Genomic DNA, 127,679 nt, shown 5'->3' with positions numbered 1-127,679 from the left:
GTTGATGTTTGAATATAATATTAACGATGATCTGTGAAGTTGTTATAAGATGATTTAATGTTGTTACTGATGATATATATATATATATATATATATATATATATATATATATATATGATCGTATATGCATTATGTGAATTATAAGTGATGTCTTGAGACGATGATTACATTTTGATATTGTTATATCTTGAGATTATTGATGTGCTGCCATGTTGCTGTTTAGTATTGATTAAAGCTGCATGTGTCGGTCTAAGATGTGATATGTTGATCCAAATTATTGGACTCATATAAGACGTTCTTGTTGTCTAAGTTGTAAGATGTTGAATCCATGCATACTCATTTAAAGACGAGGGCTCATGCCCTAGGAGCTTTTGCTCAATAAAGACGAGGGCTCATTCCCTATGAGCTTTTGCTCAATAGCGACGAGGGCTCATGCCCTAGGAGTATATTTATGCTCAAAAGCGACGAGGGCTTATGCCCTAGAATGGTACCACATGCATGAGTAAAATAATAGAGTTGCATAGTCGAGTTAAGTTGCATTGTCGAGTCAAGTTGTTAAGTTGAGTTATGAAGTTGATATTGATGTTGATTATGAAGTTGATAATGATGCTACATGACTATTGTTATGATATTTTGATGATGTTTATGTTGTTAAAAATAATTGCTGAATTATATGCTTAACATTATTGTTTGTGAATCTCACCCCTTCAGCTTGGAAATGTTGCTCTTCGTATGAGTAACTTGCAGGTGATCGAGAATAAGTAGCTATTGATTGCTGTCGTGAGTGGCTATCTCTCATTGTGTCTTTAAATGCTCTGATACGTAACGAGATGGGAACTTTTGTGGCTATTTTCCATTCCTTACGTATTGCTTATGATTTTACATGACTATGATTTAGTTTTTAGATTATTACGAGATGTTTTGATGAGGCCTTCGTGCCAAGACTAATTATGTTGTTGAATTAAAATCCAATACAAAGTTTTTGAATATTTATGTTGACCAATTTATGAAGGATGAATTGTTATTTATTCCATTTATGATTTTTAAGAAGTGTAGCATTCCATTTATGTTGAATGATTCTGATTTATATGTGAAATTTTTATGTTGGGAAAACGGGGTGTTACACCAGGCGCATGGAATCATCCCCGGGGGTAACACCCTAAGACCCCGACTTTGAAATATTAAATCAAAAGTAAATATATTTAATAAAAATAGGTGTTACACATGCTCAACATCAATGCAATCTTGTAATATAAATATCTTAAAAAAAGCAGCGGAAATAGTTTTTCAAACTCAATGAAATAAAATAGGTTTTCAACATTCAAAACCAAGTCACAATTATAATACTTTAAACTTCAAGAAAAATATGTAACCAATTGAACACCCCCGACCCTAGTGTTTCAGATCAGAGCAAGTAAATTGACTACATGTTTGTTCACTAATAAATAAATTTGACGGAAGAAGCTTCCATCACAACCTTCAAAATCGCCCCGCAATTATTAATCTTAAACCTGAGTATTTGTGCTCCATGGGTACAGACATTGTAATACTCTATTTCCTGACGATAAATATTAAATAATACGAATTTATTTAATATAAGTATGTTACAAAACTCGACATTATATCACAAAATAATAATAAAATGTTTTCTTTAAAAATAAATCCAGTGTAGAAGAAGAAATCATGTACTGATCACATTTAATAATTCATACTTACCTTTCAACAAACATTAATAGAAAATAACAAAGTTTTCAAGATTCAACTGAAAATGTTATTAAAATTAAATCGTCAATCTCAACCCTAATGTTATAGTATCAGAGCTCGTAATGACTACATGCTTATTCAACTATCAAATATCAGACTAAACAGAGGGAATCTCCTCATCTCCGCCTTCTAAAACGTCACACAGCTACTCCTCGTTAACCTGAGTATCTGTACTCAAACTACAGCCACCATACAGAAAACAACACAACAAAATAGGGGGTAAGAAATCCTAACATAACATAATAATAGGGAAAAGCACGCACATTAAAAAATATCAAAAGAATATAATCCTCACCGTCTCATCACTCTCAATAGTTATTATGTATAATCTCATTATTTCACATATCACAGTAGCACATCATGTTCACACTTAAACACTTAGTACAAACATCATCATATACATGCATATGGACTCTCATAACGACCTATATGAATGTGGTACCACACCTACTCGTCATTTCGCCGGAGTTATGTTACTGGACTTTTCTCTACATAATTTGCCAGAGATATGTTATTGGGCTTTCACTACATAATTTTCCAGAGGTATGTTATTGGACTTTCACTGCATAATTTTCCAGAGGTATATTACTGGACTTTCACTGCATAATAATGCAAGACATCATGCTCTACCTGGACTCATAGAATTAAAATCAACAAGTATTACAAGTATGCACTAAGCACATAATCCACATACTAATGAAAGATTCACTTTACGATGCACGACTCTAATGCAAGCACACAAAACATCATCTCCACTCTCATCATCATCATAGATAAACATCATCATTCTCATCATCATAATAGTAAAGATATCGTCATTCTCATCATCACTAAAATAAAAACATTATCATTCTCATCTTCATCATAATTTAAGCTTCATCACTCCCGACATTATCATAATATAAACATCGTCATTTCTCATCGTATTTATTTATTTACATATATATATAATATAATATCAATCGTCACCACTCTATGTCACAATTATATGATTCCCCGTCATTACTCTCTATCATCTGTTTATATCAACACATTATCTCTTCATTAATCCACCCTTACGCGTGACTCATTTCAACGTCAACATCCTTCTATTTCATTTTATTATTCATTTTAGGGACATATTGTATTCTCTCCTATATTCTAGGCTCTCTATAAACTTTATCCCTGATATCATATCCTATTCCTCATTCTTAGTCTCAAGATGTTTTCTTATTCATTATCATTACATACAACGTCCCCTCCCTACATAACTAGGTACTTCCTCACCATTGTCATTAACTCTTTCATACTTATTCTTCTCAATAAAATGATTTTATATCTTATTACTTTGTTCTCATGTGCGTCGTCATCTATGCATCGTCCATTCCCCTAATCTTAACTTCGTTTTAATTTAATGTCTTGGATCTTTTAGAGTAACCTAAAAAGATTCCTCTTTGAGCCTTGGCATCAAATTTCTTTAGATAGACCTTGTTATTTAGAATGTAACATGTATATCTAAATTGATGAAAGTAAGAGATACTTGGCTTTCTTCCTTTAAAGAGTTCATATGTTGTTTTGTTCAAAATTGGTCTAATATAGATTCTATTTTGAACATAACATGTTGTGTTTAATACTTCTGCCCAGAAGTGTTTAGCCAAATTATTTTCATGAATCATGGTCTTGGCCATTTCTTGTAAAGATCTATTCTTTCTCTCTACAACCTCATTTTGTTGTGGAGTTCTAGGAGAAGAGAACTGATGGATAATTCCATGTTTTTTTACAAAAAGATTCAAATGGCTCATTTTCAAATTATCCACCATAATCACTTCTAACTTTTAAAATATTCAATTCTTTTTCAGACTGAACTTGAGTGTAGAAGTTACTGAACACATCATATGCATCATCTTTATTTCTAAGGAATTTAACTCAAGTCCATCTACTGTAATCATCAACAATAACTAATCCATATTTACTTCCATAGATTGATGCAGTACTTACTGGTCCAAATAAATCAATATGAAGAAGTTCTAAGGGTCTAAAAGTAGAAACAATGTCTTTAGATATAAAAGATGATTTCACAATTTTTCCATTCTGACATGCACCACAAAGTGCATCTGAGTGATAGTCAATGTCTAGTAAGTCTCTGACCAGTTGTAACTTACTAAGCTTAGAGATTAATCTCCAGTTAGCATGTCTCAACCTTCTGTGCCACAACCATTTCTTGTCAGTCACTGATTGAAGGCAAACTACGTTTAGATCTAGTTATTTTAGAGTATACCTCATTTTCATTTTCAAAATATGTCCCAGATTCTGCATCAGAAACCACTGTAGCTACTAATCCCACAACCACATTAGCTTCATCTTCAGCTTCATCTTTCTCAGTCCCTGATTCATTATCTAGTCTTCCCAAGTAGCTATCAAACTCTGCTTGATCTACCTTCTAAACTTATTGGATTTGAAGTTTGATTTCTTAGATTTCTCTTTCTGTAAATCAGGACAATCAACAATGAAGTGACCAGTTTTCTTGCAATTGAAGCATCCCTTCATGTCTTCTTTCATTGAACCTTTGTAACCACTGCCTCGGCTCAAGAACTTCTTGTTCTTCCTAGGCAGATACTGAAGTCTATTGAAGAGCATAGCCATCTCTTCAACATCAGGATCTTCTTCAAAACCTCCAGCAAGAGAATCATCCTCAGATTCATTAGCTTTGAGAGCTTTTGAAGACTTTCCTTTAGACTTTAGTGAAATTGATTTTGGCTTTCTAACAGGTTCGTGTTCATTGAGTTGTATCTCATGACATTTGTTTGTCTACTTTATTTTAGATTTACAATAGAATGGAGAAGTTCACAATGTAAATCTTATTACAATCAAATATTAATAATTCTTGAAAATTTGCAAAACTAAACAATTTCAAATCCAAATCTATAATGAAATATAACAAGCTATCAACCAAAAACACAATGTATATGCAATTGATGAATTGAATAGAAATTGAAACTAATTGATCCAAGCACAATAGTAAAAACCTAATTCAAAAATTAGATCAATTATCAAATTTCTACACTATCAATTAATCAATTAACATATACAATTAACGGAAATTAAAGAGGATATAAGGAAAAGAGAACGACATCGATATTTTTATAGTTATTCACCCTTTCATCCTCGCTTCGGGCTACGTCAACTCTTCTTGGTGAAAAACGCCTCCACCAAGGTCATCCACTAATAGTAACAATGTTGAATACAAATGTGATTGCAAGAGTTCCTTGGAACTATCCTAATTCTTCAACCCCTATGTAAGCATTTCCCCAAACTTCAAATAACCTTTGACTTTGGTGCTTTTTGATGTCTTCGAATCCTCAATATACCCGTGAAACCCTTCGAACTTTACATTCAGGCTCTTTGATGCTACGTACGACAAATGGATCCCCTTAAACACAAGAACAATTAGAAAGAACCCCTAAGACCTTTGGAGGTGGAATGAGATTATTCACTTCACTTTGGAACCTTGATTAAGCCCAACCAATTTCCTTGAAAGAACCAACTTACAATCCCACTAGCACCCTAGCATATCATATGACTCAATGTACAAAGTGATTCTAAGAAAAAGTGTTTAGCCTTGAAGAATTTATGAACAATGAGTTTTTGAGACCTAGAGACAATAGATGCAAATGATTCAATATTTTGGGAGTTATGAAGAAGAGAGTATATAGAGAGAGGGGTGGAAAGTCTAAAAATTCGCCCAAAAACAACATAGTGAATCGATTCACTTAATGTGTGAATCGATTCTGGCAGCAAAAATGCAAGCCAGAAACCTATGAAAATTGATATTATTCAGTGTAAATGTGAATCGATTCAAGTGAGCACAGGATGGAGAATGAAGTGATTCAACCCTTTATGAATTGATTTAGTTCAAGACAGAAAGAATTCATGATATGATTCAAACTGTTGAATCGACTCAAGTGTGATGCGATTGAAGGTTTGGTGAATCGATTCATTTGAAGTCAGAAACTTTAGATGATACAATTCACACATTTATGAATCGATTCAATAGCAAGAAGAGGAGATATGAGTAATTTTCAAAAATGCTAGCAATGCACGTGACACAAGTGAATCCTAGGACAATACACATAGATGTTGGGTGCTTTAACAATGCTATATACTTAAAACTAAGAGCAATATGATCATCAAAATGTAAACTAAAGAACATCATCAAAAACACATAAAGTAGAAGGCTTCAACAACAACTATGAATTTAAGCACATAAACATATCAATTCCATGAAGTTTAACATACTCATAATTACACACAAATTAAGAGCACAAAATTCATCATCAAAAATCACAAAAGTCATAATTCACAATAATCACTTATGACCCATAATCAAAAGTTGAAATTATAGCTTAATTGAGTAATCTACCCCCCTTACCTCTAGGTCTTGAATCCACTAGTTTAAGCTTCAATCTCCTCCTAACTCTTCAAACCCCAAGCTCTCTCTATAGCTTCTTATTTCCTCTTATCTCCAAGTTTGTGATCTACTTTCTCTCCATACCTCTTAAGTTTGTGAAATGAAATAATGAATGACTTAACCTAGTTTTCTCATAAGAGTTATGCTTATATAGTTAGTCACCTCTTAACTGGGTTAGGTTTCTAATTGTCATAATGGGCTCAACATTCTTACTAACGAATTCTCAAAAGTTACTACTCATTTAATCCGCTAAAACACCGAATAATTACCATCTCTAAATAATTACCCTAACTCACTAGTAACTTAGTAAAAATAATCATTCTTACTAAAATACCAAAAATAACCTTATTAATAAAATGACTTCCTTGAACTCTTTATTGAATACATTGATTCCATATAAGTGGACTTTATTGATTTTTGTCAAAAGGATCAGTATGGCAATCCAATTGTCAAGTGAAGGGATTTCATTATTCTGTCCATTAATCAAAAATCAAGTAGTCTTAGTTATAAAGGAAGGTGTTGACCGTGTACTTCTTAATGATCAGATACGCTGGGTGATCCCTTGTCGTTGTATAACAAATTATGATCTCTTATTGCCTATCTTAGAGAAAAACATAATGAGTTTGACTATGAATATTAATATGAGGGAGTGTTATCAGCAGGGATGTGGTCATTGATTGAGTAGTATATTAGGGGGCTATTGTATTTTCAAAATTACAACCTACTCATTCTGAAAAGAAAGAAAAAAAAAATCTCATTTTGTCCATTTCCATCATCTTTTGTGTTATTACCCTCTTTGTGTCAATGGTGAACCTTAACCTTCATAACAAGTCAGTAAAACAACAATACCACAAACATGTCCCCTGAAACCTAATTAAATTTTTGCCTTATAGGAAAAGTTCTGAGAATCATTTCTCTTAAGGTCATGCTTGCTCAAATTTAGCAGCCTTGTGAAGGAGTCACCATCACTCCTATTGATGAAAAGAAATTGTTGGGCTACCGACACCCCGGCAATTCCAGCTTATACAACAGTCGAAGTCTTTTTATTAGTTCCAACTTATTTGTGGATTCTTTTATCTGTTGTATAAGTTGGAACTTTTGGGGTTTAGATAACCCTATTACAATTCGTAATCTGAAGTACCTGAATTAGGCCTATAAACCGTATTCGTATATAATAATAGTGCATGAAACTGAGTCATACTGATAAATTAAAGAAAGGGTGGTGTGGTTTTACTTTCGAAGGAATATCTAAATTGCAAAATAACTAATTATTCTCTGAAACATATTGATATTGAAATTAGGGACAATAAAAGAGTGATTTGAGATTGATTGATTTTTATAGGTTTCATAAAGGCAGTAGAAGGAATTTATTATTTTATTCTCTAATCTATCCTATCTTCTTTTTATGAAAGGGAGGGCCGAAACCAGGATTCTCTAATAGGCATGGCAATGGGGCGGGGTGGGGACGAGTTTTACCTTCCCAGTCCCCATACCCGATTTGAATATACTTACCTGTTACCCTACCCATACCTAACGGGGATGAAGAATTGAATCTCATCCCCGTCCCCGACGGGTTCGGGTATCCCCGTCCCATCCCCGTCTCTGCATTGAATAATTTTTTTTAATAAAAAATAGAAGTTTTTTTCATTCCCAAGAGCAACGTTGTAATACATCATCCAACAATAGGCTCACTTTAACATTTGTTAGACATATTTATTTAGTTGATCCTTTAAATATCAATGGTAATTTTTATTAAAATGACAATTATCAAACAAAATAACATGACATATCATCATAAAGTAATTTTTTACATTTGGGACGGGTTTGGGTATGGGTTCGGGGTGGGTACCTATATACCCGTTACCCGTCCCATACCCGTGTTTTGAAATCGGGGGAAACCCATACTCATACCCAAACCCAGTCAAAACAGGGAAAACCCGTCAATTTGGGTTTTGTTCGGGCGGGTAACCGCGGGTATGGGTTTTGTTGCCATGCCTATTCTCTAATCTATGTTTGATCCCTTGGTGTTTTGTAGGTGATTTTAACGATATTCTTGATGCTTGTGAGAAAAAATTGTAGGATGAAATTAGAGATGGAGCTATAAGGGGGACCTACATAAGCCACGGTTGTCCCTAAATTTTTATAAAAAAAAAAAAATCAAATTAATATGCTATTATATATTTCTTGGTCACAATATTTATTTTCTATGAAGTTTATAAAATATTGTATAATGAATTGTTTTTACTCAATTTACTTGGCCTCGAACATTCAAATTTCGGAGCTTAATTACACTAACTATTATTTATAATGCATAACAATGAAAAATAAAGTAAAATTTTGTTTGCAATTTACAAAAGAACATTAATCCTTAACGAATATCAATTTATGATTCCTTGTTGTAATTTCGTGAATTTATTTTACTTATTGCATGCAGTGTTATTTACGCAATCTCATACCAACGGTTCAGCGCTCGTGATTTTATCTTGAATTTATCCTCATACATTTGCATTCTTTTGTTTCATTTTTTCTTTCTTTACTATTCATAATCTTCTTTAATCTTTTTTATGGTGGTCGGGTTTTGAACCATGGATCTTGCATATATTATGCATCGTCCCTACCAACTGAGTTAAGTTGACAAATCTTCTTCTTCTTCTTTTTTTGGTCAAGTAGCCTAGTGGCTAGAGCTCACACATTTTAAGTGTGGAGAAGTGGGGTGTCAGGGGTTTGAACCCCTGCCCTTGCATAAATTATGCGATGTCCCTACCAACTAAGCTAAGCTCACAGGGACAGAACAAATCTTCTTTAGTCTTGTCATACTAAAGCGAGCCTCTCATCTTTCTTATATCTTTGAAATTTCTTACAATTTTTGGATATATAATATGATTTCTAAAATTTCTTGAATATATTTTGCTTATAAAAAATATGTTTTTTCTTTACCAAGATATACTCTTAAATTCGGTCCACCCTAAACTATAAATTTTTGACTCTGTCCCTGGGTGGAATGACAAAATTGGCTAATTAATGGGTTTAGATGTGTGTTATCAAATGCAGGGCTTATAGATATTCAAATGCAAGGGTATGTATTTACTTGGTTCAAAAGTATAGGAACCGAAAGATCATTGGAAGATAGGCTGAATATGTATAACTTTTGGTGAAAAATGAACTAGATGATGATTTTGATGTGAATTCAGGTTATGATTCCATGTTGCATGAGTTAACTCACGTTGCATGCATGGGGTGCGTGAGTTAACTCACGCAGCGTGAGTTAACTCACACATGGACATTATAGTCATTTCAGTTGGGAACGATCAATTTATGTTGGGTAAAGAGCGGATTTCTTATTTATATTCATTTGTTTTGGGTTTGGTGTAACGCCCTATTTCTATTAAAGCGATAAAACACGCGAATATAGCAAATATTCAAGAAATAGACGCTGCGTCTCAAACTAAATAACAACTTGCATGCATAGATATAAATCTCAACAGTTGCAGCGGACATATAATCATACATCTCCATATCAAATCAATACATATGCCATATGGTCCAATAACAACATCATAAAAAAAAAATCTCCAAAGTCTCAACAGAGAGTACATCTCAACATAAATAAATTCCAACAAAGTAAAGGGACGCCGACTCGACCTAATCAGAGCCCTAAACTATACTCCAAACGATAGTGGAGGCTAACTCCAGCTATCCAAGCAGTCACCGCAAGCGGACTACTCCTGCACAGCGTCTACCCATCCATACAGACAGGTAGGCGGTCAAAACCACTGGAGGTTAGCATTACATCAATCATAATCCATATAAGATTTAATCAAGAACATTGGAAATGAAAGATATATTCAAGAACAATTCATACACATATTCACAAGTATTCTCAATACTCATATCATTCAAGATCATTCAATATCATCATTCCAAGTTCGTATCAACAGGTGGATCATACATGTATCACAATTTCAACCATGTCAATTAACAATTTCAATCATCATGCACAACTCAAATGGATTTCAATTCACCAACAATGTATGCAATGGCTCTAGACTCATCTAGAGCATGTGGTACCATACCACCTCAAGGTCGTCACCTTCGATGCAACAAAAACATCGTAATCACCTCAATTGGATATAAAATCCACCACCATCAGTCATGAATGCATGAACATATGACTCGACTAAAATGCATATGTTCACACAAACCAATCACCTCAACATCACCAATACTTGTATATATGCAATCACAACAATTCACCACCACTTAACATATATACAATCACCAACAACATCCATAATTTAAGCAACATATAGCTGTCACATATATACACCACCAATCATCTTCACACAAGGTATAACAAATTTCCATAAAGGATTCATATGCAATTGGCTCTCAAAAATCATTTCAATCAAATCCGTCTCTCAAAGTCACAACGTTAAAAATAATTGAGCATTTAAGTCAAAACCAAGTAAACAAGGTCAATTGTCTATGCCATGTATTCTCACAAGTCACATATGCGTGCAGTGGAGGTTACATAAGCATTTCACATATTCCACGATTTCACCCGAAAATCAAGTTTAAAAGCCTTGCCTAAGTCTATATGAACTGTAGACTAAGCTTGAAATCCCTTATGTTCACAAAAGATCATTTTCCGACACGTTCTGAAAAACCGAATATCGTGTACACAAGCTTGAAGCCATTTGAAAAACCTAAAGATTTGATAAAGCCAAGTTTGTTCCAGTTGAAAAGTAAGTGAAAACAGTACAAGAACACCTTCAAACGGTCGCTACGGACCCCTACACGACTGCCCCCGACAACCCGAACACAGAACAATGGGCACGTTGCCCTGTGCTGGGCGCCTGGCGCCAGAGGTGCAGCGCCTAGCGCTAGCTCTCTGAGTGTGGGCGCCTAGCGCCCTAGCTCAGGCGCAGCGCTCCGTAACGTGCATTTTCGCGCGTTTCGACCGCGGGTTTACGCCATTTTCGCCCCAAAATCGAATGTTTGAAACCCTTCAATGTTAAAAGTGATCTGAGGCATAACCCGAGGCTCCAACACATCAAACTCACACGTTTCGTGGCATTTGAATAAGTTATACGAATTAATTGGAAATCCATTTTCTCAAGAACAACAAGTTTTCATCTATAATCAAAACCAATATTCACAACAACTATTTTCACCACAACACAACAAATCTCATCACCAATTCATAATCAATGATACCCAATGTATCAATTCAACAACAACATGATTCAAATCATCAACAACAACAACAATTGAACATGAATCCATTCATAATTCAACAACCACAACTTCACAATTTATCAATTTCATACCAAAAACATACCATGTTCATGTCTACCCATTTTGACATACAAATTCAACAACAACAACACAATTATCAATTAATTCATTTATATAATCATATCATCATAATTAAGCACGAATTTCTACAACAAAATCTCAATTAACAACTTAAGCAAAGATTTAGGGATGAACTACAACTATTGATTATGCTTGAATTCTAACCCCCTTACTTTAATTCTTCACAATCTCTAGCTAGTGCTTCACTTTAGCTCCAACCCTTGATTATCTAGCCTCTTCTAGCCCTCTCCAGATCCTTCTCTTCAAAACCCTTTTTCTCCTCTTGTTCTTTCTCTCTCTACCTCTCCCTAATTGTGAAAATGAAATGAAAATGTTGGTAAAGCCCCAATTTCACTACCAACTCAAGTTTATATAGGCTCTACTCAATTGGGCTTAACTCACAATGTCTTAATGGGCCTAACCCATTTCTATTCTAACCCAAAATGTTACTACTCACTTAACGGTAAAATATAACACTAACGGTCACTTAATGGTAAAATAAATAATTACTCCACTCTCCAACACTTAGTAAAATAATAACTCTCACTAAGCACTAAAAATAACCTTCAGCAAAAATTACAAAATTACCCCTGCTCTCAAAATGACCAAAATGCCCCTAAATCCAAAATGACTAAAATACTCTTCTAACACCGAATTCTGCGAATCCCAACCAAAATACACACATAGGCAAATAATCACACAAGAGCACATATAACACAATTAAGAATAATAAAAATAAATCTAATCGAAAAATCGGGCTGTTACATTTGGTTCACACAATACATAATAGGCTTAGTCTCTATTCTCTCCACAAATAAAACATTACATATTTACTTCACTTAACCCTCCAATTTACTCATACACCCCTATTCTTTTAATTCCTCAAAAACTCATATTTTCTAATAACTTCTCAAAAATACTCTTATCTTCTAAATGTCAAAAATGCCCTTTTCTTTGTGGTTTCTAATAAAACTCAACTAACCCACCAAATCAACCCCATTAAATAAACACATAATTTCCAAACAATTAATAATAATAATAATAATAATAATAATAATAATAATAATAATAATAATAAGAATAAGAATAATAAGAATAACAATAATAAGAATAACAATAATAATAATAATAATAATAATAATAATAATAATAATAATAATAATAATAATAATAATAATAATAATAATAATAATAATAATAATAATAATAATCTAAAAAATCGGGATGTTACATAGTCAACTTCATATTTGACCTTAATCTCTATTTTTCTGTTTATTTAGATATATATTTTTGTATTCATAAGTTCAACTTTCTTACAAAAATATACTTATCAAATGAATATTTTTTCCATGTTAAAATGTGATAGAAAATGCAATACATAGTTTATTCAAAAGGTACATGCAAGTTAGCGTAGATCACGCTCAAAAGCTTGGAGAGACAAGTCTAGGACTAGGAATATGCCAACAACCAGTAAACTTCTTGTGATGAATACATGGTGATGAATGCAAAATTGATTTTATTTTATAATAGATGATTACAATATACGAGTGTTTCTTACCATTACATTTTTTTAATCAGTCTTGAATCGTCAAATTGACACAGTTCGGCAAATATAATCCGAACTGTTTGTTAAAGGTTCGAAAAATATAATATGAACTCTGTCAATTTTTACACTGCAATATGTCTCTGAACACGGTTTTTTGCGGTGTTTGATACATTTCGAATTTTATTTTCCGAATAATATTGTTCAGATTATATTTACCTAGCAAAGGGTATTTTAAAAAGAAAAAAAAAACGCGTGAGAAACCAACATGATGGGAAAAATAATAGCCTAAAATTTGAAATTTGCTCTTCTGCCAACAAAATTGCTCACTCCCAACTGAAATGACCAAAGTACCCCGACGTATCTTAACTCACGCTGAGCACTTCCTGCATGAGTTAACTCACGCAGAGTTTACTGTTTTTATACAAAACCCATCAGTCCATACTTCAAGCATCATTTTCTTTCCCTCCACCTCCAAATACCCAAAAGGTGCAATTTTTTGGGTCAAAATCTTCATTCCAAATCATTGCAAATCGCCCTGAAGCAAGTTTCTACGCTCATCAAGCATCAAATATCAGGTAATGTATCATTTAAACTCATTCGATTTTGCTGGTTTTTGTGCTCGGTTCGTCAGTTTTGGGAAGAAGGTCTTAGCGTGAATTAACACACGCAGAGCTAACGTGAGTTAACTCACGCAGGAGTATAATGTTGTGTTTTTGAAATTGTATGCCACATTTTTTCTTTGTTAGCTTGTTGCACAAGTTTGTTTTCCTTGTTATTTTGTTATTCAATAGACATAGAGTAATATGATTGAAAATGTGGCGGATCATGACATTAACCGAAACCGGCCAAAATTGAAGCTTTCGGAGAAGCTTCCGACTAGCTTCCGGCGATGTCAAACCAACCGTAAATGTGAAGTTGAAAGTCAAAATTCTCTTTCAAGCTCACATTGGTCACATTGAAGATAAACCTAAACTGATACCTAACGGTGTTGCCAACGTTCGTGGTATTGAAGTAGACACCGTCTCATTTTTTTTATAACAAATGAAAGATGGAGAGAGCGAGATGATTTACTAGGTTGGGTTCGTCGACAAGCGGCACGGGCTGGATTTACTATATTTAAAGATAAATCTAGTTTTAAAAGGTCATTCTTGACGATGCAATGTGAAAGAAGTGGTCAATACAAGCCACCTAAGACGAGGAAGAAAGCAAACCTTGAAGGCACGGGCTCAAGGAAATGTGAATGTCCATGTAGGTTGCAAGGTTTCTTTGAAAAGGAATCAAAAGATTGGTGGGTTGCAATGCTTTGTGGAATTCACGACCATGAGTTTGCGCCAAAGTTAGCCGGCCCCCTTCTTGCAGGTAGACTAAAAGCGGAAGAGAAGCAAAGAGTTATTGACATGACAAAGAGCTAGGTGGTTCCTAGGAATATTCTCACTGATTTGAAGGAAAAAAACAAAGAAAGTGTGATGACCATCAAGCAAGTGTACAATGCGCGAACTAGATGGTGCAAGGGGCAAAGAGGTGACAAGACGGAGATGCAATACTTGATTTCAAAGTTGGAGGAACATAAATATGTCTATTTCACAAGAGCAAATAGTGAGGAAACCACTCTTGAAGACATATTTTTTGTTCATCCGAAGTCAAAGAGGTATGCGAACCATTTCCAAAGTTCGTTGCATATGTTGAAACCACAGTTTTGAACGTTAAGCAGAAACTTGTGAGGGCATGGACGAATAAAGTCTTGCATCTAGGGTGTAGAACCACCAACATTGTTGAATCGGCTCATGGAAAGTTGAAAAAATATTTAAGGAGTAACGTGGGAGATTTTGCATCTTGTTGGGATGAAATAGACAAAATGTTGGTTATCCAATTAGGTGAGATACAAGGAAGTTTTGGGTGGAGCATAACTTTCATGGAACACAAATACAAAAGACACAAATTATTCTCTGAATTGGAGGGGTATGTATCTAGAGCCGCATTGGGTTTTATGGATGACGAATTAGCACGCTCTAGGACATTCGGCTTAGATAAAGAATATTGTGGTTGTGTGCAAAAGACAAGCTACGGGTTGCCTTGTGCATGTATTATTGCCGAGAAGAGAAAAGAAAAATTGCATATTCTATTGGATGAAGTACACCCTCATTGGCAAAGGTTAAGTGTACGTGGAGAAGAGGTTGATGAACATTTTCCCGTTACGGAGGAATGGAAAGCCATTCAAAAACGTCTCAAAAGAGCCCCTTACAAGATGAAACACCATATCAAAGAGGTGTTGCGTCAACTAAGATTTCCGGAGGACACAATGTTGTCTCCACCTCCAAGAAAAGTGGTAACCAAGGGAGCACCTAAAAGGGTGAGGTCTACACCGAAATCGACATCCATGGGTCGAATCCCCTCTAGGTGGGAGCGTGTTGATAGGTTATGACACTTTTGCACTATCACTAGTCTAGTTAGATAGGTTATGACACTTCTTGGTCGGTGTTCGTCCTATTTTTTGTCGATATTACACTGACGTATTTTTTGGTGGCCGATTATATAATTTGGATATTTGTGTCCAATATGTAACTAATATTATATGAATATATGTAGTGAATTTTTATTTTTTTTTTGTGGTCGGTTATGTCACTCCAATTATTGCTCTCATTTTTTTGTCTCTAATTATTCAATTATTTATTTTATCTTCCATTTGATTTTATTCTCATAATTTTTATTCCGTTATATTTTGTGAAGTGAAACATGTCTGACGATGCACAGGTTTCAGTTGAACCTCATGTTCAATATGAGAGCTTGAGAAAGAAGGTTAAGGTCTTTTTAACCCCCGCCAATAAGTTGGACAGTTGAAGGCACAACTTCACAGATACTTTATCCATATTGGTGAAAATCAAAGAACATCTCATGTCATTGTACAAGTGTCATGCATAGACTTGGAGGAGGATAAGGAAGAGGACTTTTGGAAGACCATGTATTATCCACAACTTGTCAAAAATGATAGCGACGTTGATTACATGTTTAGGTTAATGCTTGAAAATAACATTTTGTATCTTTATGTCCGATCCGTTGAAGTGTAATATTTATTAACGTGTAATAGTGTAATGTGTTCGAATTTGTGTCCGTAATGTTGAATTTTAATGAATTTGTGTTATGTGCAATTTAACGACGAATTCGTGTAATTTAGATCGTTTATGTGAGATTATGTGATTTTGGGAATTTAAGGACGAATTTGTGTAATTTGGATCATTTATGTGTCATTAAGTGTGATTAAGTGATTATGCGTCATTAACGACGAATTTGTGTAATTTGGATCGTTTATGTGTGATTATGTGATTGTGTGATAAACGATAAATTTGTGTAATTTGGATAGTTTATGTGCGAGTATGTGATTATGTTGTTAAACTGGCGTAACTCAGTTCAATTATGAGTGTGTAAAGATTACAGGTCATTAATGACTTAGTTGCATTGAATGCAATGGATTAAATGTTGTCTGCTTAGCAGCGTGAGTTAACTCACGCAGACCTATAGCCAACGTGAGTTAAGTCACGCTGAGGTTAACACGTGTGTGAGTTAACTCACGCCAAATATAACTCACGCCAAATATACCTTCGAAAGTTTGGTTGGGAATGAGCAAATCTTGTTGGGAGAAGAACATTTCTCCTAAAATTTTCAACAAAAAGAATAAGAATTTGAAGCACGTTCATTTACTTTCAAAATATTTCACCGGACCAAAGGCCCAATTCATGCAGAAACTACCCATGAAGGCCTAAAGCTTCACTTCTTGTAGAAGTGCAATGTCCTCGCCGTCTCCAAGGTAGTGGGAGTTAAAGAATTATGGTACTCTTAGGTACCAAGTCAAGTAGTCAATTCCCACAGAAGGGAAAAATTCGTTAATTCATCGCAGGAAGGGCAAAGGGGTGCATGAAGACCATGGATTGTAGTGTCAATTTCTAATTAATTGGGTCAGCATGTTACAAGGCAATAGTTCAATTGACAGTGGAGGAGTTAAGAAATTGTGGTACGTATCTCTGCCTCTGCCTCTCTGGGTATTGAGTTCAACTCCCATGGAAGACAAACATTCACTTATTGTAACATGAGGAGCAAAGGTTGGGAAGAAGACGCGTGTTTAATAGCGTTGATTGTTGATTGGGTCGAAATGATATGATATAAGTCAAATGACCAAATATTTGGTGCTTAACATATTCTTCGAGCGTTAAGTCTAAAAAGTGAAAACAATTAACAACCTGTTTGGATTTGTTGTGCTTTGGCTATTCTCGCGTCCCAAAACACATTTGGTCGTGATTTGCTGAAGCTGCTAATTGTAGAGTTTGGGAAAACGTACAACTGCGTCCAGGTAGCCGCTAGGCTAAACACAGGCTAAATCGGTCGATTGAGCAGCATATTTGGTAATGAACAAGTCACATAGTAGACAAATATATTGTGTTCAGTCAGTCACAATTTTGAACTATCTTCTATAACAAAAATGAGTTAAATTTACCAAATAAAAAGTTATATAATCATTCACATCATAAACAATTTTATTGATTTCATTCTATCACACAAGTCTATTGCCTTTTTTTTTGGATTAAATCAAAATTCAATTTCTCACTAGGTACAATCCGTGTATCATTATCAAATGACAAAGAAGCTAAAACTTTGAAATGAAATTGATATATAGTAATGGTGAATGAACAACCCAACAAACTATTAATTAAAAGCGTCTCAGTCATGCCAAGCCTAAGACGTGTTTCGGCTACACTCTGGACCATTTTCACATACTTACAATTAGAAAAATCCAATAACAACAATTAATACCATGGAGAAACTTTTTCCATCACCGACATGACTACAAAGTGTATACATTCATCCATAAAAAGCATATATTTTGTGATGTATACTTTCTGACAAATTATGCTGTACAAAATTGTATATGCAAACATGTATAATTTATAGAAATACGGGAGTATGAATATTGTAATTGAGTAAAAGGTGTGTGATATATCTTATCAAAGTATAGCGCAAGTGGTTGGTACGCAGAATGTTAGTGTTGTAAACTCCATATTGAATTTGATTCGGAAGTTTTGAAAACAATAAGCGTATCCTAATTATAATTTGGAAAATGTTAACCATTTGAGACTTTAAAAAAACTCAAAATAGAAATTTTATTTGTAAATTGTGTATTAAACATACTGAAATACCAAAAAGTAATTATTTCGGCATAAAATTTAATAATTGTTTACTTTTTCTCAATTCTTTAACCAATGTCCTTATGACACTTATTAGAATGACCTTTACGATTTTGCTGGGAGAAAAGTTATACCGAAAGACGGAAACATTATGACTGCAATTAGCAAGATGCATTGCATGTAGATAACGTATGACGTTTGAACTTGATTAATTCTCACTTGGACCTTCGTTTATAATTGAAATTATATAATAATGGATGACGTGCGAATTTGATTTATTTCCTTTCTTTTTATAAACTAAAAAATAAATAAAAAAAAATATTAATCCCTGCCGGCATGATGTGCAATTTCCTATTCCATCGTCACCACACAATTCATTTTTTATGCATTTTCAAGAGTCTTGATGCGTTGAGCATATGCATTCTCCATAAATTTAATCAGTTTTTTTTTTATATAAATTTAATTAGAACTATTTAAACTAAAAATAAATACATTTATCCATGATATCTTGTTTCGATTTTTTTGGTGGTGTGATATCTTGATTCGATTGATAGAGCAAACTTGTTTTGTTATCAAAAGAAAAAAAAGAAAGAAAAAATGGAGAAAAGAAAAGAGCATTTCAATGAATTTTCTTTGTCCCTCATTTTGAATTTTCTTTGGAGTAAATGAGCATTTCAATTTAGTCTATGAAATTTTCTAAATACCAATCTTTTAAAGTAAATTAAAGAATAACAATCGATATTACTAGACCAGACATACACTTGGGCTCGAATCCTTAACATTGCAGTTGTGTGTGAATTAAAGAAAAACTAAATTATTATTTAGTATACAAATGGTTTAATCATTGTATTAAAGTGCTTTTAGTTTTAGTCGGGTTTAGTCCCTGCAAATTCAAACATCGTTTTTACATCACGTGATATATGATCCAATATAATCACACCATGTGACCCAATAAGCTAACGTTAAAGACTAAAATGAACAATTTTAGTTTAATAGTTTGGAATGTTATCTTAAAGTTGTTTGGTATTTATATTACATTGTTATTTTATGCTTCCGACCATGTTCAAGAGTTTATGGCCTGCATTTGGTTTATAAGTTGTGAAGACTTCATATCAAATTAGGGGATTGCTCTTTTAGCACCTAGCAATTGCTCACAAACACCTACAGTAGGAAAATTAACTACCGTTCCCTGCAAAACGGTAGTTGGCTACTGTTCGACGCTTTTAAATCGGTTAAATAACTTTTAAAATCAGTTTAACTGATTTAAAAAGATCCCTAAACATTAGTTAACTGTCGTTGATGCTATTTTGGGTAATTTGAAGTTGTCATTTGATTAACTTGTATTTTGAGCATCTGAAAAGAGACTAATAATTTTCTATTTTTATTTCAAAGAGGGTTATTTGCTAATTTTGATTGATAATGTTAAAATTCAATATTAATGGTGGTTTAAGCTGAAGACCAAATATTTTGGACATGGTCTGGAGTTTGGACAAATAGTGGAACAACGTTGTTTTTGTAATGTTAAGCAGTTCAGCATTGTTTTTTGTTTTGGTTTTGTGGTTGGTTTTGTTTTTTCAGAGTTGTTTTATTTTTTGATTTCTTGAGATTAAATGAATGTACTTACAATTTCAAAGATTAAAATAGTTTTTCTTTTTTACTAAAAAGATTAAAATAGTTAATTACTACTACTATACTCTTTTCTTCTTTGGCAAATGCAACTGTGTCATAATCAACAATTCAATCATTGGGAATACAAAGGAAATATATTACGGTCTCGAGTTAGATTTGCATCAAGTAATAAATGTGATGGTTATATAAGTACTACTACTACTTTCAACTTCAAGGCTAGGGAGAAAGCTCAATATAAATAGTCAACAAATTTGATTTGTAAATTGGATTACTCAATAATCCAAAATTAAGCAAACAACTAAGAAATTATTCTATCATTTAAGGTAAGAAAATTTATGATCAAGAAAATCAAATATCTAGTTGTGTTGATAACATTTAAAAAAAAAAAAAAAAACTTACAACAACAACACCACCAATAACCTACAATTTGTGTTGGAACTTGAATTATTTTAACCTATTCCTGTGCTACATGATATCAAGCTGTGAAAATTTTCATGTAAATGGAAATGGGGGAAGATACCAATTTTAATAATAATGGGAACAAAATAGTAACTGAAAATTGTAAACATAAAAATGAAAAGACTTTTAGCTTTCTTCCCCTGAAAACTTTGAGCCAATCTTTGAGTATTATCTGAATTTCTTCCCCCACCTTTGAAAGAAAAATATCATCATAGTAAAAGAATAAGGAGGAAAGTACCAATTAGCAAGAATCTTGTGTCAATTATTTCACAATTGAATTCTTCAGCATCCCATCACGGCGCAATTATAAACAAAGTTACCGGATTGTTTTCTAGCAAGTAGATTCCATTGTGGAGGTCCTTCACTAGGAACCCATGAATTGAGTTCAATAAAACCCTCGCCGTGACTCCTTGGTCCGCCAATAACAATAAGCCTATCTCCACATGCCCTAAATGCAAGACCCCAACCGTTCATCGAAGCTGCTCTCTCCGGTAATCTACCAATTGTAAGCCACACTTTGTTACCTTTATCGTACTTTTTAACCTCCATGTCAGCATAATCAGCGGCGTATAGTTCATTATTTACAACAGCTACTAGAGGTGGTGCCTCGGCTGTGGCAGGCATCTCCGATCCCCTAGCACTACGCCCGGGTGACATGTTAGGAATTTCTTTCCATGTTCTAGTCTGTAAATTGTACTCCTCACCGCAGGTAAGAAGCTTGGAATCACGACCACCAATTCCCCCGATAACATAAAAATTTCCATCCATGAATACCCCAGAGCACATCTTCCTGGGCTTGATCATGTTTGGGAGTGTTTCCCATGTTTGATTCTCGGAGTTATAGAGCTCAGCCGAGTCAAGGATATGCCCATCTGAATCACAACCACCAGCTAGAATTGCAATCTCTCTGAGGCTAGCAGAACCAAACAAGCATCTTGGAAAATTCATCCTCATTCCAGATTCCCACGAGTTTGTCAAAAGACTGTATCTGTATATAACATGGGATTGCAACTCCCTCCCAAACACAAGAAGTTCGGTACCTACCGCTAAAGACTCCTTATCTGAACACATGAAGCATTCGTTAGAAGCCATTCTAGGTAAATGCATCCACCGTTCGCGAATTGGATCATAGGCCTCCCATTCGAGGAGGGCACACGAAAAATAAATCCAGTGCTCTATGATACCGTTCAGTCTTCGCCAACGATAGAGCTCACCGCTCCGGATTATGTTGCGGAAGCTCTGATTCAGCGACGCAAGTGAACCATAATCGGACCTCGAACAACGGCTTAGACAGGTAATCGAGCTGTCTCGATTCATGCGTGGCAAAAGTGAACTTGAATCTGATGAATCCCCTGCATGATGCTGCTTCTGTTCATCCGTCGGCTCGTCAGTGGAATTAATCAAATTCCCATCATCAAGCTGCTTCTTCTGCAGTTCATCACCGAACGAATGCTGCGATTTTTCAGCCAAAAACATGACAGAAAAAGCAACAACATTTTCCACACTTTGGCAATCATTCAATGGCTCAAAATCCTTCCTCTGATCATCGTCCAGATCGATTTGTGGAACAACAGAATCCATCTCACCTGGATAACAAGATTCTAATCTCCTGTTAACCTTCCTCGGCTGCGGTTCGTCTTCATTATCAATACCTCGTTTACCGTTTTTTATTTCCAAATCCGGCATGAATTTCATGAAAGACCAATTGTTCTCTGCCTCTGCCTGACAAGAACTGGAAAACAACCTCGGAACCAAGCAGGAACGACCTTCCAACATAGTCTTTGCAGCAACAACAAGTATTCAATCACCAATCAACAGCACAGAGATGAATAATCTCAGCTCAGAAACAAGAGCCTGTTGAAACAAAACAAATCAAATTCAATTCAAATCACAAATCTCATATATTTTTAACTTTCATAATTAATAACTCTTCTCATAAAAACAAATTCTTCTATGAAATTTAAAGGCCCAGAAACGCAAATACCACAGAAATACAAGATCATAGATCAGAATCCATGCAAAATCAAATTATATGAACAGAATCAAAGTGGCTTAACATAAATAAGGAAAAATAAAATTAAAAAAATAACTCTTGAATAAACAAATTCACACATAGAGATCTCAGAAATCAAAACACATTCAAAATATATATATAGTAAGGTCAATTGAAAAATACCAGTTCAAGGAATCAAAATGAATCCAGCATTCCAATATAGAAACTAAAAAAAAAAATATCAATTTTAACCAAAACCCATTAATCATTTTAATCACAATTAAACAAAAAAACTAAATTTAATTAGATCTCTTATAATTAGATCCAAAAAAAAATCTAACATAAAAAAAACATAGCAAAGAAAACACGCATATATAGATATAGAGAGAGAAAGTGATAGAATGATGTCAGAAACTTACATGTAAGATGTGAGAAACAAAAAAACATGAAAAGTACTTGATGTTCAATATATGAAAAATTGAACAACAATAATCAATCTTCAACTCTTCTCTATGTAACTTTCAAAGTCACTGTTATGCATGTACCCTTTCACACGCACACATGAAGAGAGAGAAAGACAAACAATTTTCTCTCTCCTCAAATAAACAGAAAAACACACAACTCTTAGAAGGTTTGGTTGGTCCTTTTTTTTTTTTTTTGTTTCTTGAGATTGTTTCTGCAAATCAAATGAAAGTATGGTTTGGAACTAAATCTCTTAGAGGACCCCTCTCAACATGGCCTTATCTTTCTTAGATCATATCTTAATTTATAATTTAATAATCTTACCTTCTTTCTAATTATTCTTCTTTTTTTAGAATATATTGTTTTCACTTTGATTTAGTTGTCTAATTACTAGATATGTTTATTTAACTTAAATTGTATCTACCGTTAAAGTCATATACTAATTACCCAAGAGCGCTTAGATGAGGTGGAACAAGTCTCTTCTAGCTTAACCAAGGTACTGGGTTCGAATCTAGTTTTGGGCATACAGTTAAAATTCTAAGGGAGAGCTTGCCGCCCATTTGGGTCCCACGATGCTCAAGGGAATAGTCTTCGCAGTTGCGCGCGAAGGATATCCAATTTAAAGAGCTTGCCGCCCATTTGGGTCCCACGATGCTCAAGGGAATAGTCTTCGCAGTTGCGCGCGAAGGATATCCAATTTAAAAAAAAAAAGTCATATACTAATTTGTTTAAGTTAAATTATTTTAAGGAAAATGTTAATTAGTGTCCTCGGGGCACTGGTTAAGGAAACCAAATATAGTATAAATATCTTGAAACTTGTGTAGTCAAAGTTTAAAAAGTGTAAAAAATGATGTTTTCAATGCAAATATTACCTTTTATGTTTCCTTAACTAGTGCCTCGGGGGCACTGGTTAACAAGACCCTTATTTTAATAGCGCAAAAGGTTAGTAAAATATTGGTTAAAGAACAAAAAAAGGTAATTTATATTTTATATAGAAAATTGTATTTTTTTTATGTTTTTATTATATTGACTAATGTTACAAAATTCTCCTTGATTCTTTAATGCGTTTAGTGGATTCGTTAGTTAAATTAATTAATTCAAGTTCAACTTTGTTCTTTCTTTGTTGGTTTAATTTTCGTTTCAAAATTGTGGATTGTGCAAAAATTTGACAGAGCTGGTGGATGTGGGGTCCACATAAGGTTCGAGGATGACCGGTTACGGGCTACAGCCGGTATAGACACGTGTTGACCATCGAGAAGGAGGATCGGTTGTTTTTTCTTCTTTCTTTCTTTTTTCCCTGGTTCTGCATGCCTCGCTGACTCAACCTTTTTTTGGACTTTTTCTTTTCAATTATACAAAAATAGAAGAATAAGTTCCACCAAACACTTACACAAAAATAGAAGAATAAGTTCCACCAAACACTTTTTTGTAAAAATAAATAAATAATTTAATTAATTTTAGATAAATATTTTTTAAAAAATTTGGTATCCAATCTAAGGATCGGCTAATTCGAGGGGACCAATTTCACTGCTCATTTGCATACTCTGTTTAAAACCAAAGTAAAATTCTGTATAGACTTGACCACTTAAATTGACATCAGAGATAATCGAATATGATATTTTAAAGGCAAATGTTAACTTGTGCCTTCAAGGGCACGTGTTAAGGAGCTTATTATAGAAATATACATATCAAAAGTCGTGCAGTCAACTTCTTAAAAGTTAAATTATCATGTTTTCCAATACAAAGTTACTCATTTTGAATTCCTTAGCATGCGCCCTTAGGGCACAAGTTAACATGACCCGATTTTAAAAGGTACACACTCAAATCTCAAGCCAACCAATATGTCAACCCAAATGAGTTCAGATAAATATTTTGTTATAAAAAAACATTAAATGAGATGATATCTCTTCAATTTAATCATAGCATTTTGCAATTACACGTAAGATATACACGAAATGATCTTTAAAAAAATGATCTTTTAAAAAAAATGTTAAATTAAATGATAATATGTTAAGTGCGTTTATATCTATTAAATTTGTCCAACTTGTTGAAATAAATAAACTTCCTTGGTATGAAGTTCTAATGAAAAAAGTTGTTAAAATGTGGTTATTTATTAAAGATGGTCAATTAAATTTTCGATGAGTAAAACAAGAGTTTTTCAATCGATATAAAAATTTCGTGAAATTGGTGGATAATTCACAACTATGATATGGTAATATAAAAAAAAAATTACATTTTTTCAGTCTCTCGTCATGTTATTTTTTTCAAAAGCCTTAATTAGATTTTGAATCCCAGCTCCGATTTTAATTATGTATATTTTTGGCCCTTCGTTATTTTTAATTTTTTTTTTTAACAAGCTAAAATGATATATATATTAACAATGGTTCACCCCGCACAAGATGTGCAAAGGAAGAAGCAACCAAAAGTATTTACAACATCAAAGTGCCACAAGAAGTAAAAGCACCATCAAAACAAGCTTAACTAATGGACACCCATACACAGTAAAGGATGTTTCCATCGGTCGTTATTTTTAATTTGTTTTAGTGCCTTTATTTTAGAAATAAAGTAAGTACGATCTCATTATCAATTATCTTTACAAATACCTTAAAGTCCAATTTTTATTAAAGTACTTAGAGTATGATGATGACTTTTTTTATATAAGCATGATATGATGATTTTGAGATCTAAAACAACACTGAAAGATAATCAGTTAATACTTTGATGATTTTATAATAACATTAACACTTTGATGATGTTATTAGACGTATGAATAGGACTTAAAGAGAAAATAAATTTTCAACTTTTATTCGGACTTAGTTTGATATTTAAATTAGTAAATTTGAAAAAACATATCTAAGACAATTTAACTAATTTATTTTATTAAATATTCAAGAAAAAACTAATTTAATTTATTAAATATTCAAAAGACTACGAGAATTTGAGTATTATTTTTTCAATATATTTTTAAATCGAAGAAGAAAAGAGATAAGGGTCGTTTAATTATAACAATCGAAAACTAAAGCTTAGAATTACTCAAAAATTAGTGTAAGATCAAATTCCACATGCTTTCCACTAGATTGAGTATCAAAAGTGTATTTATATCTATTAGTATTAGTAAGTGCACAAAATTATGGATAACAACTCTTTTAAAATAGTATACCAAGCCTTTTATGGAGTATGGTAATTAGTGATTACTTTAAATATCATCGGTTCTCAAAGATTAGTAAAGACAGTTAAATACCTTATCTTTTGGAGAGATATATCAATACACCCTCCGGTCACTAATATAAGCAAAAATCCACTTTTTAGATACATTCAATTAATGATGTATGTGACATATAATAAAGACCACATACATCATTAATTGAATGTATCTTAAAAGTAGATTTTTGCTTATATTAATGACCGGAGGGTGTATATTGTTACCCTTATCGACTGACAACAATTCATTTCCTACATTAGTACTAAAGTAGTTTTTTTTTTTTTTTTTTTTTTTTTTTTGAGGGAATTAGTACTAAAGTAGTTATCACGAGCTACCTCCAACTTCAGAATAAAAAACAGATTCCTCCAACTAGATACACATTCCTTTCGGCCAAGTACATTGAAGACTAGTTTCGTACTCATCTAAATCGAATAGTTAGTAAAGTGGAAAACTAATTAAGGGTAAATTTAAAACGACCGATGATTTGTTATACTTTTATAAAAAGAAAAAGACAATTGAGGGAGGGAGAGTTTTTTTATTAATTAAAGCAGTACTAATACAATTTACAAATGTCTCTATAAAAGACAATTGAGGGAGGGATAGCTATTGGATTAGAACGTTGTATATTTAGGTTACAAAATCAAGCTTTTACCATTACGCTATCACATCAAGTGTACTGATGATTTGTTATTAAATATGCATCTTTGGGACATCATAGAGTTTTGCATCACATCGGGCTAATAATATAAATAAAGTTTGACATAACATATTTACCTACAGTTTTAAATCTTTGAGTATACGAGTCACCTCATTTATATATTATTTTAAGTGATTAGGTACATGAGTACTTTTTCTTTTAGGTAGTTCAACCTCCACGTTTTTAATCAACATGGTATTGGGTGGTGAGAAGAGCTTGGGGGATAATTCACATCGGGTCAAGAGCAACAACACAAGTGAGTTGGACACCACATTTTTACTCAAAATCTTAAGACGTTGAATTTATGGATTATCTCACTTATATAGTGTTTAACCTCCACTTTTCCAAACAATCTGGGACATTGATTTTTTTTTTTGTTAGTTTATGATGTTATAGATGAATGTAGTTGTTGTGAATGTTGTTTAGATTATGTCTAAATTCAATGCGGTTTTGAATGTTGTTTATGTTGTTGCCTAAAATGCCTAAATGCGGTTTTTTTTTTGTAGTAATATCTGAGAACCCTGATAGACGCATATGCGGTAAAGAGAGAATGACTAACAATGCTCGGCAGGATAGGATAACTACAAACCCTTATGTGCCCAAGAGGGAAAGAGGGCGAGGGCGTATGAACATTGATGGTATAATGCAAATAATGTAAATGTTATTATTTTTTAAAACTTTAGTATGTGAAACTTTAAAAATGTTATCACACATGCCCATGTCTGTTCATTTTATTTTTGTCTTCAATTATTGTTCTCATTTTTCATATATGACAATGCATGTGATATTTATTCATCCAAGCATATAATTTGAAGTGTTTGGGCATAATGTTTGGTATATAAGAAGCATATATAAAATAGATTTGTTTTATGCAAAACATTTTTGTTTTAATTAATTTTTATAAGTGTTTAAATTGTTTTTATGATTTTGATTTAATTGTGTTGTTTTTATTATGGATTACAATAAGTGTTAAGTGTCTATGTTATTATAATTTTTTTTTATTATTTCAGATTCGTAAAACCCGCATACTTAAATGCATTAATCATGGGCCTAAGGTGGGAGATATCTGATGTCCACCAAAGAATCAAGTATGGTTTTGGGATCCGATAAGGGCGAGTGGTCTGCAGGTGGATGTATGCACAAATGTCGGAAGTGTGGCGATCTCCAGCGTCTACTGTTTGTCACTTGATTGTTTGGAGATGGATGATGTATGTTGGATGTCGTACGAAGGGCATAAGGAGATTAGATTCGGGAATTCGAGGAGATATGTTGGTATTCAGGATGATTGATGTGTGGTCGTGGAAAGGTGTACCCTCACTTACCTGAGCGGGTTAAAAGGCAGTACAGGTACGTGCATGACATCCTCATACCTTCAACATTTGTGCGTGTTATGCGAGATACCCAGATTGTGCAGGCTTTTCTCGATTATCGTGTTCACACCATTCATCAGGATCAGTGTGGTCGGCAGGTGGATGTACCATGGCAATACAAAGACGGATATATGATCTGGTACTGATGATTGTCTCACCTAAAGATGTTGCCACCTATTGAGGGATCTCCTTTGAGGCCAACAAATGAGGATTAGATCATAGCGCAGCACAATAAGAGAGGCTCGTCTGATACCATTGAGATGATTAGTAGCGATGTTAGCGGGGCTGTGAATATTTGGGTCAAGAGGGGTTGAGAAATGCAGAGTTATATAGGCTTTGCACGATGTTACGGGGAGGTTGGCACCAATATTGACAAGGAGGCATATGAAGCAGCAGCATGAGTAGTGTCATGTTTAGGACTTGTTAGGCTTTGTTCGTTTTAGGACTTGTTAGGCTTCTACCTTCAGTATGCAACGAGAGCTAACTGTCGTTGTATACTGAACTGGCGGCAACAAACTGCTGTTATGAGTGTTCCGGCGGTAGTTAGCTGTTGTTTAGTGGATTTTTTGTGTGGATGGGGTTCCACTGACATTTTATGTGGTCCACATCCCACAGAAAATCTATAAATAGGGAGTGTTATTTTCATTACATCCTGACTCAACAATTTATAGGATGCGTGGTGATGGGAGCGAAGGTGTTCGAACAATTCATCGCAGTACTCTTAAAAATTAAACAAAAAACCACTAAACTAAACACTTCCTACAACTTATTATTTTTTTTTAATTGAATGTGGAGGCGTAGATAGTTTAAAAGATGTGCGTTGATGGGAGAGAATGTGTTCAAACATACAATGGTATGAACATCTTCTCTCTCATCGTCACTCCTCTTAAAAACTAAAAAAGAAGCCATAAAATATGCGTCAAATCTGAATGATTTTTTTTGTTGTTTTAGCCTTTTCCCTTTTATCACCTTTCCCTTTATCATTTTCATTCACTAATTTATGGTTTTCCTACATGCATTATTTGATCGTTTGATTTCGTAGCATACTCAGATGAAATGTGGTGTTCTCGAGAAACAAGATTGCAATGACAATTAAAACTACCGTTGAAAACTAAACCGGTAGTAGCTTACTGTCGTTGCGTAGTTCCAATCAGCAGTTTACTGCCGTTGAGGTCATTAGGTAATTTCATTGTGTTTTTCAACAAACAATAAAATGAGAACAACAATTTTCTATTGGGTCTTCATACTATTTTGCATGTGTATTACTTGTTTATATATATATATATATATATATATATATATATATATATATATATATATATATATATATATATATATATATATCCAGGGTCGTTCTATGGGGAGTGCAAAGAGCTCAACCGAGCTAGGCATCTTAAAGTGATGGACCTCAAGAAAAAAATTATTGCTCAATATATCCACCCCACTCAAAAAATAAAAATAAACATGTTTCATGTTTCAATTTCCATGTAGAAAAATCATGTTTCATGTTTCTATTTTTTAGTTAAAAAACACGTCTTTAGTAAAAATAATTTCTAATTTTGATTTCGGTGGCCAATAACCATTATACGAGTGTTATTTTTAATTTAAAGATTGATCTTTAAAAAAATTGTGCGTTTTTTATTAAAAACTTATTTTTACTATGAGAGTTGAACCTCCAATTCCATAGAGACGATCTTGTTCATATCCGATTAATTTTTGTTCACATTAATTTTGTTTTTTCACGAGCTGGCCCACTAAGTCCAAATAGGAACAAACTTGCGTGATGCTTTTCGAACTTACATTCAAACGATTTTTTTTGGTACATCAAACGATTGTTTTTAACACAGTTCAATGAAGCCTTAAGCCTTTCAAGTCAACTCTAAACAAGACGCGTAGCTCGTTTTAACAGCTACTCCCTCCGTTTTAAAATGAGTGTCGCTTTAACCAAAAAAAATTGTTTCAAAATGAGTGTGGCTTTACATTTCCAATACAACTTTAATTTTTTTCTTCCAACTTTACCCTCTCCAACTTTTCTCTCACACAATTTTCAATGCAATTTTAATTTTGTCTTTTTCTTGTAAAGTAAGGGCAGTTTAGTAAAAACGTTATATCCAATGATTATTTCATTCTATTTCTTAATATGTGTGTCAAAGCCTAAAGCGACACTCATTTTAAAACGGGAGGAGTATTATTATAATTGAAGACAAACATGGTAATTTAGTTTTTCAATTAATGACTAAACTCATTTAAAATCGATAATTAAACTAGCTAGTTAAGACATTCTAGCGTAGTTTGTGGGTGTATGTGTTTGATTGAACTTTGAAGGGACTTATCTCATTACTCATGCCAAACACGACTGCATGATATGGCCAAGTCAATAAAGCAATTGTGCACTCCGTTTTGAATTTCCGTTTGCGTTTGCGGCTAGGTCTCTTCCTTCTAATTAGCCTCTTTTTACGCTGTGTTTTATCTTTTTGACGAAACTTTATCTTATATTCTCTTTATCTAACTTTTTTTAATGAAATAAAATTCCAAAAAAAATATCTAAAATATTTACTATTTAATTAATGTCATGTGTTACTTCTTGGTTTAACTCTCTATTATGACTTATGAGGTTGGTAGAAAGAAATAGCCATTATGACTTATGAGCGTTTTACATAAACAGTAGCTACGATGATTGACTTTTATTTTTCCAAAATGCCGCTTTTGTTAAAATTAAAATATGACAAATGTTAATTTGTGCCTTCAAGGATACATATTAAGGAAATCATTATAGAAATATATGTATTAAAAGTCGTATATTCAACTTCTAAAAAATTAAAATACTATGCTTCCCAATGCAAAGTTGTTTTTTTTAGGACACAAGTTAACATGACCCTTAAAATATATAATATATATAATTGTGCAGCATATATATAATTCACTATCATAGAGAATATAGCATTATTACACGTCAAAAACACATTATTATTAATTTTGTAGGAAAGAGAATATAGCATTATTATATCGATATGCTACTAACAACATGTGCAAATTGAAAGAAGGACGCAGTTTTGACACGCAATAGAGCTTCAGATTGAGACACCGGCGCATATCAACAAAGAGATTTTAAGCTTTGAAATTTTCCTGGCAGCAGCACTGTGTTGAGATTCCCCCTAATCTAACCATGCCAAACTTTTAATTATAAATTATAATCAACATTCATTACTTACATCAAGTATTTTTTTTTTGAATGGCAATATATATATATATATATATATATATATATATATATATATATATATATATAAAGAACGGTACAAATATACCAAAGGGCCGCGCCCGAAGACACCCAACGGCCACACCCCTAGGGGATAAACCTAGCCCCACAAACGAGGAAGGAGAACCAGCCTCGAGGCAACACCAAAAACAACAAAAGCAACAGATAAAAACAACAAAACCACTTAAGCGGTACCCTCGCCAAAAGGACACAACACACACACCAAACCCTGCAGAGAAAAAGAACGCAAGGAGAAACCCAGGTAGCCAAGCCGGAAAGGTAGAGGTAAACGAACCCCCACCCAACCCCCCCCCCCAACCGCAGGAACACAACCACCACTCATAGAAAGACCAGGAACTATCAGGGCACTTAGCCAGGAACCACTTCCAAGCTAAGAGTTTTGCACGATCCACCACAGGCTCCTCTCGAAGGGCGCCACCAGAAAAAATCAGGTCATTCCGGGACGTCCAAATGGTCCAAATAACAGCATGCCAAATTAGAAGTAAACCTAATCTAACACGTTTCCCCCTCCCTAGACCCGTAAAGGACAAGAACAGCTGGGCAAGCCCTAGGGGAATGACAAACTCCCAACCCAACCACCTAGACACCGGATACCACACCGGAAGGATAGAGGGGCACGAAAGGAAAAGGTGCACCGACGACTCCGACGACATAGCACAGAAAACACAACCTAAGCCCTTGAGTGGAAGTGGGACACCATGATGACTTAAATTAAGCTTGGTGGGGATCCTATCAAGGATGAGCTGCCAAGAGAAGACAACAACTTTCAAAGGGGCACCCGACTTCCAAACCCGAGACACCGCTTGGAGGACATCACCTTCCGGGGCACCCGAACTCGGCAAACTGGATAAGAGATGAGAATAAGCCGATTTAACCGAGTACTGCCCATCAGTACTATGGGTCCATGACAATGAAGTTTCATTTGTTGATTCTGGTGTGTCTCAACTTGGTGACAATGAAGTTGACATGACACCTTTCTTTTTGTTCTAAACTTGCCCAAGGCCCAATCTGATTGGGTTTAGGTCTGACCTGAGCCATAGAAGCATGTGACACAATACGATGGACACATCCTAAATCCCACTGGATTATTGTTTGAATCGAGAGATCATGATCATCTAGTCTGGATCCTATGATATGGATTACCTCGATGGTGACTCTTGTCTAGTCTTACTGACTTGGGCGTCAGAGCACATGCAGGTACACCACCCCCTCCGGTGAAGGACTCACAATGGACGAAGTAAGGCTCAATCCCTCTACATAGCGGATCAAACCTTACAAACCATCTTCCTTGCTCCAACTGGATTACTTTTCAACCAAAGATACATGGAAAGTCAAAGATGACATGATTAATTGGGTACGTCGACAAGAAAATAGGGCTAGATTTACAATTTTTTATTGTAAGATCCTATTGAAAGAAACCAATGTTACATCTTGCTTGTGAAAGGAATGGTGATTACAAAGCACCCAAGAAGAAAGTGAAGCTTGAAGCCACAAGCTCAAAAAAAAGTAGATGTCAGTTCACGTTGCATGTATATGTGAATAGGGAAACGAATGGTGATTGGGTATTCTTAATGGAGTTCACAACCATAAGATGGTGCCAAAGTTAAAATGGTACATTCTTGCATGAAGATTACGAGAAAGAGCGGTTTTACCACCCGGCGATTTCGGGCACGTGCTCGGGCTCAACCCATACTTTCTTTATATCACTACAAGAAATTTGACTTATAGTGACAGCTGAAATCCGTCACTATAGGGTTAATTTCCGTTGCTAAATCTGTCTATCATTGTCAAATGGTTGTCACTGCATGTTTTCCACCTTTACCTATGGACAAAGTCGTAGGTAATTCTAAGGATACCATTTTAAAAACATTTAAAGACCTCTATCTACGGTTGCTGCTGTCACTAAAACTTATCATTGTATTATTTACCTCCTGATTTTATTTAGCACACTATTGGCAGGTTATGTTTTCATCTCTCTTATTTCAAATTGTGCTTTTATTGACAAAATGACAAGTCTCTTTTATCTCGATTTATGACTATTTATATATTATGTGAATTTGTGGTTAAAATTTTGCCTAGACTCTATAAAATTTCTGGCTCCACCACTGATTAAGAGGGAAAGACAATAAGCTTATTGGTGGTTTGACCAAGAGTTTGGTGCAGCCAAGCAATATTCTGATAAATTTGAACAGAAAAAGAAAAGACTCTCTAACGAATATAAAACAAGTGTACAATACACGTCAAAGAATTAAAAAGGCAAGCAGAGATGACAAGTAAGAGATGCAATATTTGGTCGCAAAGTTTGAGGAGCACGAATATGGTTATTTCACTAGAACAAAATGTGAGGCTATTACTGTTCAAGACATATTCTAGGCTCATCTTGAATCTATTAAGTAGTATAACAATTTTCCGACTATTTTGATCATGGACTCCACCTATAATACCAACACATGTAGAGAATGTCATTGTTTAAGATAGTTAGAGTCACCTAATCCGATATGAAATATTCAGGAGGTTTTGCTTTTCTGACGTATGAGAAAAATGATAACTTCAATTGGATTTTACATATGTTTCTTGATATTCTTAACTCAAAGGAAGATATGCCAAAGGTGATCGTGATTGATAGAGATACTTCTTTGATGAATGCCATAACAACTGTTTTCTCTAAAACTACTACATTACTTTGTCATTTTTACGTTGGGAAAAATGTTAGAGCTAAATGCATTGGAGATTGCAGACTCAAACCTAAGGATGTCAAAGCGGATGACGAAGATAAGGAAGTCAAGGAGGTGAAGGCAAGTGAGATACTTAACAATATCATGCGAGCATGGACAGTGTGGCTGATATGACGAAAACAATGATAACTAGAGGGTGAATATGTTATCACCTTAGTATTCAAAGTTTTTCGATAGCCTGGTTTTGAAAGCGTATGACAATGTTGGATTATGCAAAAACTTCAATGATAAAAGAATGAGCAATGAAACAATGATAATTCAATTAGGAACGAGAAATTCACACTCGAATTATTACTTAACAATCAATCAGTAATACACAACATAATCCACAAAATAAATAACTATTTCAAACAACCTAGATACATGTGATGAATTAATCAACAAGTTAGGTTCTAGTATGAAAGGTGATTGAATTAATGAATCAACAAGTTCTTGAAAAAGGTTTTAGAATTTATTCAATCACAAGGCATATAGAAATTAACCTAATTCATCATTATCATACATAAAAGTAAATTTACAGAAATTAAAGAGTAAGAGAAAGAAGAACAGTATATTTATAGAGGTTCCCCATTTTCGTCCTCGCTAGGGATACATCCTCTACTTGTAGAAGAAAACACCTCTTGTATAGTCTTCCACTATAACACGAAAATTACATAGGTTTCTTCAATTTACAAATAACCACGGTCCTAAATCTTATACACTATGCAATCACTCCAATTACCTCCAATCTTCAAGCTCCTTGAAATTGGATGAATTTCAAGGTCTTCGAATCAAGTTAGCATGAAATCCTTCGTTCATTTTACCCAAGAAGAAGCAGAGAACATGAAATCCTTTTACCCAGAAGGAAGCAACACTCAAGTACAAAATTAAAAGGAGTTGAAAATTTTGAAAGTCAGCAACGGTCATGGCGGAGAATTTGAAAATGACCCATTTGAAAAATTTTGTGAAAAACATGGAATCCTCCATGAATTCTCTTCTCATAGAACTCCACATTGAAATAGAGTTATATAGAGAAAGAATAGATCTTTACAAGAAATGGCTAGAACTATGATTATTGAAACTGATATGGCTAAGTACTTTTGGGCAGAAGCTATAAACACAAGATGTTATGTCCATAAAAGAATCTATATCAGGCTTATACTAAACAAAACACCATATGAGCTCTTCAAAGGAATTAGACCAAACATATCTTACTTTCATCAGTTTGGATGTACATGTTACATCTTGAATAACAAAGTCTATCTAAAAAAATTGATGCCAAAGCTCAGAAGGGTATTGATACAAAATTAGCAAGTGTACTAACTTATATCGAAGCGATAAAATTTATAAGATTCGTATCCACAGGGACTGTTTCAACTTCTACTCGGGAATGTCATTATTATTAAGGATGTTTGTAAAATGGAGGTTGCACTAAGGCAATTGATTTGAATTGAAAATGTAAATAAAATGGTTAAGGAAAAATTGGTTTAAGAAAGAATATGGAGAGATGACTAGGTCAATCAATTCATTTGTTCATCACTCATTAGCAACCTGTTTCTTAAGTTTACGAACGCTATACAGTTTACGACAAATTAAAAAAATAGCTTAGGTCAATCCCTTGATCCAAATCCCTCTTTTCTGAATATAATTCCTCTATCCCTCAGGTGAACCTATAATCATAAAAGGGTTTAAGTCCGTTAATTTAAGTGTCACAACCTAACAACGCTCCATCCGTAGATTGTCTGTTAGATTGAACAGTGTAGATATTTCCGAGTTACACGCTAGTGTCAATAGTCATATAAACTCTTGGATCAGTTATATTGGGTTAGAATCATAAAAGCATTAAGAACGATTTATACTGAATAAACTAGAATGACATTCATAAAAATTAAGAGTTACAGGTTACATAAACACGAGTTAGAACAGAATCATCTCTTGACCTAATCACAAAGGATCTAGCTACTCATGGATAAAGCACAAATAACTAATATAAAAGAATGATTCATTACATGAAATTGGTAACCGGATGTGAGTTTTGATGGTCTCCCACCTTCTCTCCAGATCTCCAGCTCCCAAAGTCAGTTTCTTTCTCCAAAATTTCCAACCCCTGGCTCAGAACACAACTTGGCTTTTATAATAAAAATCTGATTCACGCCAAAATCGTAGTACGATCCTCCAAATCGTAGTACGATTGCTTCATTAAATGCAAATCTGACCTGATGCGCCTTCAAAATCGTAGTACGATGAAAGAAAATTGTAGCACGATTTTTTACGAGACAAAATGTCCCAAAACTGCTCACAAATCGTATTACGATGCTTCATATCGTAGCACGATTTTCCACTTGCTCCATCATATAAAATATGTCCTCTTGTAGTTTCTAACTCATGCAGAATCACCTGAACTCAACTAAAATTACATAAAAACAATAACAAAAAATGCTATATGACCTAGTGTCATCATGTATCTTCTTAGGATACTCTGAACGCTTAAAGACATATAAAGTGTATAATTCTGAGACTAACATAGTTGAAGAATTAATACACGTAAAATTTGATGAAAAAGAGCATGACAATAAAATGTCAAAGCTGGTTGAGAGTTTTGTAGAGTTTCAGATTACTGAAGAGGCTTCAGCACCTAACCAAGCTTTTGAAGCTTTAGAGCTTGTGAGTGTCTCTAATGTTCCAAAGATGGTGTACCCTCTAAAGCACATTCAGATGAAGAAGATTCTGAAGAAGCTCATGATGGTTTAGAAGAAGCAACACAATCCAAAAGAACATTCAAGTACAAGTCTTCACATCCAGAAGAGTTAATCATTGGAAACAAAGACAATCCTCTGAAGACAAGATCAACTTTCAGAAATGAACACTCCATGTTGAGACTACTTTCACTGATTGAGCCAACTTCTATTGATGAAGCAGTATCAGTTGATGGATAGATTGTGGCAATGCAAGAACAACTGAATCAATTTCAGAGTAATGATGTATAGGACATATATAGTTTCTAAGCTACCTTAGAAGAACATCATTGGAACAAAGTGAGTTTTCAAAAGCAATCTCAATAAGCAAGGTGAAGTGGTAAGAAATAAAGCTAGTCTTGTAGCTTAAGGCTACAATCAGGAGGAAGGTATAGATTACAATGAAACCTTTGCACTTGTTTCTAGATTAGAAACAATTAGATTATTATCATATGTTGTTAATTATGGTATCATCTTATATCAAATGGATGTTAAGAGTGCATTCTTAAATAGTGCTATATATGAAGAAGTATATGTCAAACAACCAGATGGCTTTGAAGATTCAAAACATCCAGAGTATGTTTTTAAACTAAAAATGTTACTCTATGGTCTGAAGAAAGCTCCTAGAGCTTGGTATGATAGACTAATCAACGTTCTTTTAGAAAATAATTTCAAAAGAGGTCAAGTTGACACTACTATTTTCAGAAAAACTCTGAAAAATGTTATCTTAATTGTTCAGATTTATGTTGATGATGTAATTTTTTGTTGAGTTAAATATGTTTTTGGTCCCTATAAATATACCAACTTTTCGTTTTAGTCCCTCTAAAATTTTCCTTCAACTTTTAGTCCCTTAAAAACTTTCCTTTTTCACTTTTTGTCCCTCTTTTAAAGTAAAATCATATGTAGAAATCTTATTTTTAAATAAAAATTTTCAAAAAAATTCATAATATTATAAGAATCTCTCCCTTAAAATGATGAATTTCGGCGGTTCTAATGATCGCAGATGTTCATTAGCGACAATTTCCCAACAGTCGGGGAAATCGGTGTTGCAACAACATTTGGCGACTATTCAGGAAAATGTCGATACAATTGTTGCAATGTATATTGTGACGGTTGCTAAGCACCCTTATAGTTCTTCTGCAACGGTTTGTAACTGACGCAAAACAAGAGCTTTTTCTATTTTCAAAGGGCATTTGCAACTGTTCCAGCCGTCGTAATTAGTGGAATTTTTTTTTTGTCAAGTAATTAGTGGAAATTTATTAAAACAAAATGATAAATCAACTTTTTAGTGTGTTTTAACATGATTTTGACTAATTATATTTTTTATAAAAAAGCTAAATTAATTCTTTATTAAAATATGAATTAATCCAAAAACTAAAATATGAATTTCACATTGATATAAAATGATTCAATAAAACATAAAAAAATTATACAAAAAAGTTTCTTGAGATCCTAAATGAAAATTTAATCAATTATCTACATACCCTTGCGAGAAAGTTGCTTGATCAATCCGATGTACTTGACTAGACACAAGAATGTTGTACTCCGATTGGCGATGTCTTCCATCTAAAAATAAATATATAATAACCAATAATTGATTAAAAAAAAAATCATATAACTTCATAATTGATTAATGCCCAAACCGAACACAAATCCTCATATGGTGCAAATGAAAATTCATAAAAACCCCTTCCGAGAGAGATCATCTTCCATCACTCAAACTTCTCCAAATGTTTTGAAAGTTTTGCATCGATGTCCTTGAGAATGTAGGGCTTGTCACCCCTTTTCCAAAACAACCTACCATGTAACTTGCATTTGCAAGATTCAATCCCTTTGACATTCTCTTCTTGCGGGATCTTGATGCATAACACATCGCTCTTGATTGTTGGCAGCGGCAATGTATCATACTTCCTCAAGTTCTATTTATAAGAAACATTTGACTTTTTTGATTCATTGCATAAATAACGTATTTGGTTTATATTCTAGACAAGATACATCAATTACTCAATGAATCTAAAAAGTTAATTTTTTCTTATAAATAGGACCGGAGGGAGTAGTTAACTACCTCTGTTTGTGATAAAACTTGGGCGAACGAACGAGATTCTTGGGGAGCCTTCGACGGAACATAAATGTGTCATAAATGTTTCTCCGGCATATGGTTTTTACTCCTTCCGTTTCAAAATGAGTGTCGTTTTAGGTGTTTACACACATATTAAGAAATGCAATGATTAAAAGAAAGAGAATGATTATTTTACCAAATTATCCTTATTAACTATTGGTTAGTTTTAAAAGTAATTCTTTGGAAGTAGTGCGCAGTGTATTAATTTGAGGGTACAATTGAAAAGAAAAAGTTATTATTGCATTGGAAACTGAAAGTGACATTCATTTTGAAACAAATTTTTTGGCTAAAGCGACACTCATCTTAAAACGGAGGGAGTATAAGAACTTAATTTTTTTTTTTGAACTATATAAGAACTTAATTTAGTATGTGATAATAATCTTAAGGATCTTGTTAACCAGTGCCCCGGGCACTGGTTAAGAAATCCAAAAGTAGAAAAATTGTCTTAGAAATATAAACTGTTACTTTCAACTAACTAATTATTACATCACTTTTTAATAAAATCTTACCTCTTTTAGGTGCTTATCCAATACCCCGGAGGACTGGTTAACATTCTCCTAATCTTAAAAAGACACCCCACTTCACTACTTGAGATCACAAACTCTGTCCTTCTGATCCAATTTCATTCCTTGTCATCTTTCTTCTTCGTATCTAACTGTCTGGCACACAACACGGGTGAGAGAGTGAATTGCTACAATGGCAAACAGAAGATTTTTTTTTTTTTGAGGGAAAACAAAAGATGTTATAATAATCTTTTTTATTTATTTAGAAGGTATCAAATAATAATAATAATAAATTTAACTAATTCATCAATGACAAACATAAATGTGCTAACAAATTCTTTCGTGATTCATTTCCAATAGAACAACGTTACAAAATGGAAGTGTGGAATAATTATAATTAGTGTATTATAATGATTCTCATTTGAAGTTAGTAGTACGTTATAATTGTTCTTATTTTTATGTCCACGATATTAAAAACACACTAATTTAAATAAATTCTTTAGTCACAAATATTTGTTTGACAAATAGTATATATTTCCTTCGGTCTTTTTTATAAGAGACAAAATAGCCGACTAACGTTAATATATTTAGTTTTTTATATTGATCAAATAAATCAACTTTTGTTGACTCATTTGTTCCTTATAAAAAAGATCGAAGAAAATAATATATTGTATTATCTAGAAGATATAAAAAATTAATCAGTGACAAATAATTGTCTAGTGTAAGAATATACATTGTGATGACACATTATTTTAGCCTCTTCAAAAAAAAATTTAAAGGGAGCAACGTGAAAACAATGAAGTGTGGCAAAACTCTAATCGATGTATTATAATTTTTCTTTTCTTATTTTCTATTTTGATATAAAATAAGAGTTTAACTGTGGTAGGTTGACGATTTAAAACAATTTTGCACATACAATCACTTAAGACATTTAAAATTGCCACATCAATTAATATTTTTATTTTGCGTGGCAATTCGAATGTTTTCATTGTTTATGTGTGCAAAATTGTTTTTGATTGTCAATCAACCACCATTAAACTCTTAATGATTGTTTTTTTATTTATAAAAAACACATGTAAAAAAATATAATGGGGGCATAATTATACTTTGCGTAATAAATCTTTTTCTTTAGTTTATATCGTGGATTTTTTTTGGTCAAGTAGTCTAATGACTAGAGCTCACATATTTTAAATGTGGAGAAATGGGATGTCCGGGGTTCAAACTCCAGCCCTTGCATATAATATGTAATACACTAGCAACTGAGTTAAGCTCACGGAAATCTATATCGTGGATTCTGATAATACCAACAAATGTCCTAAGTAAGTGCATACTATTGAAAAACTAAATATAAAAATATTATTTTAAATTGGTTGTTTTCAATTTCTAAAATAGTTTTTTTTTTTAAATTCAATACAACTTCCTTCTTTTGGAATAGTCCTACGCATTTTTCTTGTTTCCACAAGTTGAAATTTTCGTGTCATAAGAGAAAGTTCATATTCTTAATTATCATGTGTATCATATGCATCATCTTTGTCTTATTGTTCTTTAGCTTGAAGAGCTTTAGAGGTCAAAGCTTTTTTTTTTGAAAGATTAGAGGTCAAAGCTTTGTTGCTTTTGTACTTTTATAAAGCAATATATTAGTTCTTACTTATTAAGGTACCAACTGCTCCATTTCCCAAGAGCAATGTTGCAGCTTCTGATCGTTTGGTTCGTTGGAACAATAACAATCATCACTGTCATGTACTCAACGTCGATGGGAGCTGTTTGGGTTCTCCAATCCGTGCAGGTTACGGTGGTTTATTCCGAACTAGCGCAGGGTCCTTTCTTTCAGGCTTCTCCGGTTACCTCCCAAGATCGAATTGTATACTTCTGGCTGAACTCATGGCTATCTTCAAAGGTCTGAAGCTTGCACTGGATATGGGGCTGGAAGATTTAGTTTGCTACACAGACTCTCAGTTATCCGTTAACCTCATCACAGGTAACACTTCCAAGTTCCACGTTTATGCAGAGATTATTCAAGATATCAAAGATGTCATGGCTTCTCGCAATTTCATCATCCAACACACTCTCAGGGAGGGTAATCAATGTGCCGACTTCATGGCTAAACTAGGAGCGTCATCTGATTCTGACTTCGTTCTCCATCCGACCACGCCTCAGGATCTTCTCATCTTGCTCAGAGCTAATGCCATGGGAACTTTGTTCCCTAGAGCCTGATTTGCTGTTTTCCTTCCTGCTTTATGTTTTCTTTTTCTTTTGTTTGTTAGCTTTCTTGCCCAAAAAAAAAAAAACCATTTATTGTGACAATTTGTTGGACAACCAAATTTTACAAAGAAATTTAGGTAGTGGCACAAAAATCAAAGCAATAGAGAGAGAAAGTAGAATGATCATGTGAGTATGAGAGAGGAAGTTGTTACAAAAGTTGTCAAAAATGGTTGTTCAAATATCATTTCTCATTTCCCAAGTGCTGAAATCCTTTGCTTCTTAATCGGCGGTTATACCTGGGCTCCTTTGCCTAACACACTGTACGGAAATTACGTCCTTATAAGGCACGTTTGCCTTGTAATTATTAAAAATTGAACTTGATGCATCAAGGTTTTCAACACCATATTTGATCTGCATTGGAACGTTGTCCGACAAGTGATGATGGAATAACATATGATGTTTTTAGTGTAATTTTTTGTATTTGAAGGCAAATTAGAAGTTAATTGTAGGAGTTGTCATTGGTTTGGAGAACTTTTTGTATTGTTTTTATTCAAATCGTTGTAATTCACTTTTATCCTAAATCATACAACTTTATAGGTGTTTTGAGTATTTTTGTAGTGAGAAATCATGTAAATCGCCAAGGGTTGTTTTGTAATGATGTCGGTTGCTATGAGCAACTAAACTTCTTTGATTAGGGTTCCACGATGAACCCCTTCCTATTTGTTGAATTCCATTAATAAAGTTTTATTCAATTTATAATCTAAAGTTTGATTTAATTCATATATGTCTATTTTTATCAAAATCTTAAACGCAACAATATTAGGATTGACGCCAAGGATTATTGATATTTCAACATGGTATCGGTATAATTTGTTTTTGTGAATAATTAGGTTAGGTTTACGTAAGTATTTTTATTTTTCTGGTTTTAATTTTCAATTTTTATTTATTGTTTTTGTTTTTAAATTTTCAATTTTTTTGTTAATTAGGGTTAGTTTAATTTTCGTTTTTAGTTTGGGTTAGATCCTATAAATTAGGGTTAATTTTTATTTTCTAGGCTAGGTTTATCTTTTAGGAATAGTTTCTAGGTTTTTATTTTCCTTGTTTCTAGGTTAGATTTTAATTTAGTTTGTTACTGTTTATCTTATTTCAAAAATAACCAAAAGATTTAGTTAGTTTTTTTTAAGGCTAGTATTTATGTTAGTTTATTTTTTAGTCAATTTTTTTATAACAACATAAAATCGAAAAGAATATATATACTTATTTATTTGTTGTTATTTGTCTAATTATCTATTGTAAGCTTTTCTTAAAATTTCTTGTGAGTTTGTTTTATGCGTGGTGCAGGTTCAGGTACCTTGGTATTCGATGAAGGTGAGAAAAACAAAAGAAGGGGGGGTTGAATTGTGTTAGCTTTTTCTTCGTTTTCTCCTAAGCTGAAAACACTGATCATAAGCAAAGTGAGAATTGCTTCTGAAGTGAAGTTCAGGACTAATATGCACCGAATAAAAACAGAGAGAGAGAAAGAAGAAGGACACAAAGCAATTATACAGGTTCCTTGGACAAACCGGAAGTAGTCCTGTCCCCCTTGCACTTCCAAGGAGAGTTCACTATAATGTAATATCTAATTACAATTGCTCACTGCTAAACTTAGCAAGACACTTCAAATTGCTCAAGCACAAAAGCAAGAGACTTCCTATGCTCCTGAACACAATCAAGAGATTTCCATTGCTCAAGCACAACTGCAAGAGACTTCTAATCAAACAAGATTACAAAGAAAAATGTTTGAGGTTGAACACTTGATATATAATCAGTGGTGTTCACAATATAAATCAGATACAGACTCTTAAGACTCTAGAATTTCTAAGATATGAACTTGAAAACAGAAATTCTAAGTGAATTTTGAATGCAGAACAATTTCAGCAGAGTTTTAGCACTTGTAAATTGTTGTTGAGTCTCTACCAATCTCTAAGTCTTCACTCCTTTATACAGAGGTGTGAAAGAGACGTTGTGAAATTGCCAGCGCACCAAAAAGAGTCGTTTGAAGCTTTGATCAATCACCAATGATCTTTTGCCTGATATGGTTGTTGTCCTATGAAGGATCAATTTGAAATCCACTCCTATTGTGAAGAAACATCTTTGCAGGCAGAGCTGTATTTCAGAGCTGTTTTTTTGTCTTGTAGCAGGGACACTGCAGAGTAGTGGAGGTAGTGGTTGTACACATCGTACAATTGTACTTTGTCAACGCTTTTTGAAGATGAGCATCCAATGCCTTCAAATCCTTTCAAAATGACCGTTGCTTCACATTCCCAGTCTTCTGCAATGCTTAGACGACTTTAAATCCATTGAACAGCTTTGGAAAACTTTAAGTCTTGCATCTTCTGATGATTTTCAGCTTTTGATGAGGTTGCTTCTGGTGAACTTGCTTCTGATGAACTTCAGCTTCTGATGACGTCATCACTTCGGGATTACTTTGTCTTCAGGAGCACTTTGTCTTCAGGAGCACTTTTGGACTTCAGGAGCCTTTCTCTTCAGACGCTTTAAACTTCCTTTTTGTTGATTTCTTAGCTCTCTTTTGTTCATCTAGAACCTATTTAAGATGTAAATTTTTTGTATATGGTCATGTACACTTGAACAAATATTAGCTAGTCCAATTGACAATTTTTAATACCTTGTTATTATCAAAACTCTCAAGGTTTATTGTTAAACACATTTTGTTCCAACATTCGATTCTGACAATGATAAAATTGAGATTTGGAAAGTCGTATGAGAAGCAAGAGAAGCAGCAACCGTTCCATTTCCAAGGCTTAGTAACTTTTAATCCGAAAACAAGAAGGGAGAATCAGAACGCATAACACGAGGAGATTACGGGAGGCCTGACAGCATCAATGAAGAAGCCCAGGGATTCCAATTAGTGAACCCTATTCTCTTTGACATCAAACACTCAACTCTCACCACACTAAGGGAGACCAATTCTCGGGTAGGGAGACCAATGACTGTAATTCTCATCTAACTCACTTTTTAGAAGCTTGCAGCACCATTAATCCAACATGAGTTTCGAAGTCCGAGAAAAGGCTTCATTTGTTTGTCTACTCTCTAATTGGGGGAACAAAAGATTGGCTCAACGCACTTCCAAGTGGCACCATACCAACTCGGGATTATTTGAAGAATGCATTCCTCTGTCCCTTTTCCCTACAACAAAATACCATGAGAAAAGGAAGCAGATAACAGGTTTCCAAGAAGACGAAGAGAATCTCTACGATGCATGGGAGAGGTACAATTTATTAATCAAGCGTTGTCCAGAGCATAAATTTTTAGAGATGAAAATAGCCTTAACTTTCACAGATGGACTCAAGCCAATAACCCGCATGTTTTTAGACGCATCAGCCGTAGGTACCAAAACTAACAAAACTGCAGCTGAAATCTGAGAGCTCGTCAACAACATGTCCTTGAACGAATATCGTCCTCAAAACGAGAATATGGGCGTGGTGAAGAAGCAAGGAGTTCTGAGATTGGAAACACATGATGTATTACTGCCAAGCAACAAAATCCTTAGTGACAAGATCGATGCACTAGCTAAGAGGTTTGAAGGGCAAGAAGTATCAAAGTATTCCATCAATGGTGTAAGCTGCGACTTTTGTGAGAAAACTCATGAAAGTGGTGCATGCCTTCCAACAATTTTGGGGTTATCTGAGGAGCAAGTCAAGTATATGGGTGCATATACCACAAAACAACAAAATCCCAACTCTAACAATTCAAATTCCAGCTGGTTGAACCGTCAAAATTTCTCTTGGGGAGGAAACAACAGTTTCCAACAACATCCAAAGAAAGATCTTGAAGAAATCAAAACCTAATATAGGAAGACCACTCAAAGTAAAATTCATGCACTATCTCAGAATCATAAAAAATTACAAAGGAACACTGAGGCTTCAATCAAGAACATGGAGACTCAAATTGGGCAGATTGCTATTCAACTCATTCATATTGAAGAAGCAAGGCGAGGAGTATGCAAGATGGTTGCGAAGGGTAAGCATGAGCTAGAAAACAAGGAAAAGGAGTTAGATGGAAAAGAAGGGAAGAAAGAAAAAGTACAAAATCCTCCATTTTTGCAAGCTAAAACACCAAAAAGGAGGCATGGAAATGAGGACAATGTACAAGCACTCTTAGGGCTGATGCGGAATATGAAAACTACTCTTCATGTTGTTGCTACTCTTAAACATAATCTTACTTACATTACATTTATGTAGAAAAAAAATTCCAAACAAAGTGAACTCATGAAGATCAAACAAGTACAAAGGATTGTAAGTCACACCTTGGTTCCAAAGAGAAATTAGCAGTGGAGGTGGAAGAACAGAATCAAGAGAAAATGAATGAGTAAAAGAGAATGAGATGAGATCAAATAGGAAAGAATAAAACAAGTTTCCATTGAAGGTACAAGTAAGGAAGAGTCGCTATAAAAGGTGGAATCTGAAAAGGTTTCTATAATGGATTCGAAGATTGACATAGTTCCTAAAATGAAAGTCAAGGCCATGAGAGGTAAGACAAAATATTCCAAGAAGAAAAGGAACAAGTGGCAAAAAGAAAAGAAGAATGTTGAAAACCAATAAGTCAAAGTTGCCAAAGTCGCTCAAAAAGACGTGGTAGAAGGCAAGAATCTCAAAAAGGAAGTTGAAGTCGGGAAGGATGAAGAGCATGAATTTTTTTTCAAGAGCTTCTCAAATACTTAGAAAGGTTTAAAGCCAACATGCTGATTTAGAAGATGTTCAAAGAAAGCCCTTGTTGCATCTAATTTCTTCAAGACATCTTGATACTTGAGGAAAAGTCGTCCGACAAAGAGATTGTTGCTCTAACAAATTTTTTTGTCATGTTCATAAAATGCAAGTTCCGAAGAAAGAAGAAGACCCTAGATGTTGCAATGTACCTGTGAAGGTGGGAAACGTCTATGTAGGAGTAGCTTTGTGTGATCTAGGAGTTGCCGGAAACCTTATGCCATACACTACCTTCAAGAAGAATGAAGGATTGGAGCTATGGGCTTGCTTTATGGATATTGGTCTTGCAGACGGTACTTTGACAAAGCCTCAAGGCATGGTGAGAGGCAATAAGATCAACATTGATGGGTTTAAATTTAAGATTGATGTTATAGTCTCAGAGGACAACGAAGGTTAAAATTGTCTGCTAATTATAGGAAGATTATTCATGGAAACTGCTAACTCTATAGTGGACTTAGGGCTGATGAAGGTGTTCATAAGGTCCAATGGCTACTATCAATGCTACAAGGTAACTTCACCACCACCTGATTACAACTCGGCTATGGAAGTCATTGAATACTAGGAAGCATTCTAGGCATTCATCGAAGGATCATCAGATGAGTCAGAACCTGAAGAAGAATACCTACTTGAAGATTAGTGGACAGATATAGAAGGCAAAGGAGATGATGAAGATCAAGACAAAGAGCCTGAAGGTTTGGGGATCCCAAGCTCACCATAGACAAATGCTTCAAGCTGGAGACGCTATACAAGCGCGGAATGGAAGGAAACCCATATTTTTAATTTTTGTCTTTGAATGGGAGTCAACTCATACAGTGCAATTTCAGTTTACAAAACATTCCATCCAACAATTTCTTTCTTTTATAATTTTCTAACTCGCGACTAGGTGTGTTGTTTTTACATGAATTGCATAGCCTTTCCTATTCATAAAACTCAAAATTTTGGTCTACTCTTGGAAAATTATTCCAACCATTAACAACAGAGGACTAGCTTACTTCTAAAGTTCAAGAGCACGATAACTTTTAGGGCTTGCTATGGAAGATACTCAGAAATATTCACCATTACAATTTTGTATAACATAACCCGTAAGATTTTGAGCCAAATATATTCCACTCTTTCTACTATAATTCTTTCTATTTGTGTGTTCCATGTGGATTGTTACTTTTGCTCAAAATTGTGGTCGTTCTTTACAAACTATCGGTTGTATTATCATATACACGAGGCACTTGTTGTGGTACCTTGAGCCTTACAAGCCACCCGTTATTATTATTATTATTATTATTATTATTATTATTATTATTGATATATCCCGTTTGAAACAACTTTCCTCCATGCAAATTTTCTTTCTTTGATATTATATGACTTGAATCATGTTACAAGTTTTGAACTATGTAATGATACATATGGTTGATATCTTTTGGAGTTAGATAGATTAGTGAATTATTTGTCATGGTTTGAAATTAAGTTTGGGGTAGCTCTTTTGAATTAACAACGTCTTAAGTTTGGGGGTGGGGTACTAGTAAAACTTGGTTATGAAAGAAATTAAAATGTAGATAAAACATCAAAATGATGGTCTACATAAAAAATATAGAAAATAAAGAGCCAACAAAGGTATGTTCCATCATCAAATTCATGTAAATTTTAACTTCTTGTTATTGTGTTGCTTGAGGACAAGCAACAGTTTAAGTTTGAGGTTGAGATGATGGAATAACATATGAGTTAGAAGTCAATTAGAAGAGTTGTCATTGGTTTCAGGAACTTTTTTTTATTTTTTTCATTCTAGTCATTGTAATTCACTTTTATCCTAAATCATGCAACTCGATAGGTGTTTTGTAGTGAAAAATCATGTAAAGTGACAAATCAAGACATCACATGAAGTATCAAGGATATGAAGATTAATGAAAATGGTCCTTAGAAGGTTTTTGAAGACAATACAAAGTGGAAAAAAAATCATTTCAAGTTCCAAGTCATTGGAAGATGGAAGAACGGGTGAAAAGGGGTAAAAAAAAAAAAAAACAGATGGAATCGCACCTGAGGGGTTGCCTTATGCGCCCATACATATGAGTGAAGCAACAATAAACGTCGCAAGAAGGGGGGGTGGTTTTCAATTTTGACCCTTTTTAAATTTGTCCTGAAACTTTTAAACAAACTTTAATTACTCAAGAAAACAAAACAAACTCAAATGATTATGATCCAAATATAGTGAGAGAGTTGGAGCTCATTTGTTTTGTGAAGAGTTTGTGAGAGAAAGATTATTTTGCTCAAGAGATGGTTGCTTTGTATTTCAAATTCTTGCTCTAAACATTCAATACCTTCCTATATTTATAAAACTTGATGGGCCATGGAGGACAAGCCAAAAAAGAGTTGTTGGAGCTCATTTCAAACTGAAAAAAATGTGCTTCACATGATGCTTGGAGAGGAAGTATGAAAATTGTTCACTGAGAACATTCTCCATAATGTTCTCTCTATTTTGATCGTTATGAAGCATGATTGCTTTATTCCTGCTAGATTTGTGCAAAGAATTAACACATTTTGCAAGTTGATGTGAGTTGTATTCTTGCTGTATAAGCTTGCTAGTCACTTGTTAAAATGTTTTGATGTCATCTTTATGTCATATGATGATGTCATATGCTTTTATTCCAAGGAATGTAACACCCTATTTCCCGACGATAATTATTAAATAATAAGAATAAATATAATAATTAGGATGTTACAAAACTTCACATGATATCACATAATAGCATAAATTTTTCTTTTAAATAATAATTTCAACAACAGAAAACAATTCTCTAATCTCATTAATAAAAATTTCTTTTGTCATTCAACATCGAAATAGAAATAACTATGGTTCTCAAGATTTAAACTCAAAGATAAATAAATTCATCGTTAACCCCAACCCTGGTGTTACATATCAGAGCTCATATTCAACTACATGTCTAATCATTACTAAAATAAAATTGACGGAAGGTAAGTCCCGCCGCAACCTTCTAAGCGCCCCGCAACTAGATCTCCTCGTCCTAAGTATCTGTACCCCACGGGTACAGACACCATAAATACAACAACAAGAAAGGGGTGAGAAATCCAGCCATAACAAATTATAAGGAAACATTCACAATATTGAAATATCATAAGAACATTATTCCACCATTACAAGATCATCAACATCTATTATTCTTTCTCAACATATCGTATATCACACCATCACATTACACTTCACATTTAAAAATATCAAGAACAAGTACGTCATTTAAATGCATATGGACTCATCCTAAGACCTATATGAATGTGGTAACACATTATCAAAACATCATTCATTAATGCACGACTCTCCCTAATATGCAAAACACCACAACATAAACAAGAACATCACCATAATTAAACATCACCATTTTCGTCACCAATTGTAAATATTCTCACCATTTCATCACCATGCTCTCTAAACATCACCATATATAACCATCACCGTTTACATCACCAAATATTATTAAACATCAACAACATCACCACAATTATTTTAATCCTCTTTATTTTCTTCATCAACTAAAATACATGTCACCATTATCATCCTTATACTCCTTAAACATCTCCAAGTTCATCACCCATATAAACAAACAACACATATTTTTATTTCTATGATCTTTAACTCTCTCACTTGCATCTTTTATTAGAAATAAACTTCACCATTCTCGTCATCATTATAATATAAACATCATCAGTTCTCATATCGTAATATAGACATCATCACTCTCAGCATCTTTATGATATAGACCTCATCAACTTTCATTGCACGTATTTATAAGTTTATAAACATTACTCATCATCACTCTTCATTACAATCCTAAGACTCCTCACCATTTTGTTCCTCTCAAGACATTTATATCACCACATTATCCCTTCATTAATCCAACCCTTACGCACGACTCATTTCCGCGTCACTATCTCTCTATTTTATTTTATTATCTATCTCATAGACATACTCCATTTTCTCATATATTCTAGGATCTATATATACTTTATTATGATATCATACAATATTCATCATTCTTAGTCTTAAGTTGTTTACTTATTCGTTATCATAACATCTCCTCTCTTTACAACTAGGTTCTACCTCACCATCGTCATTAACTCCTTCATACTTATGCTTTCCATTAACGCAACTTTACATCTTATTACTTCGTCCTCACATTCATCGTCATTTATACGTCAACCATTCTCCTAATCTGAACCTTTTTCTAATATAAGTTATTATCGCACCTCGTCATTACTTTCAACTTCATAAACTTACCTCACCGAGACTTCATTATAATTCAAGGTTTTATTCTCTCGTTACCGGTCATCATTATTATCGTCAAACATTATAACTATTACCTCTTATCTGCTTTCCTATTCATCTTAATTTCTCTCTTCTAATTGATTCTCATCTTATTCATGTCTATCATCATTCATATTATCTTTCATTACTTAATTCACAACTCTTTATTCTTCCTTACATTTCGACTACGATCCCCTAATTCGACTACACTATATTCTTTATTCGTTTTTACACTTTATACGTTCGTATGTAACATTCGCCTTAAGTTATTTGATTACCATGACTCTCTCACTCTTCAATTAACAATACTCTCTTAAGCTCATTGTTGGTTTACGGAGATTAAGTTTGACTTCGTCAGTTACTCCAAAAGCACCTACTTCATATCCTCGCTCATCATCGTCTTTTTCACTTCTTTATATCTTTTCTATTTTATACTCTCGTAATCGACTTGCCAAATTAGACGTTTTAAATAACCTAAGGGATTACTCTCTTCGTTGTCACTCCGCCATGAACTACCTATCTATATCTCTTCTACTTCCCCTTCTATTACTTAAACTACTTCACCGTTTTAGGCTCATCTCTAATTCGACGGACCTATATTAGCTTAGTCATCTATCTTAAACGTCACCCTTGTCCCCCCTCCTATCATTGTATTTCACTCCCTATTACCATGCCATATTTAGCATCATTAGATTCTCTTAGGTTACTAGTACTCAGACAAACTTTCTCATGCTTGTTTATTTGTTCTTTTCAATGTGTTAACAAGTGTAAATTATAAATAATATTTTTGGTGAAATTTTGGTTTTAATTAAAAATAAATATTTATGACTTTTAAATCATAGCAAATCATATCTATCTTTTTCAACTACACCAACAATATAATAAATATAATATAAATTCTTATTTTGGCTATGAACAAATAATATGACATTTTTATAAACAATTTGTGTAAATGTTTAATGAAAACAAAAAAAAACCACACAAAAAAATGTGTATTCTCTTTATCTATACTATAAATATATCAAAACTCTAATAAACTTTTAAACATTCACTATTGTGTTAAGAAAATTTAAATATTTAACAAAATAAATATCTGACAAGACTCATCAATGACAATGGTACTTGAGAAAAAGAACTTCAATGCGGCAACTTGTCGCCAAAATGATCACATGGCTTATATATAGATTGAACTATATTGAAGTTGAAGATGTGAAAATGAAGTATAAAAAAGGATGAAAGAGAAACAAAAGAGGTGAGCTGTGAATTGGAATGATGACCCTACCCTTCAATTCATAAGAGTCAGCTGTGTGCAAGCAAGCGTGTCATTCAACAATGCATACCATTCCAAAATCCCCCTTGATGCACTCTGTCAATGGTCCCCCACTACCTTTCTCAAATTCTCCATTTTCTCTTTTTTATTCTCACCATATTTTGACCTTCCATCCTTCATATACATCATCTTATTTTTTTGGTCAAATTAAAATTTATCTTTGATATGATGAAATTCAATTCCTTCTCTCTCTTTTTAATTTCTTTCAACGCAAAAAGTTAAGATTTAGAACCTTGTATATTTGGTGACAAACACTTAATAAAATTGTGTAGTGTATATGATGCTTATGTTGGGTTAAGTGCTTGGTACAAGTGCTTGTTGGGGTATTGTTGACATGCAAATTTATCCCTTCAACAAATAAATTTGATGATCATTTTAGGACCTAAATCAGATTTTTACGCGGTTCTTAGTTTATAGCGCAAGTAACAAGTGAAGAAGAAATTGCTATGGAAATTGTAAAGAAGAAAAATAAGGAGCAAACAATAAAAGATATAAAATAGGTCAAATTACACAATTAGTCCCTTAACTTAATTTTAGGTAACATTTTGATCCTTTATCTTTTTTTTGTCACGATTTAGTCCTTCATGTTATAAAATGACAATATTTTATCATTTTTAATGAGATTTTTTCAATGAAATTTGATTATCTAAGCTTGTATGATGAAGATTTGCGTTTGTATATGAGTTTGATGAATTTTTTTTAGATTTTTTGATTATTTGTTTCATAAAAAAGGATAAATATGTTGTTATTTTATAACATAAAAGACTAATTCGTAACAAAAAAAATAAAGGACGAAAGCGTTACTTAAAATTAAGTTAAGGGATTAATTGTGTAATTTTTCCTATAAAATAAAACGGTAAAAGATAGTATTATTACAAGTAAAATAAAATTGAGTTACATGTATCGTTAAAATTAACTGCCATGTGCTATCTTATTAGGTCTGATGCGTTTTTTTTTTTTTTTTTTGACAAAGGTGGCTACTTGCGTACCCATCTGACGCGGCAGGGTATTTTACGCATGACCCTTTTAAATCGGTTAATTAAAAAAGCGATTTTAAAAGACTTTTGTCTTTTTTAGAAAAAATAATATTTTTATTTTTATCTTTATTTTCAATTTTATCCCTTAGGATTGTATAACTGGCTCTGATACCAGGTTTGAGGCGGAGTTGCCAGCGGAATTTTCTCGAACTTGTTCTAACATTTGTTCGATTTTATTTAGACCTTGAAATGGTTTTAAGAGTGTTTTAGCTCTTTCTTGTTGTATACTTGTAAGATTTTCTAAATCTTCTATTTCTTTTAGTAAATCATCAACATATTCTATATGATAGAGCACTAGATCTTGAGCATGGAAAATTATTTGTTTTAACACAATTCTTTCATTATAAAATTTTATTTCAAAAACTATGTTTTTTAATCTCTCTCTAAAGAGTTTTAACTCTGTTTTAAGATTTAGTCCGGGCATTATTGATTAGACATGGAGTTATTAATGGAGTTTTCTTCAGCCTTTTTCAAAAGGTTTTCTAACTAAATTAATTTTTGAGCAGGCCATAATAAGGTTTCAGCTCTTTCCCTTTGTTGGATAGAAACATTTTCTATTTCTTCTAATTCTCTTAATATTTCTTCCACATTTGAAATTTGTAGAATTATTAAATCACGGATTCCCCAAAGCGTATTTTTCATTTCTATACTTAGAAAGTTTTCTTCTATTTTATCAGCTAAATTTTTTAGCTTTATTTTGAATAAACTTAATTCAGTCTTTATTATCATTCCAGGTATTATAGTTTTTTATTAATTTTTAAAAGTTCAGTCCTTATTTCTGATAGAGTTTTGTCAAACTTTTTACTATCTAGTGAAGTTCTTGGTGGTAAGAATCTTGATTCACTAGTACTTTCCTCCTGTTCTAAAAGAGGTGTTCTTTCTATTGTCATAATAGATTTTGATCTTTTTAATGGTTTTAGAATTGGTGATTCTAATTTTATTAATGGTGCAAATAGTTCATCTATTTGTATCTTTTCTTTTCCACTAAATTCTACGCTATAATGAGAGTTACTTAGTGCATAGTTCAACTTATAACTTATGCTAAAAGGATGATTTCCTGGTCTCATAAGATTTTGGTCTTTGAGTTTATAATGAATTACTAAAGATCTATTTAGATCTATATCATTTAAACTCAAGCCTATTTGCAAATTTATGTCGAATTTTATTTTTCCACATTTTAAATTTCCTTCTCCTTTGGTTATTAATGAATGCTTTTTATTCATCCTAGCATCTTCTATAAGAAGTTATAGTTCTGAATTTACTCCTTTCATAAAAGTGCTTTTTATGATTATTTGAATAGTTGATATATGGATATATAATATCTTTCTTCTTTTTTCTAGCGATAAGTGTTTTAATCTTTCGCTTATTTGTTGTTCATCATCATGGATATTACAACAGATCCATCTGTTGATTCCATTGATATAGCAACTTCTCTTACCATCATTCCATATTTTAGAATGTTTTCTCTGGATAGTTTTTCTTTTATTAAAGAAAAAATACCTTTTTGTTTGAAATTTTCTTCAGGTTTTAAGGTAAAATCTACCTTTTCTATATGATTTACTAATACATCGGCTATAAAACCAGATGAATCTTCTTTTATCATGCTAAATTCCATTATAAAAAGTTTGTTGAATATAAAATCATACCTGACTTTGGCTAGGAACTGATGCTTCTGATCTTTTGATCTTTGAAATAATCTTTCGATTATTAATATTGAAAACTTTAAAATCTTTCGATTTGGTGGTGACAACCTCAAATCCTGCAAAGTCCTTTCCCAACAATGTTTCTCATAAACTAAATGGTACTTACTTCATTGATTTAAGTTGTGAATACAAATGAGCATTAAAGCTCTTATTTATAGGCGGATAGGACTTACAAGTAGTTCACATGTCCTTATCCATGCCAGCTAAAAAGAAAGACAACTTAAACACGCAAATAAAAAGCAAACACATTATCACACAAGGTGATAAGATTCTTATCTCTAAGTGGTCCCCATCCGACTCAGATGATAAGGTTCCACTATTACAACTTTTATTTCTACGGTTATCTACATAACACGTGTTTAGGCCTTATTTTTTGCCTTGTCTTCAAGTGCTGGGGCTGTCGGTACTTTTTCTTTTGCACACCATTTACAAATATGCCCCTTGTAGGATGAGAAGTACTGACAACACTCCTGTTGTACTTCCTCTGGAATCCGGTAGAGACCGTTTTCGAATCCTGAGAATGAGTCTTCAAAATGAAGTGTTTGTTTAAGGCGTTCTTCTGAAACCTTCTTCTTTGAATCACAGATCATAAGACAAAAATCTGAGACATATAAAACCTTGTAATTAATAATGGATGATCCATATTTAATCAGGTGGTCGTAAAAACGCTTCATTTGTTGGACGAATGAGATTAATGTCCATCCAACACTTGTTGCATTTGGTTCTAGATAGGTTTTGTTTGAAATTCCTATCTTTATGACTGTTCTTGGTCTTACAGTCATTTGGTTGTTTTCTCCTTCGAACCATGGATATGTTTGTTCGAACTGAAGATATATTTCTCTTCCTTTAGCAAGAAAATCATTAAATCTTTTTGCTGTATCACCAATCTCTTTTGGAAGATCAGCCAATTCATGAAACCTACGACTTTCTCCTTCTTCAAGATATACAGTCTTAAGCATCCCATAGTCATAGAATTCTTTGAGCAGTTCCTTGGATATACCCGGAACTGTATTAGCTTTTACCCCATGCTTGGTGTTGACCGGGTAAAAACATTCAAGTGCTAGCTCTTCTTTGAAGTTTGCTAATCATCTCCATTTTCCCATGAAGTCATCAAGGGTCTTTGGCTTATTTTTCTCTTTTTGGATATTTATAATAGATCCCACTGAGATCTTCTTCTTTGATTCCATTTTTTATGGTTGACCAATATCTTTGGCAATGGCCATTTCTTTGTAGGAAGCTTTGTAAGCTTCTTTTGCTTCTTCCAGGGTTGGATAAGCTTTGTGTCTGACGTTCTTGCCATTGATATGAAGACTTGCAATCGCCCAATTGCTGTAGATGCCCTTCATTGGACCGTCAAAGATGACATACACCTTTTTCTCTAGTTGTTCGTTGATTGGATCGACGACAACGTTTGGTTGGTCTGAACCATTTTTTGGCTCTTCATTCTCTTCTTCGGCTTTGTCCGCCCATGACTTTTTTGTATCTTCTTCTGGCATGGAACCTGCTGAAGATGTTGATGAAAAACTTTGTTGTTCATTCAAAGTCTTTTTTGGATTTTCACCTGTTGTTGTTGTTGTTGGAGGTTCAACATTTATGATTTTAGTTAAGCTTTCAATCATTTTAATTATCTCCCCCCTTTCTGAAGAGAGTTGTTTCAGCTTTTGACTATGGATTTCAATTTGTTCATCTTTTTGCTTTAAGCTATTTTGGAGAACCTTTAGAGCTCGCTCCATTCTCTTGTCAATGTATCTGCAAAACAATTATTTTTTGATTTTATTATTTGAATATAAGGATAGAATTGTTGGATGCGCATTTGCCATCGAACAAGTCTTCCCTGTTTATGATCAACTTTTAAATTGTAGCGCCAAAATCCGCTAACATAAAAATCTTGATGGAATTAAATCCATTCTCCATTTTTCTAAAACTTTTAAACAAGAAAGGGTTTCTTTCTCATTAATATGATATCTTGTTTCAGCATCTTTAAAAAAACCTGAAACATACTTGCATAAGACAAGTTCATTATCCTTAATTCAGATGTTATTACTTGAATAATCAAGTTTTGTATCAGTCGAAACTGATTTTATATCTGATCGCCCATTAGGGATATCTGATTTTAACTGTGGGGTTACGCCCACAATGGTATAGGATTGTTGTGGGGGTTTCATCCTCAACATATCCACTGAGATTTAATCCCAGTTTTTGTTTACCGTTAGGTAGAGCTCTCATAACTCCAGCCCAAGTAAACTGATTTGCATCAACATCTACAACCAAAAAATCATTTTATGTTGGGTTGTATAGTTGAGGTAAAACTTTTAGTTTTTCTTTTAAAGATTTTACAGCCTCAGTATCTTTTTGTGTCCATGACCATGACACTTTTTCAGATATCTTCTTCTGTAAAAAATTTCTATCATTTGCTAAATCTTGGAGAAATTCTTCATTAGCAATGTAGTTTAGACATCCCAAAAATCTTTGGATTTGTTTTTTATCTGCTAATTGATCAGGAAAAAGTAAAATTTTTTCTTGAACATGAGGTGATAAATCGAGTTTTCCTCCTTCTCTTATAATAAGACCAAGGAATTCGATTTCTTGTTTCAAAAGTGTTGACTTTTTTTCTAGATAGAACAATTCCTCTATCTTTTATTCTATTTTAAACAGTCATAACATCTTTAACATGTTGCTCTTTACTTCTTTTAGTAAAAATTAAAATATCATCGATATATACAAAGCAAATATGATTAAGACCTTTAAAAGTATTGTCCATAAATCTTTGATATATTGATGGTGCTTGTTTTAAACCAAATGGTAAAACATTCCATTCAAAATGTCCTTCTGGACAACTGAAAGCTATTAAAGGTTTTGTTTCTTCTGATCACCTCAACTGCCAATTTCCAGATTTTGCATCTAGAGATGAAAACCAATTACATCCTCTTATTTTTTTCAAAAATGTAATCTTTTCTTAGTAACTTATAAGAATCACTTATAGTTGCATCATTAAGTTTTTTTATAGTTGATTACCATTCGAGCCTTACCTCTTTTTATCTCATTGTGTTTTCTGACATAAAAAGCTGGCGCTGAATGTGGACTGACAGAAGCTCTTATTAGACCTTTCTCTAATAATTCTACTATCTCTTTTTTAAATTCTTCCTTATCATCAGATGAATAAGGGATTTTGTATAGGACCTTAACTTCTTTTTTAGGGTCTTTAAGTTTTATAACAACTAAATCCTGTATCTTATTTACTACAGAATCTAATGGATTTTCAGAACACACTTGATCTAAATGATGTTCTAAATCTTGTTCAGTTGTTAAGTAAAACTTTCTTTTATCCCACATACATCTAAGTACGTTAAGATTTTCTTTTATTGCCTTTAAAATTTCATTTTTTGTTACAATGTTTGTTGTAACAAATTCACTTTCTTCTGGATTATTGACATTAAACCATTTTAATGTTATAGTGTCAAATTCTTGAATAAAAGGATTATATGGCTTTAAAAAGTTATTTCCTATTATCAAATCTATCCCAGAACCATGTTCATAAATTGATCTTACATAAAAATATCTATGTTCGATTTTTATGAAGGTATTTTTTAAAACAAACCATATCTTATGTTTTGTTTTATCCGCAATTATTATTTCTTTTGGTTTCTTTAATCTAATCCATTCTTTGGATATAGATTTCCTTCCAAAACATAGAGTTGCACCAGTATCAATGTAACCCATGATTTTCTTTTTATTCAAAATAATTTGAATAAATGTTGAATTAGGATTTCCATTCTTTAAAATTTTCCTACTCATTCTTCAAATTCCTCTTCAGTAGTATATTCAAAGATACTACTTTCATCGGAAACTATATCTGATTCTATTGGTTCGAAACATACTTCCCAAATTAATTTTAAGGTTTCTTTTTTAGAATCTTTCTTCTTAGGACACTCATTTGCATAATGTCCTTCTTCATGACACAACCAACATGTGCATGTTTTCTTGCCTTTGGGACATGAATTCTTTTTAGGATATTTTTTCTTCCTCCTAAAATATTTTTGTTTGTTAAATTTCTTAGGAAATTTCTTTTTCCTTCTGTATTCTGATCGATCAATTTTACTAAAGATTTTTCTTTTTCTTCTAGATTTATTACAACCGTAGTTACCTACTCTATCTTGAAGTTTGTCGCAACAAAGGTTTATTTCTGCTTCTCTTTTAGCGATTTTGTTCATGCATTGTTCAGACATCCATCTTCGCAAAGCATTTATCCTAGTTCCTAGGGTATCTTCTAGCCCTACAATTACCTCTAGGTGTTCTTGGATTATTTTATCCATTTTTGCTCCTACCGCAGATGGTAGTTTATTATAAAATAGACCTAAAAGATTATATTGTAATCTTGTCTGTGGTGATACTGCATAGTAGTATTTTCTGAATTCACATATAAATGGTTCGATTTGACACATATCACAGATTCTTAGTTAAAGATTCTATGAATATTCGATATTTTTACCCTTTTCACTAATGTCTAAAGTAACCATTAGGGTTTGTAATTCTTGTAGTTGATTAGTTATTTCTTCTTCTGTTTCGTCCATCATGGTTTTGGAGCGAAAAATTGAAATTCTTGTTTTGATTCCTCAGGTTTTTCTGAATTTTCTATCATGTCTCCCCCTTCTTTTTTGACAAAAGTTTGTAATTCTTCTAGGATTAGACATTTATCTCTTATAGGTAAGAGTTTTAATAAATCGATTAAATCATCTATTTTTTGGCAAAGTTTTTCATCTAATAGCTTTTGATTTTCTTCTAGATTAGATAATTTTTCATCGAGTTTTTCTTTGAACACTTTTTCTAGTAGTACTTCTACTATTTTATCTAATCGCTCTTGAAGAACTATTAGATTTTCAAAAATATATTGTATTTTTTCACTTACACCTTTATTAGCCATGTGTAAACTTTTGTATTCTGTGACTTAAAAAGTTTGCTAAATTTTCATACTTCCAGTATGTAAAATAATCATCTTCAATTATTAGAAACCAAAATGATATTTCTTTACACCAATTAATTTGGTTTTTTATTCTAGTTATTTCATTATAACTAGGATTTAATATGAATGGTTGTGGTATTATTTTTTCAAATGGGTTTATTAACCAGTCTATTATTCATCTAGCTAATCTTTTGAGTTCTTTTTCTAAAGCACAACATATTTCTACATATTCTTTAAAAAGAAAATAATCAAAATCTTCTTTTAAATAATACCGTGCTGTTTCTTTACACCATCTAATTTGTGCTTTTACTATTGGGATATCTTGATAGTTTGGAACTAAATACCAAGGTTGAAGGATAATTTTTCCTTATGGATTTTGAATATACCAATGTTTTATTATTTATTTTAATTTATTTTAGACTTTTTAAGTCGGTTTTTGTAAAAGATTTTTGTCCTTTTTAATAAAGTCCATCCACGTGGACCACTTATTGTTTGACAAGTAAGGATGGGTAAACAACCCACTATAATCAGGTGGGTAGGGAAGAATTTCTCTTTGACAAAAGGTCTGATGCGTTTATTTAGTAGACAAGTTTTTGGAACATAAATGAATTATTTGCGTGGAGTGTGATTTTTCTATTTATAGAAAGAAAGAAACTAACTTCTATGGTACATGAATGCACTGTCTTATGACCGACTTGGAAAAAAGATCTGCAAGTTTCTTCTAGTATTTTGAAACATTGTACTTGCAGATATACGATTATCTAAAGCTAGGGTTTAGGTCTGTTTAGGCCATGTCTTAAAAATGCTCTAAAAGGGGTATTTATAGCTGTGATTGGGCCCATTTCTCCGATAACTTAGGCAGGAAGTCAGCTGTGTTGAGGTCAGCATCTAGCGCGTCTAGTAGCTTCTAGAAGGTTTTAGAGGCAGTGACTACGTGTAGGCTCGCCGAGGGGCATTCGAGCCCTTACAAAGGGCGCCTTAGCCCTTATGAAGGGCGTTGTGCCCTTGATCCGGGTTTCCCTGGTCCACAAGCCCCCCAAGCACGAGTCTTGAGACAAGGCGAAGTGGTTTGATGCAACACGTGCTAGGCGCGAGTGGTTTTTTGATCGAGGGGTAGGTCCTTTTCCTTTGTACGAGGGGTGCTACGTCCACCTCCGGGCTTCCCCGTCCAATTATGAACGTTGAAAGCTTCTCAAATATAACTACTTTCAAACAGGGACGGATCTATGTGGTTGGGTGTGTGGGCATGTGCCTACACAAATTTTTTAGAAAACTTTCTTTTTAGTAGCATAATACACCAAAAGTTGATATTTTGACAACATGACCCACACTTCTCACAAATCATTTCTCTTTTGGCCCACACATATTATTATATATCTCAATTCTTTCTTGACAATATGAATATTATTAAGAATCAAATGTAAAATCGAATGGGAGATGGTCGGTTAAATGATTGTTTAATTATTTATATCGATAAATTTTTTTTTATTGATATTGGAAATGAGAAAATCATAGAGGACAGTTTTTAATGTTACAAATTTTTATATATAGTGCCCCCACTATTCAAAAATCCTGGATCCGTCCCTGCTTTCAAAACATTATATGCACACTTAGGATATGGTTGTTATGAGATCATTTGAATTTTCAAATCACTTCTAGAATGTTTATCTTTGAGTTCATCTATACGAGTCTTCGTAAATGATCTTCAAATTCATTACTTGCAGTAAAGACATTTTGCTTCGAACGTCACTTTTCGGAAAGTAACTTAGTTATCACCAATTTGTTGGATGCCAGTTTTCTAAGAGGCTCAAAATGAATATTTAGCATATAACAACTGCAGACTATTTCCCCTCACTCTAATCCTTTATGTAAATCCTAAAATAAAAGGCAAAAAAGACTCAATAAAACACTAAAATACATGCTACAGTGCTGAGTCGTCATCACCACTTCATTGTAAACACTTAATAAAACTCTTATATTTTATTCTTACATTTTGAATAAAGTTTTATTTCCTGCTCTTATTTTTTTAATTATGTCTATCACTATGATGAGTGAGTAGTTTTCTCTTTATTTGGGATTATTGAAAGTAATTTAATGATTAACTTTCCATAATTCCAAATTTTTCTTTTGTTATAGGGTTTCAAGGTTCTAATCTTATTGATTTAATGAAAAATCCTAGGCAACATTCTCTGTTGCATATTTATGAATACTGCAAATTAACATCCTTTGGTAGGTTCATCAAATCTAATAATTCCAAGGCTATTTATTAATACACCAAGTATTTTTCAAAACAAATCAAATCATCAACAACTCAAACATCAAGTAATCAAACTTTGATCTAGTGTTGTGTGAATTGAAAAAATAGAGTGTGAGGGGTCCCACATAAAATAGAACATACATTAGTAGTGTTTAAATAATGACATTTAATTTAAATACCTGATAATGATGAAAATAATAATAATTATTATTTTTATTCATGCATTCACTTCCCATAATTTTAGCTTATATTGGTTGTGATAAGATTGAGAATCTAACTGAATTTCCTATTTTTCCATCATTAGTTTGTTTCATCTAATTTTGTTGGTTTGTTTCTTTTTGAACTTATCCGATTAGTTTATTACTTAAGCTAATATGTGGGTTGAATAAATTTTAAGTTTTACTTAATTTTTAAGTCTCTCCAAATTAGTTACAAACTATCCCGGTAAAAGAAGATATCACCTAGTTTAAAAATCAATCACACCAAAGCGTTCTATTGAGTTGAAGTGAACTCTTTCTCTCTTCTCCCTCCAGCTTGTGTTAACGAGTTATTCTTCTCCTTATCACCTTATATCTGTCCCTTCGAAATTAAGAATGTTCTTAAGACCTCTTCCCTTGAAGAAGTTAAAAATTAGAATGGTGGTAACACCATATTTGATTGGTCTCATCACTATAATAGAGTAGTAACAGTACCATATTAAAGTGGTTTCAGCATTAAAAGAATGATCTTTGTATCATATTAGAGGTGTAAATTTCGAACGGTTTTCTACAGTAGTTAACCGCATAATTGTAGTTGAGCTTGTTTTATCGTAGAGACGACGTGGTTGATGGTCTGTCGTACACAATCTTAGGCAGTGTCACGAAACGTCTTAAAAAAGAGTGACATAATTGTGAGTCAATCTAATAACAACTTCGATAGATATTCTTTTTTCAAAAATTAAATAAAAAATAGAAATCCAAAAGCAACATGCTCGAAGAACATAAATCATTTCCGTACCACATGTCTTGTCTTGTAGGTCAACAAAAAACAAGAATTCAAAATTATCAGTAATTTCGTCATCTTCATCTGGATAGCCTACCAACTGAACATCAGTGTTTTTGTTCACGGGTCCAATATCTTTACCCATATAGAATTTTTGTAGGTCACTATGTTATCACCATGATTTTGATGGTAACACTTGTAGAATATAATGACAATCAAGTGTCCTTTACTCAATTGGTTTAAATGCTTACCGTTATCGAGTTTATCCAATAACCGTTGTTCTTAGGCTTTCATGGCCATTAATATCAGTGATTTTCTATGAAAATGTGGCAACGGTAATGAAGCAATTGATTAAGCATTTAGCCACTTGCAAGATATATAAAGGACGCAAGGAAACTAGGGCACTAGTGGAAGTGATCAAAAATCATGTTCATAGCTTTCTATTATTCTACTAGGTTTTCAACCCGTGCGTTGCACGGGTTTCATTAAAATACGGTTAAATATTATTATTTTGTATTACAATATTTTCATTATTAAAAAATATAAATCATACATTCAACGTATATAGTTTAACATAAACTTCTATTCATTACTTCAACCATTAACCGAATATAACATAAAATCAATTAAAATTTAACTTCAATAAATAGGACAATCATTTTTTTGGCCAAACCTTCCTCAACTTAAATATTAAATTAAAAATAGAGAATCATACAAACAACCTTGAACCACCACATTCGATCATAAAATCAGTCCCAGTTAACGGCGGTAGCATACATCCTATTAGGAGGATTATTGACCGTGAACAAAATAACATCACCAATTTTTAGGTCTTTCAAGAACAAAGTTGTACCATCCTCTCCCTATGTATTTCTGATGCATGTTTTTTGACGCATTGTGAACACCACAGTCATAAGATTTACTGGTTTCTTCATCAAAAAGGAGAATTTTAGATTGATTGATATAAAAATCATTCTCAACAACACGTCGAGGAAAATGTTACAATAGATTTGTCAATAAATCATACAAATTATAATTAATCTACAACTACTTGACAACACAAAAACAACAAAAAATGCTTCATAAATGCCACTAACCAAAAACTTGTTTCCATCCAAAAAAGAAGCAGTAACATTATGCTTCCAATTGTACCCAAAAAAAACATTATACTTCCAATAATGAACATCGACATTTTAAACATTTCCTAATTCAGTACCATTGACTTCAACTTCAATCTCGTTTATTTTTCCTTAAATCCAAATGATATATAACATAAACAAATAAATCATATTTTTCAGCCATTAATAATAAAACATTCCCATGTCATTTTTCCACTTATCTATACTTTTGAAGTTTTTTTTTTTTTTTTTGTATTCAAGGGACTATATATTTTATGGTATAAAAAAATTATATTTAATAAACAATTTTATCTAAGTTTTATCAATATTATAAACAATGTTAACTACTATCTTAATTTCAGTTTAACTAACAACATAACTTATTGTATATTACGAACACACAAAAATGCGCGTATTTACGGATATCCCATTAGTCTAAGAAGGAAATTGACATCATAGGGAAGTAAAATGAAAGACTTAAAAGAAACGAGCAATGATATTTGAACAACCATTTGCAAACAACTTTGATGACAACCTCTCTTTTCTCTTTTCTTATTGGTCAAAAACAATGCAGAGAGAAAAAGGAAGAGAGAGAGTAAGAATATAATGTGAGTATGAGAGAGAAAGTTGTCTAAAGGTTGTCACAAAAGGGTTGTACAAATATCATTTCTCAAAAGAAACACTTCCAAAACTACAAAGTTTTTTATTGTTCAAATTATGGAATGAAGAAAGTAAACAAAAGTAATATATTGCTAGTTTGCCAAACACACTAATCAAAACATATAATTAAGATCAAACATAGTTTCTCTTGAAGTCTTGCACAAAGTACAATTATATCATAAAATCCATAACCAACACTAAATATTCCTCTCCAAACAAAATAAAATTAATGTCTCACCAAATATAAAAACTATTTTAATGTATGAAATCTATGCATTAGAATTCTTAGAGTCGTGATTCAGTTAAATCAATATTATTTTTCACCCCTTTCTAAAATAATAAAATTTGTTTGCTATCTTTGAAACCAATTTTTTCAAATGCTTCAAAAACTTATTTTAGCGACATGCATGATGGTATAAAAACAAACCACTATCATAACATCATTCTCATGATAGAATTCCACCTTGTTGTCTTTGTTTTCCAGGCTAGACTAAAATGAAATTTCTAATGTATAATTTTAGGTGATAGTGATTTTTATTATAGGTTTAATATCCTTAAAAAGATATAGAAACAAATTATAGTAAGATATCATACTTTGTAAAAAAAAAAAAAAAGTAAGATATCAAGAGTACAATCAAACAATTACAATTTATAAACACCAATAAAATACAATTATCTTATATGCAAGTTTAGTGGGAGAGAAGTGAGAAACTTATAACTTAATAATAATTATTACTATTCAAGTTTAGTGGGAGAATTATATAGAGACATATATTTCTTTTTATATAACACGTATAGAGACATTACTTCTGTAGCAAATGAATTTAATATTTTTTATGAATAAAAGTTGAAAATAGTATCAAAACAATATTTTTAGATGTGTCAAATCATCACATTTCTAGTTCTTGGATAGCTCAAACTTTGTTTACAAAGTTGTGGTTAAAGCACTTTCATTGGAAGAGATAAAATAAGTTACAAATATATACACATAAGCTTAGGAAAAAAAATGAGCTATGCAAAATGTCAAAAATCAATATTGAGGAGTTGGTATGAATGTATATAAAATTCATATAATTGAGGTTATATAACTTACCAATTTGAAATAATTATGATATAAAAGGTGACAAGTTTTTCAAGAAAAGGTGATGAGGTTTATAGGAATGTAACATAGGCATAATCCAAACTTAAGATTAACTAAATTCAATGCAAAGATAACTACCTTTTCATATAAGAAGTTGCTCTTTCAATAAAAGCCTCCTTTTTCCAAAACCTGCAACTTCAAAGAAAGAATATCCATTAAAGAATACAAAATATTAGAAGAAAATGTACATGAATAGCGAAGGGAAAATTGAAAACTATAAAAAAAAAAAATATGAAACGGAAGGAATGGAAAAGATAAAATAAGTTACAAATATATACACATAAGCTGAGAAAAAAGATAAGCTTCGTGTAAAGTTTGTCAAATAAACTTTGAATACAATAATTTATAGGTTAAAAGTGGATATAATAGGAATAGGAATAATTTTAAAGTGTAACCGATATTAGTATGACATGAATTATTTCATGAAGTTAATGAAGTGTAACCGATGGAAAATGTAAAAAATAAAGAATAGACAAAATATGGTGATTTATAATGGTTATGCAACTAAAAAGACACGAATAGAATTAGAATGAATGAGAAGTCTTTTTTTTTTTTTAACTCAGCTTAGGTTTTAAGAATGGCCTTTACAATGTACTACTCATCATCATATGCATGAACAATCTGTAACCGATAGCTAGAAAATGAGTGACTACTTTTAATGAAGATAATATAGAGTGGGTAGTTATTAAAGAGTATGATAAATGTTTTTAAAGATGTCACATAGTAGACATAATAATAAGGCTTAAATAGGTAATTAGTCCCTGCACTTTAACCCATTTTTGGTATTGGTCCTTGTACTTTTTTTTGTTTGGGTTTGGTCCCTGCACTTTGTAAAAAGGTTGGCATTAGTCCTTCTGTTTGTTCACAGTTAAAAAAAATTCAAAACTAACAGAGTGCCACGTGGCACACTAAAGGACAAAAAATTAACATTGAAATAATTATAATATATTAATTGTTTTTCAATTATTTATTATTATTTAATTAGAAATAAAAAACATCAGAAACAAGAAATAATAGAAGAAATGGGAAAACGTGATTGAATTGAATACTTGGAGAGGGGAAGAATGGATTTTATGGTTTTAAATTGAACCCAAAATCAAAAAATGTGATTGAACATTGAGATCGTAATCGATTTCGACCTTCATCAGGTTTCAGTTTCCGTTTGCATTGCCGTTCGCGCTTCTGCCGTTGTTTCCGTTTGTTTTGAGGAAGCGCATTAGGAAAGAACCAGCAAAAACAGTCCCTTGAGAATAAATTATTAAGTGCAAGAATTGAAAAACATTCACTTAAAAAGAAGAAGATGAAAATGGAGTTGGATGTTGATGAATTATGAATCAGAAGTAAAGGAAGAAGGTGAAATTGGAGTTGGGTGTTGATAGAGATGGCTAAAGAAGAAGTAAACATGTGTTAATGGTGGTGGTGGTGAATTTTAAAGGAAGAAGTAGAAATTAGATTTGTAGTTGGCCTCACGATTATCCTTCCTGATAGAGGATTTTGTTTGTTTTTTTTTTCTTACTTTTTTCTAATAAAACTAGAATGAATAATAATAATTAAAAACAATTATTATATTTTAATTCTTGAATATTAAAATTTTGTCTCGTAGTGTGCCACGTGGCGTGAAATAATTGGGCCACGTGGCACTCTGTTAGTTTTGAATTTTTTTGACTGTGATCAAACAGAAGGACCAATACCAATTTTTTTACAAAGTGCAGGGACCAAAGCCAAACAAAAAAAAGTGTAGGGACCAATCCCAAAAATGGATAAAAGTGCAGGGACTAATTACCTATTTAAGCCTAATAATAATCTTAGTTTAAGAATGAATCAAATCTGGTTGATGAGAAGTGTTTTTAGAGGTACTACATAGGTACAATGCTTGTCTATAGATAACCCAACTTTAGAATTCAAGGAAATTTTGTGGAAAGTAGAAGATAAATAATGTAGTCATGTAGCCTCTCATAATGGGCATGTTGATTTATATCTATTCTCCTAGCATTAATCATTAAATTGATTTAGTGGAGAATAAATAATGAATTAATGGAGAATATTGTTGTGTGAATATTTATATAGCACTATGTAAATTTTATGCAAAGTAGAATAGAATAGAAAGCTACTAAAAGGGGAAAATTACACAATCTATGTCTTTTTATTCATAATTCATAGCTTTCTATTCTATTCTATATTATTTTGGGCATTGTTTGTGAAGCTCCATCGTGTTTGGTCTCGAGTGCACGGGTTCAGACACGCAGTTGTGTAAACTTTGGGGAGCAAAACCGGATATTGGGTTGCACCGGAGGTCCACCGGAAATTTGCTTTCAGGGCGGTGGTTTCGGCCACGGCACAACAAAACTCTCTTCTTTCTTTCCTACCTATCCAAAATTCTAATTTACTCTTAATATTTCCAACAACACTCACATATTTATTACTACTTTTATAGTTTTGGTAGATATCATTTCGAACACGTTGTGCTCTTAGAATCTGAATCTTTGACATGCTCCTTTCAAGCTTTTGTGCTTCTCAAATCGGAGTTCTAATATTAAAACATTCAAAAATCCAACGTGTCATATAGAATATTTTAACGTGTTTCAATGCTCTTATGGGAGTGACGAAAAACCTCAGAAAATGAATGTTCATCTGATTGATGGCGCATGAAAATCTATTAACCAATCAAAGGCGTAGCAAATGGAGTCTAGGAATGTCCACTGCATCTCATGCCATGGCTTAAACATAAACTTGTTCCATCGAAAATAATTGATTCATTTTATTACCTTTCTTGAAGAGAGTGGTTGTTTAATAATCATAAGGAGCTAGCATACAAATACAATTGATCTTCATGACATAGAATATAATACTTTGTTTATGGTATCGTTCCGAGACCTGTGGAAGTGGCATCTACAAGAAATGTTGCATTTTGCCAGAGGCAGAAGCCCTGCCAAAATGCAAAAAGCCTTGGCAATTGAACGTTTGTCAGGGGTTTTGCCAGGATCAGAATCACCAGCAAATCTGCTCATCGCAAATTGTCTTGCCAGGGGTTTAGCTCCTGGCAAAATGCGCTCCTGGCACAGGCCCTAGCTCAACCCCTGGCAAATTGTGTCTGCATGATTACAGGCTTTTCTGACGCATTCTGGTCAGGCTTTTGCAGACTGTGTCAGCATCACATCAGTCATTTTCAAAACATGTCAGGGACATTGCAAGGGGTTAACCCCCGGCAAATTGTGTACGAATTTTTTTTAAAAAACGTTTTTTATTTGTTTAAAAAAATCAAAATATTAAAATTTAATAATTAAAATAAATTTAAAAAACATTTTAAATTTAAAAAAAAACGTTTTTTAATTTAATTGTTTTAGAAAAAGTAGTTAAAGAAATAAAATTTGAACAATTTTATTAGCACTTTTTATCTATTTAAATTATTTTAATGAATAATGCAATTGTTCAAACAGGTTGCATAGTGAATATCAATAGTTAAATAGCTGGCGACATGGCCCATAATGATAAAGAAGTTCATTTGAAAGATACTTCCACCGGTCACATTTATAAGCAAAAAACAATTTTTTAGGTACATCTAATAATTAATGTATCTAACCCATAAATGTGACCGAATACATTAATTATTTAATGTATCTAAAAAGTCATTTTTTGCTTATAAATGTGACCAGAGGGAGTACTAAATAACACTCTAACAATAAAACATGATTATGTCATATCTCTTATCTGCAAATCCATTAAAATCAAAGAAAAAATTCAGCACTAGTAGCACATAAACAGACACTAATCTTAGCATAAATTAGTATTCAACTAATTGGTCACTATTCCCCTGCTCTCATATAATCATCTAAAGTTCATTGATAGCTAAAAACAAAATCATACAATACTTCTATAAATAATTAAAATTGAAAAACAGAATCAGACAACCTAGTTGCAGCAATGGATTGTGAAGACGCCTTGGCTCTTATAACAATCTTCAATCTTCACAATGAAGAGTAATTACAATCTCTTAAATTTCCTTTGACACTTCATAAAATGCACAACAATTAGCTCATTAATGTAGTTGGTTCCACATGTCATATAACTATGTATACGTGAGTATATATAGGATCGTTTTCCACAGGGAGTTGCGTTAAATCATAAGCATTTTCACAATCTTTCACATTAAGGTATCCTTTATAAAATGTTTGTTTGTAACACTATATCCAAAGATGACATAAAAGTAAAAACGAGAGGAGATCGAACTATTTCGCTTGCGGTATAAGATAACGAGCAAGCATAACAGCAGCAATCTCTCGATCGATTAACAGACTCTAGCTTTAGAACCAATAATATTACAATCATTTCTACAACATCCTTCGTGCCCAAAGCGACATCGTTATTTCTAAGTTAGCGTTTAAACTTTCGTGTCCAAATCCCTTAAACGATAACAAAGTCGATCGGATAACTTAATCGACCATGTCCAGCCTGATTAAGTATCCGAAAGCATTAAATTCTTGATTAAAAGTAATTATCAAAGGTTTACAAACTTGTCAAGAATGATATAACTTAAGATAGATTGTTATTCTAGTTCTAGATTCAAGAGTTCGTGTCCAAATCATCTTGAATCTCATTGAAAGCATTAAACATAAGAATAACAACAATATTGAATCATTAAGCTAGAACCTTATACATTAAAAGATCAAAAGATTACATAATAGCTTGTTTGTTACCACAATACTACAAAGTAGATGATAGCTACACATAGACATGTATACTATGCAAAGGATGAAGGAGAGATGAAGATTCCATGTCAAGATCCTTCGTGTCCAAAGTGATCTTGAGTTGAATCTACTCCTAAACCGCTTGCTTTGTGTTTCTCTCTTGGAAATAACTCTGACCTCTCTCTTAGAATGTATGAAAATATCAATGGAATAGTGAATGACCTAAAAGAGAGGTAAGAATGCTATTTAAATGGACTGTGTTTTTACACCTGCGCTAATAGCGAAATATACGCTAATAGCGCAGTGTGGCAGTTTAAGTTTGTGGCCAATGGGATTGTGCCACGTTGGTCTTGCCCTGCTTCTACGCTCTAGCTACGCTAATGGCGTGGCTCTCTGGAGCATTTACGCTAATAGCGTATCTCATGCTAATAGCGTATCTCACCCTAATAGCGTTTTTCTTCATGACCAGCTTCGCTCCAGGTACGCTAATGGCGTAGCTCTCTGGAACTTGTACGCTAATAGCTCAGTATACGCTAATAGCGTATTCTTCAAGAGTGCTCCAGGATTTCGCTCCAGGTACGCTATTGGCGTATCTCTCTGGACTTTTGCATCTCTTGATCAAGCTAATAGCGTAGATCACGCTAATAGCGTATGGCTTTGAACTTTGACGTTTCTTGCTCCTTGCTTGTATTTTCCTGGACAAAAAGGGTAGAATAAGGCTCAAAAGCATAAATGACATATTTGCATAATATTTGGAGTTTTCCATGGAGAATCTTGCAAAACAAGTCACTAAAATGCCTAAACTACCATATGAAATATATCACTTTTGAACACTTATCAAACTCTCCCCAACTTGGCTTTTTGTTTGTCCTCAAACAAATCAATCGAAAAAGAAACTAACAAGGCTTTGGACAAGGTTTTCAATACGGTGTCAAACAATTCAAAACAAAATTTTTTCAAATGGTGATTCAAATATGATCGCGCGGGCAAGCATGAAGTCCTCCGCTACTCTAGATGCAAACTAAGAATATGAAATATGTCCTAAGCACAAACTATACATCATAAACTTCAAAACATAAACATAACTATCTATGAACCACACCTAACACACTTCTTTAAAAGTAAATGAAATACTATGATAACAATAAGCGAGGGCAATGAACGCACATCCAACAATCATGCTAACATCCTGATTAAGTTAGGTGTCCATCCAAATATCGTCTCAAAAAGCACAAAAGCATGGATCAAAAGGTCTTTCAAGGGTTATAATTTGGCCGGGCTACAAAAGAAATGTCATATGTGGGGCAATTGATCAGAAAGCCTATCAAAGAGGAACATTCTTTGTAACACAACTTGAAATCCATAATCTTCCATACCAATAATTACAACCTTTGGTGATTAACAATCTAACCAATAACCTTGACAACTTATTCTATTTTTGATTTTTCTTTCTTTTTCTTCTTTTTCTTTTCTTTTCTTTTCTTTTTCAAATGTACAACTTTTTCTTTGGTTCAATGTTGTCAGGTTATTTTAACAATTTCACCAGAAACTTGACATATAATGCCTCCTTTTCTCGCCAACTTGAATACAACAAAACTCTAATTGAATGTTCCCCTATCCTAAGGCAAGGGACAAAGTACAATAAGGTTAAGGGTTCAACAAAGTAAAAATATCAAAGTCCTATAAGAGTCAAGCATGAACTGGATTTTTGAAAAATTTCAGGCAAATTCAATGAGCATTGTGCTTATGAATATTGACAATTCATGTTTGAGGACTTGATTCATTTGGCTCAGATTGGGGTATCAGATACTCGCTCTTCTCACAGGTAGGCTTTATGTGGTCAATTCGGTTAATCTCAATTCAAAAAGTGCCTTGATCCTTTCCATGCTTTCAAACAATTCAAAATAATTATCAGATTTAACATAACTAAAACAAGTTAGACGGTGATTATCGGTCTCCAGCATATATATACAACAGATTGAAGCTACCTCGCATTTATGTTAAGTACTAAGTGGTTCAAAAATATTTATGTTTATGACAAGAATTAAATGAGATATATTTTGTGCAAAGTACAAGTTTCAAATTCTTATTAAAACCTAGAATAACAGGAAACCAATACCTTGGCTTTACGCTTTCTCACAAGTAATATCATTATCACTCACCTGCTTTTGCTCAAACATGGCTCCATGGAGCACTTTAAAATTTATTGTTCATGAGCAATTTTCTTTTGAGAGACACAAGCAAGATTTAAACAAAAATTATTCATCCAAAACATAAGTTAAAACCCACAAGATAAGTTATTAAACCAAAACATAAAGTAACAAAGTATCAAATCGAGCACTAAAAACCACAGTGCTCGAAGAGTACAAAATACAACCAAATTAACATAAGTTCCAACATAAAATAAAAAGCATAGAGTTCGAAAGCAGAAATAAAAACATCACTAAAAACCCAATGAATGGTCACTGATCATCATCTGCGTCGTCCATGTCAAGATCCACATCCACATCCACATCATCACCAGCATCATCAGGTGTAGCCTCAACATCCACAACATCTGCCACCCCCACATAAGGACCTGGCCTGCCCTCAGGCCAGTGAACATAGCTCTGGTACTGGTCAGGTGTCATAACCGGGTAATCAGCATTTCCCGGATACATGTGAGCATTATAAAGGTCCTGATGAATGCCCATGTTGCTCCTATAAATTGCCTCATTCTGATCCATTATGAAGCTGTTCTGGTCCCGCACATACTGGTTGTGCATCTGCTGCTCTAGCATGAAAGTTTGAAAACCAGCAAAATCAAAAGTACTAGGCTCAGATGGGCCACCCTCATCATCAGAAAAGTGATACTGGGCTGCCCTTTGCTCTCTCTTCTCCCAGGTAGCAATGGCAGTGTCAGTGATGGTGCCCTCTATGTCTTCATCAAGGGGTCCAGAAATGGTCACTCCATTGTCCTTTAGCAAGCCCATGATAAGTCCCGGATAGAACAAAGCAACCTTCTTCGCACCGGTAGCACACTTTAAAGCCACCTGCTTCATCTCATTAGCTATGATCCGAGCAATGTCGACCTGCACTCCTTTCATGATACACCAAATAAGTGGGATAACAGCCTTTGGGGCATCAGAAGTGTGGGCTCTGGGTAAAGCATTATGGACTAAAAACTGAAAAACTAAACATGCTTCTGCGATCATCTCTTTGGTTAGTGCATGTCTGATCTCTCCGTTGTCTTTCCTCACAAAGTACCTACCTTTCAGCATAATATCCCTCTCTATCTGCTCATACTTCCAGCTTCCTTGAGCATTTCTCTTAGCATAAGTACACAAGGTAGGCATGGTTGGATCATGTGATGGCTCAAGGTCTAAGGGATTGTCGAGGAAATCATTAATTGAATCCCTATCAAATGGGATTTGCTTCCCTCTCACATGGGAAGTCCAGGAAAAAAGCATCAGCAAGGGTGGTGGGTGAGGCATCAGGAACAGCATTGCAATAAAATTCCCTCACCAGGTCAGTGTTAATCTCGGTTGCAGGATAGAAGAGCTTATCCCATTTGCGTTTAGTAAACATGCGCAACATATGTAGGTTTGGGCCAACGGGGTTGATATCAAAGGTCTTCTCATGCCAGGTTTTATATTGTGCCATCTTTTTGAACCTGGCAGAGTGGGCTGGTGTGGGAAAACGGTTAGGGATACTGGGTGCAGCAGATGTTGAGGCACCTTTGTCTCTAGGACGTTTGGTCCCGGTGATTTTTTCTTGGTTCTTAGGTGCCATCTGCAAAATAACCAGGAAATACCAACATATTGTATAGAAAAAATTAGCACAAACTGGAATTGATCATTTAAAAACATCAAAAATTTTGAAAATCTGGGCAAGTCTGAAGAACCATGCTAATAGCGCCTGCCACGCTAATAGCGAAATTTTCTGGAAAAATTTCGCTATTAGCGTAGATTTCGCTATTAGCGTATTTCTTCGTTCCTGCAATTTTCAAATTTTCAAAATTTGACAGCACAAACCAGCATATTTCAACCCTAATTTTCACCCTATGTCTCAACAACACAATAGAATCATGAAAAGGAATCAAAATCACAACATTTGCATACAAATCATTCAAAAACCCTTATTTTTCAACTTTATACAAAATGGGTCAAATTCAAAAGATGAATGTTTGTTGCATGTGGGTTATGATTCTTGTTCCTTTTCAAACTAATATCAATGAAGAACAATCTCTAATCACATTGTAAAACTCTAACCCTAACCTAACCATTGCTAATCATGTCCAAGCATGGATTTTTTTTTTCAAATTAAAAACAAGGAAAGGAAAGGAGGATCAAACCTGTTAATCAATGAAGAGAAAGCAAATGCAAGAAGAAAATTGATGCAGAGAATGAATGCTTGACTTGAATTGAAATGGGTTTGATTTTTAGGGTTAGTGTGTGAGAGAGAGAGAGAAGTATTTGTGTGTGTTTTTGTGAGAATGAGAAGTGTAACCGTGAAAAGGGGAAAGAATGTGGGTTTGAGAAGTTAAGGGGAGTTATTCCCCTTGGGCCCACAATTTTTTTTTCAACACGCCAAAACTACGCTATTAGCGCAGCTCTCTGGAGCTTCCACGCTAATAGCGAAAATTACGCTAATGGCGTGAGGCTTCAGGATCAGTTTTTCAAAGTTGTTTCATTTTTGCTTTCAATGCTTATGTACTACTACTACTATATGCAATAAACATAAAAATACTTACAAAACTGGGTGTGCCTCCCAGCAAGAGCTTGTTTTACGTCATGAGCTCGACACATTTGTCTTGAAGAAATCATGGTTCGATTAGTGAAATCGTCGACATACTCCGATCAATTTCACCACCGAAATAGGGCTTAAGCCTTTGCCCTTTAACTGTCCAGCTGGTTTTTGTGACTGGATCCTCAAGTTCAACAGCTCCATATGGTTTGACCTCTTTAACAATGAAAGGTCCGGACCACTTAGACTTCAATTTGCCCGGAAAAAGTCTTAGTCTTGAATTGAAAAGCAACACCATTTGCCCCGGCATGAATTGTCTCTGAATGATCTTCTTATCATGATATTTCTTGGTTCGTTCTTTGTAAAGCTTTGAAGACTCATAAGCTTGATTTCTCATTTCTTCAAGCTCATGCATTTGAACTTTTCGTCTTTCACCGGCTTTCTCTTGATCAAAATTTAGGAATATTAGTGCCCAAAATGCTTTGTGTTCAAGCTCAACCGGTAAGTGACAAGATTTGCCATAGACCATTTGAAAGGGAGTGAGACCTATAGGAGACTTGTAAGCAGTCCTATATGCCCACAAAGCTTCATCAAGTTTAGCCGACCAATCCTTCCGAGATGTAGAGACCGTCTTCTCAAGTATCCGTTTGACCTCCCGGTTGGAAACTTCGGCTTGTCCATTTGTTTGCGGATGATAAGGTGATGCTACCTTGTGCTTGACTCCATAGTGATCTAAGGCTTTGGCAAGTTGTGCGTTGCAAAAGTGTGACCCTCCATCACTAATGAGAACTCTTGGTGTACAAAACCGGGTGAAAATATTCTTCTTTAGGAACTTCACTACCGTCTTGCTATCGGCTTTAGGCGATGCTACGACTTCCACCCACTTTGAAACATAATCAACAGCTACCAAGATGTACTCATTGGAATATGATGAAGGAAAAGGGCCAACAAAATCTATGCCCCAACAATCGAACACTTCCACTTCAAGGATGATTTGTAGAGGCATCTCATTTCTCTTTGACATTGATCCGGTTCTTTGACACTCATCACAATATTTGCAATGCATATTGGCATCTTTGAAAAGAGTTGGCCAATAGAACCCGGATTGAAGTACCTTTGTGGCGGTTCTTTCCCCGTTGAAGTGACCTCCATAGGGTGAATTGTAACATCGCCATATGATCTTCTTTGCCTCTTCATCATCCACACACCTACGCAAGAGATTGTCCGCTCCAATTTTGAACAAGTATGGCTCATCCCACACATAGTGATTAGCATCATGGAGGAACTTCTTGCGTTGTTGCCATTCATAATCTTTTGGAATGAACCCAGTTGCTTTGTAGTTCACCATGTCGGCAAACCAAGGTCTCAAATTGATTGCAAGCAACCTTTCATCGGGAAATTCTTCGCGAACTTCTGGTTCATTCTTTGTCACCTCATTGTTTGTCAACCTTGAAAGGTGATCAACTACAAGATTCTCCGTGCCTTTCTTATCTTTGATCTCCAAGTCAAACTCTTGAAGCAACAACATCCATCGGATGAGCCTTGGCTTTGAGTCGGACTTAGTGAGGAGATACTTGATAGCTGCATGGTCAGTATAGACAACAATTTTCGAACCTACAAGGTAAGAACGAAATTTCTCTATTGCATAAACTATTGCAAGTAACTCTTTCTCAATGGTGGCATAATTAATTTGTGCCTCATTTAAAACCTTACTTGCATAGTGAATAGCATGAAAAATTTTGTCCTTACGTTGACCCAAGACCGCACCAACAGCATAATCACTTGCATCGCACATTAATTCAAAATTTAAGTCCCAATTAGGAGCAATGATTATTGGTGCAGTGGTCAATCTTTCTTTCAAAGTTTCAAATGCAAAAAGACATTCATTATCAAAAATAAAAGACTTATCTTTGTTGAGCAAGTTGCTCATAGGCTTTGCTATCTTTGAGAAGTCTTTGATGAATCTCCGGTAAAACCCGGCATGACCAAGAAAACTCCGAACACCTTTGACATTCACCGGTGGTGGAAGCTTTCCAATAACATCGACCTTTGCTTGGTCTACCTCGATACCCTTTGAAGAAATCTTATGACCAAGGACAATACCCTCGGTAACCATGAAATGACATTTCTCCCAATTGAGCACCAAGCTAGTTTCAATACACCGCTTCAGCACGGTATCCAAGCTATTCAAACACATATCAAATGATGATCCAAAAACTGAGAAATCATCCATGCACACCTCCATGCATTTACCACTTAAATTGGAGAAGATTGCTTGAACACACCGTTGAAAAGTTGCGAGTGCATTACACAAGCCAAATGGCATTCTTCGATAAGCAAAAATACCAAAGGGGCAAGTGAAAGCCGTCTTCTCGTGATCATCTGGGTTCACGACAATTTGATTGTAACCGGGATAACCATCTAGGAAGTAATAAAAGGATTGACCGGAGAGTCTTTCAAGCATTTGATCCATGAAGGGCAATGTGAAGTGATCCTTCCTTGTTGCTTGATTAAGTCTTCTATAATCGATACACATCCTCCATCCGGTGACGGTTCTAGTTGTGATCAACTCATCTTTATCATTAGTGATCACCGTCATTCCTCCTTTCTTGGGAACTACTTGAACCGGGCTTACCCAAGCACTATCCGAGATAGGATAGATCATGCCGGCTTCAAGCAACTTCACTACTTCCTTTCGCACCACCTCTTTCATGTTTGGATTTAAGCGGCGTTGCGGTTGTGCTACCGGTTTGTAGTTTTCTTCCATCATAATCTTGTGCATACAATAAGATGGACTTATCCCTTTCAAGTCGGATAACTTCCACCCTATCGCTTCCTTGTTGGCTTTGAGGACCTCTACCAACTTTGTTTCATCATTGATGGACAAGGAGCTACTAATGATCACCGGTTTTGTACCATCTTTCTCAAGAAAAACATATTTCAAATTAGATGGTAAAACATTTAATTCTACCTTGGTGTCATCAACTTTTGCTTCTTCCTTGGATTCTTCTTTCAAATCTTCAAGTATGGCTTGATTAGGAAGAATCTCCTTCAAGGAATCTAGCTCCTTCAAACACTCTTCAATGTCTCTTGCTTCATCTTCATCAATAGCATTGAGTGCGTCCACCAAAGCACTCTCAAGGGGTGTTCTCTTGTGCAATTGCTTCCGAGTAGTCAAGATGACTTCTTCGGTTGCATCCATTTTGAAGCATGCACCCTTGTCTTTTGAGTACTTCAAGGCTTCCCGGATGTTGAAAGTAACATCTTCATCATTTACCTTAACCATCATGATATTATCATCAAGATCAATCATCATCCGAGCCGTCTGCATGAAATTCCTTCCCATTAAGATAGGCACATCCTCATCTTCTTCGACATCCATAACCACAAAGTCAGCCGGAAAAATAAATTTGTCCACTTTTACAAGAACATCTTCGGCCATACCTAGTGGTTTTGCAAAGGATTTGTCGGCCAATTGCAACATCATCCTAGTCCGCTTTATACAAAGGTCACCAACTCTTTTGGCAACGGACAAAGGCATGAGATTTATGCTTGATCCAAGATCAAGTAGTGCTTTACCTGCATGTGTTGTGCCAATAGCTACCGGTAGAGTGACTCTTCCCGGATCTTGCTCTTTCTTAGGCAACCTTCTTTGAATATTAGCACTACAATTGGCATCAATTTAGATAGTCTCTTCATCATTGACTCTTCTCTTCTTGGAAAGGATGTCTTTCATGAATTTAGCATAGACCGGCATTTGCTCCAAGGCTTCTGAGAATGGTATATCAATTTGCAACTTCTTAAAGAGTTCAAGAAACCTTACGTATTGCCGCTCTTTATCTTTCTTCGATGGAGCATGTGGGTATGGTAAGCGTTGAGCCACCACTTGCTTCTCAACTTCTTTTTTCTTGCCTTTATCTTGCCCCACATCTTTCTTCTTTCTCTCCATCTCCTCTTGTTCAACTAGTTCTCTTTTTTCATTTTTTTCTTTTTCAACTAATTCTTCTTTATTTTTTATGTACACATCCTTCTCTATCTCCACAACATCCTCCTCGAACTTCACTAGATCCTCCTCATTAACAACTTCTTCATCCTTCTTTTCAACAACAATCTCTTCACCTACCCCTTTACCGATCACCACTCCGTGTCGCAATAGCTTTCGACTGCTATGCTTTGTTATGCTCCTTAGGATTTGGTTGAGTGTTGGCGGTGAAAGTTCCCACTTGCGGATTACCTTGAGCCATTTGTTGTGCTAATTGACCAACTTGCGTTTCAAGGCCTTTGATTGACGTGTCGGTATTCTTCTGATTAGCCATTGACATTTGTATAAATTGCTTCAAAGTCTCGTCGGTGCTTTGGGAATTGTTAGGTTGTTGGGGGTTATTTTGTGGTGGGAATTGATATTGGTTATTGAAAGGTTGTTGGAATTGAGGGTACGGTTGTTGGTAGAAGTTGGATTGTGGATATTGGTAGTTATTGTTGTAAGGGGTTCTCCATGGTCTTTGAAAGTTTTGGTTACCCGGATATCTTCCTTGAAAGTTGGAAGTACCCGGATTTTGGGCTTGTTGTGAGGTTCCGGCTTGTTGTGGTTGGTTAGGTCTTTGTTGTTGGTTTCCCACATAATTTACCTCTTCTTCTTCAAAAGAACCAGGTGTGGGACAATAGCCGGTGGGATGATCTTCCGTGCAAAGCTCACATGTGTTAACTTGAGATGTTCCTCCTTCTTTCATGAGAGATTCGAGAATTTGTTTTGGCATAGCTCTCATCTCCTTTTGCATAGCTTCCATTTGTTGAGTGAGAAGCTTATTTTTGGCCAAAACCGCATCATTTGCTTCTAGTTCAAGGATACCGGCTTTCCGTTGTTGAGGATTCCGGTTGTGAGATGACTTTCTATTGTTGAGAGCCATTTGGTTTATGATCTTAACAGCATCAGCTGGATTTTTCAAAGCTATAGATCCGCCTGCACTTGCATCTAACATTGTCTTGGACATGTCTTGAAGCCCTTGACGAAAAAGGTAGAGTTGCATTTGGCTATCATAACCATGCTTCGGACAATTCCTAAGCAAAGATTTGTATTGCTCCCAAGCTTCACATAGAGACTCACTTTGGCCTTGAGAAAAAGTTGTGATTGATGTTTTAGCTTCAAGATGCCTATCCTCCGGAAAGAACCTCTCTTGAAACATTTTCTGTAGTTCAGGCCAATTTTTCATTAAAGAAGTAGGTTGATCTAAGTACCACTCCTTAGCCTTACCAATTAAAGAATGAGGAAATAATTTGCAAAACATGTTCTCTTCCTCATCTTCCTTCATACCAAGAGTACCGGTGGTAACATAGAAGTTTGTGAGATGCTTGTAAGGGTCTTCATGATCCATTCCAGTGAAAGGGTTTTGAGTAATCAAATGTATCAACCCCGATTTCAACTCGACTTGCTTGGTATTTTGATTACCAAGGCTAGCAAGCCTTCTTGGACTAACCCAACATGGGAGAGCATTCTCATCTTGATTTTCATTAGCCATAACTTCACTTGTTTCCCTTTTCGGTGATGATGGTGGAGTCAAGTGTAGAGAACCACTCGGAGATAGTGTATGAACCGAACCCGAAGGAGTATGAATAGAACTAGATGAGTCCGGCTGAGCCAGCCTTGCTAGTCTCTTAGCTTCCTTTGCTTGTGCCTTAAGTAACCGAGCAGTTTTCTCAATCTCAGGATCAAATTGAAGGTCGTCTTTAGAAATGGTACCTCGCATAAACAAAGTCCACAAGGACTATACTAGGTGGTTAGCATAAAAAATAATGAATGATATAAGTGTATAAGTATATGCATGAAAGAATTTTGTGTAAAATTGACTTAACATGATAAAATTGTTTCAAAACTTATAATTTAAAATCCGCTACTCCCCGGCAACGGCGCCATTTTAATGTAGTTGGTTCCACATGTCATATAACTATGTATACGTGAGTATATATAGGATCGTTTTCCACAGGGAGTTGCGTTAAATCATAAGCATTTTCACAATCTTTCACATTAAGGTATCCTTTATAAAATGTTTGTTTGTAACACTATATCCAAAGATGACATAAAAGTAAAAACGAGAGGAGATCGAACTATTTTGCTTGCGGTATAAGATAATGAGCAAGCATAACAGCAGCAATCTCTCGATCGATTAACAGACTCTAGCTTTATAACCAATATTATTACAATCATTTCTACAACATCCTTCGTGTCCAAAGCAACATCGTTATTTCTAAGTTAGCGTTCAAACATTCGTGTCCAAATCCCTTAAACGATAACAAAGTCGATCGGATAACTTAATCGACCGTGTCCAGCCTGATTAAGTATCTGAAAGCATTAAATTCTTGATTAAAAGTAATTATCAAAGGTTTACAAACTTGTCAAGAATGATATAACTTAAGATAGATTGTTATTCTAGTTCTAGATTCAAGAGTTCGTGTCCAAATCATCTTGAATCTCATTGAAAGCATTAAACATAAGAATAACAACAATATTGAATCATTACGCTAGAACCTTATACATTAAAAGATCAAAAAATTACATAATAGCTTGTTTGTTACCTCAATACTACAAAGTAGATGATAGCTACACATAGACATGTATACTATGCAAAGGATGAAGGAAAGATGAAGATTCCATGTCAAGATCCTTCGTGTCCAAAGTGATCTTGAGTTGAATCAACTCCTAAACCACTTGCTTTGTGTTTCTCTCTTGGAAATAGCTCTGACCTCTCTCTTAGAATGTATGAAAATATCAATGGAATAGTGAATGACCTAAAAGAGAGGTAAGAATGCTATTTAAATGGGCTGTGTTTTTACACCTGCGCTAATAGCGAAATATACGCTAATAGCGCAGTGTGGCGGTTTAAGTTTGTGGCCAATGGGATTGTGCCACGTTGGTCTTGCCCTGCTTCTACGCTCCAGCTACGCTAATGGCGTGGCTCTCTGGAGCATTTACGCTAATAGCGTATCTCACGCTAATAGCGTTTTTCTTCATGACCAGCTTCGCTCCAGGTACGCTAATGGCGTAGCTCTCTGGAGCTTGTACGCTAATAGCTCAGTATACGCTAATAGCGTATTCTTCAAGAGTGCTCCAGGATTTCGCTCCAGGTACGCTATTGGCGTATCTCTCTGGACTTTGGCATCTCTTGATCACGCTAATAGCGTATGGCTTTGAACTTTGACGTTTCTTGCTCCTTGCTTGTATTTTCCTGCACAAAAAGGGTAGAATAAGGTTCAAAAGCATAAATGACATATTTGCATAACATTTGGAGTTTTCATGGAGAATCTTGCAAAACAAGTCACTAAAATGCCTAAACTACCATATGAAATATATCACTTTTGAACACTTATCACTCATCGCTCATACATTAACTCTAGCACATTTCTTTAAACACCAAGAAAACACAATTCCAGCCCTATACACTCACAGACATAGAACTCTCAAAATCCATATTGAAACAAAGTTGAGCATTATGTGAGACAGTCCTCTTGCAACAATGCTATCCTAGTTTCTCTATTGGATAACTAACACAATGTAAAAGAAATTGTACAAACGCACACTTGATAATGTTTTATACCTTTTCATTCTAATAGCCATAAATTTGCCATATCATCCTTCAAGCCAGCTGCAGTATAACCGGAAAATGAACAACTGCTATTCCCCTAAAACCACACCAGAAACCACGCCTTCTGCTGCAAGAAAACCTCAAGCGGCTGCCAAACCCAACCAGCGGCTACACCAGCAAGTCCTATCGCCAAAACAGACAAAAACCGGCCCTCAAAAGAGCTAAAACAGCTGCTGTGCCACCAGACAAAACTTCAGCACCACCAATTTTTTTTCCAACATCTCGAATCACAAATAAAATTGAAGCAAAAATAAACCAATTTAGTAATCATCAAATAAGATGCGGTCAAGACCATAATTTAAAACCTTGGCAATGAGTTCCTAACAGACAGAAGATTCCATCGAACAAATAAAGTAAAAGGAATAAACTAGACATCATTTAAATCATACTTAAAATTCAATAAACCATTCACACTACTCTCCATCAAATTTTCAAATTACAGAACTTCCAAACTGTCGTAAGCAACACAATACAAAAAAAAACTATCGTAAGCAACATAATACAAAAAAAAATGTTACTCTTCGATAAACAAATTGCAACTTTAACAACAACAACGATCATACACAAACAAGCTAAATCGCGCAATTGGAAAAATTAAATTAACGAGTTCGATGATGAAAGTAGTTCAAAACGTTTCATAATAAGAAAACATATCAAGAACAGATTTCATCACAATGAGAAAAACCAAACGTTTCATAATAACCATAAAATAAGGCCTGGGACCACAATTCATGCTCCGACATCAAGGTTTTTCACGATTAAAGCCAATCAACTACATTAATTTAAATCAATTTTCAGCATTATAAAGCATCGCTGCACAAAATTTCATTGAAAATCAAGGTCAGTTTTTATCGAGACAAAGTATCAAACACCTAATATGCAACACAATAATACATTGAAAAGAAAAAGGAAGAAGAGTAAGGGAGAGTTACCAAGTTATGGTCTCAAAGAGAGAGATAGAATGAGAGAAACGATATTGCCCTTTGGTCGTTGGAGCTGCAATCTGAAGATGCTCGACGGTGGCGGTTTCCGAAATTGATGATAACTAAGATTCAGCAAAAGCATATGAATAACAAATGAATGAATAAAGAAGAACAAAATAAAAAATCAATAAATTACAACATGTACACAAAAACACAAATTATGACTTTTCTCAAATTTAATTAAATAGAACAAAATCACGAACCTAAAATGAAATTGTGCAACGAATGGGATGCTGATGAATTGAGCTATGAATCGACGTTGTGAACTGAACGAAGAATCGAAGTGATTATTTGTGGTTGTGAAGGGAGAAAGAACAATCGTGTGGTGAATAGCTATGTTTCTGCTTTTGCGATCGATTGATTGTTTGTGGAATTGATCTCTACTTCTGAGAGGTGTGATGAGGATGATGCATGACGGTGGTGATGGTGGCGGCAACGGTGGTGATGGTTGCTGCCGATCCATTTTGTTCGGTGAGTTTTCTGGTGTGAGAGAGAGAGAGAGAAATAGAGAACGAGACTATGAAAGTTATTAATGAAGTGTTGGTAACATTTTTTTATTTGTTCAAAAAGAAATATTGGATAATATTATATTTTATGGGTAGTGTGTGTAAGACATGTCAACTCAGAATCTGCTTTCCCATTTGCCAGGGGCGTCCCAACGCAAAAGCCCTCGCAACTGCTGACAAAAGACTGATCTTGCGGTCTCTTTGCTGCCAAGATCACGTGATTTCAAATTTGCTTTCCTGCCCTACAATTTGCCACGAAATATGCCAGGGGTTATCCCTGGTAAATTTGCCAGGAGTTCTTGCTCCTGGCATAATTCCCTGGCTAAATGCATGATTTCTTGTAGTATATAATATGACTCTATTCAAGGATAATTTTCAAAAACTAAACAATCCTATATAATCCTAATCCTAAAACTTGCTATGGATATTGACTATTGAGCATAACAAACAAACTACGCAACAAAAATCACTCACATGCAATCAGATATTGAGCATACTAAGCATATTGGAAGTATAGTTGGTCGTCGTGTGTGGAGGGATAATATGGGATGCAAGTGAGCGTTTTATCAAGGAATATTCTCATAAAATTGGTAAATGTGATGCGTTTACTACTTAGATGTGAGCAATGTTGCATGGAATTAGTGGAGCTTGTGTAGGGTGACAATGTCTGAAATATAATTGTGGAAAGTGACTCAAAAAGTTTAGTTCACGACTATACGTTGAATGATGATCTGCACATGTTAACTTGCGAGGAGATTATCCTTCAAAAAAAAAAAAAACTCACGAGGAGATTACGGCAACTCATAAGGAAAGTTTTTTTTTTTTTTTTGAGGAAAACTCATAAGGAAAGATTGGAATGTTAGATTGAAGTTTCAGCATTAATTGGTTAAGCCTCAAATTTATTATTTTAATTTAATTTATAGTTTGTTTTATCAAATTTAAATTAATTGTTTTAGTTTTATTAATATTATTAATTATTTTAGAATATGTGATATAAATTTTATTCATTAATTTTGCTACTAATTATAATTTATTAAAATATTAATCATATTTTTAGAGAAAAATTTAATCAATCGTGTGAACGTATTTAATATTTATTTTAGTGTTGTTTTATATTGTAAAAATTAACTAGGTTCAAAAAACCTAAATTTTTTTTTTTTTGACAAAAAAAGACCTTAAATTGATTAGTTGTTAGTTTTTAAAAGTTCTCATTTCAAATTTAGTTTTAGGTCTCTATATTTATTGGTTCGGTCTGGATGGGTTGAATAAATTATTATTTGAATTTTGATGATCTAATTAAAGATTGTGATTGGTGTCAATTCTGAATCGGTAAATCTTCTCACTTCTTTCTTTTATGAGTAAATAAAATTTTGGCATTAAAGATTCCTTCCTCGGGTTTGTTAGCATTCGTTTTTAGTTTCTATTCCACTCTTTTTCTCTTTGGTCCTCTTTTATACCTAAAATGAATAATTACAAACAAAACGCATTTGTCTTTGTCATTCACTAAATTCCTCATCTGATGTGTCTCACGCCTTTGTTAATTTTCCTTTTATAATATAAGAGTTAACTCAGTTGCTAAGGATAATTACAAACAAAACGCATTTGTCTTTGTCATTCACTAAATAAGAATGCAAGCTACACAATCAAGTGAACATTGAGATGCGGCAATATGGTTTTTTTTTTTTTGAGGGAGAAATGCGGCATATGGTAGTGTGAGAGATTTCTCTTATTTCACGGTAGATCACTTTTTATGGTAATTCAAAGTTCAATTGAAAGATAACTAAAGTATGGCTAATAATTATTTCAGTTAGAAATTGAACTCGAATTCTCTTAAAAGATTTGTTCTAAAAAGAGAGAACGTTTGGAATACATGACAAATATGTCTATCTATATCCGTTTGTATAATTTGAGACAAATGAAAAGCCAACTATTTTATAACGAAGTATGATCTACTTTAGAATCAAATTAACATATACATAAGAGGGGGATTTTTTAGTATAAATAATGTTAGAGAGGCCGGGTGTCTTAATGGTCCATCCAAAACGTTCTTTTTTTATTATTTATTTTTTGGTGTGTTGATATCTATGTTTGTCTGAAATATTAAAAAAAAATGCAGATATGGTTGATCAAATCAACTCATCTAATGACTTTAATTAAAAAAATGGGTTTTGATAGTGGTTATTTTAAGATCCTTGTATTTGGATTGTAGGAGAGAATAAGTGGGGAACTGAGGGGCTACCCATGTGACATGTATGTTATTTACATGACATAAATTGCATCTTAGCTTAGGTTTTATCTGGCAAAGGGCCCTTTGCACCATAATATAATAAGAACATAAAGTGCGTGTAAAACAAACAAACCACATTTCCCATTTAAAAGTGATTTCACTCATAATTTGTTTTTTCTACATTAAACCACATTTCCCATTTAAAAGTGATTTCACTCATAATTTGTTTTTTCTACATTTTTTGTCTCATAACAAGAAAAGGAATTTAAGGAAAATAGAAGATATTGTATTTTATGTCGCTGAAATCAACTTTATTAATTAGCTAGCCTTCCAAAATTCCACATTTGGATGAAATAAAAAAAAAAATTCCAAATTTAGAGATGGCTGGCTCGTAACAAAATATTCAATGAAGGGTAAAAATCGATCTATCTGTAAAAAAAGAAAAAAAAAAAAACTTAAGCATTCCAATTGCAACAACAGTGAATTGATTAATAAAACGACCACCATTAGGAAAGACATCATAATGTTTCTGCACTTAAACTTTATGTTTTGTGTTGCGAATTGGAATCAAAACTCACACCAATATTTTAATGTATTGTGATGCATAAAGCAATATTAGTAGCAATTAGCAAACAAACCAAAGATAAAAGAGAAGAAGAAAAAAAACACGATGATATTTGTTCATCAAGTTCGGCTCAAATTTGACCTAAGTCTGTAGGAGAGAGATCTCTCCAAATCATATCAAAGAGTTTCTTACAATTTGTTTTCTGATGAACTGATAGAAAGGATCGACATCAAGGGGATGCTCATACATTCCAACTAGGGTGGCACCTCCAAGATGCCATCCTATGTCGCCTAACTCATAAATATTATTAAAAAAAGTGGAAAATAAGTAAAAAAAAAAAAAATGGGAACCAAACCAAAACCTTCAAAAGACCAAAAGAAAGCGAGAAAAAGATAGGAAGCTAAGGGAAACAAAGATTGACAAACCATAACAGACTCTAAAAAATATCCTCATGAATAACAGAAGGCAAAGCTTCAAATCAAATAGATCTCTAAGTACAGCATGACCCTGACTGGCGCGCTTCGAACCAAAGAGATTCTTACAAAGAGACACAAGGGTTACAAGAAATTAGCCTTCAACAAGCTCTCTAAGAAAACTCGTGATTTCTATCCTTTTATTGAATCTCTTCTTGTAGCCAAGAGACTCAATGATTTGTCCCCAAGATGTTTTTGAAGTTTGGCCTTCCTATTTCTTTTTCATTCTAAGCAATGTGAGACTTCTTAAATATGTTTATTTTCAACCAACACTAACAATCTTAACCTTGATTGAAAAATATACATCAACTTTCATTGTCGTCAACAACTAGTTCAAAAGGACTAGTCTATGATACTCCACATTGCATTTAAATTGACGATGATGTCACTTTAACCATCAACCATCTTTGTGTATACCCTAGCAATTAATGTGAATATTTTTTTATCCAATGAACTGAAGTTGATTGCAATTATTATTGTTAGCCCTTTAGTTTAACATAACAGCAATAATATAGTCATGGAGGAGAGGAAAGAAGTACACCATAAGTCCATGACTTGTTATAACCGGTTAGGAAAGAGGTTCATTGTTGAACCTATTTAAATGGGTCCATATTGAGGGCACCCCTTAAATAATATTACAGACCATATATCATACCGGGCGTAAGAAACTTCTCAAATATTACAAACTATGAATATAGGGAAAATAATTAAAACACATATCAACAATCTTCATCCTCAGTCTTCATCCTTAGACTCAACCTCATTGTCGAGTTGCACATGTTGATCACAATAAGGTTATACACATTATACGGGTGTAGGGTCGTCAATCCTACGTAAGGTTGTTAGAGTGGGGTCTTACTCTCTCAGAGGTAATAGAAACATAAAAGAATTGGTATTCCTAAATGGTCATCTAAAGGCTCCAACTTCGTCTATGAATCTTATAAGTACATCACATATATTTTCTTACCTTAGTAGTTCTGCAAACGGGTAGCCATATGTCGTCTACCTTACCAAGGGGAAGAATAAAGTTTATAATGCAACGTTTGGAAAAGTTGACCAGATATATCTGCTCAGGATTTGAATGTGTGCAAGTACATCATTAACTTCGCGCGCCCTTTGATCGACCTCCATCGTCTGTCCACCTCGGATCCGAGATCATACAAGAACAACAACAACAACAACAACCAAGCCTTATCCCACTAAGTGGGGTCGGCTACATGGATCAAATGACGCCAGAGTGTTCTATCAAAAACCATATTTGGATCCAACTCATTGACCTCTAAATCCTTTATAATGGTTTCTCTAATGGTTTTCTTAGGTCTTCCTCTACCTTTTTTAACCTGACTCTCCTCCATTTGATCTACTCTTCTAACAACGGCATCTACGGGTCTTCTCTCTACATGTCCAAACAATCTAAGCCTATTTTCTACCAACTTTTCTACTATAAGTGCTACCCCCACTCTCTCTAATGGTGTCATTCCTAATCATATCATGTCTAGTCTTACTACTCATACAATGTAACATCTTCATATCCGTTTAAAAAATAAATCGTGTCCAAATCATATTTAACAAATCAAAATTGAATAAACTTTGACAATATCTGTCAAATCTAATCTAACAACAATAACAGCTAGAATGCACTTTATAATTACCCGATATACCGGTAACATAGCATCTTTTTTTTTTTTTTTTTTGAGCAAAACATAGCATCTTATTATCCATGGAAATGTATGTAAACAAATGAATATAGGTTATTAAACCAGAATGACATCATAATCCAAATCAGATTCAGGTTCAACTTAAGGAATAGAATTACATTGTTATTGCAACAAACACGTTGCAAATTCTAAGTACCAAACATCTAGAAAAGAATAAACTTTCCAATGAGTGGCATATTGATGGCCAAAATTTTTAACACAGGAACAATTTTTCAAACTCGGAACATATGCCTTTTTAAATAAAAGGAAGAATTTCCAATATATACTTTTAAAGAATATCATTTAGGTTCTTTCAAAAAAAATAAAATGATTTAGGTTTCGAATTTGCCCACTTGAATTGGAATATTCTAAACCATTGTATCTGGAACATCGAAGGGGGAAAAAGGTGTCATCATATAAATGAAATATGGTAGTAATTAACGATTGAATATTTGACATTAATGGATTCAAGTAAGATTGGATGAGTTCTAGAAGAAAAAAGAAGAAAAATTGATTGAGTGTGTTTATGAGGAATCTTTTTGAGATAACCTAATTTTAGATTGGAATTCAAATTCTTCCATGTAAGCTATATTCTTTGAATGATAAATTTAAATAATTTTTTTTTGAAGGAAAATTTAAATAATTTTTAAAATGAAATTGATTTCATAAAGTATATTGTTAAAACTAAATTTGGAGAATTTTAAATATATAAAATAAATACTATGAATTTTAAACTTCTTCCTTAATCTTCTTTCAAAAAATAAAAAAACCTTCTTCCTTACTCTATACTACTTGAATATCAAATTAGTCGTTATTAATTGTGCAGCTTAATTCCTATGTTTCGAACTTTTACATATTAGTCCCTATTTATTTTTTAATTTTGTAAATTGGTCTATAAATTTTCCAATTTTTTTTAATTTAGTACATATAAATAACATTTACGTATTAGTCCAATCAAATATAAAAAAATTGATTTCCGTATTATTCATATTTATAAATAGGTTCTCAACTTTTCTAAAATTTTAGAATTTTCATTTTGAACCACTTTCCAAATTTTTATATATTTGTACTTCTACACTAAAAAAACTAAAATTTATAAAAATAACCTGACAAAGTTTAAGAATGAATAGTTTTATTACTTTATCCAAACAAAAAAGATTGAAAGAAAAGAATTCAGTTGAAGCATTTGAATTGTTTAGAATTCTAATTTCCTTATAACTTCCAGTTATCTCATCCAAGCTTACTATAAAGAAATACAATGTCTCCTTCAAAATCTATGCCCAAACACAACACAAAGCTATTAAGATTTTTTTTTTTTGAGAGATACACAAAGCTATTAAGATAAAGTGCTCAAAAAATAACTTACTGTGCAGTGCACTATTTTAGGTAGATGCATGGCCATAGCTCTCGTATTTTAGTTATGAATATTAACTATTTAGCTGATGAACGCAGAGAATGTGCATGTTAAGTTATTGGATATCCAAAATTCAAAAGAAACAAACAGTTAAACGCTGCATTGTCTTGCTATAGAATGAGCACAATGACAAAAAGAATAATAAGATTTCACTAGTTTCCTAAAATAGCTATACATTAGATGAAAATGAACTGAACAAAATAATCCTCAGCTGCAAGTTAAACATACACGACTGCTGTACCATGAGGGGGTTGGAAGACCAAGATGGATGATGAATTGAGCAACGCTCGTCAATGAGTATTGAGTACAAGAAAGTCCTCTATTCGTTTTTGGGGTGGGGGTTAGAACTTCTGTGGGAAGTAACAAGTTTTCTTCCTACTCTGATTTTTTCCCATAACTTTTGTATCCTACCTTGTCTAATTTGAACAAAAGATCCTTCGCAATTTTGGAAGAGGGAAAAGGAAATAAAAATTACTGTTTCCATGGCATCACAGATAGACAGTTGACTTTTGTATCAAGTAAACAGGTTCTCTTGCATTCTACAAGGCGACTACATTGTGCCGCTCCAATACTTTGGTACCATTTTCAGCCCACCACTTTTCAGCTTCTTGTTCTGTGAAATGCCTACGACTGTAAAATCAGTTTTGATAATGAGTAAATGTTCTGGAAATCCGAATACTAGAATGTGAATAAAGAAAAAATGCTGCAACATCTAAAATTAATATTATATATTTGGCAAAATTACTCTCATTGTCTGTTAACTTGATTTCAGGTAACAATTTTGCCTTTTATCTTTTTCTTACGTCATTTTGGTCCGTTTGCATATGGATGTTCAAGTTTCAAATCTAATATTCATATACAAACATGGCTGAAGGACCATAAATTTGAAGGCTGAGAGCTCACAGGAAAATAAAATCATAGATTTAAAGCTTAAAAATCCATATGCAAATGGACTAAAAGTACCAAAATGACAAAAAAAAACGATAAAGGACAAAATCGTTACCTGAAATTAAGTTGAGGGACAACGAGAGTAATTTTTCCTATATATTTCAACACATTGTCCTATACCAATTAAGACTTTTTTCTTGAAAATTTGATGTACACTGCTAGAATAGAAAGGTTGTTTGTGCATGTGACTTCATAGCTTTTTAATAAGTTGGTTCTTATTATCAGTCACTTAGGAATCAGAGGTTTTGATAACATAGACAAAGGAAAATTAAAATATATGTCGTTGGATTGATTCTGTAGCACTGCATCATTAGTGGACGGGTAAGGATTGATTAACCCACCGGTTGACACCACAACTTGGTGATGTCTGAGTTTTAATAGCCAATATTTGTCAAAACATTTAATTTAGGATGATTGTAAAAGTGATACTGCTATTTTAGCATGAACTATCAATTAATTTACAAATGAACAATTGCCAGAGGTCTAATCAACAAACAATTGATTGAGGCAAGAGTACAAAGAAAAAGATTAGTTTGGCCTAAGGCATAGAAACCAATATATTTTACTCAACTATACAATGACCAAAGTATTATCTCCGCAAGTAGGTCCATTACATGGATCAAGATTCCAGAGACACTAGAATATTGGATAGCAAAATCATGTCAAATACAATACGAATCCAAATCCTTTTGAATGGTTTGGCCTATGGTTTTCCTTGTCTTTTTCTACCTATAAATATTGGACTATCATTATTTGATCTACCTACCCTACTAGTGCTTCTACGAGTCTTCACAATATATGAAAATATTTTAGTCAACAATGTCATTAAATTTTATTTAAACAACTTAAAAGTGAAGGAATATGAGGTCTATTCAATGATTTGTCCATGCATATATATAACAGGTTTTTTTTACTTATTGGTGGCAAATGGATCAGTAGGTAAATCAAAAGTATAAAATAATGTCTTCGTAACAGTAATGAATTAAAAAAATGGGCAAGCTCTGTCCTAAACTATTCTGTAATAGTTTTTATGCTTTGATGGCAATGAGTTAATTATATTGTCGTAATCCTACTGTCAGCGAGAATGTCATGAAGATTTGACAACAAATTAGAGGGTAGCAGCAACGGATAAATACCTGAAGCGAACGCGCTTAAGTTCATTACCACCACCTGGAAGGGAGGACAAACTTACGTACACACCTGGTTCATCTTGCACAACCCATTCTGCCTTTCCATTTTGTGCTGTGGCACCATTAGGATATACCATATTTTCTGCATTGCTGCCACTTTCGTTTTGGGGAGTGATAGTGTTTGTTATGTGACTCTCATCTAAGGATTGATCTACAGTACTATTAGTGGTCTCAACATAGGAATCTATGCTTGAGTCAGCATTATGTACTTCTGGTAATCTTTGCATCATTTCCTTCAACTGTAACATAATTTTGCGTCCACAACATCAGAGATAAATAATCTAGGGATAAAGCAGATGAAAGTTAAACTTCAATAGCAATTATCTAGACCAGGATCCCTTCAAAGCCACAGGTCAAAAGTAATATAATCACAGATACATAATATCTCAATTCCAATGCATTTAAAACATAATTTATTAGTAGTCAAAATCAATTCCATTAACACTTTAACAATTAAACATAGTGTTTTTAGCAGTTATTACACATTTGTTGGCATTGACAACACGAAACTCTATTTTTCATGGTGTATTTCAATTTTAAGGGGGTAAAGAAAATATTAGGTAGGAAGTTTTCGAACTTAACAAGGAGAAAAATTTTAAAAAGAATTTGAATTCCTTGCTGTAATAAATATATTTCTTCCCTACCCTTCTCTCCATTTTCTCCTCATCCAAACAGGACAAATTTCAAATTCATTTTATTTTCTTCCTCATCTACAGTCTTTGAAATCTCAATCCAAACATAAGTGGTCTGGGTACGGACCTATTTCTGGTAATGACAATCTTTTGCTCCATAGCTTAAGCTTTTAAATACTAAATCTCCATATGAAATAACGGTAACTGGTGATGCCAAATTCTTGATTTTACTTAGGACTGGGAGGGGGTGAAAGATTGTAACTACAAGATCCTATGAAGGGAAAAATTACACTCCCTCTGTCCCTAATTATATCCTTTTTCACTTTTTCTTTGCCCCTTAATATAAGACCCTTCTCAAATATCATATCAATATTTGGGAATAAATATGTAAAAGATAACCAAATACAGAAGTAGAAAATAAAAAGAGTTCAAACCGTTCTGACATGTGACTTAGAGTTCAAAATTGAATAAAAAATAAAAACAGGGAGGCAGGGGAAGGAGGAGAACGTGCTGCAGGCAGCGGGATAGGAACGAGATGGCATCACAGTTGGCAGCGGCACAAGAAGTAGAAGGTGTCGCAAGGAGGAATAGGCCGTAAATGAGTGGGTGGGTGAGAGAGAGAGAGAGAGAGAGAGAGAGAGAGAGAGAGAGAGAGAGAGAGAGATGAAGTTAGAGTTTTTTTCTTCTTAGTCTGATGTTTAAGGCTTCATTTGGGAGTTTGGACGGGAGAGAAGGGGAGGGATTTGGAGGAAGGGGAAGAGAGAATGAGAATTTAATGTATATGATATTGAAAGTATTATAAAAGGATATGAAGAAATTTTCTAAGTCCACCAAAACCCGAAAAATCCTCCTCCAATATTTTTTTTGAGTTACCTCGTATTATGGGGGTTTTGTATTATGAAGAAAAAAAAATTGTGTCAATAGAAGAATACCCAACCTGAGTTTTCAATGACTTTATAACCTCTTTTGCAGATTTACACTTTCCAGCTTCATCTGCAGCTACTGCAGTCACTTCCTTCAATTGCTTTGACGTTCTCTCAAGTTCAGCCTCAAGACTTTTTGACTTCTGAGTAAGATCTTCAACCTACCATGTATATTTGATCAGTTTGAGATGAGAGATACTTGAAGCCTTTTCAACATATAGGGTTCATGAATAAATAACCCAAATGATATTAGAAAATTGAAAGCCATATTAATTTTAACTCAACAAATTGATAATTGTCTAGTTCAATTATCATGAGACTATACTCAAGCCTAGATTTGAATATAAGGTAGTACATAAAGATGCATGGAAATAATGAAAATGGTGCAAATAACGTTTTTAATACAATGTGGCTGCTCATGGTGGCAAGTGAAAAATATGCATTATAAATTATTTCGCAGCCTATGGAAGAAGCATAGCGTCTATAATAAAAATGTAATACGCTTGCAAAACGTATACCAAAAAAACAGCATTATATACATATTTCTAGAAGCTATTAAACAATTTCATAAAAAATAAATTTTCTTCAATGCATCAGTCGTAAACAGGTCGATATTGACTATCCAGAACACATACATATGGTATGAAAAGCTCCCTTTAAACACTTCAGGTGGGAATGAACATAAGCATGAAGAAAGAATATCAAATTCATCATGATTAACTAATCAGTTATATAGAAGGGTATGCGTATAAAATTACAAATAAGATAAATTTGATCAAGCTTACCTGTGCTTTTAAACTTATAACTTCGTGACTTAGAATATCATTTCTGTGTTTTAAATCAGACTGCATAATATCTTCACAGGATTGTCGTGGACTTGACTTTGATGAAACTGGAGAGGTTGACTGACAAGATATTCGTGGAGCAAGCTCAGAAATAGACTGGTATTTTCTAGATTCCCCGGAAGGAGAGTTTGATGATTTTGAAACAACCCGCAGCTGTAGTTTTCCATTCAAAACTGGAAAAATATAGCTATCGTGTGATTCAGGAAGCTTTGAGTGGCTGCTTTCAGATTGAACATTAGAACCAAACGAAGAAAGTCTTAATAGTGTTCCCTGTGTTTTAGCGGCCTTACTATCTTGCAAACCGACACTTCTCGAGCTAGGACTTGGCAAGGTTACTGATTCAGCAGCTTTCTGAAGTTTATAATAACAGTCATCACAAACACGGTATGTCTTGTTGGTATTTGGAGCAAGGGAAGCTCTCATAGATCTCTTGCTGGTGCATGTGTTGCAAAAAACAAGTCCACAGTTGTAACAATTATGACGTTTTCTTCTGAAGTTAAATGGATTACGACAGCCTGAACAGGCAGAATGATCAATACTCGGTACCCATTTATGAAGGCAAACAACAGCAGTAAAGTTTGAACCACAAAAAACACTCTTCACTTGCTTATCCTTTAAAAACTCGACAAGTGTGGGCTTATTCCTGTGACCATTGTCACCATGACCTAATTGCCCATTTAAACCCTTTCCCCATGTGTAAACCTCTGCCTTGGAAGTCAGGACTGCAACATGATATGAACCACAGGCAATATCTTCTATGAAACTGTCAGCAATTTTATCTTCAACACGTGTAGGGACCTTCCCACTTGCTGCAGGACAACCAAGTTGACCGTAAGCTGTACTTCCCATTGTATATACATGTCCTGATGCTGTCAATGCAACTGTAAGACTGTGGCCACAAGCTACACGACAAATGTTTTCATCAGCCAATGCAGTTACACACACAGGAACTAGTCTAGGTTTCTTATCAACATCTCCTAGTTGGCCTTTATCTCCATCCCCCCAGGTGAACAGCCTTCCACTAGATGACTGACTAGAAGATTCCACAGATTCATTTATCACCTCAACAACTGCAGCAGTGTGCCAAACACCACATGAAACCCTGGTTGCTCTCAACCCTTTCAAAGTTTCTACTTCCCGAGGAATATTTGAGCTGCTATGATCTCCATGTCCTAAGGCACCAAAAGTTCCATCACCAAATGTAAACAACTGTCCAGCTGATGTAACAATAGCTGTGTGCCAAGGTCCGCACGACACATATGATACACGTAATCCTTCCAATGCACCACTTACTTTCTTAGGAATCCAGTGACTAACTTCATTCCCATGCCCAAGTAACCCAGAGTTGTGAGTACCATCACCCCAGGTATAAAGATCCCCAGAATAAGTAACAGCGCAAGTATGATATTCTCCACATGCTACTAACTCAACGTTCATGCCACTAAGAGTATCAATGAGCTTAGGGTGAAAAACGTCCACTTCTGCACCATGTCCAAGCCTACCTCCTGACTCCTCGCCCCAGCTAAACATTTCTCCCTGCTTGGTAACTAAAACAGCGTGTTTATAGCCACATCCAATACTCTGAACATCGAGAACCACTTTTGATTCCAATGCCTTGGGAAGGAATGCATCCGTCTCTGAAGTAGATAGGTTTCCAACTCTACGCAGACCACCGCCAAGAATTCCATCATTGGTACCTTCTCCCCAAATAAAAACATCACCTAAAGCATCAAAATCTTCATTACAAGAACCCTGACTGGATGAACTTACAGCACTGGATAGACTAACTCGAATTGCCTCAGATGCAGAATTTCGAGTGCTTGAGTTATCCACGGACTCAGAGGATATAGAGAAATTGGTAATTGATTCAGGTTGACTGGAGCTATTGGTAGGCGCAGTGTATGAAATAATTTCAGAGAAAGCCTTTACCCATTTGTTTGGCGAAGAATTTTGAAAAGCAATTCCGTCGACATCTCCAGGGTCCTGTTGTTTAAAAATTAGTAAGAGTGAAAAATATAGTAACTTTTCAGAGCCTAATAGTTTATGTGAGCTGTATGAAGCGAAAGATGATGAAAGTTATTGTTACAGACAAATGGTGTATATGGAGTGGATCTTCTTGTGCCAGACTTTGGACTTTCAGAATACAGACTTTCAGCTCTAGTTTCAAATCGCCACTTGCGATAGTTACCTCTGGTAACTATCGCTTTCAGACCAGCAAACCAGATTTCAGCTTCATCTTTGTCCTTGCAGATCTGTGCATAGATTAGCAGTGGAGTCAGTCAGATCACGAAGTTTAAAAGTTACAAAATCTCCTATATAACTCGTGCACTATTTAAAAACTGCCAGATTAGTTTTTTGCCACAATGAAAGAGACAACAAAAAATTAAGACAATATTCAATAAAGGACTGGTGGGTTTAATTGGCATAGCAATTATGCAGAAAGTGGACGCACCAAATCCAAGGACCGATCATTGTATATAAGAGAAAATGACTGATACTCCTTTTCAGGTCGGGGATACCGCTGAAATGTTGCCTGGATTATTGTTAACAAATCAAAATAATGAGTATTGAGCAGTAAGGCAATGTGGGAAAAAAGGATCATTATATAAAGGCATACAGTATTAGCCTGAAAATTGTGGCTGGAGTTCTTACAAACTTACAGTTCGCTGCCCAGGAATGATCTTTGAAACAGTACTGAGCTTAACCTTTTTTTCTTCCTTGCCAGAATACCATATGAGTAAAGACTCATCCTGAAGACAACCAAAAAGTATTGAATAGAACAGCACATAATATGCCCATGTTTCTCGTTCAAGTGGATTTCAAATTTATTCAAAAAATATGAAGCTTCAAATATGTAGAATCGACAAGTATATGGCTTGTCTTAAATCAGAAACAAGTACATAATATATAGGAGCTTTATATATAACATCACAAAGATATTGCACTGAAGAAAATGAGTTTGATATTTTCTTCTTCCGAAGCATAATTTTGCATGCCTTTGGTTATTTGGCACCTAAGAATATTGTACTATTTATCTTGAAACAAGATTAGTTTGTTCCAAAATCTGTTGTAGTTCACTACGTGTTTACATATTTAATAGCAATTCTACTCTATTATCATGTTTTTGTTGTCATCATTTCATTTAAAGTTTTGTAAGGTAATGAAGGATTTACAATGGAAGTAAGAACTTCTTTTTATGCTTAGTCAAATCATCAATGCTTTAGTTAAACGTCTACCGTTATTTGTGATGATAAGCTACTAACTGTATGAAAACTTTCAAACTGGAACTATTGGCCAATGACTTTGACGTCGAATTCAAGGTTCTACGAAATGTGATAGCAAATCAATTTAATTATTCATATCTTGCATGAAGTGGGAACACACATGACAGGACCAGAAAATGATGAAACTAATTGTTGCTGTGTGTATATCATTTTCCATTCTATGAATTTGTTAATATCTTGTCAAATATGTAACGAAAAAATCAAACGGTCAGATGAAAAAAATTATCTAAAAAGGAAAAGGTAGTTTCATATCATTATGGGCTTAGCTAATATAAAGTTTTAGAAGACGAACACCACAGAAACTTACATTGGAAAGCTTAAAAGGGCAGAACTTCGGCTTCCCTCTTCGCCCATACTTTAGAAGATATGAACCTTTCTTAAGAGCTGTAATTGCCTATAAAGGGAACATTAAAAGTTAGGTACTTGCATAAGATGATACTATTACTATAAAACCGCAAAGCATGAGGGAAGACCTCTGCTTCCAGCTTCAAGAAGAAGTGGTATAGATTATCATTCATATTATTCCAAGTATATTAATTAAACAATAAATTAGCTTATGACATATCCGTAAGTTGTGTACAACTTATTTACGACTTATGTTATCACATAACCATTAGTGTAAGTGTTTGACAAAGCATATGACATATCAATGAGTTGTTTCCAACTTATTTCACCAAGTAAATAACATTACAAGAACACCTTACAACTTATATAAAATAACAATTTGATCATATTTTCTCCTTGATTATAGAAATAACTATTCAAGAAGCACTTAATTAAGTTGCTCATCAGAAGGTGTATGTCACATATTTTGTTTCTTTACATTAATCATTACATAACATTAAACTGAAAAAGAACTAAGCAAAGCAACTTATTAATGAAACACTCTTAAAAGAAATAGCTGATACATAAAGATTTATTTAAGAAGCTCTTAATTAAGGGTCTGTTTGGATTGACTTATTTGAGTTTACCTGCAGGCATAAACACTTGTGAGTCTGTTTGGGAGAACCTATGAAAAGTTTATGACATGTTCAATGTTCATAAGCTATGTTCAACTTATTTCCATAAAGTCTCCAAGATAGCTTATGAAATCAAATTATAGCTTATATGAAAATAATTTAACTTCAGTTTATCTTTTGTTACAGAAATAGTTCATACATAAACTCTTATCATGATAAACACTTGTGCTATAAGCTGCAAATTAAATTGTTACTGAGTAGGGTCGGCTACATGGATCAAATTATGCCATAATGTTCTATCGTTAACCATGACTCGGTCCATCTCATTAATCTCTAAATCTTTCTTAATAATTTCTCTTGTTGTTTTTCTAGGTCTTCCTCTGCCTCTAGTGATTTGACTATCCTCCATCTGATCTACTCTCCTTACTACCAAATCTACACGATCTAAGTTGTTTATCCAAACGCAGGTAAAAAGAGAATGTGAATGTCACGTTTTTCTTTAAACTTTACATTAAACTTAGAAAGTAAGTAAGGAAAGTAAATATCGAACCTGCTCGATATCCCTACTGTCGCCTTTCTGAAGATCAGCCATTCAAGTTGCAATAGAAAATTCCTCATGTAAATAGACCCAATACCCATTTGAACAACAACAACAATAACAGATACCATAAAGCAATATCAAACCCTTACCCATCAAAAAAAAAAAACTCTCAAACTCAATTCACCACTCTCAAATTGATCAAAAACAATAGCTTCTTTATCTTATCTACCCCATAGCTAAGAAAAATTCATCACACATCGAAAATTGCGTACACATTCAGCTCAAGAAAACCTCTTTCTTCATAAAATTGCCTCAAGAGCTCAAATCAAACCCTATAAACGCGCGTGTACCTCCAACACTACCAAAATCTTCAAATTCCGCCGAATCTTTCAACTGAAACGCCTTCAATGTGGCAATGTGAGATGTTACAATATAGAAAGAATCAGAATCTGCGAGATTCAAACAAATCAACGAAAATGGTGAAAACGTTAACGATTTTTGAAGAAGTTAGGGTCGTTAGAACCGCATTGAAACGAAGATGAAGAAATTAAACGTTGCGTTTCGGAGATTTATTATTGAGAGAGACAATGCCTTCGATTTTTCGATTTTATTTTTCGGAATTTTCGAGTTCGAAGAGTTTCTGGCGAATGTTGAACACGCGAGAAGCGAGAGGCTTTGTCTCTCTCTGTCTTTCTGGGAAAGAGATTGGAGCTAACTGTTTTTTTTTTTTTGGTGGTTAATGCCACGTCAGCAACTGAAATCTGTTAGATAGAGATGGCTGTTTTTGTCGTTATGTGAAGGTTTGGAGGGACAAATGAGTCCAATTTCGGGATTTGAAACAGACATATATTTCGCTGGTGTCGGGATCCTATGTGTCTTGGATTATGGTAAGACTTTTATTTTCGGTTAAAATATTTTTAGTCTCAGGTAAAAAAAAATTTGTTTTTGGTCTCTGCAAAATTTTTTGTTTTTGAAAATAGTTAATGATCCCATTTTTGTGATGATTTGCATACGTGGCACATGATGAGTGAACCCATTTTGTAGTTTTTGGCCCCTGCAAAATATTTTGTTTTTTAAAAAGGTCCCTATAATTTTCAAAAACAGAAAATTTTGCAGGGACCAAAAACAATTTTTTTTTACCAGGGACTAAAACCAAAAAGAGACATATTTGCAGGGACTAAAACCATATTTTAGTCTTTATTTTCCATGCACTCGCCTCCGTCTCTGTCCCCGTCTTCAAATCATATCTACTAACAATATATAAAAATCGAAGTACATCAAAATTTTAAAATCGTCTCTTATTAAAACTCATGATCTTCTTAATTTTATCTGCATAATGGTCATTTCGAAAAATTTAATTTATTTGTTTTTTAAAAAATTGATAACGGATAATGTTCATCACAAGTATAACCAATTTCCATGGGTAATTATGAAACTAATTTATTTTATTTTTAAAAAATTAATTACGGATAATAGTCACATCTACTAACCATGTATAAGAATCAAAGTACAAAGAAATTTCATAGTTGTCCTTATTAAAACTCATGATCTCCTTAAGTTTATCATCGTCCAGCAAATATTGAATGATGTTTTGCATACAAAATGCAAATTTATTTAATAGAAACGCTACATTGATATTTATGTATTGAAAATAATCACGAGTTTCCAATATTTTATCTTATCAACTTTCTCATATATGTATATAATTTTTTTATTCAGATATAAACAATTAAAATTTGCCACGGGAACGGTGCAAACATTGAACGATGTTTTACATAAAAATAAATTTTTAATTAATAGAAACATTGCATTAATGTTGGTGTTTTGAAAATAGCACGAGTTTTCATAGTTTTATCATATCGACTATCACATATCGATACATAATTTATTTCTTCTGCATATATAAGCATATAAAACCCCCATCAAGTGCGATTTAAATATTTAACAGTGTTTTAAATATAAAATAAAAATTATTTATTAAACACACTACATTAATGTTGATATTTTAAAAATAATCAGGAGTTTCCAAAATTTTATCATATCAATTTTCTCATATATGTATATAAAATTTGTTTATGCAGATATAAGTACATAAAATCTGCAACGGGTGCGGTGCAAACATTGAACAATGTTTTGCATATAAAATAAAAAGTTATTTAATTGAAAAACTACATTAATTTTAATTTTGAATGTCATGAGTTTTCAAAAATTTATCATATGAATTTTCTCATATATCTACATAGGTTTTTGTTTTCTCGCATATATATGCTAATAAAATCCATAACTGGTGTGACTTAACTATTTAACAAATTTATGTATCTATAAGTGAAAAAATATTTAACAAAAACCTTACATTAATACTCATAATTTCATTGAATATCTATAAACATTCTACAATATTTTTTTTGAGAGAAAACATTCTACAATATTATCAATCTAATTATTTATTATATAATTATCGCAATGTTACGTGACCCGTGCGAAAGCACGGGTCTTTTACTAGTTTGGCTAAAAATTGAACATCCAACCCCACCCCAACCCCATTTTCACCCGCGAAAACTTTAATTTTTATAAAATATTTAAAAAATGTATATTTTTTCAATTTTTTCTTAGCAACAAAAAACAATAATTATATTAATAATTAAATATCTAATAATTTTTTTCAAAAGAGCAAAATAATTATCATAAACATGTTTCTAAAGAATAATAATATATTAAAGGCGAAATACCTCCCTGGGTCCTTTAACTTTCACGTTTGTTTTGGATAGGTCATTTAAGTTTCTAAGGTTTCAGATATGTCTTTTAAGTTTCGAGTTTGTTTCGGATAGATCCTTTCTGTCAACCTCCGTTAAGCCAAAGTTGTTCTATCCGTTAAGCCAAAGATGATCTGTCCGTTAAGTGGGTGAGGTGGTTCTCTTTGACACATGTTTGGCTTAACGGACATATCAACTTTGGCTTAACGGAGGTTGACAGAAAGGACATATCTGAAACAAACTCGAAACTTAAAGGACCTATCTGAAACCTTAGAAACCTAAAGGACCTATCCGAAACAAACTCAAAACTTAAAGGACCCATCTGAAACCTTAGACACTTAAAGGATCTATCTGAAACAAACAGGAAAGTTAAAGGACTCAGGGAGGTATTTGGACTATATTAAAACAGGTTGGTGCTTATGGAAAAAAGATTATAAAATTTAATTAAGTAAATTTCAAAAAGCGGGGGTGGGTGTGGGGCGGGTGTAAGCATCCCCCGCCATGGCCCTCCTTCCGTACTAAAAACCAAGATTTCCCCCCACACCCGCACCCGAACCCAATTAAATCGGCTTTTCCCTGTTAAATTCGGGGCAGGGTGGCCGAGTCTAGGCGGAGGCGAGGAGTGGTCCGGCTGTAACACCCCGTTTTCCCAACATAAAAATTTCATTTAAAATCAGAGTATTTTGATCACAACGGAATGTCACATACTTCATTTAAATCATAAAATGGATAATAGTAATTATCCTTCAAATTCAACATCATGAAAAATTTTAAACTGTTGCAGCGGAAAATAGTTCAACATTTTAAAGTCTTGGCACGCAGGCCTTATTGGAAAATCTCATAAATTAGTTCATAAAAGAGACACGTAAGGAATAGAAGTAAAAGCAAGCCCCCATCCCGTTACGTATCAGAGCACCTAGACACCAAGTGAGGAGTCCACTCACGAACGCCTCTAATCTTTATTACCTGCACATTACCCACGGTCGAGGCAACATATACGCAGAAGGGGTGAGATTTCACAATCAATACATTAAGCATATAATCCAATAAAATGCATTTAACAACTTAAATATTAATAACATGTCAACAATTAACTATCAGTATATTTTTCATTTCATAACAAATACAATCATCAAATATCATTACTGATTTTCATCACAAATCATAATCAACTTAACACTCAACTTGACGACACAACTCATCTTTGACCATGAAACACTATCAACTCAACAACAACTTGACAACACAACTCATCTTAGACCATGCAACTCTATCAACTCAACAACTTGACAACTTAAACATCATGAAACTTCTTGATATGCAAATGCATGTGGTACCAATCAACAACAAATGAGCATAATAGGCTCTTCAACGTGTGAGCACAAAGGCTGCCGGGCCTAAAGCCCCCAACTTTAATGAGCACAAAGGCTGCCGGGCCTAAAGCCCCCAACTTTAATGAGCACAAAGGCTGCCGGGCCTAAAGCCCCCAACTTTAATGAGTATGCAATGAACTCAAACTTCCAGCAACTTAGACGACATCATGAACGACTCATACGACTCATAATCATGGACAACTTCTTAATTTCTTGCAACATAGACCGACTCATGCAATCTCAAGACATTAAAGGTCAGCAGCAATGAACAGCAACAGATTTACAACATATAACAGTGTTGGAATATCTCAACATCATTTAAGGAATGGATTACATCAACATAAATATCATAAAACATCATAACATTATTCATGCAACATTACTAATCATTTCAGTCATATAAACAGACTTCTGTAACATCTGGAAACATTCTAAATCACCCTCATTCTTACTTCTAAGGTCAGCTCAAGACTATACGTGCGAAAGGATCGCATCGGGACAATTTTGGGCAACTAACAGCCTAACTCGCAGTTGCGAGTAACTTTGCTCGCAATGGCGAGCAAAGCATGCGTTCTGGGTTCCTAAGTCTTTACTCGCAGTGGCGAGTTATTCTGCTCGCAGTTGCGAGCTTACAGGTCACTCGCAGTTACGAGTTGCATTGCTCGCAGTTGCGAGTTCTGGGTTCTAGCTCGCAGATGCGAGTGTTCTTGCTCGCAGATGCGAGCGATGAATGTCAGTACGGCCAGAAACCTAAAAATCACAACTTTTCACCTATATTCATGATTCCTTCATCCAAATAGCATCTAATTATCATCTTAAGTCATATCTAAGGTCTGTACACTAATTTTGCATCAATCTAACATCTGTTCTTGATTCATTCATCAAAATTGATCCTAAACCTAATTCTCAATTCTCACCAAAACTTAACCTAATCATGCTAAATTCATCCTATAGAATTATACCCTTAATAATATTGAAAATTAGTCTCACCCTTACCTGGTTTGGCGATCTATTAAAATAATTATTTCCGCAACCTCGAGAAATCAACAGCGCACTACGAGCGGATCCAAGATAATATTGCTTAGCAGCACGTTTGCAAAGTGGACAAAACTCGGTGGAAGTATTCCCACTAGCCCGGAGGTACAAGGAACAAAATACAAGAAACTTGCATTCGATGATAACAAAATTTGGCAACTGATATACCTTTGAAATCATGTCTGAAAAGGAGAAACTATTGTGCCCTTGCATAGGGAGAAAATCATATTTAATCCGAAGATAAAAAGGGAAGAGTCACATGGTTCTACCATCCTTGATTAAATAATTTAGGATACAGATGGTGATGATCAATGGAATGGCTTATGTTGTCAACTAAAAATCATGATAAATATAAGTGTTTGAGGGATTAAGAAGAATAAAAGGACAAGCAAATTTTGTTTGCGATGCATAAGCCAGAAGAAAAGAGAGTGGGCGGCGCACTATACACAGAGGAGAGGAAACTAGCGTTAGGTCATTTTACAACCTATTAGGCTATATAAACACCTATGTATACACGGACGCTCCAAAGCTCTATCTTACTTCTTTTTCTAAATAAATCCATTTATATCATAAGAAAATAATTGATTACTATACCTATAATTCTCTAAAAAAAAGAACGTGCACATATATATATATATATATATATATATATATATATATATATATATATATATATATATATATATAGTATAAATTACACATGGCTCAAATTATAAAACATAAAGTAACTAAATAATACTCCTCCCCCACATAATAATGATATTAATACTTATAATATCTACTATTGATATATATTCCACCAAAATATATATATATATATATATATATATATATATATATATATAATAAATCATAAAATATTCTACTAAATGCAATAAATCAATTAAATAATAAATATTAAAAGTAGGGCGTTACAACTCTCCCCCACTTAGAATATTTACGTCCTCGTAAATGTACCTTGTTCAAACGACTCTGGTAAGATTCCCGCATCTTACTCTCCAATTCCCACGTCAAACTTTCACCAGCTGCTCCTTCCCAAACTACCTTCACAAGGGGTATTTCCTTGCCTCTCAACTTCTTCACTTCAGGACCTTCGATTCTCACTGGTAAGGTCTACCCGTAAGGTTATCTCTAACTCGCACATCATCTCTTTGGATCACATGAGATGGATCCGAAACATACTTTCTCCGTTGCGACACATGAAACACGTCATGCAAATTCGATAAATGCGGTGGTAAACCCACTCGGTACGCCACCGTTCCAACTCTTTTCGATATCTGATACGGACCAATAAACTTCGGAGTCAACTTCTTTGACTTCAATGCACGACCAACACCGGTCATCAGAGTAACTCTCAAGAACATGTGGTCTCCTTCTTGAAACTCAAGGTCTTTCCTACGCTTATCATGGTAACTCTTTTGTCGACTCTGCAACGCTTTCATCTTTTCTTGAATCATCTTCACCTTCTCAGTAGTCTGCTGAACAATCTCTGGTCCTAAAACCACACCTTCTCCTGTCTCAAACCAACACAACGGAGTCCTACACCTCCGACCATACCAAGCCTCAAAAGGTGCCATCCCAATAATTGAATAATAACTGTTATTATATGTGAACTCTATCAACGGAAGATGACTATCCCAAGTTCCACCTTGCTCAAGTACACAAACTCTCAACAAGTCTTCGAGTGACTGAATCGTTCTTTCCGACTGACCATCTGTTTGAGGATGATAAGCCGAACTCAACCTCAACTTAGAGCCTAAAGCCTCTTGTAAACTCTTCCAAAATCTAGAAGTAAATCTTGGATCTCTATCTGACACAATGCTTGAAGGAACACCATGCAGCTTCACAATATCTCGAATATAAATTTCCGCCAACTGAGCTACAGGAAAACTAATATTAATCGGAATGAAGTGTGCCGACTTCGTCAATCTATCAACAATCACCCAAAAAGCGTCATTCCCTTTAGGAGTATTCGGCAAACTCGTCACAAAATCCATGGATATACTATCCCATTTCCATTCTGGTACATCTATCGGTGTCATCAACCCAGCAGGTTTCTGATGCTCCACCTTTGACTTCTGACAAATCAAACAAGAGTACACAAATTGTGCTACATCACGTTTCAATCCAGACTACCAAACAACCTCTTTAAGTCATGATACATCTTTGTAGCTCCCTGATGAATACTCAAGCTACTCCTATGACTCTCTTCAAGAATCATCTTCTTCATCTCATCATTGTCTGGAAAACAAATCCTACCATCGAAACCTCAACACACCTTGATCATCAACCTTAAAGTCACTATCTTCAGTTTGATTACTAGCAACCAATAAGTCCACGAACTTAACATCAACTTTCTGCGCACCTTTAATACTTTTCAAGAATTCATTATCAATTCTCAGCATTCCTATCTTAACACTCCGAGACGACATTTCACAGACTAAGCTCAAATCTCTAAACTGTTCAAGCAATTCAAACTCTTTAGCCATCATAGCAGACATATGTAAAGTCTTCCTACTTAAGGCATCTGCAACGACATTAGCTTTACCCGGATGGTAATTCAACCCAAAGTCATAATCTTTCAAAAATTCGAGCCACATTCGCTGTCACATATTCAATTCCTTCTGATCAAACAAATATTTCAAGCTCTTGTGATCACTAAACACCTCAAATCTCGAACCATACAAGTAATGTCTCCAAATCTTAAGCACAAATACTACTGCAGCAAATTCAAGATCATGAGTAGGATAGTTTCGTTCATGAATTCTCAGCTGTCTTGATGCGTAAGCAACCACTTTACCATCTTGCATAAGCACACCGCCTAAGCCCAACTTGGACGCATCACAATACACCACAAAAGGTTCATCAGGTTTCGGCAAAATCAAAACTGGGTCGTCGTCAAACGCTTCTTTAGTTCATTAAAACTGTTCTCACAATGAACATCCCACACAAAGGTTTTACCTTTACACGGCAACTGCGTTAATGGAAATGCTAACTTAGAAAACCCTTCTATAAATCTTCGGTAGTAACCTGCTAAAACCCAAAAAGCTTTTAATCTCTGTAACCGACTTAGGAGCCTCCCATTGTGATACTGCTTCAACTTTAGATGGATCAACTGCAATACTACTACCAGAAATAACATGGCCAAGAAAACTTACTTCCTTCAACCAGAACTCGCACTTAAACAATTTAGCATATAACTTCTTCTCTTTCAACACTTGCAAGACAATCCTCTAATTGTTTCTTCAACTCAGCCAATTCAGATGCCGACATACGGTAAGGTGTCATAGACACATGCTTTGTTCCCGGAATAAGATCAATCAAAAATTCAACTTCTCTCTCTGGAGATACATCAGGAATTTCATCGGGAAAAACTTCAGGAAAGTCGCATACCACCTGCAACCTATCAATCACTGCTTGATTCTCAATGGACAAGACGCCATCAACGAAAACATCAAGATTCCATCGCGTTCTAACTGCTTCAGCTGCTTAGTAGACAAAAACTTTGCTCCACTTTCTTCTTCGGCGGAAGAAAAGTACACCGACTTACTAAAACAATTAATACGAACATGGTTGTACTCCAACCAGTTCATACCAGGTATTGCTTCTCTACATAACAATCAACAATAAGTACAACTTAAATACAGTACAAAACTGTAAAACGACACAACGACTCATCTACTTGGCCGGATGGACCAACCTGCTCTGATACCAATTGTAACACCCCGTTTTCCCAACATAAAAATTTCATTTAAAATCAGAGTATTTTGATCACAACGGAATGTCACATACTTCATTTAAATCATAAAATGGATAATAGTAATTATCCTTCAAATTCAACATCATGAAAAATCTTAAACTGTTGCAGCGGAAAATAGTTCAACATTTTAAAGTCTTGGCACGCAGGCCTTATTGGAAAATCTCATAAATTAGTTCATAAAAGAGACACGTAAGGAATAGAAGTAAAAGCAAGCCCCCATCCCGTTACGTATCAGAGCACCTAGACACCAAGTGAGGAGTCCACTCACGAACGCCTCTAATCTTTATTACCTGCACATTACCCACGGTCGAGGCAACATATACGCAGAAGGGGTGAGATTTCACAATCAATACATTAAGCATATAATCCAATAAAATGCATTTAACAACTTAAACATTAATAACATGTCAACAATTAACTATCAGTATATTTTTCATTTCATAACAAATACAATCATCAAATATCATTACTGATTTTCATCACAAATCATAATCAACTTAACACTCAACTTGACGACACAACTCATCTTTGACCATGAAACACTATCAACTCAACAACAACTTGACAACACAACTCATCTTAGACCATGCAACTCTATCAACTCAACAACTTGACAACTTAAACATCATGAAACTTCTTGATATGCAAATGCATGTGGTACCAATCAACAACAAATGAGCATAATAGGCTCTTCAACGTGTGAGCACAAAGGCTGCCGGGCCTAAAGCCCCCAACTTTAATGAGCACAAAGGCTGCCGGGCCTAAAGCCCCCAACTTTAATGAGTATGCAATGAACTCAAACTTCCAGCAACTTAGACGACATCATGAACGACTCATACGACTCATAATCATGGACAACTTCTTAATTTCTTGCAACATAGACCGACTCATGCAATCTCAAGACATTAAAGGTCAGCAGCAATGAACAGCAACAGATTTACAACATATAACAGTGTTGGAATATCTCAACATCATTTAAGGAATGGATTACATCAACATAAATATCATAAAACATCATAACATTATTCATGCAACATTACTAATCATTTCAGTCATATAAACAGACTTCTGTAACATCTGGAAACATTCTAAATCACCCTCATTCTTACTTCTAAGGTCAGCTCAAGACTATACGTGCGAAAGGATCGCATCGGGACAATTTTGGGCAACTAACAGCCTAACTCGCAGTTGCGAGTAACTTTGCTCGCAATGGCGAGCAAAGCATGCGTTCTGGGTTCCTAAGTCTTTACTCGCAGTGGCGAGTTATTCTGCTCGCAGTTGCGAGCTTACAGGTCACTCGCAGTTACGAGTTGCATTGCTCGCAGTTGCGAGTTCTGGGTTCTAGCTCGCAGATGCGAGTGTTCTTGCTCGCAGATGCGAGCGATGAATGTCAGTACGGCCAGAAACCTAAAAATCACAACTTTTCACCTATATTCATGATTCCTTCATCCAAATAGCATCTAATTATCATCTTAAGTCATATCTAAGGTCTGTACACTAATTTTGCATCAATCTAACATCTGTTCTTGATTCATTCATCAAAATTGATCCTAAACCTAATTCTCAATTCTCACCAAAACTTAACCTAATCATGCTAAATTCATCCTATAGAATTATACCCTTAATAATATTGAAAATTAGTCTCACCCTTACCTGGTTTGGCGATCTATTAAAATAATTATTTCCGCAACCTCGAGAAATCAACAGCGCACTACGAGCGGATCCAAGATAATATTGCTTAGCAGCACGTTTGCAAAGTGGACAAAACTCGGTGGAAGTATTCCCACTAGCCCGGAGGTACAAGGAACAAAATACAAGAAACTTGCATTCGATGATAACAAAATTTGGCAACTGATATACCGTTGAAATCATGTCTGAAAAGGAGAAACTATTGTGCCCTTGCATAGGGAGAAAATCATATTTAATCCGAAGATAAAAAGGGAAGAGTCACATGGTTCTACCATCCTTGATTAAATAATTTAGGATACAGATGGTGATGATCAATGGAATGGCTTATGTTGTCAACTAAAAATCATGATAAATATAAGTGTTTGAGGGATTAAGAAGAATAAAAGGACAAGCAAATTTTGTTTGCGATGCATAAGCCAGAAGAAAAGAGAGTGGGCGGCGCACTATACACAGAGGAGAGGAAACTAGCGTTAGGTCATTTTACAACCTATTAGGCTATATAAACACCTATGTATACACGGACGCTCCAAAGCTCTATCTTACTTCTTTTTCTAAATAAATCCATTTATATCATAAGAAAATAATTGATTACTATACCTATAATTCTCTAAAAAAAAGAACGTGCACATATATATATATATAGTATAAATTACACATGGCTCAAATTATAAAACATAAAGTAACTAAATAATACTCCTCCCCCACATAATAATGATATTAATACTTATAATATCTACTATTAATATATATTCCACCAATATATATATATATATATATATATATAATAAATCATAAAATATTCTACTAAATGCAATAAATCAATTAAATAATAAATATTAAAAGTAGGGCGTTACACCGGCTCCTGGCATGCTTCTAGGAAAAACTGAATCACATCGGAATGAGAGGGATCCCGAGGCCGTGCAGGTATGGGACTGCATGGTTGAAGGAATGCTTATAAGAATTGTTTAGTACTACCTATATCAAAAAGATGCATCTTCTTTTCGGTAGCTCCTTCCATAAGAACTTCACAGTTAAGCGTGCTTGAATTGGAGCAATTTTGGAATGGGTGACCTACCGAGAAGTTTCCCAGTAAGCGTGCGACTGAGGACAAAACACGCTGAAAAGACTCGTGTTGGTTTATGTTGGTCGTTCGGCAATCCTGAAAGCAGTCTGGGATGTTACAAATGGTATCAGAGCAGACCTTTCCCAGTACGATGTGGTTCGTGGAAGAACCAACCGGAAGCTGGTGGGCATGTAACGCCCCCGCTTGGTGGGCATGTAACGCTCGAGGCTGATGAGTGCGAGGAATGGTCCGGCTCCTGGCATGCTTCTAGACAAAACTGAATCACATCGGAATGAGAGGGATCTTGAGGCCGTGCAGGTATGAGACTGCATGGTTGAAGGAAGGCTTATAAGAATTGTTTGGTACTACCTATATCAACAAGATGCATCTTCTTTTCGGTAGCTCATTCCATAAGAACTTCACAGTTAAGCGTGCTTGACTTGGAGCAATTTTGGGATGGGTGACCTACCAGGAAGTTTCCGGGTAAGCTTGCGAGCATAGTTTTAAAAATCGGACCGGACCAGCCGGTTGGACCGGTCCGACCGGGAACCGGTGGTATGGTCGGCTCGATCTGCATATTGGATCTGTTGTGCATTTGGACCGGTAAAAACCGGCATGACTCGGTCAAAACCGGTAAAAACCCGTAACTCGGCCGGTTCAGAGAACCGGACCGGTTTAATGCCATTTTTTGTCAAGAAAAAAAAAAAAATAAGAAAGGGAAGGGAACTGTGAAACATCGATGCCTCAGACTTTAAAGGTAAAATATTGGTAAGACGGATTTACAGCGGCTGACCCAATTTTTCAATCACACAAACTTGTTGTTTTAGCCAGATAGAAAGCAAGAGGAAGATGAGAGGAGTTCAGATCTACCATTTGTTTATTCACTTGAGTCTTATACTGACTAGAGAATTAGAGAGAAGATGGTGTATGTTTGGGTGAGAGAGAAAATAAGAAGGAGGAGGTGGCTGCTCTCTTTTAGAAGGAAGGAGGCGCAACATTGTGATGACATGCTGTCATTACGTAATTTTTAGGACTTATTGTGACATTTTGATAGAGTTCTCATGCAATTTATACTGTTCTGGAGTGCAAAAAGCTTAAATATTGAAGTCTGTTCGAAGGAAATCGCGCCACGCCAATTTCAAGCCGTGCTGCGATTTTTGAAGCAAAATTACATCCTCCCTGTTTGAGGGAAATCGCGGCACGCCTTTATACATGGCGCGGCGCGATTTTGACGGGTCAGGCCCATGACTTCTATAAATACTGCACTCAATCTGAAGAACAATGGTTACAATTTTGGAGAGCAAAGTGCGATTTTGAGACATCGGAGACGGCTAGAAGGGCGATTTCTTCAACCTTTTACCAATTCATGTATGTTTTAATTATTTCATTGATTATGCTATTTGTAAACTAAATTATGAGTAGCTAAATCTCTTAGAGATTAGATCCGAGATGAATCTTTGTAACCCTAATTGACACATGTTGCTGTGAAACTCTATTTTGTTTATGAATTCAATTCTAGTTTATTCAATTCAATTGTTCTTAATGCTTTTTATATCTTGATCACATATAACCTGATTTTGTGAGAACGAATGACCACTGACCATGGCTTTCGACTTAGACCTAATTGAATTGTTCTAATAAACGGGTTAGTCTAGGAATAGATAATCGTTTGTTAGTGATAATAGGTTAACGTTCGGTAAAACCTTCAAGAATTATTAGACCACCTAAGGAATTAGGGGCTGTAGTTTAAGAAGAGGGTCCTAACTCAAGGGATTGATTAGGGCTACTTTGTTAATCATCGTAAACTAGAAGAGGATTCATAACAAATAGGTGCAGTAGACCAATTAGGAAAACTTAGAGGATTCGAAGGATCTGATCTCATCTTTCTCTCATATTTTCTTAATCAAATCTATTTTCTTTTATTTGATTTCATAAAATCAAATCAAATCTACTGCCTAGTGGCAAACTAAAAACAACCTTCACACATCCTATTTCTATAACGCAATTGAATTATTGAAGTTAAAAACAGTCCTTGTGGGATCAATATTTTTACTACTTCGATAGTATTTGGTGCACTTGCCAAACGTCTATCAAGTTTTTGGCGCCGTTGCCGGGGACTGTTGAATTATTTCAACAAGGCAATTACGTTATAATTTAGGGTTTTTGCAATTTAATTTTATGTTTTTAATTTTTATTTTTCCGTTTTCATATTCACTTGATTACTTTGCGTTGTGCAGTGCTACTAAGGTATTTTGCTGTTTATGCGAGGTAAACAGAGCTCTGACGACTTGGAGTACGATCCGAAAATTGAAAGAACTGCTAGAGCACTTCGGAAAGCTGTCCGGTCGCAAAGGTTAGCTCATTCCGTTCCACCGGGTGTTCGAGAACAAATACCGGAGCCACTCTCAACTGAATCTGAAACATCTGCTTCTCCAAAATCTGCAACTATGGAAGGTGAAGGAGTTGTACCACCAAGACCTAAGCTAGGAGATTACGGGTTAGCCACTCATCGCGGTCAACTGACCCATACTTTTCAACCAGCTAACCCCGTAGCCTTCGACATCAAGACAACTGTCCTCAACGGTTTGAGGGACAAGCAATTCGATGGGACTGAAGCTTTGAGTCCTCATGAACACTTGAGCCGCTTTGCTGAAACTTGCGAGTTTTGTGTGCAACCAACCACCGTGACTGAAGCACAAAAGAAACTAAGGCTATTTCCTTTCACCTTGACGGGAAGAGCAAAAGATTGGTTGCTAACAATACCAAACGGGACTGTCCAAACATGGGAAGAGTTAGAGCTGAAGTTCTTGGAGAAATATTTCCCTATGTCTAAGTATTGGGAAAAGAAGATGGAAAACTCTAACTTCAAGCAAGGAGAAGGTGAATCATTATATGATTCTTGGGAGCGATTCAATTTGCTTCTTAAGAGATGCCCTAATCATGAGTTCACCGAGAAACAATACCTCCAAATCTTCACTGAGGGGGTAACACCAAACACTAGAATGTTCTTAGATGCTTCCGCGGGAGGTAGTCTTAAGAGCAAAACTGATCATGAAGTCCAAGCTTTGATAGAAAACATGGCTGGAAATGAGTATCGTGCTGAAGCGAAAAAGAAGGAAAGAGGAGTGTTTGGGGTAAGTGAACAAACTGCTATCCTTGCTAACCAAGCAGCTATGAACAAACAAATCGAGGCTCTAACTAAGGAGTTTCAAGGCTTCACTTTGGCTCATAAGCAACAACAAGTTGCTGCAATCAAGTGTGATCTATGTGGTGAAGAACATCCCAATGGTGAATGTGTGTTTTATCTTGGTTTTCGGGTGTCAAATATTGATTACGTTTGAACCTTTTAAACCGGTGATATCTTATTTTTTCTTGGGAAGGGAAAAAGTAAGCAAAACCCTTGAGAATCGAGGTCCGGGAGTTGTTTTCGCTACGGGAAGGTGTTAGGCACCCATAACGACTATAGTATCCTATAGGAACCGTCTTTAATTTCTACGCACGCGCTCTATTTTTAAATGCTATTTTGAAAGTGTTTTATTGAACCTAAAGGGATTCTAAGTGAAGAATTGGAGGGAGAAGAATGTTTTTGGATTTTTATTTTAGTTGAATTGAAGGAATTTTGTTCCTTGCCTACGTACCCGTTTAAGGGATCAAATCCACCGTAGTTCTCTTCCAAAAATGTTTTTGTTTTTTGTTGGTTGATTTTAGGTTTGAAAATGGGAATTTGAAGAATAGAAAGAGGCCTCAAGGGCATGAGATTGTAAAAAGTGGGGGTTGAATTAGTCATTTGCAAAATATGGTCTAAGTATGATTACTTTCATTGAATTTTTTGATTAAGAAAACAAAAGGGAAAATACAATGGGATTTTGATCCCAAGGTTTATTTTGAAAATGGTTTGGGTGATGTTGTTCACATTTGTTTGGAAAATTGATTTTTCTAGGTTTAAAGCCTAAACATACATCTAAACATACAATCCTAAACATACATCTAAACATGCATATTCTAGCTATATACTATAGTGATGTGTGTGTATGTGTCGGTGCTTGTGTAGGTGTACATTATTAGAGTCCATTGTCCTTTACATCATACCCTAGATACATTCTATGGCCTCTTTGCCAAGAAATTAAAATTGCATAAAAGTAAAGTACAAAAATTCCTAAGTTTTTACATACTAAGTCTTGACAAAACTTATAGTGCAAGAAATGAAGTGAAGCAAGGAATGAAATGGGAATGCTTATGAAGAATATGAGACATGAGATGAAATGGTTAGTAACACATGATAATATCAAAAGAAATGAAGCAAGAGAAATACTATAGCATAAAGCATAGAAAATAACCCAAAATAAAGGCAAGAATGAGTGCAAATATGGCTAAAATTTGCTCATAAAGTGCAAGACTCATGTGACTTATAATCCTCACATTCCAACACATTTTTAAAGGTTTAGAATCAGATTTTGGAATGGGAATTAAGGCAACATGACTAACTTGACACTTTAGAAGCAAAATTAGGCACATTTACATTATTTATTTACACAAGTAACTTGTAAACTAAGTAACCTACCAAAATTCACAATCATGCAGCAATATTAAACACAAACAGTGGTTAAAACCCCATAGAATCAAATGGCATAGGTCACAAGTGTTCATCAAGAAAGTGGGATTGGAATCAAGCAAATTTCCATCAATTTTAGCATAAAATATCACAAAATAGCAAGAAAATTAACACCTCATCTTTTAACCAATTTTAACATGTGAAAATTATCACAAAATGCTACAAAACTATCAAGAAGCCTATATGAATTTTTTAGGAATTTTTTAAAGGTTTTAGGCTCAAGAACTTCACAATTTTTGACAAGAAATGGTAAACATTTTACAAGAAAATACTACTTATTTTTTGATCAAGATTTAGCACATAACAACATTACAAAAATATCAAGAAAATAATCCAGAACACCTAGGAATTTGTTTAGAATTTTTTGCACAAAAATTTGACATGAGGGAGGTGTAAAAAGCAAGAAACCAGTAGAACGTGCAAGAAATAGGGGGTGTGTATAGCAAGATTCACGCAGGTAGGTGATTGGGCCTAAGAATTGCAAGGAATGGGTCGGTTTGGGGCATGGAGCGGGTTGAACCATGGGTTGAACCGGTTCGTTGGCCTATATAAGGGCTTGAACCGGTTCTGGTTCATTTCCCCTCTCCACTTCTCTCTCTAAGTCGTTGCCTAGTGAGAGAAGCTCTCACTTCTCTCTTCATGATCTTCATCTTCTACCTCTGGTTTTTCTGGAAAAATGACGAACACTGATGAAGTTTCCGGCGACAGTTAGACTTCCGGTGACGGAACCACCGTGCCGGAACTTCATACTTGCATATTTTGAAAACTTTTTACACTAACGTGTTCGTCCTTCTTCCCTGAGTTCAAAAATCCACTCTATTTTTCCTAAACCTTCCTAGATCTGCGTAGATCTACGTCCAAATGTTACGGTTCCTAGGGTTTTCAAGTTTTTCAATCTTCTTTGAAATCTAACCCTAAACTGGCCTATTTTCCATGCTGATAACAGATTTGGACTCGTTTTTGCAAAATAAACGGTGAACCTTCGCGGATTTATGTGTTAGGGTTGTGATTTCAAGTTTTTTCGAATCTTTTCACTCTTCTTCAAACGAACAAGTCTCAGGACTTGTTATCTCGCTTGATTCATCGTTTATTTTGTTCACGGACCTTCGATGAAGATTTGAAACAGAACGAGAAGGTTTTTGAGGTTTACCTGGATTTTTCTGGAGATTCGAACGATGATCCTGGGAAAAGCTTTCGATTCTTCTTCTTCTCACTCTTTCTCTGACTGTGATCGTGTGAATCTACTGGATTTGCACTTGAATTGTAGTCATCATAGTTCGATGATGATGATTCTTCGAAGAATCTCTGAGAACTCAGCACGAAATCCACTTCGATTTTGTTCAATTAGTGACTCTGGGAACTTTTAGGGTTTGCACGTGATTTAGCTAATTTCTTGCTTCCTGTGAAATTGAAATGATTCTGATGATCGTGATGGCTTTGTGACGTTGAATCTGGTGAAAATTGAAGGATTTTGTGATGAATTTGTGATTTTGGAAATGGAATTGAATCGGTTAGGGTTTGAAGATTCGTTGAATCTTCAAACTGTTCTTGATTTCTCTGGATTTCGATCTGTTTTGGTGGAGTTGGAGAAACTGAAATGTGTTTGTGGTGATTTTTTGATGAGTTGGCGTGAAGTGTGTGGTTCTGCAATGATTGGGGGCCTTTTATAGGCTGCCAAGTGTACTATTGGACCAATAGAAACTTGACACCTGGAAACTGATTCGGACTTGCTGGATTTTTGACAAAAGGACCTTTGTGCAATTTTGAGAACTTCAAGGACTGACCTGCAAAAATATGAAGGACTAATCTGCAAATAAAAACTTAAATCAATAAAATTTCGAAATAGACCAAAGACTTAAAAAATAAAACTTGAAATTTAAAAAAGGGACTTGGATGCAATTTTTTGGAAGTTTTGGACTAAAAAATAAAACTAAAAAATAAAATTGGAATAAAAAATGGTAATTTGACTAAACGTAAAGTGAAACGACTAAAATTTGTCAAAACGGACTAAAACGAACCAATGGCCTAAATGAGGTACTTTAAAGTAACCTCTCTCTGCCAAAATTTCGTGTGAAATGACCAAAATGCCCCTAGGGCTAAAACGACTGAAAATGACTCAGATGCAAATTTAAAATGGACTTTGACATAGAATTGAAATAAGGACTTATTCAAACTACTTGAAAGGACTCAAACAAAATTTTAAAAGACTGAGAGAAATTTGACATAGGAAATGACTAAAATACCCTTGCATGTAAATTTTGCAAATAACATTGAAATAAAATGCAGAGAAAGATGCAATTGATCAGAGACATATCAAATGACTTGAAATACAAGATAAGAAGAAATGAGTTAGTATTTTTAGGTCCAAAATTAGGGTATAACAATGTGTACCAGAAGGTTCTAGTGAAGAAGCTAACTACATGGGAGGATATCAAAGGCAAAATCAGTACTACACTCCAGGAATCAACAGGCATCCCAATCTAAGCTACTCGAATAACAACGCTTTGAATTCTCAGATGCTTACTCCTCCTCAACAACAACAAAGAAAGCCATCAGCTCTTGAGGAAACTATGATGAATTTCATGAAGATGACTCAAGGCAACTTCGAAGAGATGAAGAAAAGTCAAGAAGCTGAAAGAAAGAACAATGAAGCTTCTAGGAAGATACTTGAAACTCAACTGGGGCAATTAGCTAAGCAATTGGCTGAACAAAGTAAAGGCGGATTCTCAGGTAACACTAAAGACAACCCTAAGAATGAGTCTTGTAATGCTATTGAATTGAGGAGCAAAAAGGTTTTGACACCTTTAGTTCCAAAAGCTCCAAAGAAGGTTGATGATGTGGTAGTTGAGGTGGAGGAGAATGGTGAAGTTGAAAAAAATGATGAGGGTGTAGTTGAAAAAGAAGATGATCATGGAGTAGTTGAAAACGAAAGGAAGAAAAAAATAGAGGGAGAAAAAAGTGAGAAGTTAATTGATGAAGATTCAATCTTGAGGAAGTCGAAGAGTCAAATCTTGAAAGATGGAGATAAACCGCAAGTTATTCCATCATATGTGAAGCTTTCATACCCTTACCTTTCCAGGAAGAAAGAAAAGGATGAAGGTCAATTCAAGAAGTTCATGCAACTTTTCTCACAACTTCAGGTGAATATTCCTTTCGGTGAAGCTCTCGATCAAATGCCGTTGTATGCTAAATTCATGAAAGACTTGTTAACCAAACGAAGGAAGCCTAAGGATGATGAGAACATAGCACTTTCTGAAAATTGTAGTGCTATTCTTCAAAAGAAGCTGCCACCTAAGCTGAAGGATCCTGGTGCTTTCACTATCTCTTGTTCAATTGGACCGGTAGACATTGGAAGAGCTTTATGTGACTTGGGAGCAAGTATCAACCTGATGCCTCTTTCAATGATGAAGAAGCTTAAGTGTGGGGAACCAAAACCAACAAGAATGACCATTACTTTAGCTGATTGGTCAATCTCTTATCCTTTCGGTGTGCTTGAAGATGTGCTAGTCAAGGTTAATGACTTGGTGTTCCCAGCAGATTTTGTGGTCTTAGATATGGCTGAAGATGAAGACATGCCACTCATTCTATGAAGACCTTTCCTTGCAACTGGTCGTGCTTTGATTAATGTTGAACGTGGAGAGTTAATGTTGAGGTTCCATAAGGAGCAGGTAGTTTTCAATATCTTTGAGGCAATGAAGAACCAAGATGAGAACCACAAGTGTTACCGGATTGACGTTATTGAAGTAACAGTCGAAGAGAACTCCCTTGAATCTCAACCTATTCAACCTATGGAAGGAGAAATTGTTAAGCCTATTGAAAGTAAGGAAGTGGTTGAAGATGTTGGGGTGACAGAGTGTGTTAAGCAACTTATGCAACAACAATCATCAGGAGACATCCTTGACAACAAGTATGGGGGATTGGGAACTTGGAACAATATGCCTAAGACTACTTTTACTAATCCTTGTGGTGTATTTGCTTATAAGAAAATCCCCTTTGGAATGCGTAATGGGCCGGCTACTTTTCAATGGTGCATGCTTTCAATCTTCTCTGATACAATAGAAAGAATTAGGAGGTACTGTGACAAAGGGGTGGTAAGGAACAAACCTTTTGATGAAGATATGGATCTAAGAAAGTCTGGTGCACAAGGAACCTTCAAGGGTAATGAACAAAAGCTGAAACGGTATCGTGAAGGAGGACTCCCAAACAATGAAGAGGGAGAGACATCCACTGATCCTTAGGGATCGTCATCAGTCAAGCTAGTGACGGTAAAGAAGCGCTGGGTGGGAGGCAACCCACTGTTTAATTTTCAGGTATGATTTATTGTTTTCAAAAACAAAAACACAAAAATATTTTTCTTTTCGTTTAAAACAAGGCAGGAAAGTTTAAAAAATTTGTTCAAATATACCTCCTGCCAAGAAAATCATGCAAGGTACTGATGTCTTGCATGATTCTCTCCTCAAAAGTTTTTCAAAAATTCAATGAACTCAGGCATTTTTCAAGAAAACAAAAAATTTTGGCCTGAGGAAGCAAAACACCCTCCCTGTTTTCATCAAAATCGCGCCGCTCTGTGTATTTTAGCATGCCGCGATTTTAAGGAACAGAAAAGCACTTCCCCTGTTTTAATGAAATCGCGCCGCGCTTTGTATTTGGCCGCAGCGCGATTTTGCTTGGAAGCTGCCCATATATTTTCAAAAACTAGCCGTTACAAACCCACCAAACTTTCCAACCGTTAAAAATTTGCCCGTTACTAGCCGTTACACACAAAATCGCGCCGCACCTTGCATTTTGGCGTGCCGCGATTTTCATCAAACAGGCCTATAAAACCAGCCTTTTTCACCATTCTTCCCATTCCCAATTTCCTACCGTTACTCTGTTGAAATTTCCCTAGAAACCTAACCACGAAATTCCTTCATTATCATCATCTTAATCACTTCCTAAACATCATCAAACCACAAATTCATCATCCATTCATCAACCTAAACCTTCACAATTCACCAATTTTCCAAAACTCCACAAATTTCCCATTCACCATCTTCCTTTCACTCACAAATGGCCTCCAACCAAAGAAACACCCGCTCAAAGAAAGCCACCAACCCCAAACCATCCACAAACAAATCCAAACTCCCTCGTGCCGCATCCGAACCACCCGAAAACGCCATCCATTTCATCAATGACCAAGCCCAAGAGTTCCATCAATCTATGAAGAGTTTCGAAGTCATAGGGGAGAGGAAGTTTGATTTGACAAAGCTTGTGAAATATCCTTTCTTTGAGTCTGAATTACAAAGGAGGGGGTGGACGAGGTTGAATGAGATGATCGACGAAGCAAACAACAAAACGGTGATCGTCGAATTCTTTGCAAATGCAAGGGTGTCCGATACACCCTTTCAATCTTTTGTTCGAGGCAAGTATATTGATTTCAGCCCGGATGCTCTCAATGCATGGCTGAATGTTCAAGCACAGGATGAGTGTTGGGTCGAAAAATTGAGGAAGGAGAGATTTGGCATTACGGAGGATACTTTTGATGAAATCATTACAACTATGTGTAGGCCTGGGTCAACTTGGAAAAAGTCCCGGATGCTTACCTATGCGGAGATGTTGCCGATACCCAAGGCTTGGGTGTCCTATTTGGTCCAGACTCTTGAGAGTGCATCTTGCACTTCTGAAATTCCTCTCACGAGGGTGCTTGCTGCCTATGCCATCATCAAGGAGCACCCTATATATATTGTCCCTCTCTTGGCCAATAGTCTTCATGATCTAGCAACCAGAAACACCACACAATTGGGGCATGGAAGTCTAATTAATTGGTTGTGTGAGCAAGAGCTTGTGCCGACTTATGATAGTGATCTCAACACCAGCAATATGAAGCCAATCACCGACTCGGTAATGGATGGATTTGTGAAGAAATATGAGGGCTATATGAAGGAGAGAGAGAGGGAGGCAGCAAGGCAACAACAAATGGAGCAAGGAGGGAGTAGTAGCCAAGGGGGTTATGCTCCTCTTCACCCAAAGCTTGAGGAATTCATGCATGTGCAAGCTAATTGGATGAATGAGACTTCGAACCAGCTGTGGGTGAACCGTCCTAGGTTCTCAGCTGCGTTTGCTGCGGAGGCTCAATTGCATATGGGTCCGATTAGTGGGTCTTATGAGAGATTTGGAGGCTCCCGTGAGCGCATGGAGCAATATTTTACACATCAAGAAGAGTATGGTTTGCGCATGAGGAGGGAAATCACTGATGATTTCAATGCCACCGAGCAAGATCAAGGGGATGGCATCTTTGAAGGATTGAGGACACCGGGGGCTGGACACTCGGATGATGATGTGAACATGGGCTGATCTACTGATGGATTAGCATTTTCTGCTTTGTATTTTAATTTCAGTTATTTTTCTTTTGATGTATTTTATTTATTTTCTTTTAATGTCGAAGTCCGTTGAACTTATTTCCCTATTGTAATTGCTCCTGCACTTGTTTATTATTAATGAATTTGTTTTGTTTCATGTGACCTTTAGTAACAGTTGTTTGATGAAACGGTATTCCAAAAGTTCTAAAGGAGGGGTGACTTGATTCAAAGGCGAAGTGTACGGCGTTGCTAAGTAGTCACATACTCCCAGAAATCTCAGCCATAAGGTTCATTGCCAAATTTTGTTTTTCAATTTACTTATATTTAGATTAGTTTTCCATGCAACTACATTTCTAGAACTTGCATTGTTTCTCTATTATTGATTGGTCTTTGTTAATTACACACTGAGGCAAAAGTGATTGGTCCTGTGAGCCTTTTTGAAGCCTACCCTGTTTTAATTTGTTGAATTTATCCTTTCTTAACCAATTGTGAGCCGGTAGGATTAGAACTTTTTGTTCAGTGACAAACTACATTACAAGCCTAGAGACTTTTAGGACTTGTCCCTTAATGTATTTTCTGAGTTAAGGCATTGTAGAATGTTGCTAAAGATTAAGTTTGGGGTTGCTTTTGGAATTTGCAACCAATTAAGTTTGGGGTGGGGGTACTAGAGAACAAAGGAACAAAAATGAAAGAAATATGAAAAAAAAATATGAAATTGTCATGCAAAATACACACAAAAATGGTGTATCAAAAAAAAAAGAAATTGAATGCTGAAAAAGGGACAAAACATTGAAAATCCGAGTAACTTCAAACTCGATTGTCCCTAAATGTTAAAAATATTCTCTAGTACCTTTGCATTGATTGTATTTCCACAAGGTGAAATGATTGAAGGATTGAATTTTGTGCTTAAACTTCCGTAGGAATGCCTAACTCAAATTTTGTGTAGCCTACTTATCCAAATATATCCCACCTTTCACCTAAGCCCCATTATAACCCTAAAGACCTCAAAAGTGTGTAATGATATTGACTTTGATTGATGTTTAGAAACTTTTCAAGCGTATGGTAATATGTAGACCTGCATGTCGACTGGTAGAACCCTGTTTCAATTGAATGCGTGGAGTTGTGAATTAATGGATGCGAACAAGTCAAACTAGCTCATCTTTAGCTAGAAGGAGAATGAACTTTTGGGTACTATCGTTTTGTCAGGTAACTGTTATTTTACTGTCGTTTGTCACTGTTGCAAGCAAATTCCTTGAGGCAAGGAATGGTTTAAGTTTGGGGTTGTGATGACATGCTGTCATTACGTAATTTTTAGGACTTATTGTGACATTTTGATAGAGTTCTCATGCAATTTATACTGTTCTGGAGTGCAAAAAGCTTAAATATTGAAGTCTGTTCGAAGGAAATCGCGCCACGCCAATTTCAAGCCGTGCTGCGATTTTTGAAGCAAAATTACATCCTCCCTGTTTGAGGGAAATCGTCACACGCCTATATACATGGCGCGGCGCGATTTTGACGGGTCAGGCCCATGACTTCTATAAATACTGCACTCAATCTGAAGAACAAGGGTCACGATTTTGGAGAGCAAAGTGCGATTTTGAGGCATCGGAGACGGCTAGAAGGGCGATTTCTTCAACCTTTTACCAATTCATGTATGTTTTAATTATTTCATTGATTATGCTATTTGTAAACTCAATTATGAGTAGCTAAATCTCTTAGAGATTAGATCCGAGATGAATCTTTGTAACCCTAATTGACACATGTTGCTGTGAAACTCTATTTTGTTTATGAATTCAATTCTAGTTTATTCAATTCAATTGTTCTTAATGCTTTTTATATCTTGATCACATATAACCTGATTTTGTGAGAACGAATGACCACTGACCATGACTTTCGACTTAGACCTAATTGAATTGTTCTAATAAACAGGATTAGTCTAGGAATAGATAATCGTTTGTTAGTGATAATAGGTTAACGTTCGGTAAAACCTTCAAGAATTATTAGACCACCTAAGGAATTAGGGGCTGTAGTTTAAGAAGAGGGTCCTAACTCAAGGGATTGATTAGGGCTACTTTGTTAATCATCGTAAACTAGAAGAGGATTCATAACAAATAGGTGCAGTAGACCAATTAGGGAAACTTAGAGGATTCGAAGGATCTGATCTCATCTTTCTCTCATATTTTCTTAATCAAATCTATTTTCTTTTATTTGATTTCATAAAATCAAACCAAATCTACTGCCTAGTGGCAAACTAAAAACAACCTTCACACATCCTATTTCTATAACACAATTGAATTATTGAAGTTAAAAACAGTCCTCGTGGGATCGATATTTTACTACTTCGATAGTATTTGATGCACTTGCCCAACGTCTATCACATTCCAACATAATGCACAATTAGGTTTAGTAAAGTATTTATATTTTTTATTCCTATTTTTATTATTTTGAATTTTATTTAACAATAAAGGAAGGCTAAGTTTAGAATTTTTTATTTTACTTATCACTGAAGAAGGCTTCGGAGCTTCAACCCATCAAAATTAAAAGAAAGTGACAATAGTCAAAATAAAAGAAAATAAGGAAAATGAAACTCATTTATATTTTATAATTTTAATTAATGTGTTATAAAAAATTTATGTGGTGATTTTATATATGTGTGTGTGTGTGTGTGTGTGTGTGTGTATATATATATATTGTGTAGATTTCTTGAATTTTTAAGGATTGAGTTATTCGGTTTAATCCATATTAACATTTATATTTTTTTTAGAGACCGAGTTATTTGACCGAGTCATCCGATTTAATCCGATTCAGTTATGCGGTTCAACCATTGACTCAGTGGTTCGACCGTTAACCCAGTGACCCAGTACCCCTGCCGAGTCGATGACCGAGCCGAGTTTTAAAACTATGCTTGCCAGTGAGTACAAAACACGCTGAAAAGACTCGTGTTGGTTTGTGGGGTCAGTCGGCTATCCTGAAAGCAGTCTGGGATGTTACAAATGGTATCAGAGCAGACCTCTCCAAGTACGATGTGGTTCAGGGACGAACGAAGCGGAAGCTGGTGGGCATGTAACGCCCCCGCTTGGTGTGCATGTAACGCCCGAGGCTGATGAGGGCATGGAGTGGTCCGGCTCCTGGCATGATTCTAGGCAAAACTGAATCACATCAGAATGAGAGGGATCCCAAGGCCGTGCAGGTATGGTACTGTATGGTTGAAGGAATGCTTATAAGAATTGTTTGGTACTACCTATATCAACAAGATGCATCTTCTTTTCGGTAGCTCATTCCATAAGAACTCCACAGTTAAGCGTGCTTGACTTGGAGCAATTTTGGGATGGGTGACCTATTGGGAAGTTTTCCGGTAAGCGTGCGAGTGAGGACAAAACACGCTGAAAAGACTCGTGTTGGTTTTTGGGGTCAGTCGGCAATCCTGAAAGCAGTCTGGGATGTTATAAGAATCACATCATTAAACAAAATAATTCAAGGTTAATTGGCCAAGAAGATATTGTCTTCTCATATAGAAGAGAACATTATCAACTTTGATATAAGGAATGTTCTCATGATGAAGAGGATTACTACACTCGAAATTATTCTTATTACTTCATCGAAATGATTAGAATCAACTTTGAAGAGAAACCAATCTATGAATGAATTATTCATTAAATCATTCATTAATTGGAGAAATATCAAAGGAAGAAAATTCATGATCATATGGAAGAAATTTTATAATCATATGCACGAAGATTCTATCATAAAAGACTTAGGATGATCCAAGAATCTTCCATCATTATTCAAGATATGATTTGGGAGAATAGAAATCAATCAAAGAAATTTTGACTTTGAGAGAGAACATCCTCACTTGATGTTTCAAGGATAAACAAACATATTACAATTATTATTATCTTGTTATCTACTAATGTGTTTTGTGAGAAATGTTTCATAGAGAATGTTTTAAGCAAATGAAGAGAACATTCTGGAGAACGTTTTGGGCAAGCAAAACCATCAAAGAAAGATCTCAAAGTTGGTCCTTGTGATAAAAGCATATGACATCAACGTGACATCAACACATCTTATCAATGGTTGGAAAGCTTCTTCAACTCATGAAAACTTGTTCCTTATTTGCTCAAATTGGTTGGTATATAGAGAACGTTCTGAGTAAGAAAAACCACCAAAGAAAGATCTTAAAAGTTATTACTTGTGATAAAAGCATATGACATCATCATATGACATCAACATGTCTTAACAAGTGACCAGCAAGCTTCTACATCCAGAGTACAACAAATGACATCTTGCAAAACTTGTTGCTTTATGCCCAATGTAAGGCTGGAACAGTAAAAATACTTTGGAGAACGTTCTCAGTGAACAGTTTTCATCCTTTCGATCCAAGCATCAAGTGGAGCTTATTTTTTCAGTTTGAAATAAGTTCCAATAGTTCTTTTTTGGCTTGTTCTCCAAGACTCATCATATTCTACAAATAGAGGACGTCATTGAAGGTTAAGAGCAAGAGTTTGAACACAAAATGCATCATTACATGAGTGAAATCTTCACTACAACATAAACTCTTCACAAACAACAAACTCCAACTCTCTCATTATATCATTCGATCATAATCTTTTGAGTTTGTTTGTAAAAATCTCAATCATGAGTTAAGTAACCACGGTCCAAAAAAAACATCATCATACAAAAGTGTAATCTTAGTTCTCAAGTCTATTTGGTTTTAATAGTTTGAGAACGAAAGTTCCAACCTTTCTTGTACGAAAGCGAAGAATTGTAAAAGCCTATTGAGGTTGATAATACAGTTTGTAACGGACTGATCTGGTGTGATCAAGACCTTATAGTGCTTGTCAGAAGTTTCTGATAGCAGTATACTATAGTGGATAATCTCACACGAGGTGTGGGGACTGGAAGTAGTCGG

At 34.5% G+C, this 127,679-nt stretch overlaps 3 protein-coding genes, 3 long non-coding RNA genes and 1 pseudogene across 7 annotated transcripts; 3 read left to right on the top strand and 4 right to left on the bottom strand.

Moving 5' to 3' along the window:
* Nucleotides 1-9,658: 9,658 nt before the first annotated feature.
* Nucleotides 9,659-12,420, bottom strand: LOC146899552 (uncharacterized). The gene is made up of 2 exons (XR_015023741.1): nt 11,743-12,420; nt 9,659-9,947 (listed from the first exon to the last, which is right to left on the bottom strand). It is a non-coding gene; the product is annotated as an uncharacterized LOC146899552 (long non-coding RNA).
* Nucleotides 12,421-14,269: 1,849 nt separating this feature from the next.
* On the top strand, nt 14,270-15,537 carry LOC146899551 (uncharacterized). The gene is made up of 2 exons (XM_085736806.1): nt 14,270-14,474; nt 14,756-15,537. Exons 1-2 carry the CDS (start codon nt 14,270-14,272, stop codon nt 15,535-15,537), a joined length of 987 nt encoding a protein of 328 aa, XP_085592932.1.
* A 4,713-nt stretch (nt 15,538-20,250) lies between these two features.
* Nucleotides 20,251-23,112, bottom strand: LOC146899550 (F-box/kelch-repeat protein At1g26930 pseudogene; annotated as a pseudogene). Its single transcript, XR_015023740.1, has 2 exons — nt 22,790-23,112; nt 20,251-22,231 (listed from the first exon to the last, which is right to left on the bottom strand). The product of XR_015023740.1 is annotated as an F-box/kelch-repeat protein At1g26930 pseudogene (transcript).
* A 14,692-nt stretch (nt 23,113-37,804) lies between these two features.
* On the top strand, nt 37,805-41,666 carry LOC146899549 (uncharacterized). The gene is made up of 2 exons (XM_085736805.1): nt 37,805-37,975; nt 41,109-41,666. Exons 1-2 carry the CDS (start codon nt 37,805-37,807, stop codon nt 41,664-41,666), a joined length of 729 nt encoding a protein of 242 aa, XP_085592931.1.
* A 27,921-nt stretch (nt 41,667-69,587) lies between these two features.
* LOC146899548 (uncharacterized) lies at nt 69,588-83,480 on the bottom strand. Its single transcript, XR_015023372.1, has 2 exons — nt 82,913-83,480; nt 69,588-69,921 (listed from the first exon to the last, which is right to left on the bottom strand). It is a non-coding gene; the product is annotated as an uncharacterized LOC146899548 (long non-coding RNA).
* A 7,389-nt stretch (nt 83,481-90,869) lies between these two features.
* Nucleotides 90,870-100,842, bottom strand: LOC146899546 (PH, RCC1 and FYVE domains-containing protein 1-like). Its single transcript, XM_085738583.1, has 9 exons — nt 100,157-100,842; nt 98,955-99,041; nt 98,024-98,113; nt 97,816-97,896; nt 97,454-97,615; nt 95,304-97,346; nt 94,533-94,679; nt 92,910-93,202; nt 90,870-91,455 (listed from the first exon to the last, which is right to left on the bottom strand). Exons 1-9 carry the CDS (start codon nt 100,196-100,198, stop codon nt 91,365-91,367), a joined length of 3,036 nt encoding a protein of 1,011 aa, XP_085594709.1. The 5' UTR covers nt 100,199-100,842; the 3' UTR covers nt 90,870-91,364.
* LOC146899547 (uncharacterized) lies at nt 93,269-97,022 on the top strand. The gene is made up of 2 exons (XR_015023907.1): nt 93,269-94,665; nt 95,383-97,022. It is a non-coding gene; the product is annotated as an uncharacterized LOC146899547 (long non-coding RNA).
* Nucleotides 100,843-127,679: the final 26,837 nt, after the last annotated feature.

This window comes from Medicago sativa, chromosome 8 (assembly GCF_051527215.1).
Source record: "Medicago sativa cultivar Bolivia chromosome 8, Bolivia_mono, whole genome shotgun sequence".
NCBI classification, from domain to species: Eukaryota; Viridiplantae; Streptophyta; class Magnoliopsida; order Fabales; family Fabaceae; genus Medicago; species Medicago sativa.
The sequence above is the reverse complement of the archived record's forward strand: the minus strand, read 5'-3'. Positions and strand labels throughout refer to the sequence as shown.

What these genes read in the sequence shown, in the direction of transcription:
- LOC146899551 (XM_085736806.1), top strand. Translation starts at nt 14,270, where the DNA reads ATGCAATGTGAAAGAAGTGGTCAATACAAGCCACCTAAGACGAGGAAG. An exon ending in AGCCGGCCCCCTTCTTGCAG is followed by an intron (nt 14,475 to 14,755) that starts GTAGACTAAAAG and finishes GTTCATCCGAAG; the next exon opens with TCAAAGAGGTATGCGAACCA.
- LOC146899549 (XM_085736805.1), top strand. Translation starts at nt 37,805, where the DNA reads ATGAATTTCGGCGGTTCTAATGATCGCAGATGTTCATTAGCGACAATT. An exon ending in CTTATAGTTCTTCTGCAACG is followed by an intron (nt 37,976 to 41,108) that starts GTTTGTAACTGA and finishes TTACTTATTAAG; the next exon opens with GTACCAACTGCTCCATTTCC.
- LOC146899546 (XM_085738583.1), bottom strand. Translation starts at nt 100,198, where the DNA reads ATGGCTGATCTTCAGAAAGGCGACAGTAGGGATATCGAGCAG. An exon ending in ACAGTAGGGATATCGAGCAG is followed by an intron (nt 99,042 to 100,156) that starts GTTCGATATTTA and finishes TTCCCTTTATAG; the next exon opens with GCAATTACAGCTCTTAAGAA. An exon ending in CTTAAGCGCGTTCGCTTCAG is followed by an intron (nt 91,456 to 92,909) that starts GTATTTATCCGT and finishes CTGATTTTACAG; the next exon opens with TCGTAGGCATTTCACAGAAC.